Source organism: Chrysemys picta, chromosome 13 (assembly GCF_011386835.1).
Source record: "Chrysemys picta bellii isolate R12L10 chromosome 13, ASM1138683v2, whole genome shotgun sequence".
Classification (NCBI taxonomy): domain Eukaryota; kingdom Metazoa; phylum Chordata; order Testudines; family Emydidae; genus Chrysemys; species Chrysemys picta.
In genome coordinates, this window is record NC_088803.1 from 42,961,394 (window position 1) to 43,105,572 (window position 144,179).

At 43.3% G+C, this 144,179-nt stretch overlaps 1 protein-coding gene and 1 long non-coding RNA gene across 4 annotated transcripts; both read left to right on the top strand.

Moving 5' to 3' along the window:
* The first annotated feature begins 29,773 nt into the window (after window positions 1-29,773).
* On the top strand, window positions 29,774-45,544 carry TFAP2C (transcription factor AP-2 gamma). Of its 3 annotated transcripts, none has more exons than XM_024109187.3 (7): window positions 29,774-30,222; window positions 37,182-37,658; window positions 38,119-38,170; window positions 39,942-40,164; window positions 40,851-40,969; window positions 42,562-42,703; window positions 43,876-45,544. In XM_024109187.3, the coding sequence occupies exons 1-7, from the start codon at window positions 30,193-30,195 to the stop codon at window positions 44,159-44,161; spliced, it is 1,329 nt and encodes a 442-aa protein (XP_023964955.1). In that variant the 5' UTR covers window positions 29,774-30,192; the 3' UTR covers window positions 44,162-45,544. The 3 variants fall into 3 exon arrangements, with proteins under 3 accessions (XP_023964955.1, XP_005284268.1, XP_065422102.1); XM_005284211.4 differs by lacking the exon at window positions 29,774-30,222 and adding an exon at window positions 34,353-34,602; XM_065566030.1 differs by lacking the exon at window positions 29,774-30,222 and adding an exon at window positions 35,903-35,970.
* Window positions 45,545-51,670: 6,126 nt separating this feature from the next.
* Window positions 51,671-86,192, top strand: LOC135975271 (uncharacterized). The gene is made up of 3 exons (XR_010592198.1): window positions 51,671-51,766; window positions 84,023-84,117; window positions 86,038-86,192. It is a non-coding gene; the product is annotated as an uncharacterized LOC135975271 (long non-coding RNA).
* The last annotated feature ends 57,987 nt before the right edge of the window (window positions 86,193-144,179 follow it).

Genomic DNA, 144,179 nt, shown 5'->3' on the forward strand with positions numbered 1-144,179 from the left:
CTAATAAATTTGTTAGTCTCTAAGGTGCCACAAGTCCTCCTGTTCTTCTTTTTGCTCATACTCTTCTACGTCAGCATCAATTCTTGCAGATGGCTTCTCTGAAAATTTAGGCTTTCCAGGTGAATAAAGCTTTCCCCTCCACTTACTACATTTTGTTTTTCCTCCAAGACAAGTGGATCAGTCAGAATCCACCAGGTACATCCAGTATCAGCCACTTTCTCCATGGTCCACTGCTCATTTTTTCTCCCTAGTGCTGCTTTTCCACAGAGATCCTCAGCTGGCTCCCCACTCAGGGGAGGCTGGCTCGGCCCACAGAATGGGATATGCTGGTTTTAGACTCAAGCTTGGTCTGCGCTGTTGCCAAACCAATCTGCATTTGTTGGACTAGCTGGGGAGTCTGTCTCATCTGACCTAACTTTCTCTTCACCCTCCAGCCCAGGTCCTGGACCTGGCATGGGTTGGGAAAGGAGCGGGAGTCCTGGATGGATTGGGAGCCTGGCTCATCAGGTTGTGATTCTCAGTTTGTTGCTCCTGAGTGGTTCACCAAAGAGAGAAGCTGCTTCTTTAAGTGGAGTTTGTCAGGGAATTTGCTTGTAAGTCTCCTCCTCTCCCCATTGCTGATAGGGACAGGTTTCTGACTCCCTGTATGACCTTGGCCAAATCACTTAACCCGTCTGTACCTAGTTTCCACATTTGGAAAATGTACATAAAGTTTACCTACCTTGCAAGGATGCTGTAAAACATCATTGTAATCTTTGAAAGAGCAATATATTTATGCAAAGTGTAGTCATATTATTGCATTGAAAAAGGCAGTTGTAATAAATTACATCCACTACAGACAGCACAAGGATTGCTTTTCCATAAATTAAACATTAAAGACTGGCCTAATTGGGTATGGGAACAAGCACCTGCTTTAGATTAAGCTTAAAGTAGAATGGCTGCTAGTTTAGCATCTTAAACTTCCCTAATGACTGTCAAGAATGGCAGGAATCCCCACAGAGCTAGTTTTAATTAAAAAAAAAAAAATCACAACCAATTAGATATCCTTTAATAGCCATTTTGCACTTTATATCTAGTGATAAATTCTTTGCACCATGTGAGCTTCCAAAATGCTGGATCGAATAGGATGGGGGTAGCCTTCTTCCAACTCTCCTACCAAGCTAAAGAAATGCACAACAGCTTCTTGCTCAAGTATTCAGACTAAGCAAACTGGTCAAACAGATTTAAAAAAAAATAATCTTCAATATCTGGTCTCAACCTGGACATATTCATGTGTTATATAAAGCATGCTGAACTCTACAGTCTAAATGGTTCTCCCTCCTAGTGTGGTGTCAAGTTAACAACCTGAGAGTTTTTTTAAAGTGTGTTTCATTGTTTAAACGTATTTCACTCATGTTAAGGTTAACGTGCATTATTCAGACTGACAAAAGTGCTGAAATTACACGAAAGTGTTTGTAATAATTAGATCACGTTTTTGATTGGCAAAGGGGGATGGGAATGTTGGGAGTTTCAGTGCTTCTGAATGGGGCTGATTAATAGCACTGACAAGCCAGGCACAATGCATGCTTGTGTGGTTCGAGCAAACCCCATACAGCTCTGCCAGGGCTTGAGTCCTAGTTTCCATCTTGCCTGCTCTTCAGCTGTGCAACCTCTCATGAGCAGAAACCGCCAGTCATGGTCTGTGTAATGTGGCATTTATGTGGACAAATTATTTTTATTACATTCATTTCTAATATGTCCATCACTGTAGGATGACGGTAATCCCCGCAAGGGGACTTAATTGAAGCAAATAACTTCTGAAACTTTCCAGAGATGAAAACCTGAGCCAGCAACATACTGCATTGCCTAGTCCAGCTTTTATACCTAGAATAGTCTCTATTTTTTCATGGTTTTCATTGAGTATATAAGATGTAGCCTTAAATGTTAGTTCCCCTTATTAGCAAATCTGTAACTATTAGAACTGAGGATGAAATCTAATGGGGGTGGAGGAGGAAAATAGGTTGTCCCATGTCTGTCTGAGACATTTTTATACCTTCCTCTGAATCATCTGGTGCTGGCTGTTGCCAGAGCCATGATACTGGATTAGATGGACCTTGGGTCTGATCCAATGTGGTATTTCCTATGTTCCTACAAGATAACACCATCTTTCTCCCCTTTCTTAATATTTGAACTAGTTCTCCTGTTTAATGGCGTGAAACACAGTTCTGCTTGCCTTTAAATTAGGACCAGCAGTCTGCACTGCTGGGCTAGATAGACCTGTTAAACCATTTACTTCCCCTCTCCTTTGGGCATAACCCTACTTATGCCCCATCAGGTCTGTACAGGCGGCCGCTGCTCCACAGGAAGAAGAATTCCTTACCTGTTAATTGCTTTCTGTGACCCAGTTCCACCAGTGCTGTTTGTCAAATGGCTAGCTTCCTTAGGTTCTCTTGTTACTGGCTTGTTCAAACTTTAAAGTTCATGCATGACATACATTTGTTTCATTGGAAGCACTGATTGGACAAAAAATGTATGGAGTGGGGTGATGGGACTGAGCATAGGAAGGTGTTCTTGATCTGATTGTTGATCTACCTGATTTGCATATGGGAATGGAAAGAACTGAACCCATCTAATATTCAGAGGAAATTTAGCAGGTAGGATATTCTCATCTCAGGCAAATCCATTCCTGGTTTAGATCTACTGACATCAGTGGAGTTACACCAAGGATGAATTTGACCTGTTACCTCTATGTGAAACAAATGTCTAGTGGAGAGACTATTTAAAAGGCAGCTCGGTGAGATGAGAGACTGTTAAGCTGAAATAGGAGTAAAGGGTTGAAACTGAGCCAAGGAAAAACTCCTAACACTGAAATGCTGTAAAATAATTCCCTGGGGGAAGTGATGGAAGCCCTAATAATTTGAATCATTTATAACTCAAATGGCCAAAGCAGCAGAAGACAAACTGAAGGGAATAACATTGCAGAGACAAATTAGGGGGGAGGATTTTCTCTCTAGTTACAATGAGATGATCTAAGATCAGCCAGTTTTAGCCTTCCACCTGTTTTGGGGAAAGGTTAGGGGAAATAGTTTCAGTATGAAGCACTTACTATTCATGTACGTACCTGAGAGCTTAGCGAACACCTGCCTCTCGCTTCTGCAGTGTTACAGAAATCCACCAAAAGGCAAGTGAGACATCCAGACATGCCTTACTATTATATTTGGGCTTAATGATCCCCAAAGTGAGCTGTGCTTTGACCCAAAGGGGGAGGATTTAAGCTTACACACAGTTTACTTGTGAACTATCCTCTGAAGTGTGTGAAGCTGTATTCTTGGGTCCTGTCAGGAATATGGACTTGCAGCTGTGCCTGTTCAGTCTTCAGGCAGCCTATGCGCACAGCAGGGCCACCTGTTTCACTGATGAAGTCAGCAAGCCTGCTTTTAACCCCAACAGCAACAACTGATCTCTGGCTACTCAATGTACATGCCCACAGCTGTGATCTTTTCTCTGCCTCCCTCGCTCCTGCCTTGTTCCCAGCCTTGCTCCTGTTCTGCCCACTCCAGCCCCGCTTGTTTCCTTATTCCGGCTCTGACTCCTGGTCCCTGGCTCCAAGCTCTGACCTTCGGCTTGTTCCCTGAGCGCCATCTCCAGCTTCGACCACTAGGCCTAACCACCTCTGTTCCAACCACCCCTCACATCTTGGTTCATGACAAGTGCAACCTGTTCTTAGTTTGCAAGCTCTTTGGGGCAAGGACCGTATCTGTGTTTGTAACACCTGCTACCACAATAGGGCTGGTTAGGAGTTCTGGGTGCTATAATATTAATGTATTTCAAACTCTTGCTGAAATTAAATAATGTGTCTCAGCCTCTCTTGGGTGTAGATATTCAGTAGGTCACATGATTTTTACACAGCTTTCAGCAAAAATATTGCGGAGAACATGAGCTGCAGTTGATAACCTTATCCATTTGGTGGCACCAAAAGTACAGCCCAGAGAAGCACAGTTCTGGTGCAGTTTTGTAGACGAAAGCCTGTAATTATTAACATGCGGTGAAAAAAGAAAGCATATGACAACTGAGGAAACCCTCCATAATGCTGGAACAGAGCATTGCATTGCATTGCATTAAGGTATATATTTATGAATGAATATAAATGTGCACAACAGAATGAATTCTGCGTACTCTCAAGGCTCTGACAGCAGATTAATACGCATTTACTGCATTATCTCCCTGTCTCTTTTCATGTCCCACCACATCTTGGCATAGCTCAAGCTACTCGCTCAGCTGTTCCTCTTACTGTTCTCCCTCCTGTGTCCACTTCAGAGATGACCCCCTAGCCCTGGTACTCCCTTCCTGACAATGTCCATAATGCCTCTTGCTTGTCATGTAAGTTCTCTCACATTCACCTCTTCAGGCTTGCCTAAGTATAGACTACAGCTAAAAATATTATCAGGAAAGCTTTTGCTTTGTGTCACCACCAAGAAGAATGCACTCGCCTCCCGTGTGATGGTGTAATTAATATTTATGTATTATGGTATTGCCTAGAAGTCCTGAAATACCAGCAGAACTCTGTTGTGCTAGCTAGGCCCTGTACAAACACAGAGGAAGATACAGTCCCTGCATTGTAGAGTTTACAGTTTAATTTTACTGACTCAACTTCTCTCTACTATCCCTTCTCCTCTCTGTTACCTTTTTGTGTTGTCTTGCCCTTACCTATATTGTAAACTCTTATAGGCAGGGACTCAATATTAATTGTTCTTTGAAGCAGTATAAAAATGATCGGCAATTAACTTCCACATTTTAAAAATATATGTGCAGGTTAAGATACTCTAACTCATCTATACACCCCCTGCCCTCCGAATCTTGGCTCCATAGGAAATCTGTACAATGAAAATCCCCCACTAAAAATTTGATTCGGGATTATTAAATCATTTTGAACTGTGTATTATATTTTTAAAACATTAAATATGTGATAACATTTTATAAAAGTCTAAGCAAGATGAATCAAAATGATAAAGTTAAACAAAAGGTTTAGACTTTTCCCCGTTGAAAATGTTGTTGTGAATTGAAACAAAGTCCCATAAAACATTTAGATTTTGACAAAATTGCATTTTCTGTTGGAAAACTGTACTGTTGAAAATGTTTCAACCAGCTCGACTTTCAATTTTTACTACTTTAGGTTTGGTTTAAGGTCATGTCAAGTAGTTTTGATCCAAAATCTAGATGTGGGATTTTAAAAAACCTCTTAGAAATCTTTCATAAAATTAATATTTGCAAATTGAAAAACACGCTGAAAATGTTTTTCTATTTTAAATATAAGTGTTTTGCAGCATTGGCAGCCCAAACATTGGAGAGTATTTAGCTGTTACATGAGCACCCAAAGGTAAAATTGAAAAGAAAAATTATGCAGCAGTGAAACTGACAAGTCTAATTGCATTGTTAAAACAGAGCAAAATGTAGAAAAATGAATAGTGAAAAACAAATTAGATTTATAAAATTATTTCAGTTTTAATAATGAGATTGAAACACACATGAGGGTTGGGGTTTTAAATTTTAACATGTCAATGTACCATTAAGTGTGGACCAGGATGGAAGGTACTCTAATGAATTTATTTTCATTATACAGCATTAGTGTATCACAAACATAAAACAATTTTTGATAAGATGGCACAATGATTTGACTTGCTTGGAAGCTCAAACCGTGCAAAAGCTGTTAGGATGAGGTGTGTGATTTCATACAATTGCAGGGAGGAAGAGATTAGTAAGTATCGGTCTTTCCTTTCTTCCTCTTATGCCTTTTCCCCATGACAAAATACAATATAACCAATAGTAGTACTATGAGGTAGACTTTGCTTAAGTGTTCTTATTGAGGGTGTCATGGAGCAGGTCAGAGCCCTTGACAGTCAGGCTTCTGGTATAAAGCAGCATGGGAGGACCCTTGAAAGTCAGTGTATTACAACAGTGTATTATCCCAAAGGAGCCATGTTGTCATTGACAGCATTGTTGTAGTTTTGTCAGAACTATAAAGAAAAAGACCAAAATTGTGACACATGCCACCCTGGTGCTACAATCCTCCTGGAAATCAGAGCTTCCTGGGTAAATTATTCTGTGGCAGTAACTTAAACAGCATCAGCAGGGGAAGAGACTCTGGCTGGGTAATGTAGTAACAAGCCTTTTACATCTAGAACAATGGTTCAAATCCAGTCCACGTCCAAAGTGGCTGAGTCACTAGCATCTGTTGGCTGGCTGATACCATTAGTCCTATTCCAATTGCTACCCCTGTTGGCAATCACAGCAGAGGCTGAAGATTGACTGTGCAGTGGTCTGTCATCTTGCCCTTAGAGGACAAGGGTGGGGGGGAGGAACTGGTAATCTGGCACTGCCCCTGCCTTTGATGTAACTGCTCTGTGGATGAACATGCTTTCATTCTCCAGTGCTCTACTCAAGCTGTCCCTTTTATACTCTTGCTGATTTTTTTTTAACCTATAAGAATAGTTCTTTGGTCACTCGAGAACCCCCCAACCATCTGGCTTATCCCTCCAAATGGAGCCTAGGGTTTCACTAGCTGTAGTCCTAAGGCCTATGGGACTTCTCCACAGGCAGTCATGTTAACAGCAAAAGCGTTGACATTTAGCTTGCATTGCAAGACTGCCAAGAAACAAACCATAAGAGCCATCTTGTTTCCTCTGCACTATGTCATTCTCTGATTCAAATGTTACCTTGAAAATCACCGCATCCTTATATGCTGTTCTTGTTCTCTTTCCTCCAGAACATGCTGAAACAGTTTTAACGTACACATTTAGGTTCCAGGAAGCCATCTAGTTAAATACTGCAGTCCACCTTTCAATGGTGGTAGATGGTTTCAGGCTCCATCGCTCCTTTAGGTAAATCTATGATACTAACATTTTTAGCTATTGACTGTTGATTTTATCTGGTTCTGATCTAAAATTATGCCATGTTAACTTTAATGGGGTGCTGTAGGTGGTTTTATTCTGAGATGAAGATTCAGTGTTTGCCTGTAAAATGGACTTGCTCTGCTCAACCAGCTCTGGATTCAAGATTTGAGAGTATTAGTTTGTCGAGTTCAGTTTGTATCATTTCTATGGTTATTTATATTTTATATTTTGGGAGCTGGCATCTATTTACTTCAGTAGCCACTGTGCTGTAATCTACAGTGGCTTTGTGCTCATGGCCAGACATTCCCAGCTGAATTTGTATCATGTTCACATTCTTAATATAGATTTTGTGCTGTAAACATTTGTACTGATTGCTGTGCTCCGGTTTGGAATCAGAGGTGAAAGGAACTCTCTAGGTGAGCTAGTAGAACTCCCTATATCAAGCATCTATACCAGGGTGGGCTAACTGTTTGGCCTGAGGGCCACATTGGGTTTCGGAAATTGTATGTAGGGCCGGTTAGGGGAGGGGGTTGTGGCCCAGCCCCCACCTTCTATCTGCCCCCCCCCGGACTCCTGACCCATCCAACCCCCCCCCATTCCCTGACAGCCCCCCTGGGACCTCTGCCCCATTCACACCCCCCCGCTCCCTGTCCCCTGACCGCCACCAGACCCCCGCCACCCCATCCAACCTCTCCTCTCATTCCTGACGGCCCGCGTGGAACCCCTGCCCCATCCAACCACCCCTTCTCCCTGTCCCCTGACAGCCCCCGGAACCCCTGCCCCTGACTGCCCTCCCATCCAACCCCCACTCCTTCCTGACCACCCCATTCTCACCCCAACCCCTATCCACACCCCCGCCCCCAACCACCACCCCGAACTCCCCTGCCCTCTATCCAACCCCCTCTGCTCCCTGTCCCCTTACCGCGCTGCCTGGAGCACTGGTGGCTGGCGTCCACGCCGCCACCATGTAGCACAGAGACTGGATCAGGCCAGACTCTGCAGCTACACTGCCCCAGGATCTCACAGCCCCACCGCTCAGAACATTGCGCCGGCAGCGGAGTGAGTGAGCTGAGGCTGCAGGGGAGGAGGGACAGCAGGGGAGGGGCCGGGGGCGAGCATCCGGGGCCAGGAGCTCAGGGGCCAGGTAGGACGGTCCCATGGGCCATAGTTTGCCCACCCCGATCTATACTATACACTATACTACAAAATATTTTCAACCTGTCTTTCAGGTGAAATCCTGGCCCCGCATTTTGCCATCAATGAGTTAGGATTTCATCCATTGTCTTTAAAGGATGTTCTGTAACTTCCTCACTAAGCAATCTGCTCCACTGTTACCAAATTCCGCTCAATAACTGCATTAAACTCATCCCTTTTCAACCTTTCCCAAGACGAGTTTATTTAAAAAGAGACACAAATTAAAAGGATTAACAAACACAGCTCTACTGAAACACCCATGATCAGTTAAGAAGTCACTCTACCCCTGTTATCTCCTTCACATGGGAATATCACAGACAATTTAAATGGGCTGTGTTCATGAAACATTCATTAAAGGCACCACTAAACGATGTAAGAATTTCTTGTATATATGTAGAGCTTTACAGGCATAGATCCTAAATGCTTTCCATTACTATCCTCATTTTAAAGATGAGAAAACTGAGGCAAAAAGGGGAGGAAAAGATTTGCCCAAAGTCACATGGTTGGGAATTAGGTCCCAGGTATCCAGACTGATAGGCCTTTGCTTGTCCATAGCGACCCCTCTTCCTGAATTGTTTATTTCACAAATATTTCACATCTTCCCATCGCAATAGTTATCATTATCTGTCTGTATCACGCTCATTTTCATGCAAGCAATCCCAACCTGAGCAAATGTGAAACCATAGTCCCTTCCATCTGAAAGAACTTCTAGTTCTCCCAATATGACTAAAGAGTTGTGACTGTGAGATGAGACTGGATGGACTGCGTTACATCGTATAAATGGAAGCTCTGTTTCCCTTTCGAAAATGCAAAAAAAGTATCAAGCAATCTTTTCTTTTCATACACCAGAAGTCAGTTGGTATCTTTTAATAAGTAACTAAACGAGCACTCAAAGACACATAATCACACAATAACATGTGTGATCACAGTTCTGCATTGTAAGGGATTAGAAGGGATTAGATAAATTTCCCCTCTTCTTTTTGTACAGACAGGATAGAATTTTTTTTAAAGAATTTGATTGCAGAACTGTCTGGTAAGAGCCTTTATTCCTAACTGATTTATGTTGTGTGTGTCTCTTATTTGAGCACATTTTTTAAAAACTGGTATTGCAGGGATCTAAATCTCACTATGTATGAAGCACATCTCAAGGTGCTCTACACTTCTCAAAGGGTGACTGGGGGGAGGCATGGTGTAAAAATGGTGTTATTTGCCTGAATTGCTCAATCTTGCAGTATTCTCACCACCTACAAATTAATGACAAACATTTTCTAAGGAGAAGTCTCTGCTGCCCTACACCACTGTTCAAGGACCTGGCTGCAACATGTTTATCTTGTAGTGTAGATGGAACTTTGCTGTCTTTAACTCATATTTTGTCCAAGATGTTAGCCTAGTTTGGGAGCATGGTTAAAACTTGAGTAGGTCCTATCTAATACTACATCGCCCTGTTTTAACCATGGTGGAGAGTCCAAGTGAGTCCCCTGACATGGCATCCCCCATCTGTCTGAGTTTTAGTCTACCAGTCTGTAAAATAGATGCAATAATACTTACCTACTTGCAGGTGTATTGAACTTTGGTGAAATAAACATTTGTAGATCTTTGGACAAAGGACTTATTTAAAAAAACATGTTTAAGGGTGAGATTTTCAAAAGTGCCTAAGTGGCTTTGGAGCACAAATCCCATTGAAAGTTCTGAACCTGACACTTCTCTTTCACTCTGTGGTGCCTTCCTCCATGTTGGCACCTTCCCACACTCTTCCTATAACCAAAACAGCAGCAGTATCCACAATGACTCCATATACACAGGTATGCATATTCCAGTATGCTGCTTTCCACACCCCATCCCGACCCCCCTCCATCAAACCTGCAGCTGGAAGAAGACATGCTATAGCAGCATTAAAAGTTCAGACGAAATACATATGGAATTTGTAGGGGAGGGGCAAGTGCCTAACATACTAGTCATCAGTTCAGATCTCTGATCTCACAAATCTGACAAGATATTTGCTGTGGTAATACTCAGTAACTCATGAATCGGGGGGGTGGATGGGCCAACACCCTGCCTGACAGTCAACAACAGGCAATATCCAGCAGTGAAAAGAGGGAGGGGGTGGGCTTCCAATCTTCAATGAAACCTGCTCACGTGTTTCGTTATGGCTCTCTCATGGAGGCTGGTTCCATTGCCTAATTAGGCCTTGGCTACACTTGCAGATGTACAGCGCTGTGAGTTAAACCTGACTTCGTGCATCTGAGTAGGGAAAGTGCTGCAGTCTGTCCACACTGACAGCTGCCCAGCGCACTGTCGTGGCCACATTTGCGGCAATTGCAGCACTATTGGAAGCGGTGCATTATGGGCAGCTATCCCACAGAGCACCTTTTCCCATTCTGGCGCCATGGGTTGTGGGAAGGGGGCGTGGGTGCGGGGGATTCTGGCTCCTGTCCCAATGCCCCGTGATGCATCGCTTCGCATCCCAGAAATCCCTTTGTTTCCATCCACCTTTGGTGCCATCTTTCAACGGTTTCTGTGCAGCGTGATCTATCTGCGGGAAATGGAGTCCGAACTGCTGAGGGGTATGCTGACGAGTCTCGCCAGCACGTCACGTTTGGCTGTCGAACTATTCCTTAAGATCCAAAGTGACAGTGAGAGTGAGGATTCCGATGATGCTATCGAGACGCATAACGCGTACGACACGAAATTGCTTGTGGCATTCACGGACATGCTCAGCACCGTGGAACGCCGCTTTTGGGCTCAGGAAACAAGCACCGAGTGGTGGGATCACATTGTCATGGAAGTCTGGGATGACGAGCAGTGGCTGCAGAATTTTCGGATGAGAAAAACCACTTTCATGGGACTGTGTGAGGAGCTTGCCCCCACCCTGCGGCGCAAGGACACGAGATTGAGAGCTGCCCTGCCAGTGGAGAAGCAGGTGGCTATTGCAATCTGGAAGCTGGCAACTCCAGACAGCTACCGGTCGGTCGCAAACCAGTTTGGAGTGGGAAAGTTGACCGTTGGAATCGTGTTGATGCAAGTTTGCAAGGCCATTAATCGCATCCTACTCAGAAGAACTGTGACTCTGGGTAACGTACAGGAAATAGTGGATGGCTTTGCACAAATGGGGTTCCCTAACTGTGGAGGGGCGATAGATGGGACGCACATTCCTATTCTGGCACCACCCCACCTAGGATCCGAGTACGTTAATCGGAAGGGGTATTTCTCTATGGTTCTCCAGGCGCTTGTGGATCATCGTGGGCATTTCATTGACATTAACACAGGCTGGCCTGGAAAGGTGCATGACGCACGCATCTTTCGGAACACTTGGCTGTTCAGGAAGATGCAGGCCGGGATTTTTTTCCCAGAGCGGAAGATCACGGTAGGGGAAGTTGAAATGCCCATTGTGATCGTTGGAGATCCCGCTTACCCGTTAATGCCGTGGCTCATGAAACCCTACACAGGGAGCCTTGACAGCAACAAGGAATGGTTCAACTACAGGCTGAGCCGGTGCCGAATGACTGTGGAGTGTGCCTTTGGCCGTTTAAAGGGCCGCTGGCGATCTCTGTATGGGAAGCTGGACTTGGCCGAAAACAGCATCCCCGCGGTTATATCCGCATGCTGTGCCCTCCATAATATTTGTGCAGGGAAGAGTGAAAGCTTCACTCAGGCATGGACCTCCGAGGTTCAACACCTGGAGGCTGAATTTGCACAGCCAGAGAGCAGGGCTATTACAGGGGCCCAGCGCGGGGCTGCAAGGATTAGGGATGCCTTGAGGGAGCAATCTGAGGCTGAAAACCAGCAGTGATATCTGGTGCCCTGCACGGGAGTGAAGTGCAGTAGTTCCAATCTTTAGGAATCAGTGTCTGCTTAGTAGACAAGCAGACTTGCAGTGCCTGTTTATTTCCTGGGCTAAGGAGTCTTTTACTTTATGCAATAATAAAGAATGTTTTCAAAGCCAAAGAATCCATTTATTGAAAAGAAAAAAAAATTATTTATTGAAAAGAAACCAGGGGGTGGAGTGGGGAACTGTACAATCATAGATTCGCGTATGTCCTGTCTGGTGTGCTGTGCAGTGAGTGCTGTACTTCAGGACAACCATACTGCATGGTGATGGGGGTTGAGTGCAGAGGGTAAGGGTTGTGGTTTTCAGGGTTGGGTGGTGAAGATACTGGTGTTGGAGGCAGCGGGTGGCGTGAAGAACACGGAAGTTGGGGAAAGTGGGTTGGAGGTGACGGGCACAACGGAAAGAGTTTTGGGACAAGGGCTGGGGGGGGGTTGCGTTTGCGGTACTGCTCCTCTTTCTGCATGGCTACCATGGATAGCATCTGCTTGGTGCTCCAGGATGCTTATGAGCCTATCAGTGCTTTGCTGCCGGTGCGCTGTGTTTTCCTGGCGGATCCTGCTTTCTCTCTCCCTCCAGTCCTGTGCTTTCTCATTCTCTTTAATAGATTGCCGCATCACTTCTTGCAGCATGCCTTCTTTGCTTTTTCGCGGTCTCTTCCTGAGTCTTTGCAGTCTCTGAGCAGGCGATAAGAGGGACGGCTGAGGTCTCAAGGTTGATGCAGCTGTATAGGCAAAATGCAACATTTAACAGAGGCAGCATTGTTTATACCAGACAGAGTAATGATTCCCCCCGCACTTAAGGAGTAGAAAACACACAGGGTCTACACAATAGCATAATTTTCCCATCTGAAACAGAGCACTCAAAATGGTGAGTAAGGGGGACTGATTGTTTCAGGGCTGCACTGTCCTCTGGGTTTCTGTGCCTTGGGGAGAGCCAACAGCTTCAGGGCGCACCTACACTGAACACTGTCCCAACATTTTCCACAGGAGTTTGTGCTGGACGATATCTCGCTGCTGAGGGTGACTTGGGAAGCAAGGGAGGGTCTTCTACTGCAATGCGGCTTCCGCCCTGGCCCATATGCAGCTTGCCTGTGTGCAGCAATGGTCCCCCCGCCCCTCGTGGCACAGTGGCGCGGACACGTTAGCCTGGCTGGGACAAGGACCACGGTGGCTCTCCCAATAAACCTGCGCAAGTGCATTGCACACGTTCTGGATGAGACATTCGAGGAGATTACCAAGGCCGATTACTGCGATGTGATAAACCACATCAATGCACTATTCCGCATCTAGGCATGCATGCCTAACCCTCCTCTCCCAAAGAGCCCACAGTGAAAAAATTCCTTCCCGAAAAAAAATCCCGCTTACCGGGAACCTGCTCTTCTGTTTGTCCTCCACCAAGTACCGGCCGCTGCGACTGGCTACCTTCCTCCTGGCTCGAGAAGAGCTCCTGGCTGCATGGCTCCAGGGATTCCGGGGTGTCTCCATCCGGCCCACCACCATCACTCCCATTTTCCTCCTCCTCCTCCTCCTCCCCCCCCCCCACCAGCTCTGAAGTGTCCATGGTGGTGCTCGGAGTGGGGTGGGGTTAACCCCAAGTATCGCATCCAGCTCTTTGTAGACTTGGCAGGTCACAGGGGGAGCACCTGAACGGCCGTTTGCGTCGCGGGCTTTGCGGTAGGCACTCCGCAGCTCCTTCACTTTAATTCTGCACTGCAGGGCGTCCCGGTCATGGCCCCTTTCCATCATGTCCTTTGATACCTTCCCGAAGGTATCGTCATTCCTACGGCTGGAGCACAGCTGGGACTGTACAGCTTCCTCCCCGCAAACACCGATGAGGTCCAGCAACTCGCCAATGCTCCATGCTGGGGCTCGCTTGGGGCGTGGAGGCATGGTCACCTGGAAAGATTCGCTGATAGCACTCCACTCCACGCCGGGCTGAGCAAACAGGAAGGGGATTTTTAAAATTCCCGGGGAATGTAAAGGGTCGGTCACATGGTTGGTTACCTGAGACTAGGGCAGTAGAGTTTGAACTGATGACCAGAGTGGCTAGAACAGGCATTGTGGGATAGTGCCGAATAATTCTGGAGGCCATTCACAGCGCATTGGGTGGCCACACTGGCGCCGCAGCACTGCAGCGGCAGCGCAATACTCGCTATTCCTCTCGGAGAGGTGGAGTACATGCAGCGCTGCAACCACGGAGATACAGCGCTGCAAATGCCTTGCCAGTGTGGACGGGGAGTGAGTTACAGTGCTGGGGGAGCCTTTACAGCGCTGTAACTCGCAACTGTAGCCAAGGCCTTATATACCTTGGAGAGTTGCTTGTTTGCCAAATTCAGTGGTGGTAACCTAAATAGGCTACATGGGGCAAAGGGCAGGATATTTTTACTACTTCGGCTTAAGTCAGATGGGATCCAGCAGTTTTAGTTTTGGCCTAAGGCCGTACTGAAAAAGTTAATGTATCACAAGCAATATTCTAACTCTGGATAGTTTGCACCTTGATGCCTCTCTATCTAGGGACACACAACATAGTACAGGGCATATTTACCCCTTAGGAATAACAGTCATTTGCATTCAAATAGTCTTGTTAAACCTGAAGAGGTCTGATGTGCTTCAAAGCACAGAAATGCAGCCACCTCTGGGGTGGGGGGACGCACCCACCAGCATTATACAGCAGGAAGAGGAGAAAGCCAAATATAGTGAGGTGCTAATGCCTACCCTTTGAAAAAGTCCCAAGGGATCCTTAGTGTCCATGTAGAACAAAAAGGACATTGTTTTTTAATCAGTAAGTTAAAATTTGAACAGAGATAGCACTTAAAAATGTTGATGTCACAATTCTGCATGTTTGCAATGACTCATTATTAAATGGATAGCAATGCTACCAGAAAGGTAGAGGTGTTCATTGTTTCATAGAATATAAATTTGATGGAATGGGAAGCATAAAGTCCAACTTTCTTAGCAGTTACTCTCTTGAGCCTGTTGTGCCCAGAGAAGTGTGAGGCAATTCCCATTGGACACAAGCTGTGGTCTTTACCTGCTGAGAAGAGACTGACTGGTTACACAACAAAGCACCTTGCCTTGAGCAACACCTAAAAAGGTAATGACTTTACTCTGGTTTTCCCCCCTCTTTGTTTTTAGAGTTTTGCACTGACCAATATTGACCTTGGGGTCAGGAGGTTTCAGTTAAACAGCCAGGAAATGCCCTCCCTATTGTTCATTATTACCCATTTAACAACTTTAAATATTTCACAATACATTTCAATGACACAAAATGGCTGTTTTGAGGGTGGTTTTTTTTGCGAAGTACTCAGTGTTTGCATTTAAAAGACCCCCAAAGAGATGGAGAGGGATAGTTGACACTTCTGTTGGAGCCAAGACAGAATGAGACATTAGTACCAGACTGAGCAAGGTGGCACCTCTAGTTTTGCTTACACTGGGAAGGAAATTTTCACAACCTCAGAGGCTAGAAACTTTTTTTTTTTTTTAATTAATGCATATTCTACTCACTGTGACAGTATCAAAGTGAGGTTACAAAATTCTGCAAACAATGAAATATGTGTAAACTAGACCATTCCCCTTCTTTACTACCTATCACATACAAACAATTAAAAACCCAAAACCCAGATCCTCACCTGACTATTGACCCTAATCAACATGAAGCCAGGTAAAACAAAAGTGGTTGCATTTCTTCCCATAGGCTGTCAGATCAAGACTCTGGTAATATCAAGTGGAAGGAAATTGGGCATGCTCCAGTATTCCAGCCATTGCAATAGATAGCACTGACTATTTCACCCAATTGGTACTGCAGAGAAGGGGTGCTGAGAGCTAGGGCCCCAGACTCAGGCTATTTTACAGAGGTGTTGGTGAACTGGTTAAAAAGCTGCTACTGGGTGTGTCTTCATTGGAGTTAAAGGTGTGTTCGTACCTCATGTTAACTAACATTTGGTAATGAACCGGAGGTAAAATCCTAGTGAACACAAGGCAGTTTTAGCTGTCGCACATGGGTAGCACAACAAGGTAAATATTATTGAGGAGTTTCAGAGTAGCAGCCGTGTTAGTCTGTATCCGCAAAAAGAACAGGAGTACTTGTGGCACCTTAGAGACTAACACATTTATTAGAGCATAAGCTTTCTTGGACTACAGCCCACTTCTTCAGATGCATATATGGAGAAGGTGAAGAAGAAGAAGTGGGCTGTAGTCCACGCAAGCTTATGCTCTAATAAATGTGTTAGTCTCTAAGGTGCCACAAGTACTCCTGTTCTTATTATTGAGGAGCTTAGGGTTTATCTCAACCTGAGAAGTTGAAGCTGAAGGGCTTTTTATGATTTAACATCTCCTTTGTAAGAGGTTGTTTAAATGGGGAAGTTACTGCAGAATAAGGCAGGGTGTGAATTTAAAGCACGATAGCAAGTCTGGAATGGTTATAGTTTGTTCTGCAATAGCTGTTCTGGTCAAGTTCCCTGTGTAGACAAGCCCATAGTCAGAGCCTCCTTCCTGTTCCCTGTTTGGTAAATACTGAAAGCCCACCTCATGCTTTTGGACTCAAAATGAAGGTGAAACCTACCACAAGTGTACACTGACAGGCTCATAGGCTTTGAAAGGATATTTGCCTAGAAGAGCTGGAGACAGTTCGCTGCACCTTTTGATTTTATCTGTCCAGCTTTGACGTGTTTCATCTTATGGAATCAAAACTTTCAGGAGACTAAAACAGCTATCTAGCTGCTATCTTGTATTTTCTTACTAAGAAGTTCCAGGGAATAAGAGCTTGTCTACAAGGAGAAATATACCAGCATTACTATACCGGTACCCAGTATAACCTCCTGTGTGGGCATTGATTCCAGAACAAGAATGACTTTTTCTGGTTTACTTTATATCACTTCCAAAGTTTTAAATAACTTCTGAACTGCTGATATTCCACTATGCAGTTTGGAGTCCATATTATATATATACTGCTACAAGATTTTATATCAGATATATATATGTATATAATCCCACCCCATGTTATATCAGATATATATATGTATATAATGGGGTGGGATAACATTTTGGAGCAGCTTTCGTTTGGGATGTTATTCTTGAGTGGTGAAGCCAGGAGTAAGTTATGCAGGTCAGCCAAATGAGAATGCTACACAACACCTATAAAGCCAGGTGCCTTCATTAACATGTGACCTACTGTAGAGGGCTCAGAGGAAAGCATAAAACCTCTAAAAATGTCTGAAAATAGCTTTTCTATAAATAAAAATATCACAACTTTAAATAATTTTATTTTGGTACCGTGCAGGACTAGAAGAAAGTGCCGTGTCCCATTAGGAAGCTGGAATCTCCTCTTCCCTGTAGTATAAAGCTCCAATTTCTAGCTCTGCCATGATGTGAGATTCAAGGTGGGTGTTAAAGTCCTGACAGTTGTAGGTATAGGAAAGCTGTCACTTGTACAGGAGTAAATGTTACTTGTCCTGGGCCTCTGGCTGGAGTAATTTTGAGGGTAAAATTCCATGCATGAGAGGTGGATAGAGAGTTTGGAAGGAGGAAACATTTCTCCAGCCGGTTCATTAAAAAAAAGGCAGCTGTTTGAAGCTGTTCTGAATTTTGGAATGTTAGAATAAGCCCCCAGCAAGATGGGTTAATAGGGGAAGACACGTGAGGTGTTCAAAAGTAGATGATAAATTGCAGAGCCTTGTCATAAATGAATTTAACACCTGGCTAGCATGTCCATAACTGTGTATACCACATATATCTTCAGATAGAACATTAGGTGTATGTAATATAATTGATTCCTATTGCTATAACTTTATGCTATCTAGCGCCTTTCACTAAAAGATCACAAAGCACTAGGAGGCATTTCACACATGGATTAATTGGGGCACAAAGTTGAAAGGACATTGGTCAACTTAACAATCACACTTATGCCTGAAAATTTTTTTATCAACACTGGTACAAGTAACACCCAATAGGACCATAAGGGAAACATAAAACAGATTATTTTTGCTAATATTTTTTCAGATTAATTTGTGCATTTGATGCACTTTGTGGGTAGTCAATTGACTGTGTTATTTGGTTGGTCTTTCATATTGCAACACAGGATAATTTTTTTAAGTGATGGTAAAACCACAAAAATTAGCAAAGGGACTCGGGCAGGTGTAGTTCCTGAAACTATTTTAACTCATTTTTTAAACTGACTAATTTTAAATTGATTGTGTCCCTTTAAATGATTTGTCCAAGGTCACAGATAGAATCGGTAGCAGAGCCAGGCACAGACTCAGGTGTTCTGACTCCTAGTCCCCTGCTCTAGCTATTAGGCCATGTTTCTTTTGACATATAATGATCCCTCAATAAATATCTGGCTACTCCTGAGAACATTTTCTCTTATTCATACCAGTCATTTCCCAGCTATTACTTAAGAAAGTAGATATGAAATGTAGCTCTCAATATATCTCAAGTTCCTATAGCAATGTGAACTTGTGGAACTCACTGATATATTCAAAAGAATTCGTAAAAAGTTCAAAAGATAATTTGTACTTAGATGAATAAGAACAGCATTTGCAATGGCATGAGGTGGTAGTCTAAGGCTTTGGCTACACTCGCGGATTCACAGCGCTGCCGCGGCAGCACTGTGAAGCGCGAGTGTAGTCGCGCCGCCAGCGCTGTGAGAGCTCTCTCGCAGTGCTGCAAGTACTCCACCTCTCCGAGGGAATAGCTTGCAGCGCTGCGAGCGAGCGTGCAGCGCTGCAGGTGCTGATTACACTGGCGCTTTACAGCGCTGCACTCGCTGCGCTCGGGGGGGGGTGTGTTTTTTCACACCCCTGAACGCAGCAAGTGCAGCGCTGTGAATTGCCAGTGTAGCCAAAGCCTTACAATTACAAGGAGCACCGGTCTTCACACTTAACTGATCACCACCTCGAGACAGGAAGAAATGTCCTTGTATGGTATCAAGTATCCGAGGGTTAGCCGTGTTAGTCTGGATCTGTAAAAAGCAACAGAGAGTCCTGTGGCACCTTTAAGACTAACAGATGTATTGGAGCATAAGCTTTGTGGGCATTCACCCATGAAAGCTTATGCTCCAATACATCTGTTAGTCTTAAAGGTGCCACAGGACTCTCTGTTGCTTGTATGGTATAATACTGCAGAATTTTCCTGGTACATGTGGGGGACAGGGTCTCCTTCCCCTGAAATACCTCATAATCCACTGTCAGAGGCTCAGCAGAGCATCGATCCTTTGCTCTCCAGCATTGCCTGTGTCCCTAAACACCTTATCTATATTTTGAATTACTGCAATTGAGATTGACAAGGTGGGTGAGGTAATACAGTATCTTTTATTGGACCAACTTCTGTTGGTGAGAGAGACAAGCTTTCATGCTTACACACAATCACCTGGAGACCTATTACCTCACCCACCTTGTCTCTCTAATATCTGGGACCCACACGGCTACAACAACACTGCATGCAATTCAGATTCTGAGCCTCCCCTTTTCCTTTAGTTTTGTCCTGCCCAATAGTGGCTATTTATTTGATATCAGAGGAGCCCCTCTATAGTTCACTCTTCCTCTTAATCCAGTGCTAACTTTCAAGCATGGCCTTTTCAAATGCCAACCACATTAACCCTTTCACGGCTGTACAGCATGGTGGAAGCAGGTAGGTTACTGATCTCCTACATTGCAGCTGGATATACACCTCTACCCCGATATAACGTGACCCGATATAACACAAATTCAGATATAACGTGGTAAAGCAGTGCTCCGGGGTGGCAGGGCTGTGTGCTTCAGCGGATCAAAGCAAATTCGATACAGCGCGGTTTCACCTATAACGCGGTAAGATTTTTTGGCTCCCGAGGACAGCGTTATATCGGGGTAGAGGTGTACAAGAGAAGAGGTGGCCAAGAGGAGAATGTTGCCCTGAGTCTCCAACAGAGGCCAAGACATTGTTCTGTCTCGCATCCCTGTCTAAATGCTTTGGCAGAATGCTCCGGAATGTGCCTGCCTGGTAGGGGAGGGTGTGATAATAGCAGCCAGCCACCTATGTCTGTGTCAGTTTGTCACTGTGCCCCTCCCGCACCTACTGCATAAGCCACTTGTATCGGAGGTACAACCCCACCACTCCCGGACAGCAGCTGGGTTGGGAAGAGAAGAGCAGAGCAGAAGAGAGATTTGCCCCTGAGGTCTGCTCCCAGCAACTAGCTCCCCCATGTGCTCTTGGAGGAAGAGAGAATACCCCAGGAGTGCAGAACATTTTTGCACACAGAAAGCCCAGGATGCCCTCTTTGCATCTCACCTGGGATTGAATCAGGGACGTCGAGAGCTAAAAGCACTGAGGCTGGGGGTTGTGACAACTCATATCCCCTGTGCATTGGCACACAGCAGGTCCTGGAACATACGCTCACAGAGCCATGCAGCGATCTCTGCATATGCAGTTTTGGGTAAATCCACTAGAACCCTTAGCTAGGCACAAGATCTCATTCTCTGTACTTCTGCTGACAGACTGGAGTTTGACAGAACCCCGGCCAACTTGAAGAGTGAATGCAGGAAGGGTGTGATGCCGATGTTTTCCACGGACTTGACCACCACAGTTAAATATTCCAAGAACTCTGTATCTCTGAAGACTTTTTTCAGACATGCCACTGATGTAGAGGGAGGAGTGATTGTCCAGTGGGGAGGGCCTGGGACTTAGGAGATGCGGGTTCTATTCTATGCTCTATCACAGACTTCCTGTGTGGCCTTGGGCAAGACACTTAGTCTTTGTATACTTTGAAAGGTTTGCTGATATAGATATATTGGTAGAGCTATACTGACAAACTCCTCCAGTGGAGATGCAGCTTATTCTGGCAAAAGACTTCATTTGTCAGTTTAGTTTAAACCAGTTTCCTTAATGGACTAAGCTATACTGGTAAAAGTAATTTTTTTTTAACTAGTATATTTGCATGTATACTAGAGCTTCTGCCATCCTACCTATGTTGGTTACGGGTGTGATTTTTTTTCCACACTCGGAACCAACAAAGCTATGCTGCTAAAACTTTGTAGTGCAGACTAGGCCTAAGTGTCTGATAACAGCACTTCCCTACATCACAGGAATGTTGCGTGAGGATAAATGCATGATTGTGAGATGCTTAGATGCAATGGTAATGGGAGCCAGATAAGTACCATAGATAGAGCCAGTTTCCCTCACATCAGATTCCAATTTAGCTCATACAATAGTCAAATGTCATCTTTAATTTGTAAGGGTGCTGCTACCACACCCATTGGCAGGGATATCAGCAATTGTGTGTGTGGTTTTAAAAGAGAAGAAGAAGAATCCAAGATTTTTCCCTGCAGAATCCAAGCTGAAATGTCAAGTGCCAATTTTTCAGCCACTCCCCAAACAGGCCTCCTTGTTTGCAAAGTACTGATTGTGTCTGTGAAATGAGGCACCCTTCTGTTTTGTTCATACAGGATCTGCATTTGCAGGTGCAAGTAACTGTGGGTGCACAATGTGTGTGTGACCAATTTTACAGGCACAACCAACTTTGTGCACAGATTTGGGTGTGGAACTTTGGAGGCCAGGGCCAGAAATTTGGCCTTAAAAATGAAATCCCTAGCCCTCTCCTTTGTGCAGATAGTGTTATCTAGACAAGTCAATAGACTGTTACCCTGTTAGCCCAGCCTTGCAGAAAGCTGTCTCCAGACAAACAATAGTGGTAGCAATGCAAGTGTGAACTCATCCCTCCCCTCCATTCACTTCAAAGTTTCACAGTGGCTATTTAAATGCTACCATTATTAAGCAGGGCAAGGCCCGTCTCTGGCCAGGGCTACATTACAAACTTTTGCTTGCACAGTTAGGTCAGTCAGGGTCATGACTTGTGACCAACATAGCTGTGCTGGAAAAGCCCCTGGTGTAGACAATTATATTACCAAATTGTGCTTTTGTTAGCATAGCTTAATTTGCTGTAGGGGGCTAAAATAAGCAATGCTATCAAAAGCACAGTTTTGCCGGTATTAGTTGTATCCACAGTAGGATTGCTTCTGCTGGTGTAGGATACTTGGTATAGCTATACGAGCAAAGCCCTCCGAATGTAGGCCTGGCCTAAATCACATCAGGGTTTAGCTACAGTCCTGTAGCTGCACCAGTGCATGCCCTTAATGTAGGTCTGGTTCATTGGTGTAAACCATAACTTGCATTGGTGCAACTTGACCTGGTGTGAAACCATGTCTACCTCAGGGGTTTGCACCTCTGCAGCTGCATTATTGTAGCTATGTTGATGTCTAAAGGCAGTGTAGGTAAGCCCACAGGAATAAAACTCAGTGGACTCAAGGGCCTCTCTTCTAAACATCTGCCCTGATTTTTCACTGCAGTGCCTCAGTTTTACAGTGGCGTGACTCACCGGGGTAATGAAGTGAAAAATCAGGTTCACTGCCTTCATGTGTTCTTCAGCTCCTTCTCGCTCCAAGGTGGGTACTTGAGCCGCAGTTCTCTGACAAAGGACTTTCTTGCCACATTGAATAGGAAGAAGTGCCCCTTCATCCTACATATATTTCTTAATTCTTTCCTATGTTCTCTCTCTCTGTTGCAATCATAGCACGGCTCCGGACTTCCATCACAGAACAGCAACATCTTGCTCTTTCCTGTAATTAATGCTATGAGCAGCTTCTCATAGGGTTACCATACGTCCGGATTTTCCTGGACATGTCCGGCTTTTTGGTCCTCAAATCCCCATCCGGGAGGAATTTCCAAAAAGCTGAACATGTCCGGGAAAATAGCGAGGCATGGTAAGGGGACCCCGAGTGCGAGTGGCTGCAGCAAAACTAACAACTCCCCCGATCTGCGGGGGCACAGAGGCAGCAGGCGGCATCCGAGTGCACAGCCGCCTCCTTCCCAGGCTCCAACTTTCCCAGCTCCCGCCGCTCTCCACCGCGGCAGGGGCCGAAGCAACTTCCCCAGCGCAGCAGCAGCCGGAGCCCGGGGGGCGGGAGGGAGGAGGGGGAATACGGGGTGCTCAGGGGAGGGGGCGGAGTTGGGGTGGGGACTTTGGGGAAGGGGTTGGAATGGGGGTGGGGAAGGGGCAGAGTTGGGGCGGGGCCGGGGGCAGGGAAGGGGGGGCTGGGGCGGGGCAGGGAAGGGGCGGAGTTGGGGCGGGGCCAGGGCCCCGTGGAGTATCCTTTTTTCAGTGTTGAAATATGGTAACCCGAGCTTCTCACGTTGTTTGGCATAGGATACTCTGGGCAGGGCTGGCTCTAGGTTTTTGGCCGCCCCAAGCAAAAAAAATTTTGGCTGCCCCCCACCCCAGCCATGGGTTCTCTCTTCCCCCCCGCCACCCGCACCCCCTGCTGCCCCAGCCCTGGGCTCCCCCCCACCAATGATGACTCTGCCCGCTCCCCCCTCACCTCCAGCCGGTCCGGCGCTGGCAGGGTCGGGGTAAGCAGCGGGGCTCCCGGGCTACGCCTCAGCCCAGGGTCCCTCCATCCAGGGCTCCCGCCTCCAGGACCTGCCGAGACCTGGGAGGGCAGAGCCGGGGGACCGCCCGGCAGAGGGCTGAGGAGCCAGGGCAGGGTAGCCCCAGAGGCAGCGGAGCCCCGGAGAGCGGGACGCGGGCCCCGCACGACAGCGCCCCACCCTCTATGGCCCCGCTGCAGCTGCTGCTTCTGGCCGCCCTGCCACAGTCCCTGGGCGGCTTGGGCCGCTTCGCCCAGCCCCGGCTGCAGCGCTGGGGGCAACCGCCCTGCAGCACCTGCAGGCGGCTCCGTGTGCCCCGTGGAGTGTCCCCCAGCCTGAGTGTCCCCCGCTCTAAGCCTGCCCGGCCCAGCCACAAGGTGTGGGCGCTGCTCCCCAGCGGCACGAACCGCAGCGGCTACAGGGCGCCCCTCGCACACGATGCACTGCTGCTGCCAGGGCCGGCTCTAGGCTTTTGCCACCGGAAGCACAAAAAAGAAATGGCCAGAATGCTGCCCTTGAAAATGTGCTGCCCCAAGCACGTGCTTGGTTTGCTGGTGCCTAGAGCCAGCCCTGACTCTGGGGCAACAAGGTCTACAGACACAGCAGATACCTTTTGTGGCAGTACTGGGCTTCTTAAGCCTTGTAAACTTGAGACATTTTCCTCTATCTCAATGGTAGGAAATGTAGCATAGACGAGGGTTACCATACGTCCTCTTTTTCCCGGACATGTCCGGCTTTTCGGCACTCAAACCCCCGTCCGGGGGAATTGCCAAAAAGCCGAACATGTCCGGGAAAATGGCGGCTCTGCTCCTCCCCTGACTCTTCAGCTCTGTTTAAGAGCCGAGCTGCCCGAGCGCTACCGGCTTCGGGCAGCCCCCATGCCTCCGGACCCCAGCCACCAGCCGGGCACTTCCCCTCCCGGGCTCCGGCGGCGCAGGGTCCGGAGGCACGGGGGCTGCCCGAAGCCGGTAGCGCTGGGGCAGCTCGGCTCTTAAACAGAGCCGAAGAGTCAGGGGAGGAGCAGAGCCTCCGGGCTCTGTTTAAGAGCCGAGCGCTACAGGCTTTGGGCAGCCCCCATACCTCCAGACCCTGCGCCGCCAGAGCCCGGGAGGGGAAGTGCCCGGCCGGGGGCGCAGGGTCCGGAGGCAAGGGGGCTGCCCGAAGCCCAAGCTCTACCGGCTTCACGGTTTGCCGGGCAGCCTCCAGACCCTGCGCCCCCGGCTGGGCGCTTCCCCTCCCGGGCTCCAGCTGTGCTGGGGAAGCGCCGGCCGGGGGCGCAGGGTCTGGGGGCTGCCCGGCAAACCGTGAAGCCGGTAGCGCTCGGGCAGCCCTTTCGGCATGGCTGGGATTGGGGGGGAGGAGAGGGCGGGGAAGGGGCGGAGTTGGGGTGGGGCTGGGGGTGGGGAAATGGGCGGTGCCAGGGCCCGTGGAGGGTCCTCTTTTTTTATTTGCTAGATATGGTAACCCTAGCATAGACAAGATGCCCAGTCTGAAGCAGGGTTAGAGAACACTTCTGGTTAAAACGGCAACTGCCCATCTTTAGCAGTGCTCCTACAGTTGCTGCCACAAGTGCATAGCTGCACTGATAGGAGCAATATTGGGAAATCTTAAGGAGGGGAAATACTAGGGTAGACACAAATATACAGACCTGCAGAATGTATGCCTGAATCAAGGTTTGAATTTGAGCTTGCTGCATGATGTTGCATCAGTTTAATTACTGAATAAATATATGGGATAATTTTTCAAAACAAGGAAACTCATTTATACATCCAAAGTTACATGGAGACTTATGCACCTACATTAGAATGCACAAATAGTCTGATTTTTTATGCAATTAGGATAGCAGCATAATTATTTGGAAACCTAAATTAACATGTGTATTCGAGTGCCTTATTTGTGCATCCAGTCACAGTAGGTCAGCATGCAATTGTGCACACAATTTTGCAGGGAAAAGTGAGCCACTTAAAACTACCCTATATATTTAATATATTTGCCCTGGAATGACAGTGTGATATGATTGATTGAATTCCTGGCTCTATTTTCAAATACACCTGCAGTATCAACTGTTTAGAAAATGCAGTGAGAAGCATGTTTGGAGGAGTTGGAAGACTTTCTGCTGGGACCTGATATTGTATGATGCTTGATGCTGACAGCACTTCTTCACTGGTGCCTGATTAGTGTGATTATAAATGACAGAGTACATTAGGTGAAGAGTTTTGATTGATGTAATTTTTGCCAGCAGTGCAAATTTTTTCACATCGCTCCGATTCTTCCTGCCAGTGTTACAGCTCACCAGTGGATCGATAATGGAGCAACATGCCACAAAGGAGGCTGTATGGGGCCACTGAGAACTATGCATTTTTCCAGAGGATCACAATTAAACAAACACCTGTGCTAATCCATTAAAGATGATACACAAAGGAAAACAATGTGATTGTGCTCTTCTTTTCTGCTTTGTGATGCATAAAAAGCCTCAGATGTCTTTGTTTTCTGTGTACATATTTAAAGACATTATCATTCCTGCTTTTTTTTTTAAGTGATACATTTCAGGTTTTGTCTTATTCGCTGGAGGACTCCATGGGTGACTGGCAATCTAGTGGATTATGAGATCACAAGAAGTTTGAAGCAGTACAGTTGAGAGAGGATGGGATTTTTAGTCCAACAGTCTAGAGGAGAAATAATCAACTCAAAAAATTACATGTAACCCAGTTGCTTGCTACTGAGGATAGCCTTTGTACCTCATAATCTTTATAAAACCCCCAAAATGAAGAGCAAAGGATGATTTTTAAATGATTATATCCAATTTTTGACCTATCCATCTTTTAATGGCAGTGTGTAAGCTGATGTATCTACTCTTACTTTAATATTCTTAAACAAAATATGTGTGCATGGCAGGATCTTTTTAAAAATGTAACCTTGAAAAATCCCCTGAAGGTGTATTGAGTCAGAGGTTGGAGGAGGAAAAGTCCCTTAGCTCTTGTAGTCCATCTCCATGCTTATGCAGGACTTTCCCCTAAACAATCCAGTCAATAAAAACAACAAGGAGTCCGGTGGCACCTTAAAGACTAACAGACTCTTTGTTGTTTTTGTGGATACAGACTAACCCGGCTACCCCATGATACTTGAATCCAATCAATGTTCACCAAAGTCACTGGGTGCTGGATCAGACCTCTAGTGCATCATTTAATGGCTGCTTTTTATGCATTGGCAAGATAAGCCTTGAAGGCCATGGAATTAAAAAGGGGAAGTTTAATGAGAAATGTTGTTATAGGAATGAGTATAGTTTAATCTGGGGACCATGTAGGTTCCTGTTGTTATAAAAGTAAGTTATCTGGGGGAATGGGAGTATGTAAGTGGAGCAGTTATGTTAGCAAAGGCCTGAACTGGGGATGATAGTGATTTTTATGCTCACTTCTGGTCTGATATCTGAATTAGGAAATACTGTTGATTTAGCATATGGAATTCTTTCTTTGTACTGATGTCTCTAGTTAGGACTTTCATCCTGATTGTAACATAAACAAATTAACTGTAGGAATGTATGATCCATCCCGGGTTGATTTTTTTAAAATTGCAAATGAGGCTGTATCTCATGCCCATTAGGCTCTTTGCTGATAGCAAGAAGAAAAACTCCCTGCCCCAAAGGATTTATAATCTAAATATTGGAAGTTCATATTTGTTGCTGTAGTACTTTCCCAGCGGAATGTGGTTTTTAATGTGGAGCCTGCCTGCTGAGGTAAGGCGCTGAGCTGGGTTATATTCAGTCACCACACTCCTCAGAGCAACATTCTGGCAAACAAGGGCAGAGGGAATCAGTGCAACTCCATGTTCGGAAGCTGAACCTGTGCTAGCTAGATTTAGTGTGTTCATGCCTGTGCTTTTACTACACTGAATGAAATGGTCTAAAACAGGGGGTCTCAACCTTTTTCTTTCTGAGCCCCCCCCCCAACATGCTAGAAAAACTCCATGGCCCGCCTGTGCCACAACAACTAGTTTTCTGCATATAAAAGCCAGGCCTGGCCTTAGGGGGTAGCAAGCAGGACAGTTATCTGGGGCCCCACAAAGCTAAGTTGCTCAGTCCTGGGCGGTGGGGCTTCAGCTTTCTGCCCTGGGCCCCAGCGAGTCTCATGCTGGCGCTGCTTGGCGGACCCCCAGAAACCTGTTCATGGCCCCCCAGGGGGCCCTGAATCCTTGGTTAAGATCCACTGGTCTAAACGAATAGACAGTCTCATAATATTTAGCACTGAATGTTCAAAGCACTGGAGATACTTCACACTTCCTGTGAGGTATCACTGGATTATTATCCCAGTTTTACAGACGGGGAAACTGAGGTTCAGACAGGTGAAATGACTTGCTCAAAACCATCTAATGCACCATTAATTTTTTTTTTATCTAATGCACCAGTGGCAGAGGCTGGGTGAGAATCCAGGTCTTTCTGACTCCAAGTCTATGCTCTGGCCTCTAGACCACAATTACCTCCCTGAGAGAAGAAATTCTGCAATAAATACCTCCTTACACAGTACTTTTCTTGGTCACCTCTCTCACGGGACATTTGCCATGGCACTGTGGGGAGGAAAGCCGAAAAGGGACTCCTCACAGATCTTTCAAGCAGCTTGGCATTCCCTTGTCTCCAAGACATGCCTCAAGCCATTTTACGCTGTCATGTCATATTATATAGCTAACCTGGAGAGGAAGATCCTGGTGTTAGAGTCTGTGGCTTTATTCTCTCTATAAAGTCTTGTGCGCACATATGGTGCTATATATGCCCAGCAAATTATGACCAATACCTAAAGTAGAATGTGTGCTTTAATGTTGACATAGATACAAAGGCAGCTGGGAAGCATTGCTAAATAGTACTTCTTAGGAAAGATTAGCTACTAAGTGTATAAACTGTTAGTCTCTAAGGTGCCACAAGTACTCCTGTTCTTTTTGTGTGTGTGTGTGTGTGTGGGGGGGTTGTTATTCCTTCATTATAACTTTTGTGTCCCTGGTTTATATTTTGGTAGTTTTGAGCTTGAAGGAGCGCAAGAACTAACTTCACATGACATGGAAAATAGAAAGGATTCTTGTAGTTTCAGGCAAATAAACTGCTATTATTTTAACCCTTCCCTCTACCCCAAATCAAACGGCTCCAAGTCTGTTACTCGTTGGCTTTTTCTCTTTTGCGCAGAAATGCAAACGGCTGATGTAGCCAAATAACTGTGATCAAAACGAAGAGATGTTTACAGTCTCCGAATATACAGTGGGCCACTCTGATCTATGTCAAATATTTGTGCAAATAACTAGCGATTGTTGTCTTCCAGCTTTTGGCAAACCTGGAGGACCTGGGATGGTTGTTGCTGTTTGAATTTAGCGAACGCTTTGAGCAGCAAGATAAAAGTGAAACTACTTCATAGGGAAGATTTGGGGGAAACATTTTGAAAGGGGGGCGGAGTGCGGAGTGCGGAGAATACGCTACTTGCTCAAGGTAAGACAGACACAAGTGTGAGGACTGGAGGATGTGATTCTAAGGGGATCCTCTGGTTTTCTGAAGATCGTAATGAAATTAACGATCTTTAAAACAACAGCCACTTACACTCGAAAAGATCCGATCTCAGGTAAATTGGTACCAGTGCATCTAATTCTAACGCACATGTACAAGGCAGGGTGTGCACTTTAGTGGGGTTCGCTGGAAAAGCTTTGAAATAAGAAAAGAAGGACGTAGATTAATGCGGAGATTATTGTAATAAAAACGGCGTTAAAATCCCTTTAAAAATTGCACCAAGCAACCTACTTTGAGATATTTGCCTTCCCTCATTCGCTAAGGAAAGGGAAATCCCCCCTCCCCCCCAACAGGAGATGCTCTCCATTCGCATCGGAACAAATAATTTCCCTCGTGGCTTCCTTTTGTAAACGGGGGTGGGTGGGGAGCTCGAAGTTTATCCCACCGGTCTCGCGTTTGTAATGGTTGAAGGGCGAGGGGAGGTAGGAGGTAACTCTCGGATTGTTGGTAAAACTTCGTGAAAATTTCCTTGCTAAATTGCAGCTAGGGAGCGTCTCCAATCGCTGTAGTTAATCCGGCGTGGAAAAGATGCTTCACATTTGTGAAGAACATAAAACGCGTCTTCATTTCTGACCAGTGTACTCCGCTGGAGAACTCGACCCACCACATCTGAAGAAGTGGGGGGTTGTGTACCCACAAAGCTTATGCCCAAATAAATCGGTTAGTCTTTAAGGTGCCACTGGACTCCACCTTGTTTTTGTGGATACAGACTAACAAGGTACCCCTCTGATACTCTACCCAAAACAGAGCTGCACACCCCCCCCCCCCAGCTTTATGCCCCTAATAACTGGACTATCGGAAATCTGAGGGGAGAGATCATCTGCCTGGCTAAAGACAGTTTGTTGGTCTGGAAAGAAAACCAAAGCCAAAGCACGTTCCCTGCCCTGTGCCTGGTTCCTGCTGTTTCCCTGGGCATGTGTCTGACTGTGGGCAGAGACCCAGGCGAGCCGGATAAGCGAAGGCAGCCGCGCGAGGGTGGCGGTGTTTTCCAGGTGCGCCTCGCACCAGCTCCGCAGGGGGTTATACAAGCCCATCCGCCGGGTGCCGGGAAGCTGGCCCCTCCCGGGAAGACACCTGCACTAGCTCAGGTCCCGGCCCTCCTGGAAGGAAGGGCGAGGAGGTGTCAGGCGCGCAGTGCGGCCCCTGGAATGAGCTCCGACTGGCTGGGGGAGCGAGGCAGGGACCCGGCATAAAAGGGCTGGAATGCGTTTCCTTAGGTGAATCGCTGGGGCTGGGTGCGCACGCGCAGTGCTCCGCCGCCGGGAGGCCAGCCCAGCCCAGCCAGGTGTATCGCTGTGGCCCGGGCTTCACTTAACGAGGCAGCCGCTGGGGTCCCGCGCCCCCTTCGCAGCCCCCGCCGGGTGGCTAATGGCTCTGCTGGGGAGGCTCGACTGGCAAGTAGGTACCGTCCCGTTTGTCCCCGCGCCAGGCCCTGGGGGCCGATGGACCTTTCCCCACCCGGAGAGATGGGAGCGCAGCTGGCACGGGGCAAGCCCCCCCGGCCGGGGTCCGCCTGCCATGCTGCACCGCCGGGCTGCCTCGGGCAGGGCTTCCCCCTCTCCTCCAAGTCGCAGGGATGCGCCCTTTCCCGGCGAGCAGATGGGACACGGGTCCCGAGCCTGCCTGGGTGGAAGTGGGAGGCTGTGAAAAGCCAGGGGACGCCAGAAGCAACTACTCCCCTCCTCCCCCCCCTGCAGCGCCACGGAGACCGGCTCATCTGGGGGCGTGGGGAGGGATGAGCGGCACCGCACGGATTTGATCCACTTTTGTGTTTCAAAGTGACACTAAAAGTCTCCAGTGGCCCGATCCTGAGCGGGCGCTCTAGAGAGACCTGCTGCGGAGCCACTTCCCAAGCGAAAACTCCAGCCCTGTCGGGGTGATCTTTATTTATTGCCAATACCGGGTTTGGTTGTTCGGGGGAGAGGTTAATTACAATCCCCGCTCTAAGTTATAGAGGGGGATGAAGGCGCTAAATAGAAAAGCCGAAGGCATTAAATATTAGTATAAACAGGGCTTTGTCTCTCACCCCGGCTTCAGACCTGGGTGAACATTACAATCGCTCCTTGGAAACTGCATCCACGTTTAAAAAAAAATAGGAAAAGCTACTGTGTGCGCATTAGATGTCCCCGAAAACCTGCACCGCGCAGCCCTCACTGCACTGGCATCAGCGTGTCTATCCTATGTAAAAACAAGGGAATAAACGAGCCTAGCAGCTGGGAGCCATGAGCGCACCTTTGGCGTCTACTGTTTGTTGGCCTTTCTCTTCTTCGGCCCCTTGTTCCTTCGTGGAACTGTTCGCTCCACTAGCTAGAGCTAGATTGCTCTTGACATGATGAATGGAACTTTTTGTAAGTTACCAGCGAAATGTTTGAAATTGTCCAGTAACAGCTCCCTCCAGGCCAGCGGTGACTGGGTGTCATCTTCTACCTGTATGTTTTCAACTAGACGAGTGGAGAATGGATCCTATCTTTTGGTTATAAAATAGTCGTCTTGTGTAGGAGGGGTACAATATTTTTTTAGATAGATCGACACCCAAATCAGTTGCAGTTCAACAGAAATATGATCATGCTATTTGTGTTTAAAATGTGACGCTCCTTTATCAAGTTCGCAGGCTGTCATATTTCTAGGTGCCACATCTGAATTTAAAAAAATGTATTTTCCCCCTCCTGAATTGAACCGAAAAAGATCAGAATATTCTACGTGGTTTTTTTTTTTTTTTTTTTTTTTTTACTTATTTAAAGCATCCAATGATCCCTTTACAAGTAGCCTCGTATTAATAATAATTCAGGCTTCCGATTTTTATTCAGAAGAACGGGGGATGTTGTCGTGGTGTAACGAAAGGCCATTTAAAGAAAAGTAACAGCAAACCAAGCCCTGGTCTCATTTAAACCCCCGTGAAATTGTGTCGAGAAAAACGCAAAGGCTACAAAGAAGCAGGTGACACAAAAGAAGTCCGTCGCATGGACTGTTTTAAAACCAAAAAAGTTGGTAGAGTGCGTGTCTGCTGTTTTTTCAAGCGAGGTTTGTTTTCGGGGGAGAATTCCAAATTCAAAGAGCCTGGCATAAGATCCGGTCTCCTAAAATGTTGGTTCTGGCTGTAGATATCGAGGCAGTTTTGGGGGCATTTGCAAGGTTGCGTTAAAGCCTTCCCTCCTGGGATGTCACTCTCTGATTAGATTTACTTATTACTTTTTGAAAGACACTTTTTTTTCTTGTTCAGTTGAGTAACCGATATTTTCTTCTAATCCCCTTTTTAAAAAGACTCTGAAACGTGATTTTTTTTTTTTTTTGCGTCTTGGCTGTTAAGATAAAATTAAACTGTCTGGCCAGGACCTCCCGTGGACTTCAGGAAATCCCAAAGAGCGAGGACAGCCCACCTTCCCATTCAGAGCTGCGCCCAGTGAGCAGATATTTAATTTTTTTAGCGTAAAGGAATCATTTACCATCAAAATTACCAGCCCCCCTCCCGTCCCCAACTATAAGACTATTGGATCGCCCTGGAGGGATCAGATGAATTGACTCCAAACCTAAATGCTTTGAATTTTTTTCTCTTTTTAGGATCCATCTTGTCCCTATAATACAAATGAGCTTTAAGCTCCCCCTGGCTTTTATTATTTAGATGCCTAGTCTTAATGACGCCAAGTGCCGCGCAAGCACACTCGTTATAATCGTCGCAAGCTGCATTTCAAAAGAAACAACCCTGGAAAAAAACAGCGTCGTTTAAAATAAATAAATAAAGGGCCCCACCAAAAATGGTAATGCAGGTTCCCTGCTGCTGATGTGAATCAGCACCTGCGTGCCAGATAGACAGACGGATAACGCCTTCAACAGTTAGCTCGAGCATAATCGGCCTCTTCATCTTTATCTTCGGATTCTTCACTGGGTCAGTTAAAAAAATAAATAAAGCTATTAACGCACCTACATCTTAAAGCTGAGTTCCTATTCCAGGCCCTTAACGACACCTACCAAACGTATCGTTCTCCTGCGCCAGAGGTAGCACGTAGGTCGTACCGAGCATTGTTCGATGGGATTGTCTGGCTCTGCCACGAGAAACAAAAACATTTGCTTCTCTCATGCAAATGAGCAGCGATCCAGATGCACCTTAAGCACCCGCAGAAAGAGTTGCTTTAAAACAAATGTTCAGTTTGCCAGGCAAACATAACTGCATAGATCAGATCGGGTTGCAGATAGTTAGCAAGGCTATGTTTTAAACTTTTAGATTAAAGCTGGGATTGTTGTCTAAAAATCAACGAAGTGTGTCCCCTTTGTCACCTGGTCCCAAACCAGATCTTACATAATTCAAAAGGACAGGACAGATTGGATTTTCATGGGGGAAAAGTCATTAACATTTCGAACTAGGGGCATAATTCACGCCAGTTAGATTTGAAACGCTGAATGTGTCCTGCTTTACCTAAAAGTTATTTAGCCAACTGCAATAATAGTGTAGGGTAATTAACTAAATTATACCCTAAACATTGGCAAGTTGTAATCAGTAATTCAAACTCTTGACAATTATGCAAATTGACTTAATACTGGAGTTACTACTCTTGCTTTTGCAATAAAGCTTTTTGTTTGCTTTGCAAAATGATTCATCTAAAATTAGGACTTTTTGGTAAATGTTTGGGCTTGAAATCAAGGCACCGCAAGATCTGGCTTGTCAAAATGTTTTTGTTTTTTACACCAAACCTTTGTTGCCTTGACGGACACTTATACAACATCCAGCTCTGTTCTATTCGGGGTGCCAGTCCATCCTTTGCCCTTACGCAGAAGATAGTGCCTAGCAGATGGGTATATTCTGGGGTGTGGGAGAATGAGGAGTTCGTATTGAGCATGGCAAAGGGGGTGTTTTTAATAATGTATTATTCTCAATCAATTTTACCTCTACTGCAGCCCGGGCCCACGCGAGCTTTGCATGGCCGGCGGGAGAGAATCCCTGTATGGGGCAAGAAAACAGTTTTAATAGGGAAGATACGTCTGGGAAGAGGGAACTGGAATGTTTAGAGCCATTTCTCCTCTTTTTATTATGGTGCTCATCATTCTAGGCTTTTAAAACCCCTCCCCACCACTCCTGCTCCAGCTCAGGTGCCCTCTGCCAGACCCTTTACAACAGGCAGGTTGGTCGGCGCTGCTATCTAGACGCTCGACCCGGGGTTTCCCAGTTCCAGTGAGCGCATCTTATGGCTTTGGGGCTGCGTACAGGACTTCTCCAGAGACATCCCGCCGTGTTCCTACCCAAGGGAAGAGGGGAGGCTCATGGATAAAAGCAGCGTTACATCCGCGCCTGCAATCTAGCTACAACGCGCCCTGGGCAGCTTCCCCAGCCATGCGCGCGTGTGTGCGCCCTGGGCAGCCTAGAGCTTCCCCCAGCCATTCGTGTGCGCCCTGGAGAAGATCCAATCCAGCCCAGAGCGCAGAGAAGGAGTGGCTCTGAGCTGCGGGCTGCCTCCTGAGTGGCTGGCTCTGAGCCGCCCATAATGAAAGCCCAGTCTCCCAATCCATCCCTGGGGAGGAGTTATGATAATACTATTGCCATTAAGGGCGTCTGGGCAGGGAAAAAACCTCAGTGACCATTAGAGGGAAGATTAGTCCTGCACCAATCTTCATGCCTGGCAACTAACAAAATCCACCCGGGGGAGCTGCTCTTCCCCAGCACCGACTTGGATATTTACTGCTTTTGGGGCTAGGGATCTTTTCTGATCTACTATATATATATTTTGGACACTGGACGCCATGTTGTGGAAACTAGCAGATAATGTCAAATATGAAGAGGACTGTGAGGTGAGAGCTAATAGCACTAGGGGAGCGAGGAGGGAGAAGGGGCTTTGTGTGGGTGTCAGCACCTGGATATAACTAGGGGTCAATCCAGCAGTCTTGGCTTGGGCAAGAGATTCCCCTGGCTTCCAACGGGCATCAGGACTGCAGGATTGGGCTCTTAGGGGATCTTGTAACAGAAGCGGACTATCAGATCGGGGGATGTTCAGATTTTTTGCTTGCTATTAGATGATGCGCCGCAGATTATATAATCTCACTAAACGCCGATTCTCCTGCTGGGAGTTGCCCAGATGAATAGGGAGTGAGGTTAATGGGAATGATGTTCACCTTTAGGTTTTAAATCTGGTCTCTTACCTTGTTTTTCCCCCTGCCCCGCGTTTCTTTCCTCGCAGCATTGTAGCCCCGTCTAGCTGACCGCCAAACTTGTTAGGCCTCCTCATTGGGGTGTCTCTGGCTCTGAGATATTGCCAACCAAAAACAATTTCTCCCCCCACCCCATCCCCGAGAGAAACTCCTTTAGATCCTGCCAGTCCGGAGCGCCGTTTGGGAGCAGAGCAAATAACCAAGGGGGGGGGGGGGAAGAGATCTGAGTTTTCTTCTTCCCACAACCAAACGGATGTGTTTAATCCGCTCCAGATTGTGCCTGCTCCCCAGATAAATCAGTGCACTAGTCCCACGGTAAGCGAAGTTCGGCCATGTTTGTGTGTGTGTGGGTCTGAGCGGCACTGCGCCCCCAGACGGGGGAGGTTTGGTGTAAAAGCAGAGCGCACACAGGAGCAGGGGGCGGCGGGTGCCCCAGCCTGTTGGACTGGTTCAGAGGGACCCGGGGTAGGACTGAACTGCGCTGGGGAGCCAGGTGGGAGCTGCCGCCAGGGAGGGATCTAAGGAGGAGAGGTCCGGACTGCGTGGCAGCCAGTGGGCGCCCTTGGCACGGAAACTATTTAGCTGCCAGCCTCAGCCGGGAGCGCCAGGGAGCCAGCGCCTGTCGCTGGCCCTTTACCCAGCGGTACAAACGACTCCCACTCGCCTGGGTAGGGGGGGAGATGGGTTTTTTTTCTCCTCTTCCCTCGGGCTCATCCCAGATCGGGGGCGGCGAGCAGCTCACCGGGCTGGGGGAAGGGGTGCATTGGGGGTGGGGAAGTGTTTCCTTTTCAATCTTGATTCGAGACCTGCACGTTTCTCTCACGGGAGCCGAGCAGCTTGGAGAGGGATCCGCGGTAATTAGCAGATCAGAGCTCAGGTGCCTGCCCGCGCTGGCTTATTCCCACGTTTCCCTCCCCAGCCCTCTTTCCTTGTGAAACTTCCCCCACCCACCTCCTGCTTTTTGATCTCTTTGAAAGCGGCAGCGTCTCCTCCTTTGCTCCATTGGTCATGGTCTGTATGTTTGGCTCCTGCAGATTAGCTGCAGTCCCCACTTCACGCTCCATTGGGACCCCATTGAGACACCCATTCTCCTCTTATTAACCAGCCCTGTTAGTTTAATGACCATGAAGCCAGAAGCTGCTAAATCCCGGGATCAATTCAATTGAGACATTTTAAGCTTTGATTGCTGAGCTTTTAAATCGGAGAATTTCAGCGGAGGCGGCTGGAGTAGTAGGATAGTCCTCTCAATGGCCAGGCAGCTATTGGGACTCCGAACTGAACCCCCTTTCCCTCCCCCACCACTGTGCTCGGTGCGCCTCAAAAGCAGAGCAGACATGGGCCGCGAGGTCTTTGGAGAGAAGGGAAATCAGCGAAGAGAGAGGCTTGAACTGGGTTCGCATTCGGTTTAGCCGCTGATTGCTGACGGGGTTCTTCAGCGCAGCCCCGGGGGTTTGCAGCTTGCCAGCGCGACTGTTTTAAACGAATGCCCAAGGTTTTGTGTTTACACTCGCCCACAACTGACCACTTACAGGGTATCTGAAACCCTCCCCCCCTAACTTCGAAGCCAGGGACCTGAAGCCAGGCTGGACAGGAGGCTAGGAAGGGCGCTTCGCCCCTCACCTCACCTTTCTCAACTTTAATTAAAAAAAACCTCTCTGCTACAGCAGCCACAATTCCTCACTTTATAACAGTCACTTTTTTTTTTACAGGAACCCCTTCCTCCCCCCCCCCCCCCCGCCGCGACGTGAGTCACTTTCTCTTAGGAAGCGAAGTTTATTTCTAATTCCCGGCTCTTCCTACTATTCCCACCTAGGCTGTGGGATGAGTTAATTGGGTTCCTAGACTAACTGCTGAACAAGGCTATTCCTAAACTAAACGTTGAGCTGCTTCGCTTTCTTTGCTCCCGCAAGAGGGTGACTCTAGCTCTGAGATTCCCCCTACAAAGGCGTGCAGGGTGCGTGACCTGGCCGTGCGGAGCGGGGCAGGCAGCTGTGTATGGGGGGGGGGGGAAATCCTGGCCTCATTCCAGTCGCGGGGAGTTCCGCCGTTGACTGCCCCCTGGGGCCAGAATTTCCTGCATGTTCCCAAGTCAGGCGCGCCCCACGCGCTGCACCCAGAGCCGAGCGACGGGGAGCGGAGACCCCCTCCGGCTGTCAATGGACGGGCGCTGAGACTAATCTCCCCGCACTAACGGGCTTCTGTTCTGTTCCTTTGCTCTCCAGGACCGGCACGACGGGAGCAGCAATGGGAACCCCAGGCTCCCCCACCTCTCCGCCGTCAGCCAGCACTTGTACAGCCCGGCTCCCCAGCTCTCCCATTCCGGGACGTCCGACTTCCAGCCCCCCTACTTCCCGCCCCCCTACCAGCCTCTGCCTTACTCCCAGTCCAGCGATCCCTACTCCCACCTCGGGGACCCCTTCTCCATTAACCCGCTCCACCAACCTCCTCCCCCGCCGCCCAGCCAGCAGCAGGCCGCCTGGCCCAGCCGGCAAAGCCAGGATCCCTCCGGCCTGGTCCATCATGCCAGGCCTGGCCTGGTCCCTCATCTCTCGGCGCTGGAGAGCGGCTCGGCTGGGGGCAGGAGGGAAACCTACAGGCGCTCGGAGCTCCTCCTGCCCCACGGACACGGGCTGGACGCTTCCACGCTCGCCGAGAACCTGGGGCTGCACGAGATGGCTCATCAGATGGACGAGGTGCCGGTAAGTCCCCTGGCAGGGCCTGCTCTGTCTGGGGTACTGGCTACACGCATCCCGATCCTAGTCAGAGCAGTGAGCTTGGAGCCAGCAGGGCTTGAGAGAGATCAATTTGTCAGCTGCATTAGAGACCCTGGTTCATTCCAGAGTGGGTGTGAAGGACACGGGGGATTTTAGCCCAATTTGGGGGTGGAGTGGGATGGATGCGAGTAGAGAGGCCAGAAAGCATCATCCCTAGAGTCCAGGTGCCCTGCATGGTGGGGGCTTTGTAGCTGCTGCTAAGGGGAATGATCCCACTTTGCGGTTTAGCTTCGATGTTTTTCTTCCTGCAGGAAGAACTGACACCCCCTTCTCCCCCCATCAGTCAAAAGCTGGAATCAGTGGGTGCAGGGGGTGGGGGATCCATAAAGAATCCAGGGTCACTTTCTCTAAAGGAACTGTACTTTCCCCCCCCTTCTCTCTCCAGAATGTGGAAGATCAACACTTATTAATGCATGACCAGACAGTCATTAGAAAAGGTCAGTAGATGACATTCCTATTTACCTTTCCTTGTCCATAGCTGAAGTTTAATTTGTAGATGATACATTGGCAAGTTGATACATTATTTTGTTCCATTGCTTTAAGAGGATCTGTCTAAAGGCAAGAAGCCTGAACTTTATTGCACGATCGCTTTAACTATAGGGGAGCCTTGGTTTTTATATAGTGAACACGATCTTAGGTGATATTTAATGGTGGGGGTAGTTTGGAAACTGCGTTGCTTCCTTTGGTATGTTGAGTACAAAACAGCCTCGATTTGCAAACCTCCCATTTCGATGGGAAGCGAATTACCCTAAGTATCGGTGGCACCAGCAGACTGTCGCTGGCAACTGAATCTCTTTATTCTGGACTTTTGTGATACTAATAGCCGTAATAGCAAAACGATGCTGTTGTTTGCATTGCTTTCCGTCTTAACCAAAGAACAAATGCACTTATCCAGGACGGAATTTAAATGCAGATCTGGCATTTAATTTTATACCGACCCAAATTCCCCGTGTATACAATGACGCGGGGGCTGGTTTTGCTAGGAACGTGAGGCAGAGGTAAATTTGCTCTTTCGGTAATAGTACAATCTCTAAAGGAAGGGGCTTGGTTTAAAATCTAATGAGGAATTAGTTAAACTAGCAGAGAGCCATTTGTAATCAATGGTCCTATAAAGCGGTTAGACTTTATCTGGACTGAAATGGTTTTTAGCTGTTTAAACAAGCGTAAAACGCCTATCGACTCTCAGCTTCGTTTCCAATCTTGTTTTCCTGCTTGCAAACAAACTTGCGCTTTGTAAATCGGGCAAGTTTCTCCTAGAAACTGAAGTGGGACTTCAAATACGTATTTATTTGAGGAAAAGCAGAAGTGTTTGTCAGAAACTCTGCTGATTGCCGAATTAGCTCATGGGAGAACTATTCTGCTGTCAGATACACCACCCCAGAATCGTGCTTTCTAGTGAATAAGACCAGCCCTTGCTGTTTAACCCTTTCTTGCATTAGTTGCCAATAGCAATGATTCAGTCTGGCACCATTTCGTTGGTAGATTAATATGATAGGTTTACAAATGTGCTCGCACTGAGGTTTAATGTCCCTTTGGAAAGTATGTTGTCCCTACTCACGGTAACGATAACCGAAAGCAAGACTAATGGCGTTAACTGTTTTCAGCTGTAGATATTGGAATATGGGGCAGGAATATACTGGGATTAAATTCAAGGGAGAAAGGTAACTTCTCTGAACAGAAACTCTATATCTGGAGGCGGAAGATGAAATTCAATACTGCTTGGCACCCCCTAGCCCCCAACATATTTAATTGTTCCTGTTCTAAGGAGGACGGGAGACCTCTCCGTGCCTTTAGTTTGAACGAGTTTTTTTTATCAATAGCCGAAGGATACTAGTTTCTGCTCTGCCACTGCATAGGCTTTACAGCCCTGATGTTCATTTTTATAAGCCTGAATTTTCCAACTTCCAGGATATGATGTCACCGGTGCATGCTGAGTTTTGACTGAACGTTCAAAGGAAAATAAGTTATATTCTTAATTGAATGCAGCAACTTTTGAAATTTACTGTGACAACAAAACCAGCCCCAGTCCATTACTAGTCGTACTGCGGCTAACTGTGGCATTGTTAGACAAGTTACTCAGGACAAGATCCAGTGGTGGATGTTTAACACAAAACTATTTACTGTTTAGCTCCATTTAGACGTGTAATTTCCTCTTTTATGTATTTTTTTTTTAAATCAAATACCTGCTTTTCCACCTGGCTCCCACAGGTCCCATTTCATTAACAAAAAACAGCTCGCTGAGTCTCCCCTGCCAGAAGGATGGATTAATTGGAGTGGTGATAAACCCCAATGAAGTGTTTTGCTCTGTTCCGGGGAGACTTTCTCTGCTGAGTTCCACATCTAAATATAAAGTGACAGTAGCAGAGGTTCAGAGAAGGCTCTCGCCTCCAGAATGTCTAAATGCCTCCTTGCTAGGAGGAGTTCTCCGAAGGTAGGTAGGCTGCTCTCCTCCCTCCTACCCCCATGACTTTGGTAATCCAGTCTTTTGTTGTTGTTCCTTTTTGCAAGCGTTGTACAAAACTGAACCGAATAACTGGTGTCTAAAGCATTTTATGAGACTTAAAAAAATAACACTGAATTCTAATGGGCTTTGGAAATAAAACTCCTTTGCACCTCTGGCACTTCCCAAAGTGAAGTGCTATAACAGTTCTCACAACAAATTCTCATTCCCTGTTAAAATCTGATTCCATCGCTGGAACAGCACAAGGTGAATTTTCTTATTTCAGTGACAAATCATCTCCCTGTGGAAGTGTCTTGGTTACTATCTTGTGGTCTTGGTATTACTTATAAGACATTTTCCATCTTCTTATTTTTGCAAACCATTTAATTCATATTGTGTCCCATTATTATAGCTGCTATATTTTTATTATGGTATAAACTTAAAGGCAAAACCCATATTTGATTTGGTTTTGGTTTCTGACACGTGTTTTACACTGAGGGGTTTGTGGCAGAGCCTTAAAAAAGTAGGTCATTGAAAAACCGAGAACCTGCTTTTTATTCCCCTCCCTCCAACAGAACCTCATTAAATGTCAGTAACTCGATTTCCCATCTTTTAAAATAAGTATGTCCCCTTTAAACTAAATAAGGTCACATCTCTCTCCCTCTGTCTACTTACAGAGCCAAATCTAAAAATGGTGGCAGATCATTAAGGGAAAAACTGGATAAAATTGGCTTGAATCTTCCAGCTGGTAGAAGGAAAGCTGCAAATGTGACATTATTGACATCTTTGGTGGAAGGTCAGTCCTGTGTGTGTGTGTGTGTGTGGAAGGGGTGTTTTTGATGTGGGTGTTTTTTTTTTTTTTTTTTTAAATTGATAAAATGACTTTTTCTGTATAAGGCTTATAAACTGTAATTCAAACACTGACAGAATGCTGATCCAGCCTAGAAAAACCGATAGACAGAACAGAGCTGTTTTAAAAACAAGTTACAGACTGTGCTGCCTATTAGCCCTCCCAACGCTACTATAAATGTGATTATTTTTTGGTTTATCCCCTCCTCAACTCTAGTTGTTCATGCCATCCTTCAGATCAAATAGGGATCTCTGACTATTCTATTATGTTATGTTATTTTTCAACTTGATCATATCTGAACTGTAACTAGTGAGCTCAACTATTGCATTAACTTCAGTTGTCATTCACGGAAGCCATTCTGTGTAAACTAAGGAATTTTACATAGTTATTTCCATACTGTAGTGAAATTGACAGGTGTGAGAGTGACTCCTTTTATACCCAACAGTTCCAAAGTCCCCAGTGGGACCTAGCTTGTTTAGTCACTGACGTATTAGAGAAGGGATAGTTGGGGGGGGGGGGAGCTTTTCCAATTTTGAGGTCTTGTATATTAGTGAGTTTGACTTCCTATGGGGAGGCTTAAAAGCAGTGGAGCAGCAGACTCCAATGAGTGGCCCTACCTCAATCGCATCCTCAGAAGCTTTCCTAATAAACATGCATATAAAGTGAGATTTACAGCTTTTGACTTCCTGATAGGAAACTGGAGCTCATTTAATTTGCAGCATGTTATGTGGTCCCTGTGTGAATTTAGCTGGGCCTTTTCTAAAAAAAAAAAAAAAAAAAAAAAAAGGCAGCTTCTTGTTATTGCTATAGTTAATGGAAATGGAAACCGCAATTTAAGTGTGAACAATACTTTGAAAATATCACTCCGTTTTTTAAATCTACATGATCTCAAAATACTGTATTAACTTCTAGAAAGGTAGAATTGGAAGACCAACAAGAGAGAGAAATCTTGTCTAATATATTAGTGTGTCTGTATATTCCACACATGCTACAGCTAACCTATAGTTCACAATAACATTCAGGATGTTTGTTTGAATAGATAGTTTTAATACAATAATAGAGACAAGCTACTGTTTAGTTAATTAAAGCTATCATCTGATAAGTTACACAAGTGTGCAAAGTCTATTTAACTTCAAAATTTTACTGACATAAATTGAGATCAATTGCCAGCTGTGTGATCATCATAAGAATATATGCCTTATAATCATTTTCAGGTGAAATTCTATCTGTACCTATGAAACATAGCTAGATACAGAGACCCATATATTGTCCTCTGATACTAAGGGAACCAGAACAATTATTTTTTTGTAGCACCGGTTATGCAGGTTTTTCTCAGCGTCTCTTCCTCAAATTTGGTTTATCTATTACTTAGGAAATAACAAACAGTATGGGGAAGATCATACTAGCAATGGCTCTTTCTAAAGTGGGGGGTATATTTTGAGAATTAAAGTTTTTGCCCATATTTCTCTTATCTTCTAACAGTGAAGGTCTAATTATTGGATCTAAAACATTCACCTTATCACGTGTCCCCACCCCAGGTGAAGCTGTACATCTTGCTCGTGACTTTGGCTATGTATGTGAGACAGAGTTTCCTTCCAAAGCAGTGGCTGAATATTTAACCAGACCGCACTTGGGCCGTAATGAGATGGCTAACAGGAAAAATATGCTTCTTGCTGCAAAGTAAGTATGGAGGGCTAAAGGGGGGAAAAATGCTTTTTGGGTTACTGGAAGAATGTGAGATTCTGTAACATACTATTTGTTTTTTGCTTTTAATAAAAAACAAACACCCCTCCCCCCCCCACCAAAGTCTGTGAATCTGTAATACCAGAGTCAACATAAACCCTTATGGCATAGTCCTTTAGAATTTATTGGACTTGAAACCTATGTGGTCTATAGAAATGACACTAAAGCTCTACAGAATAAAACAGACTGAGATCTTTTTCTAAAGAATTTTTACATCTGGCTAATTTTAATGTTGTATAGCAGGGATCTAGGATTTAATGAAAACCCACTGGTGTCAAGAGAGAGAACCACATTGACTTCAGTGGGCTTTGGATCAGTCCCATAATACCTCTTAAATACAGCACTCCATAGCCGATAATGTAAGCACTACTCTTTTTGCACTCTACAATAAGAGAGTGTTTAAAAAAAAAAAAAAGTGCATCACATTGTGTATCATGCTGATTCAGGGAAGTTCACTCAGTGTACGTGAAATGAACAAAGCAACTTCAAAATACATCTGAAACTTAGCCCCCAGATCCTGCAGCATTTATGCATGTGAGTAACTTCATGTGGTTGAGTAGGCCCATTGAACATTCATGTGTATTGTTAAATTGTATTGTTACGTGCATAAGTGTTTGCAGGATTGGGGGGCCTACGTTTCTGATGAAGAGGGTAAATTTAAATGCCCAGTTCAGCTGCTTTATCCATTGTAAATCACTTAAGTGCATCTGTGGAAGTTCTCACAGACACTATCCCTAAATTGATTAAAAAAAAAAAAAAAAATAGAGCAAATGAAGCAGAACCAGCTAGACACCAAAGCAGGAAAGATTATCCTGTGGAAAGTGTGTGTACACGTGTATGTATATGTGTATATAAAGCTTGTCTGAAACTGACACTAAAAAACAGGCTTTATTCTATAATTAGACTGAAGAATATCCTTGTAGTGATGTAGTTGTAATAGAGTGTAATTGAGTTCTGAAAACCCTCTGTGGTTGCTACGCAGTCTGAATTGCTGGTTATTTCAATTTAAAGGATTCTGTATCTTGCTCCTTCTTTTCTTAGTGCTAAATCCTCTTACAGAGTGCCTTGCACTTTCCAGCATAAAGTATGAACCCTTTTGTGTCTTACAGGCAGATATGTAAGGAATTCACAGACCTCCTCACTCAGGATAGAACTCCTCTTGGAAACACTAGACCTAGTCCAATCTTGGACCCTGGCATCCAGGGCTGTTTGACTCATTTTAGCCTGATCACGCATGGCTTTGGGAGTGCTGCCATCTGTGCTGCCATGACATCCGTCCAGAACTACCTAAATGAAGCATTAAAAATAGCAGACAAAACATATATGAACACTGGCGACCAAAGTCCTGCAGAAACCAACAAAAACATTGATAAAATGGATAAGCACAGGAAGTAAAATGAGGGAAACCAGACTTTCAAACTGTTCCTCCAAAACACAGACTGGGATCTTCTTGCCAATGGGGCATGTAGAAATTTGGTTACTTTCCCTCCCCCCTCTCTTTTTAAAACAACAAAACATCTTATTCAGGATCTTCAATCCCTCTGGATCTGTATGACAAGTCTTTCTAAAGCTGCAGTACCTCCCTTAACTGTGGAATCCGTTACCAGAAGATAAGTACTGGTGCAAGTGTATTAAAATCCTTTGCTGTTAAAGTGGTGCTATAAAGTCTTTGGTGGAAATATACTAAGATATGTAGAGTTTTCAAACATCTAAATATCTAGTGGTGACAAGCTACCGTGTATATTTTTTTGAGATATGGATTTTGGATGGGATACTCTTCATTATCTGGAAAAACTTCAGGTTTTTAGTCTTTAAAGCCAACAATAACTATAATGCAGTATTAAACAAGGTATTTAGATTTATGTACATGGTGTATTTTATAAACACATGACAAACTCCAAGATCATTCTGTTTTTGCTTTATTTTCAGCTGACCGTAAGAAAAAACTGATATCAGCATAGATGAAAGAGCTATTTGATGCATTTGACGTGCTTATTTTAATTCTTATTTTTTATGGAAATATTCAGGCTTTTAAAAATTGCAGTTGCCCACAGTGGAAATTCTTTTTTTAAAAACAAAAACCCAAAAAGAATTGCTAGTGCAAACTGAAAAAAAATGCTTTTAGAAAATCTTTTTCTTTGTCTAAGGATATTGCAGCTTTATTCACATATTTATATCAGGTCTTGGTTTTTAAATTGAAAAAAAAAACTTGAAAAAATAGGCATATACTGTAACTTTTTTTTTTTTTTTAAGAAAACATTGTTTGCCTATTTAGGGGGAAAAATATATATAAATATATTTCCAGGGAGACTTTATGTGTATTAAGGGAAACAGTGTGTTGAATGTACATATTTATTTATGTGTAATTTAATGGGATTTGTAAATAATGGTGAACTTTTTTTAATACTACTTTTTTTTTTTTATAAATGGGTTTCAAATTTTAATTTTGGTAAGTATTTCAAAGGTAATGGGGTAAGCTAAATACATCTTTAGGTTTATGCACAGGTATGTTATACAGGGTATTTAAGATTTTATTTTTTAATTTTATTTTAAATTCTCAATTCTTGCCACTGAAGATTAAATCTAATCTAAGGGGTATGTTCACAAAGCAATAATTTTTGTGTACCATTCACCTAAGAACGGAGTAGAATGAGTGCATGAGGTACGGTGCGTATGCGACTAATGGCGGTTCTGAACTACTCTTTGCATATTTGTATATGTTCCCAATATAATTCTGATGTATATGATAACCATATAATAAAAGTATTCTGGATAGAAGCACTGAATGTCTTGTTACCCGGAAAGTGTTTTCTTTCCATATTTTGTCAATATGAGACACTAGAGGACGTTGTGTATTGTTGTAATTACAGCACTTTGTTCAGATTAACAGAACAGAAATATCTAGTTGTTTGCCAGCAAAACTAATGGTTTCAATTAAATGAGTCATGTATCTCCAAGAAGTTTTTAAGCCCTCCGTATCATGCCATCTGCCTATTTAAACTAGAGCCACATTTTAAGGCTTCCTTCTCATAAAAATCTGACCCAAGAAGCTTTACATTTAAATTTGATTAATCAGATGATTATACTCTATATGTTTAATGATAAATGCTTGCAAATACCTTGAATGTGAAACTGGATATCTGACTTCCGATATTAGCCCCATTTTATAGATTGGGAGGGGGGGGGAACTGAGGCCTGGAGAAGCTTGGCTAGAGTGCCTAAGTCACAAGAGAAGTCTGTGTCAGGAATGGGAGCAGAACCCTCTATGTCTAGAGTCTGTGTGGTGGTACCTTAACCATGAAGCTGTCCTGCAGAAACTGGAATAAGTTTCTTTAAAAAAAAAAAAAAATCTTGGAAGCAAATATTCACACGTTCCCGTAGGCCCTCAGCACCTAGTTAGGATGACTGGATATTGCAAGATTTGGTATAGAACTGAGAGTGAAGAATGATGACACCAGAGTGAGATGACTGCATGCTAACAGCTCAAAAAAACAGACGGCAAATAAGAACCCAAAATGCATCTTTTTTAAAAACAACAAAAAGTCCTCAGGGTGGGTGGGTGGTTTTGTGTGTTGCCGGGGGGGCGGGCAGAGGCTGATTCATGAAGTTTTGAATACTTGGGATGGGCAATCTTGGAAAATATGCTTAACAGCTGCTTAATATAAAAATATGCTTAAACTTATTTGTAAAGTAGTGCCCTGAGGCCCCAATGTAGATGTGGGGAGGACGACCCATTTTGCTAGGCACGAATCTGGAGTAAAGATGTTTGCCCTAAAGACCTTGCACTCTAGGTAGATGTGGCAGACAGGTGGAGAGTTGAGCTGCTTGTAAGGTCTCCAAATTTTTTTTCGGGGGACAGAAGGAGGAGGTTGGTATTTTGATTTTTTTTTTTTTTTAATTGCTACAAAGAAGACCTTTCAATTAAACGGATTTTTTTTAAATGAGATTTTCCATTTCTGTGAGAACTTATTTTGAAAACTTTGAAACAATTTGAAAACAACTTCTTCCCCCTTGTTCTCGTGTGTGTGTGTGTGTGTGGGGAAACAATCCTACTTTCTCTCACTATTTCACTATATCCACACACACACAGAAGGGGGAAAGTGTGTGTGTATGTGTATGTGTGTGCTGGCTTCCCCTGCTTTCCAATGAGAAACGGGAGAGGAGAGTGGGAAAGAAGGAAGCAGTCCCCTCCCAATTATTTATTTTTTTCTTTAATAAAATATAGTAACCTTACCCCCCCCCCCCCCCCCGGCGCTTGATCGGCTGTAGGGGGAGGGGAAACAAACAACTGCCCCTTCAGCGTACTACAGCAGGATGCTTTAGATTAGCTCCCAGACAATGGAATCTTGCTTTTTATTAATGCACAAAATCAAGCTCTGAAATAATTGCCCCCTGGGATAGGAAATAAGGATGTTTTCTATTTATTCCTATGTGCATTCGAGCAAAACCAGCCAATTGTGTAGCGGACTGACTAGTTGTTCTATTTATATGTCAGAACATTAGGAAAGTTGAGTTTCCATTAACTTAATGCCTTTGTTGTACTGTATATTTCAGATATTACATTATTTGAGGCTCGATTACCAAATCAGCAGTCCCAATGATATAATAGAAGAGAACATTGTTCTTGTACGACATTCACTCAACAGAATGGCTAAATTGTGTGACCTGAAGTCATCTGTCATCCAAAATTATTAGTCTACTAAACTACTGTAAAGTTTTCCCTAACTTTTATAAGACGCTTGACTGCTAAACAATACCGTCAGAGCAGCTAACAAAATACCCTACAGAACAGCTGACATTCAGACTTCCTCTGTTCTGAGTGCCTCAGAATTTCTACTTTTGGGTTGTAAATTTCTGGTCTTGGCTCCATATAATATGTATATTTCAGAGCTGTTTGAAAAATAGGATTTCTTCTTCCATGGGAAATCCTGAGATTATGAAACTTTCTTTCATGCCATATAAGGATGAAAATTAGAAATCTCTGAATTTTTCACAAGGAAATACTCGAGAAAATTATTTTGACATGTTTTGATAAGGGCAAAACATTTAATTTAAAAATGAATGACACCAAAATGAAATATTTTTGACCTTGTTGAAATGAAATGGTTGGATCATTTCCCTACCTTTAAGCTGTTTAAGCCAGTCTCACACTCTGAAACTCGGAATCTGCCTCTTTCCCCTTCATTGGCTATATGGCCACTTGTGGCTGGTCCCTCTTCACTCCGTTCTCTTTCCACTGCATCTCTGAGGTGGCCCAACCTCACACACGCTTGCTCACTGTCTTGCCATCTCCTTCACTTTCCTTTTCCCAACTCCTCTGTTACCCAAGCAAGCTCTCCAGCTGCCTAATACAAAGATTTTTGTAGCAAAAGTAAAACAAATATATATAATTTTTTTTAAGTAGGCCTGACTTTCCCTCTGTTGCAACTCTTTCCTTCTGAGTGGTATGTTTTGAGGTCGTAAATTATTCTGGGTACGGTTGTCTCCTTATGTGTCTGTTCATAGCCTAGCGCATTGGGGCCCTGATCCTGAGTCAGGCCTTTGGGTGCCACTACAATAATAGTACAAAATGTTACCTCACAGGAGTGACTGGGGCACATGTTGCAAAGTGCTTCCTCATTGATTGTTTTTAATAAGGGATAGGTAATGTCAGAATTTGTTGCAGAACTTCTGTCTGTTCTTTAAAGAACAGCAGGAGAGAGGAGGCATTAATAATTTCAGCTCACAAAAATACAAGCTCCTTAAGGCATGTTTGCTTGTCAAAGTCACCATACGGGGCAAAACCTGGACACAACTTTGGTGAGTGGTTTGTGGACCCTTTGGAAATCTGTCCCTAAGCATGATGGCAGCTGTGTAAAATGCTTGTGCACCTGTTGTGTCTGCAAACTCGCATTTGTTCGTGCAAATAGGACTTTGCTCATAAACAATGGGTATAATAGGTGCAATGGGTCTGGATGTAATTTGCATGGGTTCTGCAGTTGTGTAGTTTTTCTGTAAAATTTGACCCTCCAGGCCTTAATCAAAGTGCAGCACACTGGATCTCAACCAGAACTACAGCTCTAAACATCTGTACTGCTGCATGAGTCCTAGAGAAGCATTGTTCATGGTGACTACTGTTGTTGCTGCCCCCATTACTTTAATGATGTATTATTACATCTACAAGTGCAAATAACCTTGGCCCTGTGCTGGAGCAGTATTACTAAATGGATACTTGCAGTGGGGTGTATCCTGCATCATCCACTTTCTTTGGTTCCCTCCCTCTTTCATTTTCACTTTCATGGCATTAGATAAGTAAACTTTGTTCAAGGTTTAGATGTCATGGTGAATTCATTGGATGTACTTACATTTCTTCCAAGGATTGTACAGTTAGTTCCTATGTGCTTTTTATTGTGTAAGTGTAACCCACACACCTTCTGGGTGTGGTGTTCTGTGCCATTGAGTGGCACTGAACCCACTTAGAGAGAGTTGGCTTTTGGCTCATGTGCTGAGCTCCAGAGGTCCCAGGTTCAATCCTGACAACTGGCGTCTGGCAGTGTTATATAAGTTCTTAGCCACAAAAATTCCATTTGTCCTTACCATTGGCAAACAGCCCTCCTAGCTGAGATCCAGGGGAGGTTCTGTTTGTAGGCTATGCCATGTCACATTTTCTGAATAGCTCATTTGATCAGCAACACCTTTCCCTGTAACCTTAAATCTAAACCACATAGCCATATGCATGCTGTACCAATCTACTGTGCAACATGTTTGTTTACCAACACAGTGGAATGTTCTGAGTTGCATGAAAAATAAAACCCCAGAAAGAACGTGACTGTTTCTGGTAAGTTTTAGAGCCCATATTTTCACAATATTTAAATATTGTGGCAGGCAGCATAGGCGCAAGGGAATAATTACAGTACATCTTTTGGTGCAGAGGTGTAATAAAAAGAGCACTTCTAGACCGTCCTTGCCAATGAGGGAAAAGTTGAAGGGCAGTGTTTATGAATTTCAACACCACACTCCACTTAGAAAAATGCCTAGCTCTTATATATAGCGTTTTCGTCAGTAGAGTTCATAGATTCTAGGACTGGAAGGGACCTCGAGAGGTCATCGAGTCCAGTCCCCTGCCCGCATGGCAGGACCAAATACCATCTAAACCATCTAGTTCAAAGTGGTTTAGAAAGGAAGTCAGTATCATTATCTTCTTTTACAGATGGGGAAACTGAGGCATAAGAGGGGACGGGGACTTGATAAAGCTCACCAAACAGGCCAGTGGCAGATCCAGGGAAAAGTACTCAGGATTCCTGTGTCCCAGTCTAGTGCTTTATCCACACTGTTCTGACGATAAACTGGTGCATGCAATGCAAAATTGCTTTATTAAGCACCTCATTGCTAGCTGTGCAATGCTATTATTTCCAAAGGTTGCCCTTGTCAGTGCTTTGATTTATTCAGAGGTGATACCATGATTTCTCATAACAATACGTTGCAGCATGAGGATTTGAGAAAATAGATCTACCCCTAACTCCAATAACAATGTTCAAACAGAATGCAAGCAATAGGAACAATGAAGCTATTATGCAACGTCTTCAGTCTCTCTCATGTTTGACCTGCCCTTTGCTCCGGTAGACAAGACATGCAAAGCCCAGGAGAGGAAACAAAGGCACAGAGAAGTGAAGTAACTTGACTAAGGCCCCCTGCAGACCAGTAGCAAAGCCGGCAATAGAGGCCAGGTCTCCCAACTCCCTGTCTAGTGCCCTATCTTCTAGCCAATGGCACCCCAGAAAGTAAACCTATGAGAAATGTAGACTTCAAGACAGAATTTGGTGTAACTTTTTGTTGTGGACTTTTTAAAAGGATGGTAAGCCCTTAAAAGGGAAAGTGCACTTTTCACTGTGGCCACCTATCCATATATTTAGCTGCTTTGTTTGTGCATATAATGCACAAGAGGGATTTGAAATGTTTTGCTGGGTGAAAATGCATTAGAATGAAAAGCATGTCCGTGAGGCACTAAAATACAGAGCTAAATGAAATCATTACACGTCTGAATTAATTAAAATCTGTATTGCCCCTACATTTCTACAACAATGTTGCTCCATATTTAATGGAAAGTTGTTGAACTAAGGAAAGTAGATGGGTAAAAGAAGGCCATTTATGCCTAAAATGTCAGGAAAGCATGTTTTTATAGGTAATTAATTACATGTTCCAAGAAGCAGTTTAGTGGTTCGAGCAGAAGGCTAGGTCCTATGCTTTCAAGAGTGAAGAGTGATTTTTGGGTGTCTGAAATTTTGGGCACTCAACGTGAGATAACTCAAAAGGGCACAATTTCCAGAAAGTGCTGAGCATTTATCCTCTGAAGTTAGTGCCCCTTTAAGATATCTGAAGTTTGACACCCAATTAAAATTCAAACACCCTACAGGACTTAAGCACATGCTTAAGTGGTTTCCTGAATCAGGGACATAATGGGAAAAGTTCCCAAGGCTCATTTTTTTAAAACTACAACTCCCAAGTCAGAGGCCCCAGTTACAGCACTGTTGAGAGTTGTAGCATAGATGGGACCAGGACATGTCCTGATAACAGGTGTAAATCCTTGGCCTGGTCAGGATTTTAACCTGGTTAAGGAGACACAGATAAGTCCTATCTATGTTACACCTTTTAAGGATGTTGTAACTGGGCACATTGCCTTAGCTAGACATGTAACAGGGCTAGGGCATTAATTATAGGTACCTTCTCTCTACACAGCAGAATTTACTGTTTCTCTAACAGTTACATCACATATGCCATTCTCAGATGTCCATACTAAACCTGAGGTTAGGAATTAGCCTTTGATACCTTCTTAGCAGCAGTGGGTGTGGTCAGATGTGATCTGGGTGGTGCAGTGACTTTAGTTCTGCCTCAGACACTCCCCCATATAAATGAGCAGTCAAGCAACAGCTGTTCTTAAGGGTAGTTTCCTTCTCTCCTACAATCATAAGCTCAGCTTCCCTCAGGCCTTGCTGTACCACCAGTATTAGCCACTTGGCTGAGGTAAGGAAGGGGCCTGTATATTCTAGTTTGTCATTGTCAGGATGTAGACACCCAATAACATATGTTACACTTTTGGTGGGGAGGGATAGCTCACTGGTTTGAGCATTGGCCTGCTAAACCCAGGGTTATGAGTTCAATCCTTGAAGGGGCCATTTAGGGGTCAAGGGCAAAAAACTGTCTGGGGATTGGTCCTGCTTTGAGCAGGAGGTTGGACCAGTGGCAGATTAATGATTTTGCCGCCCCTAGGCCCTGAAATAATTGCCGCCCTGCCCCTGGCCTCGCTCCGACTCCACCCTTTCCCCGCCCCCATTCCAACCCCTTCCCCAAAGTCCCTGCCCCAACTCTGCCACCTCCCTGCCCCTATTGGATCCCTTCCCTAAATCCCTGCCCTGGCCCCGCCTCTTCCCCCAGTGCGCTGTGGTCCCCCTCCTCCCTTCCTGCCCCGCGAAACAGCTGTTTCTGGGCGCCAAACACTGGGAGGGAGGGGAGAGAAACAGGATGTGGCAGCGCGCTCCCGGAGGAGGTGGAGGCAAGCTGGAGTTGGGGGCGGGGCGCTTCTCCGTGGGTGCTCAAATTTGCTGCCCTAGGCCTAGACCTTGTTGGCCTAGGTGATTATATGTAGCTGGGTTGGACTAGATGACCTCCTGAGGTCCCTTCCACCCCTGATATTCTATGATTGATTCTACATCTTGTATATATGTATAGCTATTGTTCTGAAGGCTTTGGGAAACGCTGCTGTGGAAAAAAATCATATGCTCCCATGTAAAACCTAGTGTCAGATAATTAGGGCCTGAATTACTGCTTGCTATCTTTAATAAAACACAGCTAATGGGTGCAGTCCTCCTACCCTCCTGGTATACAAACCACTGCACACAACGTTTGTTGTCTTATCTCCCCCTGCTTATCTGGAGTAGGATGCAAAGGGTGACAAGTTTGCACAGCTCCTACTGGCTCTATCAGAGAGAGGTTTAGATAGAGAAGTTCCTTAAAGACCAGGAGGGCTTCCATTTGAACTCTGACTGTGGTAACATTTGAGATCCAAACTGGAAAAAAGTGGCTTTTTCTTAGATGATGTGGAGAAGTTATAGTGGCTCATGCTAATATGTTTGAAACAAGAATGGTCTCAGACTGATATTTCTGAAGAATGGGGAAGATCAATACAAATGTTAAAGTCATAGGATAAATATAATATAAACGTAATGCTAAGAAGTTAAGTCCTCCATTCTGCTTTGAGATCTGTTTTGAGAGTGAGGGATATAAACTGATATACCCTATCACAGCTTTTCCTCTCCTTTTGAAACTGACTGACAAGTCACTAGGTATAAAGCTTTGTCTGAGGCTTAGAAGTCTGTGGATCTGAGCTAAGCTTCTGTCTCACATGAGTGTTTCTGATGTATCTCAAAATGTGAGCAATAAAGGTGAGTGGAAAATTTGGATCTGGGCTCAAACTGCCCAAATTTTAGGATGCTGTGAGCCGAAGATTTGCTTCAGTTCTGCATCCCAATTCAAAATCTTATCCCTCATATCCCCGTCAATATGCAAGAGCCCAGTGTATTTGTTTGGCCATGCTCAGGCACTGCCTCATTGCTGACTCAGATGGACAAGGGCCACCTACTGAATCACCCACATCATTTCCTGCAGCACCTGGGTTCTCGTTGGAGGTCTCCTATCCATGTACCAAGCAGGCCTGAGCTTGCAAGATCTGACAAGATCACAGCTAGGGGCAATATGGCTGCAGGCCATAATTTTACATAACTTCTAAACTTTGCATAATTATTTTAGAAGAGGAAAAAAAACTGATGTCTCACTTTTGTACGTGAGGATGAAGATAGGAGGTGAAAGAGCCTTTCATACTGGTGTATTGAAACCTCAGCTCTTCCAAAGAGGATCTCTCTCAATAATTGACCTTGATGCTCTTTCAAAGGGGATTTTGCTGCATCTGGGCGGTGCTGGAAGGCACTAAGTTAAATTTGTGAATCTGATGTGGCATGTATGGATTAAAAAGCACCCAGCAACAGCAGCAAAAAAGCATGAGAATAATAAGGGAAAACATCCCTCTTGAAAGACTGTACATTTCCATACTCTAAATGTGTTCTAGCTCCATGAAGGGAACCCCCCTCATTGCAGTTAGGGTCATGACATGGGATCCTCTCCCTGAACTGCAAACCAGACCTCAGGACTAATAGTAGCAAATCCAAAAAAATAAAGCTTTTGTATTTTTCCTTCATCACAAAGAATGAAACTACGCTAATGCAGATGCCAGTACACAGCTTCTGTGCCCCTTAAATCCCACATACATCCTACTTAGACTGTAAACTCTTTGGAGCAGGGACCACATTTTTGTTTTGGGCTTATACAGTGGCTAGGTGCTACTACAATACAAATAATATTTTGAGGTCTTAACTGGTGCATAGGTATATGACTTGGTCCATGTCTTGGACTCCTAGGTGCTATTACAATACAAATGATAAATAATATTTTGAGGGCTTAACTGGTGCATAGGTCTTGTGCTGGCAAGGAGGGGAAATATTGCCCAAAGGCGATTTGAGAGTCTTTTATTAGCTCTGTGGATATAGCACTCTGCTGCATGCTCTAATGTGGAAATACATTTAACAAATATGTGGATCTGAGCAAAATGTTCACAAAAAACCACAAAGCCAACGTGGAACTGAGCCTGGGCTCTGATGTGTAGGTGAAACGTCCACCTGTGCTCATGAAAGTTTGGTGGGTATGGCCTACTATAGCCCTTATGTCCATGGAGCCAGTGAACCTTGTTCCCTGTAGCTGCTCCACCCAGAAACAAATCCAAGAAACCCTCCTTATTCTAGAGATGGTCCAATAACAAAACTTTGAATCTAAATACTCTCAGACTTTGATTGTGTTCAGATACAAATCTGGCCTTCCTGGCTCATGCTTGCTTCTCCCAGAGGATTGTAGTGGATGGTGGATGAACGTAGGGATGGGACTTGTAGGGAAGAGGTTGGGAGGAAGGGAAAGAGGGAGGTCTTCTGGGAGGTTTCATTTTGGCTAACCCTGCAAACCAAATGGTAGGATTTGGTTCACTAATCCCTTTGTGAACCACTCCATAAAGAGCTCCTACAGATATGGTCTGCTGCTTAACTTTGGGCTTGATACTGGTGGCCACGTTATCTTGCTGTGTGGTGTAGTACATGCTCTGAGAGCCAAGAGACAATTGTGTCTGGGAAGATTGTAGTTGAGAGAGAGAGAGAGAGAGAAGTTCACGTGTGTGTTGAAGCACCTATCTGCTTTAGGAGCTTGGGGAACTTTGGTTCCTAAGTGCCTAAATCCCTTTAAAATATTTAGGATCCTAAACCAATTAGGCATTGCAATGCTGAGCATAACAACACCAGCTACCTTTAAAAAAGTGGGCCATAGCCTCTCTTTGACTGAGTTCCCCATCTGTACAATGGAGATGATAATTCTGCCCTATCTCATGGGGTGTTGAGTATAAATACACTGAATATTGTGATGTAGTCAGGTATTACAGTGATATGGGGGGTGTGTGTGCATATAAGCACCATAGATGGGGGGGAAAGCTACATGGGCAAGATACCTTCCCTCTGCAACGTGACTTTACTGGTTAGGCAGGCTTTCATTTGGCGCTTCCACAATATGGTTGAAAATCTTTTATAAACATGTGCAAAAGCAGCCTGGCAAAATTGTCATGAACTCTTACTAGCCCAGGGACAAAATCTACTTGCCTTTCCGATGCTGATCAAAAACAAACAAAAATAAAGCCAACCAAACAACACCTTCCCCCCTCCTAGAAAACTCACTTGTTGAAAGAAATACTTGCCTGGAAGCAGTGGATGACATGAACTCTGAGCCTGCAGTAATGTGGCTTATTTTAATTTGCAGACATTTTTTTTAATCTTAATTTTTGCAGTATCTAAATCTTCATCTTTTGAAAGGTCTCTCCTTGTGGATCAACAGGGCAGATTGCATGGTTGTTGGCATGAGGATACAAGAAAAGCAGGCTCTTTCCTAGATGCTTCTTTTGTGGTTTCTGTATGCAGCTCCCTGAAACCTGAGACTGGCTTGGATTGGTGAGCATTTAGGGCTCTCGGGGTGTCACCAAACCTTTCCAGTCAGAAATGTGGAGCATGCTTATTATATAACACATCAAAGTCTGGATGCTGTGAAGTATCTTTTCCCAGGAATGTAATAAACTGTAGCACAATAATAGGTCAAGCAAGCCAGGCTGGTTTATTCTTGCTGGGTGTGAGCACGGAGCCTGGATCTGGTGTCACTCTGCTGAAAATCTCCTAGCTGAACAAAATCTTGTGTTCTATTCAGATTTCCAGGATATAAGCTAAACACATACAATGCTAGCAAAGCCAGTTGTGGTAGTGGAGCCTAGCTATCCTCTAAACGTGGCGAGTTGTGACTCCTATTTCAGCCTATAGCTCAGTGATGGAAAAATCATTGTCAGGGTCTTTGGGATAGGAATGTGAAAACTCAAAATCAGGAACTAGGCAAAGAATGAAGAGCAACTGGTCCTCTTTCCCCATCCGCTTATTCATTGCCAGAGTATATTTACTGAAATCTTTCTTGCTGGGGCCAGGGTGGCTGCCTCCTCACAATGTCAGAAGTGAGGAAACGGTGTCTAAGAATCTATTTAGTTTTTCCTTTTATGGCTTGAATTGGTTTCCACCATATACAGGGCTCACATTTTTGTCCAATAGCTTTCAGCACCCACACTATACAAACTGTTCCAACGCCGCTGACTTCTACATTAAGCCTGGGGCCTGGACTCTAGCTGTGATAATAGACATTTGGTGGTGTTTCTGCCATCAGGGTAGCTGGGGAACTGTCCCGCTTAGAATGATGTGACAATAAACTCAGAGTAAAATACATTGCGGGTTGGTGCACTATTGCCACGAGATTTGTTCTTCCAGATGAAGGATTGATATTAGATATTATATCAGCTGCTCCTTTGCACCACACTGCATTGGGTATCGGGCTCCAAAGCAGCAGTAGCAGGACCTCGAGTCAGCGGCAGCTAAAACTTTGTCTAGAACTGCTACTGGGCTGAACCAGTTTGGATTCCTCTGTTTACAGAGGCTATTCCTATTACTGCCAGCACCAATTTGGGGTACCATGACATTGTTGGCTGCCTCTATCTGCCCTCCTTGAGGAGAGGGATTTCCCAGAGTGAGGTAAAAATCATGCTGTACCTAGGATTAGGGGCTTATGTGGGCAGTAAGCCATTCTGTCATACTGGATTCATTTGGGTGTGGGAGAAGAGGCTTCCTGTCTCCTGAACTAACTCTTAAACCACGCTCCCATTCTTTACCAAAGGATAGCTTCTTTTAGCACTTGCTCTTACGATTGCACTAAAAATAACATGCATTTTGCAACTTAACCTTTTCTGCATCACAAATTCAGCGTCTATCTTACCTTGGGCATCTACATGGATTGATTGAAGCACAACTATGTGTCCAACTTAACTTCCTCTATTTCTCAGATCTTTGTACTTAGTAAAATGATGGGCTAGTTGGCAAAAACTGAGTAGAATGGAAGGAACAAGTCAGAATCTGATGCTTTAATCTTTCTTACTCTTCTGGTGCTCATGAAATTGAGGGAATTGTAATCTTAAAGCCACAATGCTCCAACATTGTTTCTATCCTCATCTGATTTTTATTTAGTGTCTTTGTTGGGAGTCCCCACCATATATCCACAAGGCAGGTGTTCTGCTGACAGCCAGACTACTTTCCTTGAAGCACCAGTGGAGTTTCTCATGTGTAATGACTAGGAGCTCATTAACGAAGGCCATGAACAAAATCAGCGGAGACCGAGTGCCTTGCACAGATTGGTCTGTGCGTGATTATTGTTTCTCCCTTCCCATCAAAATAGGCTCTCATTTCTGCATGATCTCCCTCTCCAGCTTTATCCCCAAGGGGAGTCTGAATGGACACAGGGCAGGGAAAGCACAGAGGTTAGCACAAGGGGACTCTCCTTGCAAACTGTCCTTCGCATGTAGTGGTGATGGCAAATGAAAAGAATTCTTCAGTTTGGAGAAAACTAACCTAAGAAAAGCTGAAATCTGCTATGTTCTCCATTCCACTGTAAGAGAGATTCATTGATTCCAAGGGCTTGATCTTATAGTAACGTTTTCTCAACGTCACCAAGTCAGCCCTTCATTTACGCTATGGGTTTGCTTACGCTGCAAGTACGGGTGTGACTGTAGTCTAGGCAGGCATATTCTAGCTTTAATCTAGCTAGCATGGATAATGGAGATGCAGGCAAATGGGCTTCAGCATAGACTAGCCACCTGACTGTATACCCACACTTCCTGACTGGCTTGTAGTTGAGTGAACAGCTCAGGCTGATGCTTGTGCCACCATGCCCACACTCCTGGTTCACTGGTGATGCCCATGCTACCTTTAATCTAGCTATGCCTACTAGTGCTACAATCGCACCTTGTGGTGTAGATATGCCCTGTCTCACCTTGTCCCAGAGCCCTTTCCTTACAAATGTTTCCAGTGTTTGCATCGCATACCAATGTGCGGAGCTGCACCAAGATAGCTTATTCAGCAGGAAATTAGACCTTAGACATTCCTCAATCAATAGACGGGGAATATGGCAGTTGAAGTGTTCTGGATTTTGGGTTCTGGGTTGCATGGGTGGTGAGGGAGATGGTTGAAAAATGCCCAGTTTGTATGTTGACATAATTCTTATACAAGAGAATTATTAATGGCAACAAGAGGAAGCCAAAGGCTTTGGTCAGCCCAGACTGCAGAGTGGACTTCTGTGCCTAGAGATGAATAAATAATCCACCCCGAATAACTGATGTGAGGAGTTCATGCTTTTTCTGCTCAAGGAATAGGTGAGTAGATTGAATACATTTAAGAAAATTGCCATGTTGTCTTTTTGGAACTATTTATTCTATGGCTCGATCACAAATATTCAAAACTCCTGATGCGATTCTTGGCTTGATAAGCTGCATGGTGCTGTTTCTGTTACCTGATGGGATAAATGTATGGTCATTTCAGACACGTGTATTAGCTTAAAATTCATTGTCTGCTAATACACTTACCGCTTTGAAAATGATGCTGTGCCCATTTGTTTGCCTGCTTGGTCACAAACAGTGATATGAGCATTGCAAAAGTGAATTCATTTCCAAACTTGAACCAATATTTATATGCAATCTTTTACAGTATTTGCCCAGCTCTAGTTGTGAAGGTCTCTGGAAGCACATGCAGGTGATTAGTAGTCTGACCAGGTATGTATCATCCCCATTTTACAGATGGGGAAAACTAAGGCAGAGAGGTAATATCGCTTGCCCAAGGCCATAGAGGGAAATCAGTTTGGAAATGAGGCTAGGATTTGAGAGCACCTGGTTCTCAGTCCTGTGCTAAGGCCACTGGTGGTTTGCAACACATTGTTTTTTGTTCATCTGTTGGATTCTTTCAGCAATGATTGCAGTAGACCTGCATTGTTAAAATACTGACATAGCACTGGTTATGGTCTCAAGCCAACAAGATTTCTTAATCCTTATGTCAAGTATCAGAGGGGTAGCCGTGTTAGTCTGAATCTGTAAAAAGCAACAGAGGGTCCTGTGGCACCTTTAAGACTAACAGAAGTATTGGGAGCATAAGCTTTCGTGGGTGAGGTTCTTAAAGGTGCCACAGGACCCTCTGTTGCTTAATCCTTATGGGATACCTTATTGAGTCTCAGTTCCAGTGTATCTCAACAGCCGCTTGTGACCTCTCAATAATGAGTCACTTTTGCAACAATAAGATAGTTACAAGTTTGATGTTTGCTGTAAAATACTTTGTATGAGCTAGGATGTGGCTAGCTCTTGTAATAAAGTATATGACAAACCTTTCCCACAAGCCTTTGCAATCACCACACCCGAACTAAGCGCTTCCTCAAATATCTATGACTAACAACTCCAGAAATGTGTTCAATTACCATGACTTGTGGTTCAAGCCCCCCCCCCCCCCCCCGCCAAAACCACCACAGTAAATGCGAATGGCCAGTTAAACACGTGATTGGTTATTTGTGCATACACTTACTATGGCTCCACACGAAATCGTGATAATTGTGTGTGCAAATGATGTACATGCATCTCTCAAATTTGCACACCCAGTTCAGAACATTTGGGCTCATTCTTGAGATGGTCATAAGATTCCTTCTCCTAATTTGGTTTTGCTATAGCTGACAAAGCTGCCTGACTCGAGCAGTTCTGAGAAGCATTGCTGAAATCTGATGCTTAACATTTCACTGTGGATTTTTGGCTTCAAAGTGATTTTGTTATGTCCCCAGAGCCTGGTTAAATCCTTAGTTATAATGATTGCACACTGAAGGGTGCTGTTACATAGAAATGCTGTCCCATAATGGCTTTGTTGCTGTGGAAAATCCGATGTTGTTTGGTCATTCGCTACGAGTTCCCTAAGCCATCAAGACATTTGCCTCAAGGCTACAAACACAAAGCTACAGGCAAAACCCTCTGGACATAATGAGTGGGCATTTATGCAGAACTAAAAACTGGAACAGCTGAGCAGTAGATCTATGAATAGCAAGCATGCCTCTAAGCACAAAAGACATCATTCTGGAATAAAAGGTTTTATAATGGTTCTGACATCTTGAATGTCAAGATCATGCTACGTTGTTGTAACTTTTTTATGTTTGTTTGTTTGAACCATATTCCTTAAGTAAGATTTAAGCAATTAAAGGGTATGAAGGAAACCCTATGGCAGTGTTAGGAACAAAAATTTGTCAATTGACACCTCTGGCAAGATCCATCGTTTTGATCATAATTGCTCTGGAACAAACCTATGGCTTTGTGCTGTATGAGGATTTTTTTCCAGGGTTTTTTACACCACTAGCCCTAAAAGGATTGATTCTAATGTTAACTGAGAAGTGCCCTCTGATGGAAGGGAGAGGGTCGGATTAACCATAACCTATAGGGTCAGGAAGTCAAGCAATACAAAGGAGGGTAATCAAACTCCGAGTGACTTGGATCAACAGGGAGCTGGAGGAATTCAATGTTGAGAAATGTAAGGCAATGGGAACTAGGACAAAAATCATCCAAGAGGTCTAGGAGTGGGAGGTGTATCCAGCTCTTAAGCCTTTAGCATAATGAAAAATGCAGCAGAGAGGGGCAGAGTGAAATAGAGTCTGGGGTGTGTGAGTGTGTACGGAGCGGGGAGGGTGAGGGCACGGCGAGAGAGAATCTGGAGGGGGAAAGGAGACACATATGCACCCTTTACTGTGTCCAGCAGATACTCTTGCTAGCCTTGCTTTTGACAGCGTTTGGCTATCTTGAATACATAGGCTTTAGCTTTAAAAACCTTGACTTGACTTGGCCGAGGGGAGGGACAATCCTTGATGTGACTGCAAAACAGTTCTTTTTTTTGAGTTTGGATATTTGTTCCAATCCTTTCAACCTAGACCTGGTGTTTACAAAACCTCCAGACACTGCGATTTGCTCATCCCTACCACAATGAGCCTATGAACTATGACGATGAGAGGAAGGATGGCCTTTTAGAGGGTAGAGGGCTACCCTAGGACAAAGAAGACCCTGGGTTCAATTTCATTGTCCACCACAGACTTCATATGTGACCTTGGGCAAGTCAGTGAGATCAGTGGGACTCTAAATACCTTTCAGGAGCTGGGCTTTAGATTTCTCTCTCTCTCTGTTCTCTGTCAAATGGGAACAACAGCACTGCTCTACCTCACGGGGGTGTTGTGAGGGGAAATATATTAAAGATTGTGAGGTATTCCCATAGGGCAGGGATGAGGGGCCGTATAAGTACCTAAAGTACATAGACACAGGGACTCAAGAACTTCTTCTATTTAAAAAGACAGATCCAATTTCACTATTCAGCCTTTGTTTCCCCCGTGGCCCCAGGGCGATCAGGGTGGCAAAACAACTAGGGCTGGCCCTGCCTAGAACCCAGTGCACACACCAGGTAACAGTTTGTCTGTCCCAGGTTGTGCAGTGGCTGTGGAGCCACCTTAAGGAGATTAATTACTGGAACTGGTCGGAAAAACTTTGATGGAACCATTTTCTGTTGGAGAAATGCAGGTTCAGTCAAACTCGAAACTCCTGGTGAAATTATGTTAATTTTGGCAACATTTCATTTTGGAGGAAAAATGGAAAACAAAGTTTCAATACTTTTGTTTTGCAATTGCTTTTCATTTCAAAACCTCTTCATTTGGTGTTATATTTATATTATGGAAGAAAGCTGGAATCTGAAACATTCAGTTTAACCTGAAAAGAACTATTTTTTGAATTTTGCTTTGGAGAATTTAGGAATTTTTGAGTTTCATTCTGATTTGGAATTAAGCCAAATTTCAAAATCCTTCATGAAACAGAATATTCACCCCCTGCATAGCTCTACTGATTACACTAAGTGGTTGAAGAAACATCCTCCGTGGGAGGCAGGAAAAGAAAATCCATGCAGCTTTAGAGTCTCTGGTCCCACTCTCCCCTGCTCCCAGTCAAGTGGGGCTCCAAACTAGGGGTGAGTGCGAGTGCTCAAAGATCTCTGTTTTTTACCCCCCCCCCCACACACACACATGTGGTCCTGCTACACTGGTTCTGCTTCATGGCTGTCTAGAGATGGAGCCAGAATTTGCTCTGTTGTATACAGTGACTTTTCACTGGGAAAGATTCTGCTTTTCTTTTATGTGGCATTGTGGGATGTTCTTGTTTCTTTCCCAGGGCTGAGCTCCTGGTGGAGGGGCAGCTTCAATGGAAGGCCCTCGGCTTTGGTGTTCACTCTCCAACAGAGTCAGAGTCCTGCAACATTCAGGATGAGGTGCAAGTGGTATCCACTTAATCTGGTATTCAAGCTAGCAGGGGATTTGTTATTGGTTGGTTGGGAAGAGGAGGGTTACTGGTTAGGGTACCTACTGACCAAGAGAAGGAGCAAAGGAGGACAGTGTGATTTAGCTGTTTGGCCAGAGAGATTTCTTTTTCATTTTTGTATTGGCACCCAGGCACTATGTGTAAATGGGGCACATAATAAACTACTCAAACATGTCAATAGCGGCTTTTGTCTTTGTAAGTCACAAGCTGAGCAGAAACAGAAGACTGGAAATTCCAAGGGTCACAAGTAGTGGGTCATTCCTCCTCACCCTATCAGAGCAGAAAACTGATCACATCTATATCCACCTGATCCGAATGGAAGATTCCAACTCATGTGCGGAGAGAAAACCTCAAGGCCTTTGCAAATACAGCAGGAGGGACATTCCTTTGCCAAACACATACGTGGTATCAATTCAGTCCTGTGAACATGAGTAAGAGTCACTGTGGTTCAGTTTCTAATCTCACTTATGCCCTAAAATAGGTATTCAAATAGCAGACTCCCTTTTTTTGTCCATTAATGTGGATTCTGAGTGTAGTTGTCTCTAACCTAGAACTTGATACTGGGCAGGGCAGTGGATTTAGAGCTTTCCCTTGCAATAGAACTTTAGCAAATTATCAAATTTCCTTTCTGAAAAACACTTATCAAATATATAGTCCACAAACACGGTAATAACAATGTAGCTTGAAATACAATTGTAGACTTATTTTCTTTGTGATTATGGTTGGATGCTGCAGTTTAGTGTTTACCAATGTAAGGAAATTACTAAAGAGATGCTGGTGTTTACATTATTTGTGGCTTTTAGAATATAGTCAAAAGAAAATGTATAGTAAAGGCCGGTATTATGTATCTCCCTAGCAATTAGAATGAAACCCAAAGTTTATAGAACAAAAGTTGAGCAGATTTCCTCCGCTCCTTGGCTTTTTCCCTTTTATATGGTTAAAAAAATGACTTTTTCCATTCAGCTTTTCAATGTGTATAAATGTGTAATTGTACTGGCAGAATGTGTGCAATTGTGTATCTAAGAGTCAGATCCTCACTCATGTTGATTAAAACCTAAATCTGCAAGAATCTGCATGACTTCTTGAGGACTAAGGACCTATTTGTCATGAGTGAGGTTGCCTGGATTTAGCCCACAATTACCATATTTGCCCATGTAAATCGCAGGTTCATGAGCTGTTAATCAGTTTGGGTCATCTGTGCATACAAATCCTTTTTTCCCACGCACTTGTGGTTACTGTGCATGCAGATTGGGGGCCTGATCCAAGTCTAATAGAATAAGGCTTTGAACCAGGTTCTTGGTGCACAAATTCCATGCTCATTTTGCATACATGCACTGTACATCTAAATAGAGCTGGGCAAAATGCGTCAATTTTGCAACAGGGAAGAATTTAATATATTTGTGTTACTTTGGCCAAATTGTTTCAGTGAAAAAAAATTCAATGTTTTGTTATGATTTGTTTTTGTTTGGTTGAAACTACTTTGTCTCAAAATTTCCTTTGTTTTTCCAAAAAATTAAACATCCTTAAGTGGTTAAAATTGAAACAAAATGTTTTGATTTGTGTCAGAACAATTTCAATGGACCCAAAATATAAAAAATTCAATTTGTCAAAAATGTTGAAATATTTCATGTTTGATTTGACCCAATTTTTTTTTTTTGAATTTTTCATAATTGCCAGCAAACCAAAAAAAATCCATTGTTTTCACAGGTCTACATCTACACTCTGAAAATCTGCCTGACATTCTCTAATTCTAGTTCCCATGGCATGAAATATGTTAAAAGAAGTTATATGATCTTTCAATGTATTTTAAAAGCCATTGTCTTTCACAATACAATTCTCAAAATAGTTTTCTCAGTTGGCAAACAGCTGTCACAAATCAACATTTATTTGTTAACTTAAGCTGAGCCTTGCCCACCTTGATGCATTCAACTGTGATTTGATGACACTACATATATATGAAATTCCAAGAAGCTTGGACACTGCGTGCGCCCTTATGTAAGTGCTAAGTCCTAGCACAAGCCATTCTTCCACTTTGGTTTGACCTGTTTCCGGACACTAGTGGTGTGTTTTTACAATGTTTGATGTATGATGAAAAGTAATTTAAGGTTTGTGGGGATGACTCACTTGCTAGAGTAGTGGATCCAAGAAACAAATACAGATGTGACTTCTAAACTCTTCTTTGGCATGAAACAATACCAGGACTTTTCATGCTATAAGCCACAAACTATGTCCAGCAAAGACTAATCAACACTTTTTGTGGTTCAAATGGTCGGAGATCTTCTGACTTCATAGGAGAGCAGGTAATAACTGTGTAAACATCTTTTGGTCTTCTACTAAATCTTAGCATTATTTATCATCTCTAGATTCTTCTTTAAATTTGGAGGTAAATTTTGGCAGGCTTTGGGGCTTGCCAAAATAAGGGTGGATTCACACGTTGCCAAGTCTCTGTTCAGACTGGCCTCAGCACCACACAGAATGGGCACCTCTAGAGGCCCTCAGCAGGTCCTTTTGCATATTGAGCAATGGGGAAGTATTCTGGGATATGGTCCATGTGTTTTATGGTTCTCTCTCCCTGTGGCTGATTGGTTATTTCCCTCTTTATCCTGTTGACAGCATTGCTGCTGGAGCCTAAAGCTGGCCTGGACAAGGGTGCAAAATACACTGCAGAGTCTGTGTTAATTCATGCTTGTCCTGTCATAAAACCTGAATAGAGACAGAAATTAGCTCTTCATATTTATAGCATTAATTGTTTCTCTAAAATATTTATTTTTTTATTTTAAACTTTGCAGTATAAGAAACAGGCCTGAACCTGTGGACTGAGTTATAGAAACTGTTTGAGAAGATTAAGGTCTCTTAATTGATTACACGCAAATGGGTGTAACTTAATCCTAACCTTTCTGGGAAGAATTTAATAGGTCCTGTTAGTTATGCAAAAGTTGCCACAGTGTGTGCTCAGTTGAGCAACCAACTTCACTTGCAATCAGATCATCCCTTAAACCGACCTCATTGACACTTCCAAAGTGAATGCACAAATTTAGAGTCTTACCTTTCCGAAGTGTCCTTTGCTAGCACATTAATTGACTCCAGGAGTTTTGGCAACAGGGCATGGGTATGTTCATCAGTCATGTCATGACATGAGATGAGAGAGTGGGATGAGATGTGTCAGAACAGAGCTGCATCCGCTCATGATTTTCATAAAAGCATCTTTCTGAATTTTCCATTGTAAAGAATGAGGGATTTACTCTAGCTGAAACACCTCCTGCTTGCTTCTACTCAAAGGAGAAAGGAAGGCCCGGGTAGATGATCTTTTATAACTTATTGCTGCCTCATCAGTTTTTCTTGCGAAACTTCACTTGAAGCTCTAGAGCTGCAGGTGGTTCTTGAAGGGGACAACACTGCAACCATGGAGTCTGTCTCAGGTGTCGATATCAGAAGAGACAGAGTGAGTTGAGCCCAGTTGCCTCCATTCATCTGAAGAAGTCACCAAATAAGTAAACAATACAGATCAAAAAGACCAGAGATACCAAAATTCCTATCTGCCCTTCCAAGCATCCAGGAGTTTGGGATTCTAGAGGAAAGCTCTCAGGAGGGTGAGAAGGAAGTGATGTTGTATTGAGTAGAATCGTAGAGAGTCATGATGTTTTGACATTGCAATATCCATGCTGAAGACCTTGTATATGTGATGGTGTGTTGAATGATAAGATGCAAATATAGCAATGCAGTGCAATGAAATCAGCTCGCCATTATTCCTTGGCTCTCCTAGGGATTGTTTGCTGATGAAGTTGTTCTTTCAGTCTGCAAGTTGAAGGATGCCTGGGTTAAGGTGTGTGTTTACTTGCAAAATTTGCAAGATAATGGTGATCTAAAATTAATTTAATTGCTTAAGGCCCTATATTTTGTAAGAAGAAGGACTCAGTTTGTAATGTCAATTAGCTTAGAGCATTGTATTTCATTTTATATTTACCTGTTTTAAAGCCTATGGACAGTCTTGGATTAAATGGCTGTGACTCCACTGACTTCAGTTGCATTGAAATGGTTATATTTGCTCCGTGTGAGCAAATTATCAACCATCATGTACTTCTTGGGGGGAAATGCTACAAGGTTTGTAGTGTAAAAAGAACACACAATCCCACTCTCTAAGAACACTGAGACGCTTCCCTTTAAATGCAGATGCAAAAGATACTTTACTAAAAAGACATTTCTCCATCACCATTCACGCTTCCTCCTTAACCACTGGTTGGCCCCTCTAAATCTCAAAGTATAAATCGTATTCTCAATGGAGCTGACTATAAAGAGATCCATTCAGAAATTTCATAAGCAGCTACAAATTCAGTCACATCATGAGACTGTAACCACAACCCATATAAAAGGACTGATTCTGTTGATTACAAAAAATGTCTGCTTCCTCCATTTTTTAAGATTCTATGCCCCCTTGCTTACGCAAGGAACAGTTTCTCCTGAAGTGTCATCTTCCTTCAAGCATCTCCTTACAGTCCACTCCTTTTGCAAAGCTTTCAGTTTTTGCTATGCACACTCTTGATTTCTCCACCTTCTCATATTGCATCTGAACTACAATTCCATGCATCATGTTTCTAAACTACGTTGTAAACTCCTCAGGGCTCATTTTCAGCCGAAGTTTTCCATGGAGCCTAAGGGAGCGAGGCATTCAACATCCATTGGTGTTTGCGTTTGTATTTCCCCCCCCAGAAGTGTGTGAGTGCCTTAATCCCTTGGGCTTCTTTGGAAACCCTAGATTTAGGCTGAGTCTACACTAAGAAGTTAAGTTTAGCCAGCTGCATTGCTCAAGGGTGTGAAAAATTCACACCCCCAAAGGAATGTAGTCAAGCTGACATAACCCCTGGTGTAGACAGTACTAGGTCAATGTAAGAATTCTTCTGTAGATCTAGTTAATACCTCTTGGGAAGTGGATTACCTATGCCGATGGGAGAAAATATTCCCATTTTAAGTCCCGTTGAATGGGATTTTAAGCACATGTTTAAAGATAAGTGCATTTCTGAATTGGGGCCTTTAATGTTTGCACATTACCATACATTTCCCATGCATATGAGAAATCATGCTTCTAGCAGGAGTTGGACTCATTGGTCCATGAAATTTGATGTTTGGTTTGCTTAAAGAAAAATATATACTTTAGGCCAAATATTCAACCTCGCCTTCCCTGCTCTTGTGTACACAATTAACTGCAGCACACATTAGTTTTATGCAGGCAAACAGCCATTTGCAGATACAGATTGGAGAAGTGGACACCCTTCTACTTGTGTACGCTACTATGGGGTTTGCACATGCAAAATGGATCCATGTCCACTTCTTTGAATGCAAACCAGTTGTAGGCAAAAGCTGTGCAGGGCCTGGCTAATAAGAGGGGGAACAATTTGCTGAAATGGGTTTCAAACTATTTATTTAATCCTAAGGGTCAGAAGTCATTTTCCACATCCTCTTCAATTGAAAAAACAACACAATACACTGAAACAATTCTGCACTTCAAGGTATGCAGGAATTACTGGCACTTCTCTGGGCCTCATCATGTCTCACAAGACAGTCCAGGCTGGTACAGGCGGTTTTACAAACATGTAATTTTCCTTTACTTTTTTTTTAAGGATCAGGAAATTGATACTTTTAAAAGGATCTCAACAGTGCAATTACGTATGTTTGGATTTGATGGAAAGTTTTCTTTTATGGGTTTCATCCTTGTAATAGACTCCAGTGTATTTGCAAGTAAAAGTGTTACATATCTTCTGTAGGCTGCCTAGCTTTCTGAATCAAATCCAAATAGAAATGGGCCTGGACCAAAATCCCATATGCAAAATTCCCCCAATTTTGGGGGGAAGCTTGGGCTTGGATCCAAACTCTACTCTTCAGGCTAATTTATAATTTTAATTATAAATACAATGAAATGTTTCTCAGTATTTTAAAAAATTGAATATGGAAAACTCCTGAATTCCTAGATTGTGCCTATCCCACTTCTTTTTACCATGCAGACAGAGAAATGGTGTATTGTTGCATTCTAAGTAGGTTGGGACATTGGAAGCAATAGGTTGACTAGTGTTTACTTTTGAGGTTGTAGGAACATGTTGTTACAGATTCTGCTTTTGTATAGAGCATTTACAAAGAATGAGTGGTGGAAATTAGTGAGTTAATAGTGGAGGATGGAAAGTAGCAGGATCCCAGAGATGGGGCTGCATGTGGGAATGTCACTGTCTGTCTCTGCAAATGTGTCCCTGGGATTACAGACTGAGATCTGTCTGTGTAAACGAAACATCAGGTATTCCTTTCCCATGTAACAGATTCAGTAATTACTGCACTTGCACAGTAGATGACAGATGTTGTTGTTCTGATGTAAACTGCCCTAAATTAAAACCCTGTTCCATTGCATAGATCAGTGTCAGAAACAAATGTTGATTTTTCTAGTCAGCCTCAGTTGGGTCAGTCTCAATACTTGGCCCCTCTAATAGGGGCGAATGCGGTAAATTCTTCATCTCCGTTCACTGGGATTTATCTGTGCAATTCTCAGTGTTAATGAATATTGGATGGCAGGGTTTGTGAATATACCTGCTATTCAAAGCTCCAGCTATAACGATGCATCCTATCACATTGCTTGTGAGTGCGTGTGGGTGTTACTGAAAGCTAAGAGCAGTCTATATTTATTTTGAATTTTTGGTTTGTGTTTAGGAAATTGAACTGCATAGCTCATAAAAAGCCTAGCCTAAGCGAGCAGGCTACTGTTCTGGCACAGATGTCTGCTCCTCAATCAGACCTCGCTCTGTCAATCTGCCCAAGCAGCTCTGCCCTGCTTTTTTGACTGGAGAGCAGAGTTGCTTGGATGGATTAACTGGGTGACATCTGTTTGGGTAACAGACATTCATGCTGAGAAGGTGCTATTTGTACACCTCTGTTCTTTCTGGAAATAATTTCCAATTACAGGAGATTAAAACCTTCATGCATCATTATTTCACTTGTGATGTCCACTCCAAACACCATGGCATTCTGGGGAATAAACCAGCCCAAGAATGTTTGTTGAAAGGACACATTTTCTATGCATAGCAGTTGTTATACATAAGATCTTTTTCCATGATGGCTTAAGAGATGTGGAAATCCAAAATACGGTTTCTATTATAAAGAAGTAGGAAGGGGATCAAATTAAGAATAAAAAAAAAACTGCTGAAAAATTCACTTTTGATCTAAATATGTAAATTGTAGCAATGAATTTTTATCTGTAGTAAATACTGTTATACTGTCCAGGACGGTGCACATGTGGCTGTATTTCTTCTAATATGGTTCCAGGAAACTGCTTGTATAATAAAGTAATCTATAACTAAGGTACGTTCTTTATAAAACATGGTCAGAGTACTCTATGAAGGTGGGTAAGTATTATTCCCGTTTCCCAGCTATTTAAACTGGGACATAAAGAGGTGATGTGACATATCCAAGGTCACACAGTGAGGGAGTAGCAGAGCCAGGAATAAACCCCAGGTCTTCTGTCTTCCAGTCTAAACATATTGCAGAGTTGCTTGAGTCGTGCCGGCCATACGCTTTCCTGGGTGCCAGGAAATCTGCATACTGTGTTCCTGCTATAATGCTGATGGATTTTAATGATTGTATTATATAATAGTCACTCTTAAGAATTCTGTTGAAGTAGAGAACTCCTTGTTACCTCTTCTGGTACCGGAAGAGAAGCTATTCTCCTATAGTCTCAATCAGAATGACCTTTTTTATATTAAAAGAACAACAAAAGAAGAAAACAAAAGTTGGATCTCTGAGATCACTTTGTATCACCAACAATCTGCAGCTGCCTCCAACTTGTCTCAATCTAAAGATGCAGTATGTAGAAAATTCATAAGACAAAATACAGGACAAAATCCGAACTCCACTGACTTCCTTAGTGGCAGGATTTCACCCAGAACCCAGTACACCACGCTAGGGCTATGAAGATCCTTAACCTACACCAAATTAGAGATGGACACTAGCAACAAAACCTGAAACCAGATTTCTAATACCCCAAAGCTTGGGGGTGTTGACACCTGAGGTTCCGGATCAGTCCACTAAGGAGATAGGTAATCATTTTGCAAAACTTGGACTCAAGTTTAGATTCTCAATCTCCTTCACAATGGTAGGGCCCATCCATGTTCCAGACCAAATAAACCAGTTAATTATCCACCAACACCAAAGAGGCTAAAGTCAATTTAAAAACAACAATAATATGACTCTCTTTATTTTGACTTACTTTTTGGATACTGTGGGAAATAACCCATTAAAGGAATAAAGTGCGTGTGTGCGCCAAAGAAAATCATCCAGAAAAGCAACAATAAAACTCTCCTGGGCAAATACTGCAAAAGAAACCCTAAAGGTAGCCAAGCCAAGGTTTCTGTTTGCTCAAATTGGTACACAATGAAGCGTAACTGTTGTGCAGTCCTATGGCGCAGTCATGAATGAACCAGACTGTAAGCCTTCCCTTGCAAAAATTTGTCCTTATTTTGTGTCTTTTACAATTAGAGGAGCGTTCCTGGTGCTTAACTAATAATGATGCCCCGCTCTTTAACTGAAATTGCAAGGATAGAGTGCACTTTGCTAGGTCAGTGGAAATTCCCCATAGGCAGGGAAATGGCTTCTACAATGTTTCTGAAGTCTCAGGTTCATAAGGATAGTTTCTGAAAACCACATGGCTGACTGGCTGAGACAGGAACCATGAGATTTTAATATGTCTTTGTCAGTAAACGTCATGGTGGGTGGGGTTTTCTACTTCAGAAAAGTCTCTCTACTCACTACAGGCTAAAGGGAGACTCTGAAATGAGGGCCCATGGTTTATGGGGGTCTTCAACCTATCTTTTGTGGGGGAGACTGTGACGGGTTGGATCACAGAAACCCCCTTGGGAGCTGCCACCCGATGTGCAAAGACTACCCCTGCTTCTGTTTTCCCTGCCAGCTCAGGACTCCAGCACCCTGTCTTGCTGAGCCAGACACTCCCGTCTGGCTCCAGACACAGACCCAGGGTCTGAATCACTTGTCCCAAAGCTGCAAGTTTACCTGAAAACAGCTCGCAGTAGCGTGCTTGTCTTTAGCACTCAGATGCCCAACTCCCAATGGGGTCTAAACCCAGATAAATCCGTTTTACCCTGCATAAAGCTTATGCAGGGCAAACTCAGAAATTGTTCGCCCTCTATAACACTGATAGAGAGATATGCACAGCTGTTTGCTCCCCCAGGTATTAATACATACTCTGAGTAAATTACTAAATAAAAAGTGATTTTATTAAATACAGACAGTAGGATTTAAGTGGTTCAAAGTAGTAACAGACAGAACAAAGTAAGTCACCAAGCAAAATAAAATAAAATGCGCAAATCTATGCCTAATCAAACTAAATACAGATAATCTCACCCTCAGAGATGCTTCAGTAAGTTTTTCTCAGACTGGATATCTTCCAGGCCTGGGCACAATCCTTTTCCCTGGTACAGCTCTTGTTGCAGCTCAGGTGGTAGCTAGGGGATTCTTCATGATGGCTCCTCTCCCTCTCTCTTCTCTTCCCCCCTTTATATATCTTTTGCATAAGGCGGGAACTCTTTGTCTCTCTGGGTTTCCACCCCCCCTCACTGGAAAAGCACCAGGTTAAAGATGGATTCCAGTTCAGGTGACATGATCACATGTCACTGCAAGACTTCATTACTCACTTGCCAGCACACACATATACAGGAAGACTCACAGGTAAATACAGCCATCTGCAGACAATGGGAGTCATCAAGATTCCAAACCATCATTAATGGTCCACACTTTACACAATTACAATAGGCCCTCAGAGTTACATTTTATATTTCTAGTTTTAGATACAAGAGTGGTACATTTATACAAATCAGATGATCATACTCAGTAGATTATAAGCTTTGTAATGATACCTTACAAGAGACCTTTTGCATGAAGCATATCCCAGTTACGTTACATTCACTTATTACCGTATTTTCTCTAAAACCAGCTCAGTTACATTATATTGATTATCAAGTTTTTATAAAACCATATAGACTGCACAACGTCACAGAGACTCTCTGGCACAGGTGATATACCGCCTTTTAATTTAAGGATGCTGGCTTGAATCTGACCTGGACTGCTAATGACTGAAAGTTGTTGCCGTGAGCCTTTTTGTTTTGTTTTTTGTTCTTTGTCTGCTTGAAATGAGTTAGTGGTATCTGTTCCAAATGGGCAGATGCCCAAATGACAAAAGAACTATCTTAATTGGTTAGCAGCTGACAATTTTATTTTTCAACTTTATTTTTTGCTGAATAAGTTCTGGAAAACTTTTTTGGCCTGTTAGTTATTTGATATTTGAAATTCTAGCTGCACTGGTTAGTTTTAATTCCGTAGTTGGGTGGGCATAACCCTGGTTCAAAATTTGCTGTCTGAATATTCTGTAGGATTTGAAAAAAAAAATAATTTCCATTACTGACAGTAAATTCATTCACTAAAATATTAATAGAAAGTGCACAGACAAGGCCCAGAATTGAAGCCTTTTTTTATTTGAGCAACTATTTGCATAATTTTTCTGAGGTATTTGCCCAGCTCCAATGATCAAACATGTCTCTTACTAATTAAACTTCCTTAATTACAAAGTCACTGCCAACTTAAGTCACATGTTGTCCCCCAAAAGAGAACTTAAATGAAAGAATTATAGAAAATCCAATTTCCTTGTCAGTATCTGTATTCTGTTTACTCTTTACACTATTTTAAGCTTGGATGATAAAAATCAGTTAAGTCAGTTTCATATTTGTATGTAGTCAGTTTCACTTCCAGTTCTTAATGCTGCAGGATTAGGGTTTCAAAAGCAATAGCTCATATTTCTTTGTTTGAACTGGAATATGTTTTTAAAAATAATAGTTTCATAAAACTTAAGACTAATAGAATTGTGGAAAGATTTTTATTTTTTAAATCAAATTTAAAAACTAGGCCAAATTTAATTTGACAGCATCTCTTTAAAATGATGGTCTTGTTTATGACAGTATAGAGCAGAGGCACAAAAAGTCAGAGGTCATTTTTTTTTGTATGAAGTATTTCTTATGTATGCAAGACTGTCTGGATGTGTAAAATGTCTGTACAGGACTGAGTCATCTTTTCTCTCATGGGATTTCTGGGGGCTACTGCTATCAAAGCTGACTGTGACAAACACATCTTAGATGGTAAAATGCCTCACATCATTGGCACATTTTATCTGAATCATCCATTAAAGCAGTATATCCCATTCAAAGGGTGTCTACTCATGGCAGAGAACAGAATCCCTTAAATTAATACTATATTCGGTCAGATCGATGGTTGGTCTAGCTCAGTGTCCTGTCTTCTGACAGTGGCCAATGCCAGATACTTCAGAGGGAATGAACAGAACAGGCAATCATTGAGTGATCCAACCCCCGTCATCCACTCCCGTAGCCTTAATGTGTGGCTCATGTTACCTACCATTGAAATGCAACCACTCTTGGTGTGAAAGATTGCAACTGTTTAGTGAACAGCAATATTGGAGAGAGTCCAGCGGAGGGCAATGAAAATGATTAAGGGGCTGGGGCACATGACTTATGAGGAGAGACTGAGGGAACTGGGCTTATTTAGTCTGCAGAAGAGAAGAGTGAGGGGGGATTTGAACCTGAAGGGGGGTTCCAAAGAGGATGGAGCTCAGCTGTTCTCAGTGGTGGTAGATGACAGAACAAGGAGCAATGATCTCAAGTTGCAGTGGAGGTGGTCTAGGTTGGATATTAGGAAAAACTATTTCACTAGGAGGGTGGTGAAACACTGGAATGGGTTGCCTAGGGCGGTGGTGAAATCTCCATCCTTAGAGATTTTTAAGGCCTGTCTTGACAAAGCCCCGGCTGGGATGATTTAGTTGGGGATTGGTCCTGCTTTGAGCCAGGGGTTGGACTAGATGACCTCCTGAGGTCTCTTCCAACTCTAATCTTCTATGATTCTATGAATAGCATTCAAGAACTGCAGACAGGAAATGAAGGAAATCGAAAATAGATGGGAGGAGAGACGGAGTTTAAATTTCTGAATCTGAAATAGTTCCACTCCTACAAAAACAAAGGGTTGAGATAGGCTGCTGGAGTTTCTGAAAATCTGATGATGGTGAATGGCTTTTAAGAGAATACAAATTACCTGACTCTTTCTAGACAGTTCAAATTACCAAGGGAGGGTGCGAAATCCCTGTCACTGGATCATTTTAAGGACAGGTTAGACAGGCACCTGTCAGGGATGGTCTAGGTATGCTTCATCCTGCCTCAGCGCTGCCTCAGACTCTCAAGGTCCCTCCCAGCCCTACTTTTCTAGGATTTCTATGAAATTGAACATTAAAGAATAATGTGCTTAAACCAGGTGAACCAAGCAGCTGTGCATTATTCTAAATAGTATGGAGTGAACATTTTGCTTGGGGGAGACTGTCCATTTTTTAATTTCTGACAACAGAAAGGGGTAAACAAAAGTCATACAACAAACCAGGAGAGGATGGAAGGGAAGAGAGAAGATGCTTTTTCAGAAATGAGTTGAACAAAACCCATAACAAAGAGAATATTCCACTGTCTATGCTAATATATTAGGTGGTGATGTGGACAGGCCATTAACTTTAAATACTGTCTTGATATGGGCCTTTGTAGGCGCCAATACGGAGTTTCTTTAGGAAGACTGACTTTTCATGCTGTTGTCTCAGTTAGTGGTGACTTCTCTTCCCTCACAAAAGATCTTGGATTGAAGGATTATTCTGATCTGTTCAGTGTTCCAAAGGGGTTGATTAATCTGAAAAACCTAACAAGACAGCTGAAACTGCTGCCAAAAACTGTCATCCAGTCAGCATTGTCAACTGCCATCTCTCTGTGCCTCTGCTACACAGACAGGGTTGCCTTTAAAAATATAGATTGACATTGCCTAATTCGGTAGCAACAGGGTAACTCGCTGGGAATGATTTAGTGGAATCTGAATTTTTCTTCTACCTTGTCACTTCCTAACAATTGACTTCTTCTGATAGCAAAAATTAAACACTATCAGCAAATCATGTCACAGGATATAATGCAGTGAGTTCAGTGGGAATGGGGATGGATCTGGGAATCTGCCTGAGGAGAAGGTGGCCTCAGGGGAGTGGCCCCCAGGACAGCAAGGGTGGACTTTGTGAGCCTGATTTGCCACTACTAGGCTTGTCCCCTGCAGCATCATTTAGAGCCTGTGCAAAGTGAATGTAAAACGCTACCCAATTGGATTCTTCACTCTCTCACATATGCCGGTGGTAGCATTTTAGACCCACAGGTGTGAATGATGACACAAGGTGCAAGCTGGAGGAGAATCGGGCCCTGGGAGTTTCAAGGGCGGGAGAGTTGAGAGCTTCAACCTGAGGAAATCACCAGTGGAAGGAGCAGAAGCTAGGGACATAAACCGACTCATGTCTAACCTGCATGCTCTGCTAATGTAGCTGAGAGTGGGTCTCAGTCCCTCTCTTGTGGCTAGCCTATGTGTAGACTTTGAGTTGATCACTGCCTTCAAAGCAGTGGAGCTGACCCTTAACTCGAGTGGCAGAGGATGCTTTCAGGTCTAGAGGATCTGGAAGGATAAGCTGAAGAAAAGAACAAGTTTAAAAGAAAACGATATTGTAACTACAGCCAAGTACTCCAGGAAGTGTTTAATGGGGCCACCTAATTAATGTCTCAGGCAGCCCATGGGACTCAGCCTTTGGTCTCCTGCTTCACAACACACCAGAGGTGCATTGTAAAGAACCCATAAAACATGCCCCATCGGGTCTTAATATTTAAATACAAAACACTCCTGGATTAACATAGGGTGGATGATAAAAGTGGTGCATCTAGCATCAAACCTGGGACAGGCTGTGTTGTGTGGTATGGTTTATTAAAGATCTCTCTTTATGGGGGAAAACCTGAACTATTTTTAGAATTTTAGATAAGATCAAAGCCCTCCAATTAAATGAGAGGAATAACTCCCTTAACTTTGTAGAACACCTGCATACCAGCTTGCTTCTCCTACCTCCCATATGCAAAACCCTGGAAAGGTATAAACGCCTCCAAGTGCATCTTGCTGTCTTAGCTATATATGGAACCAAAATGTATTGCTAAGAAAAAATAATACATTGTAATAGCAATCACTTCTGTTCTAGTTCTTAGATAGCATAGTGTAGGGTGCTATATAAATCCGTAGAGTAGACTTAGATTAAATACACACCCAGCAAACTGGCTTCCCTCTGCCAATTAACTTGGAAATGCAGCAGTGCTTTATTGCTTTAGGAGCCAATGGCACTTATTGGTTTCTTATATAACAATGTGACATCCTTATCCCATCAAAAAATCGAGCATCTGTCTATCAACCCATAAACGTCTTCATTAGATCTGATAAACTGACCCTGGCAAGCCAGCCTGGGGGCTGGACTGGCTCCACAAATTGAACAATTTGGAGCTAACTATGTAAAGGAAGAAATGTACTCTCTAAAGAGACATGAGAGAGCACTGCAGGATGCCAAGATGTGGTGCTGGAATGGTCTTATGGCTGGTCATAAAGGACTCTTCTTTGTCCATGGCAAGGACCAGATAGCATGACAAGGTCCAGGCACAGGTAAATGTCTCCAGAGTTACTGGGAGTAAGCTTAAATATAGTGTTATATTAGGCCCTGATCCTGGGAAGAGCTGAGCAGTTTTGAGCTACCAGTGAAGTCAATGGGAGTTGAAGGAGCCCTGTAATTTATAGGACTGTGACTGCGACTTAGTTGATGTTTATTCCTAAGCCAACTCCCAGTCACTTGTGGTTTATTTGCAACACTGACATACTGTCTCCTCCTCATCAGCTGACTGCCACCATCAGAGCCTTGTCCACAGACAGCAATAACCTTGGAGCTGTGGTTTCTGTTCTCGCCCCAATAGTCCTCATGCTATTAGAGTTTGCTCTCTGTCCGCCATAGTGTTCTCTGATTCTGGTCTACCCTCCCCGCTGCATAGGATAAAATGGACAGATGTGCGAGCTCAGCCAGTGGTATCAGGTCAGGACCTGGGTTCATGCTCCTGGGTTCATGTTTGAGGCTACAACAGCGAAAGGCTTTTCACAGTCCTGAGCAATGTAGTTAAGCCAACCTAACTTTGTAGTGTAGATTAGCCCTAACTCTTGCAGTTTTCTTATGAAAGTCGTGATATTTGCTGTATGTGTTTTGTTTTTTAAAGCCCCAGCTCCTGGAGGCATGTGATTAGGGGAGAAAGTGAACTTACTTTTTTACTTTTCCTTTTTTAAGTTTTTAGATGTTGTGGCTGCAGAGGAAAAACTTCAGAACATAAACTAAGTGCATTTTAAAGGCTCAAACCCCAGAAGGTAAATAGAGAAGCCCATAAAAAAAGAGTTTGTTGTTTTTATATAGAGAGAGAAGCCATATATATATGGGCTTCTCTCTATATATAAAAACAACAAACTCTTTTTTAAGCCAATCTCATGCTATATATTTTTTGGGGTGTGAATCATGATCTTTGAATGCTTGGGCTTGGCAGTGCTGGATTGTGCATCCAGCCCTTTGTACCAGTTTAACCCAAATCGGTTTAAAAATTTCACCTTTACTTAAATCAGTTCAATTTTCTGTGGGAGGCAAGGCCTAAGTGACCAGGGCTGAGAGTCTCAAACCTGCTCTACAACCATCATTGTTCTTCATGCAACTGATCAGTTCGTCTGGAAATCTAGCTCTAAAGCTTTACATTTCCAGAGTCTTTCTCTGAGTGGGCGCTGTTACAGAACGCTAATGGTTTACGTATCTTGCTCGCTCTGAAGTTGATGGAAGTTAGATTCCTGACTTCAGGATCGGGTGCTTAGTGGAGTGACACAGCCATGGGATAGCAGTCTATTTTTATACCAGAAGTGAGATTAAAACCCAAAGCCAGACTGGCAGCAGCAACCCTGCAGCACCGCCCACCCCCCACTTCTGATTTATCTCTGTCCAAGCCTGTTAGAGCAAGGGGCGGTTCTCGCCTACATAACAGCCCATTGTAGCTATAACTTCGAAAGAGGAAAGAATTTGTGATGAACATAAGTGTGCTCAGTTTAAGAAAACAAAAGACTAGGTGAAAGCTGTAACTGGGGTAACTATGCCAGCTTCTCCTAGTCCACTTTTGCTGAATTCTTGTTATACAATAGTAAGAGCTCTAGCAGCTAGCACTGTTGAAAGATGGAGGATTTAAAAGAGAGCTGTGATGGTTGGATTGGATTTCTGCCTATATTTGGACTGTATTTATTATTCCACTTCTATTAAGGTTCTTAAGTTATTCATAGTTGGGTTTAGACAAGAAATAAATAGCTAGGCAGCTGTGAGTACATGTCTGTTTGTGATTAGTCATTGCTACAACTGTTGTAAAATGTTTGGATTCACCAGCAAACTGTGAAAATTACCACAAATGGAACATAATATAATGACCAATTTGTGGGGTTTATTTAAAGTGAAAAGTTGAATTTTGTGATATTGGACTTGATCTAAATATATGACGGGAAATACAACCTAAAGAGTATAAAGGAGAGACCTGTGTTGCTTGAAAGCTTGGCTCTTTTCCTAACAGAATATGGTCTAATAGCGCACCTTGTCTATGTAAAGGAGAGAGACAGTGAGATCACAAGCCTGAGACTGAGCTATTTAAGATTTTGCTCTGTAGCATTTATTATTTCATGTAACTCACCTTCTCTGGTTCCTATGACAAATTTAAAATGGTATGAAAAGGGGTTTAATTACACCACATGCAATAGATAGACGATCATAGTCACTATAACCTTGGTAACGAAGGGACTGATGCAAAGCTTGCTGAGGTCAATGGGCTCAGGCCCGAACAGATTAGAAAAGAAATGATTTGAATGGAGCAGGTCAGGAAAGCAGGAACCAGGAGTCAGGTGAGAAGGCAGGGTCTGATATGGCCAGGGCCGGCTCCAGCTTTTTTGCCACCCCAAGCGGCGAAGCGGCACTTTGGTGGCAGCTCTAATGCGCCACTTAATTCTTCTGTGGCAATTTGACGGCAGGTCCTTCGCTCCCAGGGACTGAGGGACCCGCTGCCAAAGACCCGGACGTGCTGCCCCTTTCCATTGGCTGCCCCAAGCACCTGCTTCCTTCGCTGGTGCCTGGAGCCGGCCCTGGATATGGCAGCCAGGCAGGCATCCACTCAGTGTGAGGATAACTTCTTGTGCCTCTCTTTGGATTTAAATAGGAAGCCCTGACCGATCAAAGTAGTTTCAGGTTTCATGGTCTCTACATTCAGTTGGTTGTCGGCTGGGTGAGAGCAGGGATGTGTTGGTTGGAATCTCCTGAGGCCCAAGGTATCATGACACTTGGGAGATCAGGGTTCATCTCCCTTCTCTGCTGCAGACTTTGTGTGTGACCATGACAAGTCATTCGTCTTTCTGTGCCTTGGATTCCCGTCTGTAAACAGGGATAATGGTATTTCCCTGCTTCACAGGGCTGTTGTGAGGGTAAATACATTGCATCTACTACAAAAATGGGGACCATGTAAATTCTTAACGTAGATATACATATTATTTGTAGTGGGTTTTTTTGTAACTGAGGTAAATGTAGCTTATGCATTTATCTCCCACTTACAAGAACAGCTACTGGAGAGAATTCTATTATTAAGCTGCAAGAACCCTGTCAGCCTTGACGATTCAAAATTAGGGTTGCAGATATAGCCATAGAGATAGAGTTTAAGGCCAGAAGGGAGACTCTGATTCACAAAACATACTGAATGCTCACAGCTGCTAATGATGTCAATAGGAGCTAGGCATTGAACATAAAAAGTGCTATTAAAAATGCTAAGAACTCTGAAAAAAATCAGGTTTTAGGGGTGTCAATCTGGGCATCCAAAACTAATAGACACTTGACAACTTTGGCCTTAATCTATTTTTGCCTCAGTTTCCCATCTGTAAAATACCACCTCATCTCCTGGGGTATTGTGGAGATAAAACTCATTAATGTCTTTGAAGCACTCTGATATTACAGTGCTATGAGTACCGTTCAAAGCCAATGAGGACATTAACAATTTGTATTCAGTGCAGGCTTTTGATGGTGTACGGCAAATAATGTGTGGGACCATACACTGAATGATGAGGATACCTATTCAATGAGCACTGTCCATTTTGTAAGAGAATGAGGCAGGGCTCCTGTGGGGAAAAGAAATATGTGAGCTTATAATTAAAGATTGTATCACTATGATATGTAGGCACAAGAAGATTAAATTAAAGTTGCTTAGGAAATGCTAGAATTAAAGGTTGCCCAATTTGGCGCGCTTGACTTTGCAACCTTAACAGTCTTTTAACATAGTGTTCTTTCATTTTGATATGTAATTAAATATTTGCACCATGATAGCACTCAATGTGAAAAATGTTTTCTAAACTCAAAGGAAGGTAAGGCAGGGTCCCTGCCGGGATTAGCAAAAGGTTTCATCAGGCTTCTGCAAATGGTGGTAAGACTTTTGCATGTGCTCAATTATTCTTTTTCTTCTGACCCCTCTCAATGTAAATTATTTTATTAATAAAAGCATGCATGGACATTAGCATCTGTATGTTTTTATGTCCCTCTAGTTGGGAAATGGAAACAATACCATGCGACTTATCTTCCTAAATACAAGCAACATCGCTCAAATGTTGAATACTAAGTGTCAGATACTCAGTGTCAGATCTGATCATCAATCTACAGAGTGTATTTGAAAATAAAGTTAATGTGTAGAATGAATTCAAACAGGACAAGTACCTGAGTAGGGGGTAGAAGATGATCCTTTATGCCCCTGCTTGGGATATTTGTTCTGCAGGTCATGACATCAGGGGAATGGCAGAAAGTAGCCTTAGTAGGGCTGCTATTTTCCCTTCTGGGAAAATGGGCAGGAAATGGGCAGAGCTTTGACTCTTCCCTCTTCACCCCTCTCAAACACACTAGCAAGCACAGCGAAGCTGGCACTGGTCAAAGGCGGGACCTGGTCCCTTGAGCAAGAATGGAACCAGGGACTAAGTCAGAGTTCGTTCCCGGGGCAGCAGAACTATGTGTTGTCACTTATTCATCATAAATATGAGGGAAATTGCCATCCACTCATGCAACATCCATGAGCAGGAAGAAGTTAGATTATTTTCTCTGAATTATTCTATCAGCAGTAGCTGAGATGTGTTCTTCCACTTTTTTTGAAGTGAAGTGTCTGGAGTTCTGCATTTAGTCATTTTTTTTGTTTTTGTTACCAGACTTGAAAGTAGATGGATGCTGAAGTTCTGAATTGGATGGGGAATACAGTTTTATGTATTTATAACAAACTGGACATCAGGAATTGTGGAATATACTAAAAATCTGCATGTGACATAGCTACAGGCTCAGGAACTGTTGCAGTTCATTCCAAGCCTGGTGAGCTCTGTTCAAATAAGAAGTGCAGTACCTTGACATTTTTGAAAACCCCATTCCAATCCTCTGTGCACGAAGACACTGTGAATGTTTACATGTACTGTTTGGCATAGAGTATGCATGGTTCAGTTTGTGCTGTCACAAAGAGAAGTCATCTTTGAATGACAATCTTGCTAGATGTGCATTTTGATTCCAGCTGAAAAAACTCAATATAGTAGATTTCCCTTGTCAATTTCATTTTAAAGAAGGCTTTGTTTTCTCATGCTCTCACTTCTCAAAATGAGCTCCCTGGGAACCTCTCCAAGTACAAAGAGCAGCATTCTAGAATACCTTGCAAGGAAGAGGTCTGTTTCCTTCTGTTGGGCCTATGGATTTATCTAATAAGATATTTCATATATTCCCTATTGAGGTTAAAGCCAGAAGGGACCACCGTGTCATCTTCCTGTATACCACAGGCCACTACATTTTACCCAACTACCACAATACTGAGTCGAATAAGTTAGGCTAATCTCCTGAGGACTGACATGTTGTGTGCCACAGGCAGTGAACAGGAGAAAAACCCACCAAAAACATCTTGGGGCAAGTCCTCAGCTGGTGTAGTGCAGTATAGCTCCATTATCTTCAGTGGACTTGAGCCAGTTTACCCCAGTTAAGGATCTGTCCCCTCTTGCTTAAAACAACTTGAAAGAACTTGCATCGTAGTGCAAAATAGACCTGGTGGAAAAATGTTCTTGTTAACGAGTTGTTTGTTTTTAAAAACTGGTATTTATTCAATCTTTCCATAGAAAATGTGAGCAGATGTGTTACTGGACTGTGTGCAAGCATTAGTTACTATGGGCTTGATCCTACAAATACTTATTACTGGGCATAATGCTCACTACTGTGGGTGGCTCTATTGAGTTCCCAGTAGTAAACACTTCAGCAGTAGTGTTGGCAGGATCTGACCCTGCTGAATACATGGACAATAAACCTTTGCAGATCACCAAAGAAAACATTTACTTGTTGGGGCTGCACAAATTAGTGAGGGATACATTGTGTTTGGCCCTTATCTCTATAATGATCCCTATGGACTACGAGTGTTTAGATTTGTTATAATAGGAAGTTAAAGGGTATAAATCCTTCATCTTCAGAGCCTAAGTCAATCTCTTACTACAGAGGTTTAAGAAGAAATGTTCCTTGTGGGTAGGTTTTTCCATAATTGCCTAAGACAGGGTTTCTGTCTCTGCAGCAGCTAGGGTTGACCACTGTGGGAAATGGAAAACTGAACTAGATGGACCACCTGTCTGATCCGGTAGAGCAATTCCTACGTTGGCTAAAACCCTGCATTTGAACCCACATAAACTTTGTGAAAGTTAGAATCGAGGTCTTAAATTTACAGCTCTTGTTCATGCCTAGCACAAATGTACAACTTGGCATCAAAAGGACTTTTTATCCTAAGCCTAATTAAAACAGGTTTAAAAATAACCAAGAAAATTGGATTTAGGAGACCTTCTTCTTTTATAACTCTAACAAATGAAAATAATTCTGATGTATCCTCTGTATAGCAAATGAACTCTTCAAGAGACTGCCTGACTTTAGGCTATGCATAAGGTATATGTACAATTCAGAGAACGGAATTCATGAACAGTCATCCTCAAGAACAGATGAAAAGCCCGATAGACATTGGGCATCAAGTAGGATTGTGGCAAAGCAATGGCAGTGTGGTTGGGTCTGACAACCAACAACATTGTGATGCTTTGACAGAATAAGAACTTACATGTGGTGTCAATCATCCCTTGGGTGTCACTTCAAATTCATCTCTTCTCAGGAGGACATCCATCCCCATTGGCATCCAAAATACAGCTATCAATGTCACAAAGCCAAGGACAGAAAACATTGGAAGTAGCAGAGTGTAGGATGTGTTGCCCGAGTGTAACACGGGAGAAATATGGCTCTGAGACAGCGTGTTATCTCTACCCCAGAGGAAATAATTCATAAATGTGGACTAACAAGAGAGCAGTGAATGGTACTGAGAGGGTCACTGGAGCCCTGACTTTGGTTATCTTTCTTTCAGAGATTGGAGAGACAGATTAAAAAGAGTGCCTGAATTGCTGCATTATGAACTGATCTTCCACCGCTGGCCTCACGGGACCTTTGCCGTTAACTTCAGTGAGTACAGAATCAAGCCCCAAATGATCCTTGTCCTGGTGTGCCATTTTCCATAAATGTCTTTGGGATCCTCACATGAAAGTACTTCTTAAAAGTGGGTAATTTTCATAGTCCCCTTTTATAGATTAAGTGAGGCACAGAGATATGTGTTGCACAAAGGCACGCAGGAAGTCAGTATCAGAGACAGATCTAGTGCCTAGAACTTCAGAAGCTCTGTCTTCTCTTAAAAAGGGTTTGCTAATATAGGTATAGCAAAACCTTCTAGCAGAGATGCAGCTTATTCTGGCAAAAGAGATCTCTTGCTGATCTAGCTTAAACCAGTTCCCCAAATGGAATAAGCTATACTACAAAAGGATTTTTGTGTGTGTGGCCATTATAACTGCATCTACACTAGGGATTTTGTTCACACTCCTGACATAGCAATATCTGTAACACTCTCTAGTGTAGACCAGGTCTAACTTTCAGTCCTGTGCTTTCTGCTACACACTGCCGTGGGATTATCTTGTCCTTTTTCTCCTTGTGTTCAGAACCCAATTTATATTACCTGTCCCCACTCCCCCCAAAAAAGGTGCCGTCAGAGGGTTCAGTGTAGCTGGTAGAATTTTTTTCATCTGCCTTGTTGGTTGGAAAAATGAAGTTTCACAGAGAATAAAATTTTTGCCAAAAAATTTCACTTTTGAGATTTACTTTGGTTTTAGAAAAAATTAAAAATGAGAAATGTTTGGGGAAAGACGTGTGAACTTTCCTTGGAAATTGTGGGAAAATGCTCACTTACTATTTTTTTTAAACCTCTCCCCTACCCCCCCCCCCTTTTTTTCCCTCCAAAGGAGCTTTTTTTTTTAAAAAAAAAAGAAAGGTCACCCCCAAACCATTTTTTCCCCTCATTTTCTTACTACTTCTCCCCCTACTCCCACTTTTCCCCCAATGGGGAGGAGGAAGTGAGAAGGATATAAAAAGTAAGAATGGGATTTTTCCCTTGAAAACAAACCAAAATTTCACAATAGAAAATTTTCAAAAAAACGGTATTTCAAAATGTTAGTCGAGAAATGAACATTTTCACAAAAGGTTTTGAACAAAAATAAAATCTTTATTCTGAACATTTTGCAATGGTGGTGGGCGGGAAGAAAATGGCCAGTTTTGACCAGCTCTAGTATATCATGCTTTATATCAGAGGTTCTCAAACTGGGGGTCGGGACCGCTCAGGGGGTCGCAAGGTCATTACATGGGGGGTCGCGAGCTGTCAGCCTCCACCTCAAACCCCGCTTTGCATCCAGTATTTATAATGGTGTTAAATATATAAAACCGTGTTTTTAATTTATAAGGGGGGTTGCGCTCACAGGCTTGCTATATGAAAGGGGTCACCAATAAAAAAGTTTGAGAACCACTGCTTTATATAACAGAGTGGTCCCTGATCTAAGAAGCTTACTCTCTGTTAGGTTGTTAGGTAAGGTGGTAGCAATTCAAAAGCAAGAAAGTGTTGGTGTTTCTCCTTTTAGGAATGTGTATTATTTAAGAAAAAATACTTTCAACAACTTACAAGATCTTGTAAGCACTACTGAGCAAGTAGGCTGTACAGTGTTTCTCACTCATTTAGGGCTCTATACTACCCTAGACTACCAACAATTAACATCAGGAATTATTCTGTGCATAACTCTAAAGGAGGATATGAATCTTGGATGGGCAGATATTAGAAGTTAAACCCACTGGAGAACAAGCCCTGTGCTAGCCTTTCTACACTGTTCATTTGGAGGCAGTACTACACTTATCATACGTTCTTTTCACTTACATCTTGAATGACCACCCCGCCCTTGACACTGGAAATTAACAAATTTTACAGATAAAGAAACACTAACTAGTTAGAGAGTTGACCTAGACATTTTTTACTTTAGTGCCTAAAGGCACAAGTGTGTGCTCTTTCAGATCTGGGACCAGTTCTTTTACACCAGTTGTTGTACCACAGCACAGTGTGCTACCGTTGGAGTTCCCTCCACAGGAGAAAAAATCTTGGATACTTTGGGATTGCTCCCTCACGTACTCTAGACTCGCTCAGACCTCAGTAGGAGATTGCATGTGTAACTGGGGTAAGTACACACAAGCATGTCTAAACAGTTGCACATGTGAGCAGTGCATTTGCTCATGTAGTTGCAGTAACTGCGTTTGTAAACTGGGCGTGCATTTTTGTACCTTTTGCCCGTGTATGTGCAAGTCTGAACAGTTGGTAAACATTATTTGGGGGATGGAGGAAGACAAAAGAGAAAATGGATCCTGTCCATTCTACAGCCCCACTTCACCTCGGTTTTAATTTTTCTAGACAGCACAGATTCTTGGGCCTGGTCTACACTGGGGAAGGGGGGTGGGAATCGATCTAAGTTACACAACTTCAGCTCTGTGAATAACGTAGCTGAAGTCGACGTACTTAGATCGACTTACCGTGGTGTCTTCACTGCGGTGAGTCGACTGCTGCCGCTCCCCCGTCGACTCTGCCTGCGCCTCTCGCTGAGCTGGAGTACAGGAGTCGACGGGAGCGCTCGGGGGTCAATTTATCGTGTCTAGATTAGACCCGATAAATCAACCTCCGCTGGATCAATCACTGCCTGCTGATCCAGCGGGTAGCGTAGACATACCCTTGTACTCACATTCCAGTGTGCTCCAAACTAATTTTCTGTCTCTTCCCCATCTTACCCCACATTTGCTTAGTGTAACTAAGGTTTGTTGCATTCATACCGCATGGTGCACATATTGTTCTGTGTCTGCTCTGGATGTGTTTGTGTCTGGATAGAGGTAAGATATACCACAGCCGTAGGCAATGTGTGAAGCGTGCATGGTAGTGACAGCTCTGAGTGGAAAGAATGACATTATGTGTGTACATGTCAAAGTGCAGAAGGCAATGCTTACAGTGTGTTCTCTTGCCAATGCATAAAGCTGACTGGAGAAACGAGGAGAGAGAAATTACAAATCAGAGTTTGTAAATGATTTGACTGTTGTTTTGGATCATTGCTGAAGAGAGGGGTCCTTTTGAAGGCCTCAAAATCCACATATATCCCTGCCACCCATCTTAGACTTTATATTGTAGACTTAATTTTGCATGAAATAAATGGATACAATTGGAAAGGTCTGGGCATAACTTGTACATGCCACTGCCTCAATTTGTGCTTCCAAAACTCCAATTGGATGACTGACTGCCATCTGCATCTGCAGTTGCCATAATTGTGCATGCAGTCGGGGTAATGGTTTATGTAAATTAGGTTGCACACACTCAATTCTCAAAATCAGATCTTCTGAGACCACAAAACTGATCGCCCGTGTGTTTTTAATACTCTGTGGTGCAACCAGAACATTGCTGTGATCCAGCAACAGCACCCAAGAATTATCCAGTTCTTTATTTGGAATTTTACAAACAATAATAAAAGAGCACCGCTCTGTTCATTTCCATCGAAAATGGGCCCAAAGAGTCAAAGGTGTTAACATGACCCAATCACTGCAAAATTAATGGTTCTGGGTTTCTCGTATAGAAATGCTCTGGGCACTTGTGACGATCGTGTTTTAAATAACACACTAATAAACAAGATCCATCAATTACCCCAATCATATCAAATAACACTTATTTATGATGATGCTGTGTTGAGAGCCATCAGCTGCTATTAATTATTTACTTACACACACACACACACACACACTTATAAAGTACTGGAACAACAAAAACTAATCAACCTCCACACTAGTTTCTCACACCTTCGCTGCACAGCCCTTCCCAACACCCATCTCCTCATGGGGAAGGGTGAATAAATAAGCATTGCAGAACTCCTTGAAGGCTAATAAATTTGGACTGTTATGGACTTGGGATGGAAGCAGGTTTCCAAAGTCTATGATCCTAATGGAGTTTTTATTATGAAAGTGTGGTTAGAAGAGACCAAGTCAGGTGGTGTGCTGGGAGCTGCATTTCTTTGCCATGTACTGTCTGTATTAAATCTCTGAAGTCAACAAATTTTGTTTAAAGAACTGAGTGAAATAGGCATATAGATTTAGTAAGAACATGGGATAAGAGCTATGTTTGATTTATTTAAGAATGCTTAAGAAAACCAAGTCTGCCTGAAGAACAGCATCACTCCTGAATGTTTACACTGATCACCCAATATCATGTAAAAGCACAACTGGCAGGGAACATTTGTGAATGCTGATTCTTTCTTGCATAGCGTACTGTTGATGGATATGTTGTGCTGTGTATGTGCCTTCAATGCAGTGACTTTGTAAGCAAACTTCAAAGCTCTTGTTACAGAAAACACTAGAGCAGTATTTCTCAAACTGGGGCCGCTGCTTGTGCAGGGAAAGCCCCTGCCGGGCCGGGCTGGTTTGTTTACCTGCCCTGTCCGCAGGTCCGGCCGATTGCGGCTCCCACTGGCCGCGGTTCGCCGCTGCAGGCCAGTGGGAGCTGCTAGAAGTGGCAGCCAGTATGTCCCTCGGCCCGCGCCGCTTCCAGCAGCTCCCATTGGCCCGGAGCAGCGAACCGCGGCCAGTGGGAGCCGTGATCGGCCGGACCTACGGACGGGGCAGGTAAACAAACCAGCCCGGCCCGCCAGGGGCTTTCCCTACACAAGTGGCGGCCCCAGTTTGAGAAACACTGTTCAATAGTATTCTGGAGACAGGTGCAAAGGCTTCTTATAGGCTTCAGTGGAAAAACACTGATGTGCCCCTCCTGTGTGACTCGCATCTTATTCTTGCTGTTACTGACTTTCACTTTGGAATGTTTGCTTCTATGATACATTAGGACTGAGGTTACAAGAGAGATGGCTTCGGAAAGAGAGGTTTTCTTTTAAATTAGCCTTGTAGGGATCAGCTCTTGCCTTCCCCCAACACTCCTGGTAAAATTGGAGGTAGATCACTTTTCTTCTCTGGGATTGCAGTTTTTGGAGATGGGAACTTTGGGGAAAATGGCTCCAACTAGGTTTTCTCTCCTCCTTGGTTGCTTCCCAGAATGCAGTCATAAGCCGTGGGCTGGCGCGACTGTGCTCTTCCCATTTGGCCACTAGATGATGGGTTGTTCTTCTGATGTTAATGTCTGGGGAGCTATCATCTCTCTTGGACAGAGACTAGGCTGCGTTTGTTTGTACAGAGCCTAGCGCATTACGGTTGCTATGGAAATACAAATACTCATTCCCTTTATGGTGGGGTAAATATGGATGTACAATAGAGCCTCAGAGTTATGAACACCAGGGAATGGAGGTTGTTTGTAACTCTGAACAAAACGTTATGGTTCTTTCAAAAGTTTACAACTGAACATTGACTTAATACAGCTTTGAAACTTTACTATGCAGAAGAAAAATGCTGCTTTTAATCATCTTAATTTAAATGAAAGAAGCAAAGAAACAGTTTCCTTACCTTGTCAAATCTTTTTTTGAAACTTTCCCTTTATTTTTAGTAGTTTATATTTAACACAGTACTGTGCTGTGCTGTATTTGCTTTTTTTGTCTCTGCTGCTTGATTTTGTACTTCTGGTTCCAAATGAGGCATGTGGTCGACTGGTCAGTTCATAACTCTGGTGTTCGTAACTCTGAGATAACTGTAACTGAAAAGAGCTGGTGCTAGGGTCAGGAGTAAGGCTAAGGTTTACTTTTCTGAGTAAACTTTTCTCACTCATTAAATATACAGGAGTCTGACTACCTGCTTCAAGGAAGCTGCCATTTTGTTTCAGTTCATAAAATGCAGAATGTCAGTGAGTCATGCTGTCTTCCTTTTATGGAAATAGTATTCTGTGTTGGTGCCCCACTGTGTCAGGTGCTGTATAAACCATAGAAAGACGCTATTCCTGCCCCAAAGAGCTTACAATTGAACTAATATAAGGCAAGACATAAGTGAGGCAAACAATAGGGTGAGGGGAGAATTGTGCTAACGATAATGTCACCTAGCTATGTAGTCTTGCTTCAGGATGTGCACATCACGATGGTTCTGAATTATAAACAAATGCATTTTCTTGCATTTTTTTCCTTTGGTGGTGCTGTGGCAGACGAGGGTCTTGGAGGGATTTGAAGGGGGAAAGAAGTAGGTGAAGCAGGATGTTGTGTGTAAAAGGCCAGTATGGACACAATCAAGAAGATGGTTATGAGAAAAGCAAACTGACAGGTGACTGGAGCCAGCATCGCTGGCAGAGTAGTGAGAGCAAGGGTGATGTGATCAAAGACAAGAGCAGATAAGCAGTGAGGGGCAGAACTGTGAAGGGCTTTTTAAGTGAGGCTAGGAAACTTGAAGTTGATGCGGTGGCAAATAGGGAGCCAATGCTGGGATTCAAAGGTGAGGGTGGGGAAATATGGCCAGAATGAAAAGTAAGGGAGGTGATCTTAGTAGCTGGGGTTTCTACTGACTACATGTGGCTGTTGGGAAGGCACACACATTTTACTCCTTCATTGATTTACTTCAGAAAACATACAATCTAGCCAGAAAAACATACTATTTGCTTACTGTGGATAGGCAATCGTAATATCCTGTTGTCATCGATGATCACTAGTTTGGGCAGAGGGCTTCCACTTGCCAGAGGACTGGTATGCGCGCACACGCACACGCACACGCACACGCACACACACCCTTTCACCAAAACAACAAAAATTGTGAATGAGACCTGATGTAGTTATTTTGGTGCAAGTTGGTGTGGGGAGACTCTTATTTCAGACTAAAAATGGCTGAAGTTAATGTTTAGCTGAAGTCAGTAACCAGTTTTAGGAAACCAGTTCAATTAAATCTTTATAAGACTCCAGGCCACAGAGAAGGGGAACACCTCATGAGCTGTTTTATGGTTGGTAGAGGAAGGGATACATCACACCATAAATAGAAGCAATTTCAATGTCTACATATGCCAGCAGTGCCAGCAGGCCCCTGCTGGCTTCTGTGGGTGAGGAACTTCTTTTGCCTTCCAGGGCCATGAGGGTTTTTATAGATGCTAAAAATCTTTTTTTTTTTTTTAAACTTGTTTGCAAAATGTAGAAAAATGCAACAGGTCCAGAAAAACTGGAACAGTTCGGTGCAATTATTCAAAGTGACTGCTTAGCACAAATAAACCTCCTGTATTAAATCACGGCTTGGAAAAAGCTATGGACACAGTTATTGTGTAATATGAAAAATGAAGCTGTTGTCAACCCCTTTCATGAGAAATCATGTCTCAGAAGGAAGCCTGCACCCTAATTTTATAGCTAACATGATGCACTGTTTATTTTTAATTACTGTAGTGACTTGTATAAAACACCCTTCCAGTGACTGTAGGAGGAATAGAGGTGGAGAGCTAGGCAAGGTGCTTCCCCAGATTACACAACGTATCTAATTCCCTCTGGGAAAATGACAATCGTGGCAAGTGCAGCAAAACCACAATAACTTACTTATTCCCTTGTGTCCTTAGAGTGGATCATCATCATCAAAACCATGGAACCGCATCCCATGCCATCCTGAAGCTTCCTGAAAATCTCAAGTAAAATGGAACCGGGCTTTTCAATTAATAAACTATTTGGCTCTCCCACATCTCCCTCCCCAACAAAAAAATGATAGCACTTAGACCAGGGTCTTTAAAAAGTTAGTTGTGCAACTACAAATACATCCACAATTGTGTCTCATGATTTGTTGGGCTACATGCGCTAATCTGGTATGTGCATGTGCAGATGGCCGTCTGCATGTGCAGATATGAATTTGCATATGCAATTGCATTAATACTGTCTGACTCTTTGAAAATCAGGTTCTTTCTCTACTATTAACTGGAGAAAGCATTCTACCATGGAGAAGTTCCGGAAATTGCTTGCTCTCTCTTTCATGCATGTGAATTTCATATTTCAATGGCTCCTTTTTATATCAGTAGCGTCCATGCAAAACTAACTTAGTTATTAACTACCAGCTTATGGTAGAAAACCGCACACGCATGTGCGTGAACTATTCATAATCATCGTAACTTCTTTCAATGTTCTTCTTAGCAAGGTCAAATGCCTCTGGCTTTGGCTCTCCTTCAAACCAGTCTTGTCAGCAGGAAAAACCATGTCAACCTGAAGACTGGAATCAATTGCCTGAGGGATACCAGGTCCAGTTTCACTTTAATAATAAGCTAGAATCTGATGCTTTTTTACCAGACAGGTAGTTATCACCTCAATGAAGGAAGTGTCATTATGGTAGATCCCAAGTGGTATTCAGATGAGACACAGGCTGACTCATATACTGTGTCTCGCCTGCTATACTGACCTGCTCCTGTCACATGCAGTGAACAGACCAACTGAGGGAAAAGTCAAATGTTGGCCTGTATTTGAGCACGATCCTGCCCTCCCCAATCATGGCTGTGAAGTAGCATCCCTGGATTCTAACTAGAGAGGCCAGTTTTCCTGAGCGGTTTACTTTAATCTACAGTGGCTATTTTATGTGTGGCTGATGCTGCTTTTTCTTCCAACAGTGAAGACTTTTGGACTAAACAAATATTTGAAACTTCAAAGGAAATCCCCTTCACTCCTCTGCAGAGTATCTTCCTGCTGTTAAGTATCAGGGGGTAGCCGTGTTAGTCTGTATCTACAAAAACAAGGTGCCACCAGACTCCTTGTTGTTCCTGCTGTTGTTACCTAGATTCAATTGAGTACTATTGGCCTGGTGTCTTTTAGTCAAGGGTCACTGTTTTAGCTTTCACTTACCTACCATCCAATGAGATGAGTATATGTATGAGTATTAATGTATATCTTCTCCTTTTTTGCACAGTACCTTTTGTGTGATGATCTTGACAAATTTGAGAAATGATCTGAAATAAGTAGGTTGAAATTTAATAAGGACAAATGCAAAGTGCTACACTTAAGAAGGAATAATCAACTGCACAAATGGGAAATGACTACCTAGGAAAGAGGATGGTCAGATAATACTTAGTCCTGCCTCAGTGCAGGGGACGGGTGTAGCTGACCTATCGAGGTCCCTTCTCATCCTACATTTCTATGATTTTAAGTGCATGTTGGGGGTGGAGGGAGAGATGCTAGCTATGTCATTTCTGTCAGACTCATAAATGAATCATTAGCTAGCTAGTGTCTGAACACCCCAACATAATGTAGCCAGGGTGCAGCACGTTGAGAGGCAACCCCCGAGTTTTATCTCAGTAATTCCATAATGCTACCCTCATCATGGGTAAATATTTGCAAACTACCATGGTGGAACAATAAAATGAAGATTGTATCTCCATACTTCAGGAGATCCTCAGTGATTTCTTGCTAAGTACACTATCACTTTTGCCTGCCGTAGCTTGTTTTTACAATCACAAAGACAAATCCAGACTGTCTCTTTCTGAATGTTGCTGTAGTTTATGACATTCTGGAAATGAGCTCTCGGTGGCTTGTTAATTGCAATGTGGGACACATGTTTCAGTGCCACAGTAGGATGGAGATTTGTCAATGGTGCTGGAGCAGCTGTTGGCTATAGTTTTAATTGCCGGCCTACCCTCTTGACTAGAATGGGAAGGGGAAAAAACCCTGCTGGGCTGAAACTTAACAGCTCCCCATATAATAATGATTCTCTAGGTGCCACTCATTCTTGGTTGAGGGAGCTATAGTACTGCACTCATTATTAACCCAGCTTCACGAGTGCAAGGCACACATGGTATATGGTTGCTACAGAGTTCTTTCTTTGAAAACCATTCCTCAGGGTTCGCTGGCCAACAAGAACAAACAGCTAGACCTGTTGGATGGTGAACTAGAGACATCCTTGGGTGCTGACAATCCCCAGAATCCAATTGCCTGATACAAGTGGAATTCCCCATCTCTATCCTTTCGCACCCACCAACAAGAGAGAGATTTTCTAGTTACCAGACTAGTTTTCAAACAAGTTGTGTAGAACAAAAAAGAATGTTCAAATTTCACGCCCCACGTGCACACTTAGTGACTGTGATTGTGCATATGCAGTTGCACATCTAGTGTATTGGAAATCCTTGCTCCTTAATAACTTGATTCCTCAAGGCAAAAAAAAAAAAAAAAATGATACTGCAACAGCATTGCACTCCCTTTGCACAAGAGGTAAAATATCAGTAGTTCTGCCTCCCAGTGATGCCTGTTCATTTCTTATCCATGGAGGCTGATCTTTCCTGATGAAGCCGCTTTGTCTCTTCTTGTATTTTCATATTGGTAGCAAATTAATCTTTGACTCACCTGTCTCTCTTTGAATGATGCTTCATTTGTCTGTCATAGAAAATGTTGCTCAACAGGATGTCAGCTCCTTTCACCTCCTACTCAGGCTATATGGGTCTCCCACACTGCAATATCACACATGCCTTGAAGTTGGAGTTTGTGATCTCATCTATTGAGCAATGTGGGTCCCAGGTAGGATATTCTGCTGCTTTCATCTTTGTACAGCTTCAAGCAATTTGGAGGCCTCACTATTTCAACATTGGATTCCATGAGTTTGCTCAGCCATGGTCAACAAGGTCTATTCTAGGGCCGGTGGGAAAAATGGTAAATATTTTCTGTGGGGGAAAAAGGAAAAAAAAGTTCCCAGAATTTTTTTTTTAAAAGAGAAAACTTCACTGAAATGAAAAATAAACGTGTTCTCTCCCATTACTCTCCCCCTACACTGAAAAAAGGGGCTAAAAGGGCGTGTGTGGAGGAGGAGACCCTTCTTTATTAAAAAAATGTGAACTTTCATGTAGCCAGACAAGCAATTTCTTGTCAAACTTCTTGATGAATTTTTATCTTGACCATCACTAATTGATTCTTTTTACATTGATTCCAAAGGCAAGGGAAAAATAACAGCTATGTACAGTAAAATCAAGTAGCTGAGCTGACAATTGTGCTCTTGTTTTATAGGCACATGGAAGCTTTTCCCAGTAGTGTTGATGAACCTTGAAAATGACCAGCCATTGTAGGTTTGCTGAAAGAAATCAAACTTCTTGCCTTCCTGCTACTTTTCTGAGATCCATGGCATGAAACAGAGTTCCGAAGCCAATAGGCGATACCAGTGCCTCTTGTCCATTCTCCAGGAATTTCATTTGATCAGACTGTTTTCCATTCCTACCACAACAGAGCATTTAGTAAGTTCCTAAAAGCCATCAATGACAATAATATTTTTAAAGATCCCTCCACTTCTTTCCCTGCTTTCTGTGTGAAACTCTTCCTTTACAAGTGATTTTAAATCTTTGACAAGTATGGCCCTCATCTGTGACCAAACTGTCCATTGAGGACTTGATCCAAAATTCACTGGAGTCAATGGGAGTCATTGGCTTCAAAGGGCTCTGGATCAGGACTTTAATTTGTGCCATCTCAGACCTGTTTTGTTAGGTTGAAGGAAGTGATATCACATAGGATGGATGTAAGTACACTGCCACTAAGCTGTGGATACAAGTTAACCCGCTCTGCGATGTTTTACTCACTCACTTTTCAAAGTAAAAGCTAAAGCAGACAGGGATGCAGCCTGTACAGTTGTTGAATACTTTCTGTGAGACTAACCACATGTTTAGCCTGAGGACAAAAGAGTAGTTGATTATAATTTTTTTTCTCATCCAAAGCAACAGGAGCCTCCTTTTTCCTAAAGGCAATTTCAAGCTGTTATACAAGAATGAAAATTGATATTAGTTATAGCTGCATGCTGTTGATCTTAATTTTAGTGAAGCTCCAGGCTAACAAATATGAAAAGATCACTTTCCTGGCTGATAAACAGGTTAAATGCAACAGTTCGGGATTCCGATGGAGTAGCACTTGCCATCCTTTGTTGGTACTTAGCAAAGAGCAATGACAAGGGCAGTGTGTTAAAAAGCTGGCTTTGGAACTAAACCAGATTTGTGTGGGAAAACAAGACATGCAGCAGTATATATAATATTTATTATAGTGTATTGTATATTTATACACAAACGCTGCTATGTAATGAAATAGAATTGCATTGTAGCAAACTGTTTTGTCCTTTATGCTACAGTACTAAGAAAAATAAGTTCCACTGCCCAGGCATTTTGTTGCATTTTCACACCTGCTCCCCACAAAATTAAAGATCCAGTATTAGACTGAGTACGCAGATGTTTTTTCTAACAGTGCTGTTTCAGTGTATTGCGTAAAGCATTCTGCATTATCAATTGATATTTAACTTTATATCTCATGTCCCAACAAGAAAATCTGTCTCATCAAATAATACTGATGGGAAGACATCTGGTGTTTGACACAAGACTGGAGGTCAGGAGATCTGGGGTCTATTTCTAGCCCTTGTAAAGATTTCCCATGTTAGCTTGGGCAAGTCACATGCTAAACTTTCCCCACCTGTAAAATGGGAGTAATGATACTTGCCTGTTATGCCAAGGGTTTTGAGAGTCTTTAGCCACAAATGTTTGTAAAGGATGTTCAGTTCTTCCAATGGAAGGTGCTTTAGAAGTTCAGATTGCTATTGTTAAACCAATTTACACAAATTTAACTCCCCTCTGCCCACGGATTCCCCTTGCTCATTATGAAAACTGAACTTGAACCAAACCTTTAATTTCTCAAATTTTCATAAGGGTTTCAGCTCCACTCCTGTTTTCTGGCTGGGACTGGAACTGTAAGTGCCCAGGATACCCCAGGAAATGGCTGTTCTGCGAAGACTTCCAGTCTAGTTTTGCAGCTCCCTGAGATTTTAGGTAATTTGGAGGAGGTTTTGAGGAGTACCTGAGCCTTTGGATGTCATTTCAAACCAAAACAGTACTCTGATTATTTTTCAGGTCATGCTTGTTGCTAATTGCCATTTTGGGGACTGATTCCCATTCTCACTTCTACTCTCTAGAGTAGCAGGAGTAGGCTGAAGATATAATGTTAATGCTGCTCCATAGACCTGGACTTAAAGACTGGCACAGAGAACTTCATACCGATGGAGAGATACAAGTCCCATTATATCTGCATGTGTTTAAGAGAATCACTTGGCTTGGGCCTTGTCCATCTCCCTACCTACATTGTTGCAGGACTAATTGCTCTGCATAAAAGTGATTCCACCTCCGTAGAGGCTGAGTAATTGGTGATCTCACAATACCCATCTCCAGCCAGTGTGTAAGGCCAGTACACTAGCCTCTTACCTGGAAGAGAGGCTGGAGCTCAGTGCCAGGTGCAATGATGTAACTGAGTAGCTGTCAATGAAAAAATCTGATGAAGGAACCCAATCAGACTACCCCTTGCTTAGCTGTGCCGGCTCTGCTGTAAAATCCCATTTTTGTCACTAAAATCAGCATATCTAACATCGAATATGCTTTTAAGAGCTGTTACCAGAAGGTGCCACTTCTACATAATCCCTTTTCAGAGTAGAATTGCACTTCACCCATACAGTGTAGATATTTGCAACATAGTTTAATCACCGGAATAGGAGCACAGGTCAAATGAACATTGAGAAATTGGAGTACTACCTCATGCAATTCTGTCTCATACAGTATTGGATATTTTCCAGGTGTGTTTATCCTTAAGGGTTAATTTCTCTTCAAACTCTGTTCTGGAGGCATGGGAACTTTCCAGCTGCAGAGAATAATTCTTACAGATAGCTTCTCTCATTTATTGTTGGGATTTTGAGATCATCTGATAGTTTTGAAATAGAGAGCCTGTCTGAAATTTGTACATCCCTCAATTATCCCATAGAAAGATGTTTTCATATACTATCCCAGCACTAACCTTACCTATATATGGGAGAAGAAAATGAGAGAGAAGGTTGTGTGTTGTTAGCATCTTCAGCATTTGCTATGGGTTAAGGGACCAGATATGATGGATTTGGTCTGAAGTATAACAACATTTATAAAATGCTTTCCTCTTAAAGAACTATGATAAGACCCAGAAGTAGTTTAAATATTTGTTGCACATCTTAAGACAGTTACAGGCATATGTTTTATTTGCATATATGTAAACAAAAATAAGCATGGAAATCGTTACTGATCAAAGGTTGTAATCAATTTTTAAGAGCGACACCAAAAATGTTTATGTAACGTCCAAGCAATATGCAGATAGTAAAAGGAAGAACTTGCATTTAACACAAACATACAACACGAAGATCTGACTGCCTTGGGGGAAGTAGAGAGGAAAATAAGGGAGGCACTTAAATGCTATGGTGATGAATGGATTAAAAATGGATCCCAGTCCTACAAAGACTTGCACATACTCACTCACTTTACAGGATCAGGGCTGTTGTGGAACTGCAGGCAAGAAAGCAAAAAAAAGGGCCCCTGTATGTAAAACACTATAAGCCCTTTTGCTGATGAATTTGTGGTACAGAAGCAAGATTAGATATTAAGGAAGGAGATTCTAGAACCTACTCCTTTAGTGGCCATTCATCCCAACCTCCTTACTCTTAAAATGCTGAACTCTCCTTCCAGAAGGAGTTTTTCCTATGGCCCGTGCTGTGCCCTCTTTATATTTGTTAGTCCTACGGAGCTGCTCATTGTAGTGTCTCTGAACACTTCACAAACACTAACGAAGTAAGTCTTTCAGCCCCTCTCCCCCTTTCTGACTGTTGGGGAACTGAAGCACCGAAAGGGTAAGTGACTTGCTGAAGGCCACATGGGAAGCCTGTACCTTAGCCACATGACTAGTCTTCCTCTCTTCTTCCCATCCCCCACTTCTATTTTTATTTTGAGGGTGGCTTTATTATATTGAATTTTATAAGCATATCAAACCTGCTCTAGGACTTAAGCCACAAGTATTTTGTTCTGAGGTGGGGAAGTTTTTGTTATGAAATATCTGGAAGATTAATGAGTTCCAGCCTATAGTCCCTATTTTTCAAACAAGGGAATACATGACACTGCAAATGGTATGAACCGTGCTGCTGAAGCCTGATTGTATGTGTCTCTAAGCATACAAGAATTATCCTGTTTTAAAGGCCTAAAATGGGGACTTTCTCTGCTTCACTACAGTTTACCTAAAAGCAGGCTGCCTTGTCTTGGTATTATCTGCTATACAAATATTGGCCTACTCCTTAAAGCTACTTTCATAGAAAGTTCAGTGTAGTCTAATGGGGAGAACATATCCTTTTATATAAATTGGATAAGGGTAAATGATACCAAATAAAATGCAGGATTAAGACATGCTTGAGCTTGAGGTAATATATATATGTAAAAGGACAGGATTTATTGTTGACTTACATTTTTCAATTGGGTGTGTACAATCAGTTTGCTAAGGATTAATGGATCACATCAATAGTTTGCATCCTGTGCCAACTCCCATAGCATGATTACATACCAGAAACCTCCATCATTAACTAGCTAACATATCAGAGGGGGATGGGCGGGGATGCATGTGTGAGAGAGAGAAAGCTTCCACTTTGCCTATGTCTTCGCTGCAGAGTTAGCCTGGCCTCTTATCTGTAGGTTGCCCCTAACTCCCCTCCTGTTCACACACACAACCCTCTTATCCAAGTTAAGTGGTACTTTCAACCTGGGCTGGCCAGTAGTAAGTGTTAGATCCCAGTTCATTGTTCATTCAGGCTGGTTGATCTTCCTATTGCATTACCTTAAGTATAAATACTTTTCTCTTAACTGTTGTTGTATGAAATACTCACAATCAAGTATCAGAAAACTGTCTCTACAGCAGGAACAGTGAAAATGATTATACTCAAGGTATTGTAAAAAGCACAACACAAATTGGAAAAAAAGGGAAAATTTCCTCTAAACTTTCAGTTGTAGGTTTGAGGAGCTGGTAAACTTTCAGAAGGAAGCAGACTTATATTGATATTTCTTTAATCTAACAGGAACTACTATTCTAACACTCATCATGATTTTTTTTTTTTTTTGAACCACAGCCGTAGCTATTTCAGAGACAGTGGTATTTAGGTTGCTCAAAATTCTGGGGGTGCTGATCGGCTCAATTACTGGTAGGATGGATGCCCTGGGAAGGAATGTAGTAAGTTGTTCCAGCTGTGCTCAGTCTTTGAGAGCTTTGAGTGTTGCCTATATCCTGTGGCCCAACTCCACTCATGTAAAGCTGTATAGTATTCTGTGGCAAAAAAGTGTCTAGACTGGGTTCCATCAAGGAACAATAATAGAATGAATGGGGGAAAGACAACGAGACTGATTCGTCTTACTCACTGAAGCCAAGTTCTATAATATTGAAACTCCATTGACTTTGTTGAAGTTACTCCTGACTTATGCTAGTGTGACTGGAGAATCCGGTCCAGTCTTAGTTCTGGCTTCATATGGAAAAAATAATGTTTTTTCATGAAGATCCTCCCAAATATGTCTCATTGTTTTTCATACCCAGAGATGGTGCAAGCCTATGTTCCTGCACTTAGATATTGCAGTGATAGGTTTGTCAGAAATACTTGAGATAGAGGTTTCCAGATTCCTCTTCAAACTGAGCCCTAGCACTGCAACTGTCTCTGAGGTGACAAAAAAAAAGGGGGCGGGGAGGTGATGTTCAGAAGAAAGACACATCCTGAATGCTCCTTCGCTGACACTTGCACCCACCATTCCCCTTCATAATCAGATCACATTTTAACAAGCTTTTTGTAAAATAGTTCGTATACAGCAAAATTATTTCAGAATGGAAAATGCTGGCTGGAAAAGGGGTAACCTAGCAACTCGTGTATACTTTGGGGGGGAAATGTAAGATATTGACTGTCTTTGTCTCTTGTAGTGATTCAGGGTGTGGCAGGTGGTGAAATTTGATCCACTGACTATTTACATAAACTGAGAAGTGTTTGCCTAAGCATCATGAGGCCAGGACAGAGGCGAATAAAGGGTTGTAAAGAATTCACTAGTAGAATTATCCCCTTGTGCTATGCAAAGAAGCAGACAGATGCTTATACAACAGATTTTTTTGATTTTTTTTTTGTAAGACTAGTTAAAATCACTTTCCTAGCTTACAGCCAACCCTTCTGTTCTCATTTTCTTCCTGGGAGAGGAAGAGGGAGAAGATGTCGATGTTCTCTCCCACGGTTAGTAGATAACTTTTTAAGGGCTATAATATTATTATCATTTAGGTCCACATTTCTGAACAGACTTGTACCCGGGGGTACCCAACACTGAAGGTTTGAAGGCACAGTGTTGCTTGTCCACAGGCTGATTTTTGTGCCCATATTTCTGTTGGGCCAATCCTGCTGCTATTAATGCCAATGCCATGACTGCCTGCCTTGACCGGTTCATGCAAATGCAGGGCAAAGCCCCTCAGTTTTTGCATGTACAAACAAATTGTTTGTGAAAAGTACTTCAGTTTTGTGGCTGTCAAGTTTACAAATTCAACCACTGAAACTGTAGGTGCCAACTTTTTTTTATAACTAACTAAACAGTTACTGGATTTGCAGCTTGAGCTCAATTCTACTAACACTAGCCAAATGCACCCCTGATCACTAACTTATCCTGATGGAATGAGTTCAGAATCAGGCACTAGGTGCTGGTTTCACTACTGACATTGATCAGTCGCTTTGATCCACTGACTTTGTAATCACTCCAAATCGTTGTGTCAAATCAACAATAGCATATTGATCAGCACTGGAAAATGTGGGTCAGTTTGCACGATCTATGATACATATATGGCCCCCGCCACTGTGGTATTTGAGCACCACACAATCTTCAATGTAGTTATCCTCACACCACCCTGTGAGGTAGGGAAGTGTGGCTGTTACTCTCAATTTACAGAGGGGGAACTAACTTTCCCAAAGTTACCCACAGAAGTCTGTGGTGAAGCAGGGAACTGATCCCAGATATTCTGGGTCCTAGGCTTCTGGCCTATCCACTGGATCATCCTTTCTCTTTCTGATGGAGTTGGGGGTTCAAATTAGCATCCATGTCTCTAAATGTAGGAGTCACTTCCAAAGGTCCTAATGTCAAAATCTGAGACTGAAATCCATATGTTATATGATCTGACACTTCCCTCAGTCTTAAGCATGACTGTTATGCTATGCCTCAGCATTTCTGCAGTCATTAGTGGAGCCAGAGCTCTGAGAGTGAGTGGAAATCTTAACAGCCAAGTGCTATGCAAAAATCAGTTGTGTGCTTCCCTTCAGCATTAGCCTGATCTGCTGTCTTTTGACTTGGCTACACAGCTTTCCTGGATGAATGTGAGCAAGGATAAAGTTAATCATGTAAGCAGCAGAGGAAGTGCTATTTTTATGAGGGGAGGATCCACTTCTGCAAGATACGATATGTGCATATCAAGATTTTAGCTTTGACTGTTATGGCACATCCGATGCTGCATCAGCCCATAGTACAGTGCACATTTTGGAATAAAAGGTGTCAGCTCATCAAGGTGACACTAACCCTTCATCCAAATGCCCTCCAGAATGGAAAAGTGCCAACAATTAATTAAACAGTTCAGTGCACAGAGGTTTAGGTTAGATATTCGGGAAAAACTTCCAACTATCAGGATAGTTAAGAACTGGAAGAGGCTTCCAAGGGAGGTGGTGGAATCCCTGTCTTTTGGGGATTTTAAGAGCAGGCTAGACAAACACCTGTCAGGCATGGCCTAAGTATACTAGAACCTCTGAAGGGCCCTTCCAGCTCTAAATTTTTATGCTTCTATGAAAGCTTCTGCTAATATTAATGGCTATTTTTTTCAAGCAATTGCTTTTAATAAAGGCACAGACACTTTCAGCTGACAGAACAGGGTGAACCTGGCTATGCACTCAGCCTGAAAGGCCGTCCATGAAATACACTTACAGCTTCCCAAAGGCTGAGCTTGGAAAAGGCTAGCACATATTTCCCCCCTCCATGAGAGTTCCTGGCACTTCTATTCCTGAAGCAGATCTCTTCATTGGGTAAGTGCTGTTTAGTCAAGCTGCAGGGAAAGGGTGTGTGTTGTCCTCAGAAGTACAAAGAAATTTCATTCAAAGACCATACCGGTTTTAAAAGGCTGGTGTTTAAATTAGACCTGCCCAGACAGGTCTAGCATGTTTGGTGTGACCCCCTTTAGGGTGGATCTTGCAGTTATAATTTACTTGCTGCTTCCATTTAAAATAAATCAAAGAACAATTTCCACAGCAAAGGTTGATTCATAAAACGGAAACAGTCTGGGTCAATTCAACCAGCTTCCAGCGCTGGTTCGGAACCAAATTGCATGATATGGTGCTAAAAGCCAGTGCAGCTGCACTGTTGCTGGAAAATAGGCACACAAGTCTATTGTAGAGAAGCTTAGGCAACGTGATCATTGCAATGGGGCAGCAAAGGAGAACTGATGGGTGTCTGTCTAATTTCCCCTGTTTGGGTTTGGTTTGGTTTGAAATTATTTGGACTTGGGTGTATGAGGATTTGCAAATATGTCGGCCGTGAACATGGGCAAGAAAAGGGAGCTCACCTTTACCCACATACAAATGGTACACACGGCCATGTACTTGGGAGTATAGTAATATTGTCTGGGTCTCTGAGGTATTTCCTTGAGGCACAAAACTCTTCCGACCTGTATCACGAAAAGAATAAGCTTGGGTGTATAGACAGCAGCAACCTTGGTTTCTCATACTTTTTTCTCTTCCTCTTGTTTCCTCATCCTTCCTCTGCCCTACTGCACTCTTTCAATAGTAAACATTATAAAGGTGCTTAGAGGTCACCAAAGACTATTTTGGCTTTGTCTATAAAGAAATACTGTAGCCTTCAGGACATAAGGGGTTGGCCACAGGGTGCAGAGTAGTTCATATTTGGTTTGAATGCAGGCCAGGTGGGTAGGTATTTAAAGTTATCATGTAATAGCAGTTCAGTGTCTGAAAGAGATTTTAGTTGGTCACAGTCCACTCCTAGTTGCTAAGTGTCCACATCAGAAAAGCCATCATCAAGTGGCACCCTTCTGAGCAGTGGACATGCACTTCAGTCTTCTGTCTGTCACTTCATAGTTCTATTTCCACAGGGAAAGCAGCTGCCTCTTCAATCCCTGCATGCATCTGGGCTGATAGTGGGTGCGCTGGAGCAGAGATTGCTGGATCAGTACTTAGATCTAATGGCCCAAACCCCCACACAACGGTGCAGAGCCTGCATTAGCCAAGCAGGCCAGGGGACTGTGTAAGACCCCCTCCTCTTGGCTGTCTTCATTGGTTGGGAAAGGGCATGGAGTCTATTTCCTAACCAAAGCCTGCTCATGACGTATGTGTATGGGGTGGTAGAGTGGGAGGCAGGGAAGAGGAAAGTGAATTTAATTTTGGGAGGGAAAAACAGAGGTCTAACTTCCCTAGGTATGTAACACTTGCTGAATCTGAAACTTTGCCTTCGGCAGTGATGAACCCGGATTCCCTTCCTGAGTTAGTTTTCTGACTCAAAAATTACTTTTTTCCTTGGTGGGCTCCAGCTGAATCCATTACAAATAATTCTGGATCCAAAATCAGAAGGCTAATGGTGATATCAGAGAAATCTGAAACTGCCCCCAAATTGGAATGCCTTGTGGGTAGTGAGGAGCAAACACCGATTCATTGATCAAGGAAGCAGCGAGCATATGGTTGATTCATGAATGGAGTTAATGCTGGGGAGATAAATGGGGCCTGGCTGATAGGGAACCAGTCTCCAAATTCTTTTGATATACGAGAAACCCACACAGCAGTGAATAAGGTAGAAATGTGCCAGAGGTTTTTAGAGCGCAAAGACAGTTGCCCACGTAATAAAAGATTCTGTGGCTACGCATGCTAGGGATTCGCCTATTCACACACTGCCGATCTGTGGCTGAGGAGCAGGAAAAAGTGTTCCTCACTTATATGATCTTGCTATTGAAATGTGCAGTTGCCTAGGGGAGCCTCTGCTACTCTGATAGGACTCTCCAAAATAGCAGCCAAGCCAAGGGTGTCCATGTGAGCCCTGATTCTGTGCTCTCCTGTGGCATCTGTACTCAGGCTCTGTGGCTGCAATTCTGGCAGACCTTTCCTCTGGGAATATCTCTGGCATAAATTGTCCTCTTGCTGATGTAGTGGCCCTTTGCTGTCTTCTTGCAGCCCCCGTAGGAGGGAGGGGAGAGCCAGGAGGTAAGCATGGCTGGAGTTCTTTGTGCTCCAGGTATTCTGGGCTGGTGGAGAAGCCTGTAGCAGGGTGGTTACCCTGCTCCTGCCCTGAACGGCTGAAAATAGCCCTGGGAGAGGGCTGAGGGAAAAGCTGGGCTGATTGGGAAAGCAGCCACAGCTGCAGCCAGTGCAATCAAGGCCCAGGTGGCCCTTATAAGAGGGCGGTGGGCCAGAAGGAAGAAGAGACACTCTCTCTAGCTTCAGAGAGAGAAGGACCTGGCTGCCTGGGAGCTGAGAAGGGTACCTAAGGTGGAGCAGTGCTGGGGAAGGGCAGAGGGAGCTGGGGAGCTCCAGCCTAGTAAAACTGCAGGCTGCAGGCCTTGTTAAAGACCTACAAAAGGTACTGGGGTTGCAGAGAGGCAGCTGGTCCAACCCCCCTCGCCGATGATGAGTGGTTTATACACTGCAGTCTGCCCCAGTGAGCGGGGGCTAGATGGTGACTGGCAGTAGCCACTGAGGCAAGGTGGGGATAGAGGGTTGGGGGTTCCCTGAGTGGAGAGACCCAGATTGTGGGTTACTGCTGGGGCAGAACCCTGACATAGAGGGGGCACTGGGGTCCGGGAGGGACGTGGGGGCCAGCGGCAGGTGAGACACTGGCCTGCAGAGGGTGCTCTGGGCTGGAAGAGCTAATTCCCGAGACGGCCAGCAGGAGGCGCCAGCACTGGTGAGGCTTCACCCTGCCACAGAGCCCAAAGGGAGCCGTTGCAGAAAACATACTCCAACTTATCTGCTGGTAGAATTACAGCTACACTAGGGCTATTACCGGTATATTAAAAAATGCATACCTAACTGACTACTATACCAGCAACATTTTTAAGTGTGGATCTGACCTTGCCCTGGGAACTGCTCTGATCTCCAGCTGCCTTCAGGATCCAGGAGGCACAGAGGTGGTGCACAGTCACATTTGCCTCCCTCCGGATGCACCTCCTGAGCTGTGGGTCAGAACTGGGGCCATTGGGATTGATTCTGGTCTCATTCAGAAGCCAATTCACTGAGGTCAGTGGAGCTGCACTGGTGTGAGATCAGGATCGGGCTCACATGCGAAGTTTGGCCTTGATACAATCCCCCTTATTACTGCTGTGTCTCTGCTGTTTTTATTTTCTTGTTTTTGCAAGCAGTGGAGTGTCCCCTCACCACAGATGGGGGAATGTTTGGCAACTGTAAGTCCCAGATGCCAAGTGCTGGAATATCTCTTTCCTGTAGCGGCATCTGAGTCTCTTTCTAGTTCGTCCTTAGCTGCTATGGTGTTTCTGCTGGCAGCTGTGGGGCTTCCAGGGACAAGCTGTTAACAGAATGGGGAGAGGGCTGATTTTAACTCAGTAGAACTCCAGCAAATCGCTTCAATGCCTCTGAATGTTTCATTGGGTTGGGAAGCTTTGGAAATCTAGAGTCACTTTCTAAATGAAATAAGAGGGCTTGTTTTACAGTGCCCCAAAGTGCGCTAGGAATATTTCCAGTGCTGAGACTTAGTCATTTCTTAGCTGTAAATGTCTGTCCTATTGCTCCCTATGAGTAATAGAAAATTATTGCTTTACTTTTATTTTACCTTATTCAAAGCTAGATCAATTTATAGGCATGAGGCTTTGGTCATGCAAAACTATGTTCCCCAGAAAACAGACGTTTGTATTTGTCTGAGCAATTAAACTATAAAAACTTTGGCTAAGCTCTGTGAGTATCGAGCCAAAGTAATAGAAAGTTGAGGATAATAATTCACACTCGATTCTAATGGGCCAAAATACAAAGCCTTCTGAAGTTATTGTGGTATAATGATTATCCCTTATTTGATCCAGAAGGATCCAAAATTGCATTATATATTGTATAGTGGAGAGATCCATGTGCTATACATCAAACCATCTGAAAACTGGTAGAAATGAATGTCATCCAAAAATGTGCTAAGAGCGGAGCTAACTTGCAGTGAGTGAAGTCCTTTGTAGTACATGAGTCAAAACGTATCATTGTATCACACATGGATTTTAAGTCTAGGAGGGACCGTTATGAATCTCAAATCTGACCTCCTGCATAACACAGGCCAGAAAATTTCACCCAATGAATGCTGTACTTAGCCCAATGACTTGTGACTGATCTAGAGCATTTCTTCCAGAAAACCATCCAGTCTTGATTTAAAAATGCCACGGCAGTTGTTTGGCTTGTAGTAGAAAAGGTGCCTTTAGACAAGAATCTTGAGGAAAATTTACTCAGGATTTTAACATATATTTCTTTAAATTATCTCGGATCCTTTTTCTCATTCTGAAATGTTAGTGAACGAGTCTGGGTTTGAGCATGAGGGCCAAAGTCCCTTCAAATGTGGATCTCTGTTTTCAGAAAATTGCAGGAGTATTTGTGCAGGCAAAAGCAGGCATGTAATTTGGGGGCATCAAATGGGCCATTTGTGAACACAACTTAGGTGTATACACTAGCGCACACACTTTTCTGAAAAACGTGTGCATTCATAGCAATGAATCTTTGGCTTCATCTGCAACAAGCTCTCTGTTCCAATGCCATGTAGATTTGAGTGAAAAATACATCTTTGCTAATCTGTGATGCCCAGACACATGTTTGCTAAGTAATAGGGTTAGTCAAGTTGTACATGAATCAGGAGGCAAGTCCAGGCTGTCTCATTACAAAGTTTTCATACCCCAAATCTCATCCTTGAGAATGAAAGTGTTAATCAAGATAGGGGATTTTCAACAAGCTTGTCAACAGAGACAGGCTGACCCACCAGGTCCACAGGCAGCTCAACAAAGCACTAGCTAGAACTGAAGTAAGGAAAAATACTTGAACGAATGCCAACTAGGAAGCCAGCCATATCCCCAGATGCCACTACTGGCAACAATGACAGGAGTCCAGACTGTTGGCACTTAGGTTGTGCATCTGCCAAGCTTTTACCCTGTGAGTGACCACAAGTACTGTCTAAAATAATAGAGCACATTAAGGTGAAGGGTTAAAGTGGAGCATGCAGCATGCTGCCAGGAAGAGGAGACCATGCCCAATTTGCTTGCAATGGCACATGTCTTGCTTTCTGACCCCGCTATAGCTTAGGAATTTCTAGTTTTACTGTGGGCGGGAGGAGTGCAGGGAGAGAATATTTTAATGACGCCTTTTTCACAACTTGTGGGGATTTAATGCATCTGAGCCCTCGCTTAAACAGGGGTTCAGGTGGGCTCAGGCTTTAGTCCTCCCTCTGGGGTCATGTAGTAATTTTTGTTGTCAGAAGGAGGTCATGGTGCAATGAAGTTTGAGAACCACAGTGGTAGCGCTTAGGAGCCCTAGTTGTGAGCCAGGACTTGATTATGCTAGGTGCTGTACAAATGCAGGACAAAAAGATAGTCCCTGCCTCAAAGTGTTTACAATCTAGGCAGGCCTTTATGTCTTATTCCAAAGTGTTATGCCTCTATAATTTTCCTACTTACGAGTCATGCTGTTTTGTTTTTTCATTTTCAGATGAAAGTTACATCTCCTGCTCTTAGTGAAAACATGCTCAAATATCCATACAGCATAACTAAACAACAAAAGAGTACTGTTGACATCTGACAGGTCTGACAGGTGCATTTTTAAACTGGATTCAGCTTTGTCATCATGCATATAAAGGAGCATTGAAGGTGGAAAAATAAGTAGATTTTTCTTATGTGCAATTTTGTAACTTTGCCAAACGCTGCTTCATTAAGAGCTCCAAACATTCAAGCAGAGTGATTCAAATGCAGACACGTGTTTATTTTGTGTGAGCGCTTAAATATCTAATTCTTTAGCAGAGTTTACACAGAATCTGATTTTGCTCGTAGGGAAGGAATTTGCCTTTTATGATTTAAATAGAACAGTATGACTCCAAAGTTCTCTGGTCCCTTTGAGCATGCTTCTGTTCTGTCCCTGTGATTTTTCACCACAAATTGGCTTGACTGGTTCAATGATTTTTGTCATTGAACAGGTCACTAGTGTTCAATCATAATCTGAAGCAGAATATACATTTACAGACTATAAAGGATCATGTTCATATTTTAGAAATGAAACAAAAAGAAACAGTTTGTCTTTGCTTTTAACTCTATTTTATTACTCTGTCCCCTAAACATACCCCTTTGAACAAATATTTTTAGGGTATCACAGGTTATCACTTAAGAGATTAGAGAATGTAGGGACTTGTTTGTCCAGAATCTGTTTTCTACAATCAAGGGTCTGGAAAGATTGACTTATGAAGAAATATTACAAGAGCTAAATATGCATAACTTGTTATGGGCTGGCCATGTATAAATATGTATAGGTGCAAATGCCAGAGTTGAGCAGGAATTACTTAGGGTGTTACACCTGTTTGTAACTAGGCATAATGGGATAAACTTGAGAGGAAAAATTTGGGGCAAATATTGAACAAAAAAAAATCTTGACAGTATTTGGCTGTAGAACAGTGGAAGTTGTGGAAACCCCAACACTTGAGATAGTGCTGGAGAACCACTAAAAATGTCTAATGGGGAGAACCTTGCATTAGTAGGGAAATGGCCTGATGGCTTAATATAGGTATCCTCCATTTGTAGACCCTGATCCTCTAAATTAAGAGAGAAAATTAACAATAATGGCAACCCTTATAGCTATGGGGGAATTGATATCATTTAGGGCCAAATTTTCAAAGGACTTTCAGTAGGCTTCTAAAGTGACAGAGCTATCCGTTTCTGCGCACGCAACACTGAATTTTAAGTGCGGATAATATTTGTGTGCCAATAGGGTTGTTTAGTGCCTAATAATGTAACAGTCTGAGCTGGAAAATTACATCTACAGTTTTAAAGGCAATCTTTTTAAATGTGGCCATATAGATTAGAAAAATGTCCATTTAACAAAAAAGTATTTAATACAACCATGAAGGCATACTTAAGACTTGTTTGTAGTTTGCTTTCCTCTTTTTAAAAACCTGTGCTCTGAAATACGTTATTTCTCACGATCCCTTGAACTACTGATAGTGCATGACAGAACGCCATGCAGCCTTAGCATTGAAATGATGTGACAATCAGAGAGACTACAGAATAGATAACTTCTTGGTGGTGGCCCTAAATAGATTTCATATGCAATGCTTCTGCCTCCTTTGCCAGCCTCTGAGGCTAAAAGTCTGCCTCTCTTCCTGTATCTCATCTGCTTTCTGACTTGGACACAGAGAAAAGGGGTCAAGCTTTTAGCTTCACAGGTCAGTGCAATGAGTGGCTGTAAACTAAAGACTTGTGGGTTGAATGTTGAGAGAGAAGAAAGCATCTGAATCTGGGTTCTCCAGTCCAAAGCCAGATGGAAGGCATTTCTAGGTTCCCTTTGTTCATGCTATCACGACTGGATTCAGCAACCCCTCCATGGGCTCAATCCTGTCAAGTGCTGAGCAACTTCAACTCCCACTGACTTCAGTGGGCATTGAGGGTGCTCAGCATTTTGCAACATCCAGCCCCATGTGAGGAACTCTTACTGACTTCAACTGGTATTCTGCATAGGATGGGGATGTGGAATAAGATCCTAGGAAAGGAAAGGGAAAAGATCTTTCTTAAGGAACAAAAGTGTAATCTACATATAATATTTTGCATTTATTTATTTCTATTTGTTTAAAATGCCCCCACTCAAAGTTCAGGGTGCAGGGATACACTGTTCTTTAAAAAACAAAAAACAAATCTACATACATTGGACCAACATACAAAAAATTAAAGATCTTCCAAATTCTCCTACTTAAACCTCTCCCCATACAGTCTCCTAAAATTGGACCACAACCAAAATACACATTCCATCTAAGGATATTGAAGCATCTTTATACACAGTGATTAAACCTCACGACTTTTCCATAATTGTTCTAGAGGATGAATGAAACGAAGCACAGTGAGGTTAAGCTACCTGCCAAAGGTCCCAGATCAAATCTGTCAGTGCTGAAAATCCAAGCCAGGAGTTCTGATTCTCAGTACTCTGACTTGATGACCTGATGTTCGATACTGAATATACATGAGCAATGCTTTAAATTAGGGTAAAAAAATTAATGCTGTACTCTACTTAATGTGCATTTTAGAAAGTGATAGCAGGTGAAATTAAATTTCTGAAAAGGGACATGGAGGTTCTGACACTAGTCTTTCACTGGTGTAAATCAGGAGTAATATCATTGACATCCATGGATTTATATTGGTGTACAACTAATGCAAGCGGGGAAAAAATCAGGCTCACGGAGTGCAAGGAATTAAATCTGCATTAAGAAAATCTTTATTAACTCTCACTTCATGCCTGTCCTAGGGATGGGTGAACATCGGATGGCTTGGAAGTTCAGACTTGGCTATGTACTCAAAAGTTTGCAAGACTATGTGAAATATTCTTGAGTTTGATAGTCTCTCTCATGAGATCCTTGATACTTTTCTTCAGTGTTTCTATGACACTTTCAAAAAATGTACTGTAAGTAAATTATATAAATGAGTTAAAAGACACGTAAATATCAATGGAAAGGAAGAAAAAAGGTGCCCTGAAGTCACTCAATATATGGTCATAAGGGTAGAGTACAGTCCTAGTCTTCCAGCTTGATAATATATTCCTGACATAAGGAAAGGCAGAGAAAAACAGATCTATAGAATTATTCAGTGCTAAGTGTCCCATGCTGCCAAACAACTATTAGCAAATATGATTAACTGTTCACTGTTACACAACTTTGGCTTGTGGAATGAGCATGTCTATTACTTAATGTAAACAGGAAAGAACTGGCTTACCTACTCTCATAAAAGTAAATATTATAATTGCGGAAGCAGATCAAATGTATTTTCTTTTTTCTCTTAAAAAACAAAACAAAAAACCCACCCTATGGCAAAAGCTCAGATATTATTCCAATTTTTTGCTGACTGTTCCCGGCAGTAGGAATGGGAAATCAGCAGTTGTGGGTATAGATTAATAAATACAAAGTTAGAGGCAGAGTTGGCATTAAAATGAAGAATGGATCTACTTTGGTCATGCACCAAAAGATTTCACTTTGGAGCATTTGTCCCAAAAAGGGTTCTGCAGGAGCTTACCCAGCCATGTCAATCCATGATTAAACTAGTAAGACGAGTCAGTGCATTACTACATGGACCTGCTACCAACATGTGGCCATTAAGCAACAGAGAACATCAGGAGTTACGTTAAAGATGCTTTCACAATAAAGGCAAATTTGAATTTGCTGCCTCGTTGGTAGTGATTAATCTCTTGCTAGGTTTTAAGTTCAATAGGAAAGGTAGGTTGAATTGTATCTCATTTCCTGGTGTGGTCTTAGGATATTTAGATGGAAATAAGCAAGGAACAGAGAAATTTCTTCATAAGTTAATATTATCAAATAATTATTCAACAACAACAACAACAAAAATCTGATCGAAAGTCTTATCCAAGAGAGCAAGGTGTGTTTAGAGTGTAGTGGAAACATGGATTCACCAGGGATGAATTTTATCCACTGTAGACAAAGAGTTTTAAGAGGGGAGGGGAACAAGAGAAATTCACTTTGAGGTTGTTGGCTGAGTGGGAGTTGGTTGGGGAACAGGGTTAGGAGAAGAACATAGAATTAACACTTGTTGTTTGTTGAGGGTAATTCCATTCACATAATAACATCTATCTCCAATATAGCCCTTTTCATAAGTAGATCTCACAGGGTTTTACAAAGGCCAATGTCATTATCCCCATTTTACAGATGGGGAAACTGAGGCACGGGGCGCTGAAGTGACTTTTGCAAGGTCACCCACCAGGCCAGGAATAGAACCCAGATCTCCTGAATCCCCAACCAGTTATTTGTCCACTAAGCAATATTGCCTCCCCCCCAAATGATAAATAACATTTCCTTCTTAACTTCACAGTTCACTTGTTCAATGGAGTTCTGTGGAGGAATCACATGATCAGTAAAATGGCTACTGATTAAGCATCTGAAAGCTGAGACTAGAAATGTACCGTGAGACCAACAATTCAGACCTGAATCCCAATTTCAACCCCCCGTCCGTCTGTTTGTACTAGGTTTCAGTGCACACACTCAAAGAGGAAGCAGGCGGCTGGGACTCACTAGTCTGCCTAGCACTGGGGAAGGTTGCTCAAATTATTATTTATGTACAGGCGGGGAAGGTTGTTGGCTCTAGAGGAGCGAGAAGGTTGTTGGTTGGTTCAGCAGAAGTTCATCATCTGCAATGAGACCGTTGCTGAAAAAGTTTGGGAACTAGATGAAATGGGCTACACTCTTCCTTTGATTAATGAGTTAAAGCATAAAGTGCTTTAAAGAAGAAATAATATTTCAATATTTGATATGTTTATTCTTGCTGTGTTGAATCTGGTTCGCAGGTGGTGACAAGGAAGTAACTTTCTCAGAAAGCAGAAGCTGATTAGGAGGAAATAATGTGGATTTTTTTCCCCGTCAATGAAGTGTCCCATTGCAGGAAGACATCCTGCGAGGCACAGGTTTTTCTTCTCAGTTAGATTTTATGTGAGCTCATGCTGTCCTAAGCTTGCATAATTGAATACAAAAGGGTGATTATATATATATGTGTGTGTGTGTATTGCTGCACTGATCAATATGGGCTCCAAATGCAGTATTGTCATGAGTAATATCTTATACTATCCATCTGTACTGTTTAGATGCCCTGTTAAGTACACATAGCTTTTCCTTTTTAAAACTAGACATGACAAACCACTAGAAAACACCTGAGTCTTCCCTGTCTCTAACATCTAAGATTCTAAAGGCAACAGCTTGTTAGTATAGAAATGCATTGTATTCGCCACACCTTGTGAGAACAGGCAGGGCCGGCTCTAACTTTTTTGCCGCCCCAGACCCCCCCCCCCCAAAAAAGCGCCACTCCACCGTGACACCCCCCCCAGCTTTGCGCCGTCAAAACCTCTGCCCCCCCAGCGCCGGGCCGGGCCGCCCAAACCCCTGCCCTGAGTGCCGGGCTGTCCAAACCCCCCGAGCACCGCGCTGCCCAACCCCCCGCCCCTCCCAAACCCTCCGAGCGCCGCGCCAACCCCCGCCCCCCCAGGCGCCGCGCCGCTGAAACAAAAACAAACAAACAAAAAACCCTGAGTGCCCTTCGCCACCCCAAGATTGGCCGCCCCTTCCAAGGTGCCGCCCCAAGCATGTGTTTGGTCGGCTGGTGCCTGGAGCTGGCCCTGAGAATAGGCACCAGAGCTCATGCTCTGGGATCACGATCAAACTGGGTCAGAAACTGTTTAAAAACATGAATTTAGGAACCACGAACTCACAGAAAAAAGGTTCAGCGTGGCTTTAGGAAAGCTTATCAAAGCAATTTAGTGGCATGCTAGCACTACTGGGTGCTTTTGCAGGACAGGTCCAGCATAGGAAATGACTCCTGCTGCCTAAATCTGTGGAGGTCAGGTGATCACCAGAGTAATGACTGATTTCGTGGACGGGAAGGGGCTTTCCTATTTTCCTTTTAAAAATGTATATTTATCTTAACACATTGTGCGTAAAAAAAAAAAAAAAAAAAATCTTCCCTCTCAATTCCTACTTGTTCAATCCTCACCTAAATTCAGATGTCTTGGTTTAAAGCAAAATAGTCTCTAAACACAACAGAGATCGTATAGAAATGACGCTTTGGCTGTTCAGTTAATGTATAGTGTCATGTACAATATGGCATATTCACAGGAAGCCTGACCCAAATGTTCAAAATGGCATGGATGCAAACAAGCATTCAAATATTTGCATTAAATTTGCAAGTGCCCAAATTGCCTGGGCACTCTGATTACCCATTTGTGCAATTAACTAATTTGTACACTCTATTGTCATAACTATGCATAAATCAGGCACACAAATATATGGATATTCCAGCGGGTACACTTCTGTAAATGTGTGCCACAACCTCTGATATAAAGGTAAATCCCAGTCATCTCGTTCCAAGCAATGGGAGAATAAGCCCTAAATAACACATCTCAAAGTCCTAAATTCAATTAGGAGCATGTAAAATGATCTACCAATGGAGGTATTATATGCAGTTCCATCATAATATCATATCCTTTTTAGCTTGTGACAAACAGCTGAACAAAAACACTTGGGAATCAGAAGCATTAGTTAAATAAATCCTGTTTCAGTGTAATGAGATTTGCTTTAAAAGACCCCCCAACAGCTATTCCAAAATAATAGAATATTTAGCATAGTGCCAAATGTTTTCTTCCCCATTCAAAGATTAGATGAAAAACAGACAGTCTTCACATTCAAGAGGTGAGCAACAGCCTATGCTTGAATACCCAGCTCCAGACTGGTTTATTCATGTAAGTGTACAGGCACTGAAATATGTCATTTGCTGTATGTTTAGCACAATAGCTTATCTAAACCCTCTCTCCCCACTCGCCTCAGGAACTGAAGTATGTCACTGCATTTCTTACAGCTCTGCAGGCTTCTGAAATACCTTATCTTCGTTTGGCCTGGTCCTACCTGATGCCGAGGATGCTTAGCTCCCATTGGCTTCAACAGAAGTTGTGGGTGCTTGTCATCTCTCAGGATTAATCCCTCTCTTCTTGCTAGGTTAAAAACTACAAGGCTATCCCAGAATGCAGAGATGATGTCAGTATGTGGGGATTATGCACATCTGATTTAGTCTAGATTGTTTATCTTTTAAACACCATTAACCACAAATTAGCTGGCTCTTCTGTGGCCATAAATTAATAGATTCCATTAGTGAACAGTCAATTAAAGGATGATTATTTTTTCTCTACCTCATGTTTTCAGTGATTTGTGTTCATGGTGGATTTCTTTTGTCCATAACGCTGACAAGAATGAAGAGCATCGAGAGCTGAACAACTGATGGCTGTTCAAACGCTGGTGATGAATCCAAATAAACACGTCGACTTTGAAAGGGCTCCTTTACAATACCTGGTATATAGGACCAGATCCTTGCTAATTTACACAAACTGAGGATCTGGCTTCCGTACATAGCAGAAGAGTCATACTAGCATAAAGCTGGGGTAACAAAGTGGTGCACCAGGCCCAGTGAAGACTTCAATTTCGCAATCCTATATAAAAGCAAGTTGTTAATAATCTACTTGACTCATTCAGTCCCTAAACAGGCACATTCTTCAGTGGTAGTTCTGCCTGCAAACATTACAGGATTAGTCAATACAGGCCAGATCCTCAAATACATGGATATTTGTCATTTAGGTATTTAGGGCCCTAATTCCCATTGATTTCAAGGGGAGTTAGATGCCTAAATACCTCTGAGGACTAGAGCCTAGGTTACTAAACATATGTATCCCACAACCAAAGTGTGGCTTGTCCCTGTCTAATGGCTGGGCCACACAGAATTTTTTGAGTCTGCAACAGCTTTTGAGTTAGTCGCCCTAGTTCAGGCTTTTTAGTAATGTCTCTTTAGTTCAGTCTTTTTAGTTCAGGCAATAGAGGTTTACTCAAATCCCAGGTTCAATCCCTGATCCTGATGACTCACCCAGGTATATTTGGTTACATGTACTAGGGCTGGGAGTGAACTATAGGTTTGGGATCTGGATTTCAAACAAACCCCCAAAAGTTTGAGGCTGCTTGGATGCAGGGATGTGACTTAAGCTCATCTCTAGTTAGTATCGTTACTGACTTCATTCTGGAAAGGAATGAGATTTAATCAGTGTCCTAAATCTAACTTTTTTTGGTTGCTATCTATACCACCCCTATTCTCTTATGTACAAATTGTCTTCTACTCGGCACATCAGATACAGCAGATGAAGTCAGCAACTAGGGGGCAGCTCATGGATGTTCTCAAAACTTCACTCACAAAAAAAGAAAAAGGTAAACAGAAAATAGCCTGGTTCTCCATTGATTAACACCTGTTCAAAGCAAATCTAAACCGCAACCGCTCTGCTAGGATTGCATTTTATACCGCTTTGCATATGTCTAAACAAAGATGTGACCGGTGGTGAAAATAAAGAACAATAACGTGTGCTAGAGCAAGAAAAATCATTGAGTTTGACTTTGAGAAATGTAGTTTAAAATTGAATAGCCTCAGGGCTATTGGCATAAGTTGTTCACCAGTTAGAATTTGGAAGCAACTCTGCCCCACCTCACTAAAAGCTATGATAATGCACAGCTGATTACATTGGTTTTCTTATTTCCTCTTTCCTCTGAAGCAACTAGTATAGGTCATCATAATGGAAGGATATCTAATAAATGGCTATTTGTTTGGTTCAGGTATATTAAGCTCCAGGGCTTGGAGTGTTGCATTTCATGCCTGTTTTAATAGCCAGATATTACTAAATGGCTAAATCATGCTGTTTCAGCACAGCTCCATATTGCAGGCAGAAAGGAGCCGCACCAGGGATTGCAACCAAAGGGCTCCAGTATTTGGCTGTTGTGCAAGGTCTAAGGGGGTGAAGGGGCTCCCTTATGGGCTCTCTATCCCATGCAGAGCAGTCAGGCACAAACTGGTCCAAGATGAGAAAAGAAGTGAATGCTTGTAAAGCAAACCCCACTCCCTAGTACTGAAGTAACTAGTCCTGTAAATACCTGCATGTCACAGCCTCCCTGGAGCACATTGTATTTTCAGCCTCCTTGAATATAATCCTATTCTTGCTCACAATGTAATCGGCTGTTCGATTACTGTTTTTAAAGACATGATCCATAAACACAAACGGTAACTCAACGTTTTGAAGGAAATTGGCTCTCCAGGTGTCTAAAGCATGTTTAGAACCACTGTGGGGGAGAACATGCATAAAGCTTCTTTTAATTCTCTGCTTTTCAAGCAGTTAATAGCTTGACAGCAACATTTTAATAACAGCTGACTAGGCCCAGTTTTGGCATGCAATGTACACGGAAACAGTTTCCTGGAATCCGTCCATGCAACAGTAAATTCCATTTCTGCAGGCTAAAGGCTAAACAAAAACCTCAAAGCTCATGTGGAGATAGAGTTCCGAGATAGACTACTTCGAAATCAGAGCATTTTTTTTATAGCCTAATGCTAAGAAAAGTTGCAAGTTCTAAATAACCTGTGGCTTATTACTCACCACTCTCCAGCAAAGGTCTGTGCTACAGCTGCACACATGTCTTTATTGACTTTTGCCTTTGCTGGCATTTCCACCGCCATTTCCCCCTGTCTCCTCCAGGACATTTTAACTGCCTGAAGTGAAAAGATAGGTGTGTTAGTTGGGGAGGGAGGGTTGTCTTTTTTCTTTCTTCATTTTGCTGAGTCAGATCTTCTGGAGTTAGCATTTCCTTTCTTGACTGTGCAGACTGGCAGCTGCTGCTTTGGCCGGGGTTAGTCTGGATTTTAGATGCAGGGCCCCGAACACCTATTGGTTACAGGCTGTGTAGGGTGCCATGTTGTGAAGAATTTGTCCGTATAAGCCTTGAATGCTAGAGCAGCCGTTGCACCACTTGAGCTGAAGAAGAATCTCAATGAGCTGTTCCTTGTAATTCCGTCTAGAGGCATGTGAGCAAAGATTGGAACCTTTTGGACATTAGCTACTTCTCTGAAAGGGCAAAGGCTTAAAAAAAGGACAATGCTCAACAGAGTTTAAAGGGACATAGCTGGAATAAAAATCATAACTACTGATATCAGCCTGGGTCTGAGTCTCTCCTGCCTGGCACCTAGTGTAATCATTTACACCTGCAAAACGGAGAGTAAAAATGTCGATATGTGTGCAAAGTGAATGTAAAAATGCTGCTAAATCAGTGCAGTAACAACTTCACAAGGTTCAAGGCAGTGGAGAATTAGGGCCCTTTAGAGTCTTAAAACTGATATTTATAGGCTTGTGCACACTGGGGTTGTAGTCTCTGATGCAGATGCCCCAGTGCAACCACCTCATGTTGTGGAAGTCTACATCAGTGTCGATTACCCTGACTTAATTCACTTTTTGCCATTGGGCGGGGTTTTTTGTTTTGATTTGTTTTTGGTTTTTTTGCATTTCACTCTCCTGGGATCTGGCTGTCATGCACTAACCCAATGGTGCACCGTGACTTTTTCTTTTAAAATATTTTTCTATTGGAATGTTTTAAAAAGGAACACTTCTATCGATCTTCGCTTTCAGAAACTCAAGGTCTGGGCCAAAGTTGATCATGTCCCTTTAATAGAAAAAATACCCCCTGATATTTATTAATTAAAAACAAAAACGGATACTTAACAGGCATTGACGACACTTGGCATCTCAGAGAATCAGGCCTTTGTAACTTTAAGGTTTGAAAGAAATAGTCTTTGGCTTTCTTCAAATCAAATTATTTAGTTTCTTGATGTGGCATAATTTACTAAATTAATAAATCGTATACATGGTGATGGGGTTTCCACATCACATAGGACTAGAAAGGATAAGGTGGCCAGGTAGGTCAATTAACTCCACAGGCTTCACCTGGAGGAAGAGCCAGGGAGCAGGGAGTTGATTGCAAGCAGATTCAGCTATGCAGGAACAGGCGGGGCCTAATAAACCAGGAAGCTGGCAACAGACAGGGGCTGCTGCTGGGAAAGGGCAGTCATTCCCAGGGAAGAGGGATGAGTGTGTGGAGGTTGCAGAGGTGTGTAGGCTGTAGTCACTCCCTGGGAAGAGGGAGGAAGGTTCGAGCTGGTACTTCCAGGGAAAGGGGCAACCAGGAGTGGCAGGAAGAATCCAGGGAAGTAGCAGTGAGGGCTGGAAGAATAAAGCCCAGAACTACTAGGTTGAGGGTCCCTGAACTGGAACTCAGAGTAGAGGGTGGGCCTGGGTTCCCCTACCAGCTACTGAAGGACTGGCACCCAAGGCAGTGAATGGGAAGACTGCCTAGGGCTGCTGAAGGAAAGACTTTGATATACTCTGGAAGCAGGGGAATGCCACGTGACCTGGCTGGAGGGCTGAGTCATGAAGAGGACACTGCAGTTCCTGGAGTGAGAGAGATGGAGTGACGGCATGCAACTGTGGGAAGAGGGGTTGACCCGATGAGTTAATCCCTAGAGCGGCCAGGACGAGACGCCAGACTAGTGGTGAGTGGTGCACTCTGTCACAGACACTCATGCACTAAACAATCCATAGTTAACCACTGACTTTAAACCATGTATATGAGCCCTCATGGACTAATGTCCTAAATGTATGAGCAAATTGCAAATGTTATCTAAATAGACCTATATTGGCTGGGGAAATTCTGTATTTGTGGCCATATTGCCTGCACATCAAATGCTGGAAAGCTAATTTACTCTCCAGTAGTCCCAGTATATCCAGTTCTAACCACGCACCGATACTTATAGGCAGAGAGACACAAAAGATACATTCATTAAAACAATTGGGTTTTGGTTCATTCTGTACCACTACAGCAGTTCTGTGCCTTTATTTTTGGTTTTGTTCACTATAGATTTTCTCTTCCAACCCCTCATTTCATTCCCTTCCGGAGCCCTCGTATATCATCTGTATCCCAGGAAAGCTGTTCTGGCTCCAAGAGCAGGCGAGCAGCTGCCACTGGCAGTGCTGCGCCCTACACAGCCAGCAGGGGCTGCCAGGGCTAACCTCCTAGGGACTTTGCATGGCATTTCCTCAACAAGTTCAGCACCAGGTTAGGCATTTTTAAATCAGAAAATTATGCAAAACTAGAACCAAACAACTGGACCGTCTTGTGACCTGATGTTGCCTCTAAAAATAAAACCAGCTAAAATGAATGGCTTTCATGAAACTTGAAAGATGATGGAACTGGCTAATGACTATCTTATAAACTTGGATTCTTTCCTCTGGAGTACTTATCTCTTCCATTTGCATATGTTGACATATAATTCATGAGGGAATTTCTCCCTTGCTCTTTGTAGTGAGGCGGTGCTGCCTCCCTTCGACCCAGAGGGGGAGGAACCACCCTTTGTGCCCAAGTGGGTGGACCCAGGAGTGCCTCGCCCCTCCCACCAGAGGTGGGTAACAGGGACAGGAAGTGTAAAGGGCAGGGCCTCAAGCTCAGTTGGAGCTGACACGCCGAGGGAGGCAGATGGATCCCGCTCGCTCCCGGCCACTGACTCTGCTGCTGAACCCAGTGGCACCATGCCCGCCGGGGAACTTGCACCTGCCAGGACCTCCACTGACCTCCTACTAGGGTGACCAGATAGCAAGTGTGAAAAATCGGGTGGGGGGTAATAGGAGCCTATATAAGAAAAAGACCCAAAAATCAGGACTGTCCCTATAAAATCGGGACATCTGGTCACCCTACCTCCAACCCAGAAGAGACGGAGGATGCCCCACTGATCCAGGGTGAGGGGAGGGGAGGAAGAGGCCCAGAGACAGCTGACCTCAGTCTGGCTGTATCTCTGCCTGAGGCATAGTCGGCATGTTGCAGCTGGAATCCCTGCTGGCCCAGTGGCGGACCACTCTGCCTGCCACTGTTACCATTGTGGGTCGGGGTCCGGTGGAGTTGGGTGGGTCCGGGCACCACCTCCCACCCTACCCCTGAGGTGGGGCCTGGTCTCCCCAGGCCAGGTCCAGAGGCCTGCGTTCATCGGTAGTGTGCCAGAGCTAGGATGCCTGACCCCTGAGACTTTTGCTCTGGTTCTGCATCATGAGCCCAGAGCTAATTGCCTACTGGGGGTTTGCTCTGTCCCTGCACCAAGGGCCCAGAGCTTCATTGACTACTGGGTGGGAACTCTTCAGGACTATTCTATTCTCTGTATGAAAGGCAACACTTAATGAAAGAGGAACACAATGGGCACAGTGCTGACAGGTACTGAGCACCCTTCACTCCTAGTGATGTCAATAGAGTTGCAGCCACTTGCACCAGGTCTGAATTTGGCCCATTTGCTCTAACTGTGAGTGTTGTCAGTTACATGATAGTGCTGACTGTTTCATCGGGTTTGAAGTGCATGAAAATATTCAGCTTTGCCATCCACCTTTACAAATTAGAGTTGGTAACACTGATTTGATTTTAACAGAGCTAGGAATGTTGAGATTAATTCAAGCAATCAGTTACACAGGATATTGACCAGACCTTTTAAAATCATACTTTCCCAAGATTTTTAATACATATCTATCAATAAGGATGTATTCTGGACATACATACACCAAGATACTACAATGAAGTGTGCAATAGATTAGACAGCTAGATAGGTCACCCTTCTAGATAGCATGGTGGTGGTTTCTGAGACAGAAAAATGCAGGAAGGTCATCTTTTTCTATTTTAATGCATCTTTCACTGGTAAAAGTAATGAAAACACATATTGCAATGTAGTGATGTTTTTTCTGGTCCTGTTTTTTTTTGGTAGTAAACTGACATGATCTGAATAAAATGGATCATTCAGCAGTTTGTATATGAACCACACACTTTAATCCCTATTACTAGCAAATTGATTTTTTTTTTTAGTTCCATGGTACTTGTTTTATTTGTTTTACTTTCCTAAAAAATGCACATGATAGGCAGAGGTATGTTGATAATAATGCATGGTGAATAGCATGAAGGCATTCTCTGAACAGCGTATCATATCATCCATCATAAAGGTTTTCCCCCTCCCCTTTTGCTAATGGCAGTGAATCAAATATTTAAATGTGATTGTTAGACTTATGTGCAGCTATAAGGGTATGTCTGTCAGGAAAGCTTGTGTGATACAAAATTAGCTTATAAAGTGGGCCTTAAACTGGACCATTGATGATAGATGTGGATCAAATCAAACTTACAAAATTAACAATTGAATCTGCACTTAAAATGGTTGCTAATTGGCACCTATTGAGATAAGTTTTGAGCTCACCCAACATGATTTTTTCTTTTTACTGAAAACAGTCCGTTTGGGCTGACAGTACCTGGGTCATAGTGAACTAGAGATGATGATGTATTTGGCAGCTTTTCTAGTTGAGCACTGACAAGTCTTGTTCTCTACAGAAAAAAAATCAAAACATATCAATTCACATGCTCACTGTACTGAGGAACTTCGTTGTCAGAGCTTTCAAATTGTTTTAATGTTTCAGCACTGCAGCAGTGAATGCATAACAGAAGGAGACAACTATATGCAGTTTCATTTTGTTGAAAACAACTACATAAGGGAAGCAGAACATAACTAGCAGAGTCCTGATAAGGTCATGTCAAACAAATTAATGGAAGACTGAAAAGAACAGCTTAAAAATCATTTTTTAAAAAAGGATTGTCCTTCTGGATGGAAAACTAGTTGGGCCAGTCAATCCAGTCCTCTTAACTTACTGCCTCTTATGTCCCTGGGATCCTAGTCTGTCTAGAACTTCCTATGTTATTTACTAATCCTTTTCTACTGTGGTTTTGTGTATGTGCTGTATGTACGGTATATTGACCCTACCTGCTATCAAGACCTCAGAAGATCAGTGCCTGTTGAGTCTGAGCCAACAAGCCACCTCCATCCCCCTTTGCTAGCTGGGAAAGAGACAGGATCAGAATGATAAATTGTGTCAATTTAAAATTACTTTTGGATTTTAAATGCCTGTGTTTTTGAATGTGAGCTCTCAGTATGTATCACTTATAACGGCACTGCATGGGCTTTAACAGCTAAAGACCCGCAGCAGCCTCAAATGGATTTGCAGAGACTCCCAACGATCTCCTGCTGATGCTGCATGTAATCTTTATATCACCATGCTGTATCAATAGGTGCATCATTGCAGCCCATCAGATTGACACAACACCATTCCTCTGTTACTGGGTCTATTCTTGCCCTCCTGGCTGCGGGTGAGGGTGAAGGGAAAGGATTGTCTCCACTGCTGTTTGGTGGGAAGGGACGGCTCGGGTTCCATTCTTGATTTGGGCAGGCAGAGGCAATGCCCACAGATTCTTCCCCATTCTTTGAAGGGAAGGGGAATTTCAGTAGTGCTCTTACTTTAGTCCATTTGCACTAGACCTAACAGTGACTGGCATGTCAGTTAGACGTTTACATTGACAGCTGATTCTACAGCCTTGAAGAACTCCCTGCTGCTCTGGAGGTACACTGGAGCATTGCTAGCTTATAACATCCTCTTTAAAGTAATCCTGTCTAGTGAGACACACTGCAATCAATAACTCCAGGTGCTTCTAGATAGCTGGGAAAAGGTCAACAATATTGTTCCTCTAGTGGAGCATATGACTCTCTTTTCTCTTATTCTCTCAGACACTAGTATTAAAAATGTTCATATTTAAATGTAAATATGTATCCTGGACATTATTGCCTCAGTAAAGATGAGGGGCTAAATTCCCCACTGGCCTAAGTGGAGTTTGCAATGAACACTCCAGACGGCGTATTGACTTAATAAAATATGCAGGATTGGGCCCTATGAAGATGATGGTCACCTGGCTCTCGGTAATTGATATTCCATCATAACATTCTTCCACCTTTTAGAATTGGCTTAGATCCTGTTGCTGCAGGGTACCCATGACACCAATATTAACATTCTATAAGATGCTCATATCTTTTGCATTCTCCATTCATCAATTTAGAGCCAAAGTTGATACATTACCGGGTTCCCCTCCTTTCACAGAAACAACAAAAAACCACCCACTGCTCAACTAAAAAACCCACAACAAAACCATGCTTCCGATTTTGTGCTACCCTCCATCACTCTAGTACCCGTGAACTATGTGTGAAATGTTGAGTCTAAATGTTTTTTATACCTTGGTAGTGGCAGGAGCTTACACACTGACTACTCCGAAGTTCTGATCTGTAGCCTAAAGATAGGGATTCAGCTGAAAGTGCTATTATCACGTAGGAGATAGTGATTTTGGGGAAACCCTGGATTCCAGCCCCTTACACTCACAATAAATGAATGTATTGTGGAAAAAAAATTCTTCATAGTGAAAAGATCAGCAAGGAGGGGGTAAGACAACAACCAAACAAGTGATGTGCAATGCTACAGCTTTCTTGGAGGACTTCTATAATCTGAGAGCTGAATAAAGATACTTAGCACCTTGTGCCCAAAGCGGGGTGAATGAAACCCTCTGTCCATCTTAAAAGGTCCAATAAATCCTTAATGCTTGTAGCTGCGAAGAAGTCAAAAAGGAAAAAGAGGGTTGCTTTACTTGCAGGAGGATGTTTTTTCTGTCCTCTCTTGAGGACTTGTATAAATGAGAAGCTACCCTCTCTAAGTACTCTCTTGCTGAGTGTCTGTTACCTTGAAACTTTTCCTTCTGCCTCATTCTGGTACACTGTGCAAAAATTGCACAGAAGTTGTGTGAATAATTTGTTGAGAATCAAACATTTCATTGGCTACATGACTCTTGTGCCTTCCATAGGTACATGTTAAATTTAGCCTTGTTTGTGTCTCTGTAACATGTCCTTTAGTTCCAATGACTAAATGTCTTGAGGCAGTCTTCTCAACCTTTTGTAAATGATGTCTACTTTATTATTCACTTTTAGAGTATAGAAGATGTTACAATTACAGCCTTTCCTTTGTGTAAGTAACCAGATTTCTCTTTGACTGCTACACGGTTTGAGAATTAAAATATCCAGGGATAAATCTGTTTCCTTTACTTATCTGAATCCATGAGGTTCCATTGTTTAGGGAGAGGCTGTTGTTATATTTATCTGAAAACTGTAATCTGCTAGACTGTACAGGATGAATCTAAAATTCCTACAAAAGTGGGGGGAAATTTCTAAACTGAAGGTTATTTTGAGGTTGAACCAAAATCAGTTTAAATCAGTGGGGGACTTTCTAATGATTCCTATAGGCTTTGAATCAGGCCCTTTATGCACATTTCGTTCACAATAGTTTATAATCCTTGTTGCACTGTCCTCCAGAGAAGTACATGTAAACAACTGCCACTAACAGTAAATAAAAAGTACAAGAGGTGGCATGTTCTTTTTAATGACGTTTTGTCTTTGCATTCTAGGGGCCTGATTCTGAAAGGTGCCTAGAGCATCCTGTAAGGTTTTGAGCCTTATCTGTTCTCTCTGACTTCAGTGAGGATGAAGGTGCTGAGCACCTTTCAGAATTGGTCTCTCTAATTGCCACCAAATGCTGGTTATTTAAGGTGATGTACTCCTGCTTTTTAGAGTGAGCTGTTGCAGATATCCTGGCTGCACAGCATGAGTGGCAGCAACCTAGTAAAACTTTCTGTGGCTGTATGAATGACCCTGATCAATGAAATCAGCATTTTACATCAACCCCCTATGTGTTTCTGCCAGTTTCCACCATCTGTTAATGGTGGTTTTCACTGCATGAGTACATGGAAGCAAAGCGTGGAACCTGTTCTATACAAGATACAAAGGTATAATATGGATTCTATGAATTTAACTCAGAAATTCTAAACAAATGTTTATTTGAACAGTCTAGAGTTTCCATATATTATTAGTGGTTTAAATCAGGACAACTGGAAATCCAGTGATTTCTAACCAAATGTGGAGCCTGATCCTATAGAAAATGAGTGCTCAGAACCTTGCAGGATTGGGCCCTAATATGGCAGTGCTAGCTTTATTGAAATCACTGTCTGTGCTTATTACATCATGCCATGCTTTTGAATCTCAAGGTTGTTTTTTGTATGTAGTATAAAGGTCATGTTAGGATTAAAAACAATGAGCAGCACACAGCATGTGTAGTAACCCCTTAAGAGAATGTTAGTGCACTTCACAGTGGAATATAAATGTATTGAGCATAATGCTCTGTCCAGGAAGTGGAATTTTCTAATTATGGAGTTATTTTGAGACAGAATGCGCTTGTTATCAGCAGGCCAGGTGTGCAGTTGTGATGAGAGTTTAAAACTCAGTGTAATTATACACCTTGCATCATATAAAGTTTATAGCAGCCATACCATTGATGCAGCAAGATGTAAATACAACAAATTGGAGTGTCTGAAAGCACACCTGTAATCTAAACTACAGCTATTATAATTATGTAGGAAAGCCTATCTTATGTTAAGATTTATGGAAGTGTTGAAGTGGTCACTGCTCTGAAAGAGAAACGTGTATGAGAAATACTTTGGGGAATCATTTAAACAAAAGGTTTAAAGTGACAAGTATAAGTTATTCGAGGCATCTCCCTGAGGGGGAGAGTCAGAATAAAATAACATTCATTTCAAATGATGGTCAAGTTAGTAATTACATACAGTTGTTTCCAGTAGATTATTTTATACTGTTGCATCTGTAAGGACTTAAATAGTGAGCATGTAACTAAAATACCTCCAAAACCTTTAACATTACAACCATCAGAACCAGGACAGCAGGTAAAAAATAAGTCAGCAAAACTATTTATATATTCCCCATAATCTAAAACCTTACAAACGGAATATAACTCATTTAGGCATGACCCTAGGGAATCTGTCTATTGACCTGAAAGGGTTTTGGGTCAGGCCCCTGTGGTTCATTTGCTATGGAGAGAGATTTCCACAATCTTGGTTTAAGTGCTCCTTATGAATTTATTGCCCTCCAATGGGAAAATAAGCCCTCCTGTATGGCTCTTTAACAAGTGTTTATTAAAGGATCTTTAACCAGTCTTTTATTTTCTTTGCAGCTTGTTGGATAGATGTGTTGGATGCAGGTTAATCTCACATACTAATAATCTAATAGTCTTGCAGCAGTAAAATAAATAAGTAAAAGGCAGTTGACTTTCTGCAATTGTTCCTGTTACAAGCAGTTTGTTTAGCTCTTAAATGTCATGGTTACTGTACAATGTCTGCTTTGTCTATGCATATGCAGTGTTGCTGTAGCTCTGTTGGTCCCAGGATATTAGATAGACAAGGTGGGTGAGGTAATATCTTTTATTGGGCCAGCTTCTGTTTGTGAGAGAGACAAGGTTTCCAGCTTACACAGAGCTCTTCTTCAAGTTGGTCCAATAAAAAATTATCTCACTGACTTGTCTGTGCATAGAGCATCAACTCTCTGGTTCTTACATATGCACATGCAGTTTCTCAGCTCGGCGGCTTAAGACGCTCCCCCTATTGCTAACCCCCAGCATTCAAAAATCAAGAGATTGCAACGAACGATATGTGTGTATGGACAGCGTTGCACCGGCACAGCTGTACTGATACAACTGTGCCACTGCAGTGCTCGTGGTGAAAATGCTCTGTTCTGACAGGCGAGAGCTCTCCCCTTGGCATACAAAAACCACCTCCGTGAGCACCATTAGCTGGCAGCGGGAAACTCTCCTGCCGACCTAGTGCTGTGCATACAGATGCTTTTGTCAGTTAACTATGTCGCTTAGGTGGGGTGGAATATTCCACCTCTGAGCGACATCAATTTTGCGGATATTGGCTGTAGTAGACAGCCTGAGATTTGTTTTTAAATTGTGTGTGGGGGGGGATTTCCCCCCCCCCCCTGTTTTTGAGCCTTTGGGATTCATATTTTTAAGCTTTTCTCTGCATCCTGGACAGCTCTTCTTTTTAAATGAAAGCTAAGATGCTCTCCTGTGCCCTTTAAAGCTGGGGCTTTAAGATAAATACCAAATGTCATGAGACTCTCAATAAAACTGAGCGAGATGGTGACACCGAATTGTATGTGTTGTACTCAGCAACCAGCATCACTAGTTTAGTGCCTTCCTGCATGGTTCTGAGTGTCTCCTGACTGCTGTCAAAGTCCCACTTCTAATTCCAGATTGAAAGGGGCTGAGCACCGCCCGGGGTCAGGAAGGTAAGGTGGAGGGATGAGATGCAGATGTATTCACAACGAACATTTCATGGACTACAGCACCACTCTGCTCTTTCTAGGCTGATCTGCCTAATGCAGGCCGAAGAGCCTCACCCAAAATATCTGCAGCAAGCACCTAACTTCTGTAGCAGTGGGCTTGAGCCATGAAGTTTGATCTGGATCTAAACTTCCACTGTTCACTAGTGTCTGAGGGTGGTTGTGGAACTTTGAGGGGCAGAGCTTTCCTCTGTGTGGCGGTTCAACCAGGGTATTAATTAGGTGTCTGTAGCCCGCTCCCCTCAGCAGAACCCCCTGGCCTTAAGGAGAGGAGAGAGCTTAAGGGTTAGGCAAGGACAAATGCAATGACTCAGCCCCAGATGTCCATTCAGGCAATGCCCTAGAGATGTGCTGGGAACTTCAGCCTGTGAGGCTCTGGGCATCTTCCAATTCCTGCCTTGTATAACTGTATCCCAGGGGGTGTCAAACAGCGCTCGCCCTCCCACTCCACTAGCACAGCAGTGAGCTGAGAACCAGGGGCTGGGGCTAGGTGGGGAGATAGCTCTGTGGAGAGGAGAGGAATCCCACCCAAGGAGGGGAGGAGCGAGAGCCAATGTGATATTCCTGGCCATGGGCAGTGGGGCAAGCTGAGCACCGATGCTCTGTAGCTGCTAAGGGCTGGGCACTGATCTATGCATGGCTCGCTGCAGCTCTGGGAGGCCGCCCACCCAGGACTGTTGTGGTGAGAAGGGCACAGCCTGGCCCCTGGCTGCTTGCATTGGCAACAGCAGAGAACTGGGTGGGGAGCTCTGGATCCAACCCAGTCTCTTCACCTCTCTGTCTACTCTCCTCCTTTCCTTCTCCTCCATACCCCCTGGGCTCAGCGGGGCTGCAGTAATGTCCACACGGTCATTTTTAGCTTGCTACCCTTAGCCTGTCTCGCCAGCCTGGGAGGCTTGCTCCCAGCTACAGTGTGAACATACCCATCTGAGAGCAACCTGCTGGGTGGGTATAGCAGCCTCCCTTCTCTGTGGTACAAGCATGCAATAGTCCAATATGCACTCAATGGCTTGGCTCGCCATGGAGTTTTGTGTCCTGGGCCAGTCCCCTTCCTGGGCTGCATTACCAGGTACAAGATCAGGGGGCGTGCAGGCTGCATGGTGGAATTATGGGCCCCGTTTTTTCCTGAGGTTATGATTTAGCCACCTGTATAAAAGTACAAGGAGATGTGGTTGCTTCACGTCAGAGGAGGACTTAATCTGAGGGCCAGATTTGCAAATAAAGTTTGATTCACATATGTACCATGACTGATGTGGAGAGGTAGTCAAGTGGGTAGGGCGCTAGCCTAGGATTTGGGAGTCCCTGTTCTGTCACAGACTGTCTATGTGACCTTAGCCTCTCTGTGCCTCAGTGCCCCATCTGTAAAATGGGGATACTAGCGCTGCCCTATTGCACAAGGGTGTTGAGGATCAAAACATTAAAGATTATGAGGCACTCAGATGCTGCTGTGATGGGGGCCATATATCAGAGCTAGAAAGGACGTGCAAATTGGGTAACTATGTATGTTCAAATGTAACTGTATGTGTGTGCAAATTATGCAATTAGCATGCCAAGTACAGGTAGTTGCATTTTGCATTTGCACAGTGAACTCTTTTGAAAATCATCTAGAAACGTCCCATTCCTTTATCTCTGGTTATTCCTCAGATGGGGTGTTAGTGCTGCACAAGTAAACTCAACTAAACAGGTTCTTTGCCAAAAATTTATAGTCTAAAGGGGGGAGCACATAGATTGCAGAGGAAAAAAATGGTGTGAAATCTTCAGCTAACTGCTGCATGGAATTCCTGGGTCAACATAATGAGGAGCAATTAACTCAGGGGATTCGGCATTAAAACTGCCTTACTTTCCTGCCTCTCTCTCTCCCCGCCCCCCCCAATCACCCTGGTCTCACTCCTGACCTCTGAGACACCAGTAGGCCATCTGTATTTATTATAGTAGGTCAGCACAACAAGCACGTGCTTAATTTCATCTCTGTTCAGAACAACACTTAAGCACAGGCTTAAAGTAAGGGGCTTAAGTGCTGTGTGGAGAAGAGTCTTTACTGAATGCCCGTGGCAGGGTCCCCATAACACTGAGCAATGGGACAGTGTTTTACAAATATGAGGTAATGAGAATGACGCATAGAAATATTGATAAACTGTAGCTGAGGGCATGGCTACACTTGCAGATGTAGAGCGCTGTGAGTTAAACCCGCCTTCGGAGAGTGCAGTAGGGAAAGCACTGCAGTCTGTCCACACTGACAGCTTCTTGTGCACTGGCATGGCTATATTTGCAGCACTTGCAACAGCATTGGGAGCAGTGCATTATGGGCAACTATCCCAGCATGCAAGTGACTGCAACGTGCTTTTCAAATGGGGAGGTGGGGTGGAGTGTGACAGGGAGTATGTTGTGTGTATGTGGAGGGAGAGAGAGTGGGTTTTTGGGGGGCTGAGAGCATGTCAGCATGCTGTCTTGTAAGTTCAGACAGCAGCAGACTCCCCCTCTCCCCCCACCTCTCTCTTTCACTCACAGCATTCCACACTAATGGTTGCTTTGTCTCAGGGCAGATAAGCAGCCAGCTGTCAGAAACAGAGCTTTCAAAGGGCATATCCACATTCCTGCTGCCATTCAAAACAAAGACTAGAGTGGCCACTTGACTTAAGGGGATTACGGGACGTTTCTGGAGGCCGATCAGAGCGCAGTAATGCAACACCCCGTTCACACTGGCACCGCGGCGCTCCAGTGGGGGCACAGCAAATGTTATTCCACTCGCCGAGGTGGAGTACCAGCAGCGCTGTAGCCGCGGAGTCAGAGTGCTCTACGTGCCTTGCCAGTGTGGACGGGGAGTGAGCTAGTGCTCCCGGGGCTCCTTTATTGCGCTGTAACTCGCAAGTCTAGCCAAGCCCAAAGAATCATATGATTTAGGCAAACTGACTTATGTAGTGGTTTCCCACCAACTTGTCCTTTCACAGAGCGCATGCTCAAGTGGCAGAGGGGAAGGTAGAGTGGGAAAGAGAATAAGGAAAGGGAGAGGAGGGGTTAGAGGACCTGGTGGAGACCGTGGAACATTTCCAAATGTTCCATAATGTGTTTATCCAAAATGCCCTGTACTGAGTTTGTATTGAGCACTGCCTGCTGCCCTCCTTTAAGAGATCATCTGCCTCCTATTGGTAAAGCTAGTATTAAAAACACAAAGCCAACAAATAGCAAAGGCAAAGTGGCGTCCTATCAAGAATAAAACACATGAGTTAGAGTAGCAGATACCAATGCAGCATATGACTCTGTAAGTAGCCCTAGTAACTAGGTGATTTAGCATCAAAAGCATTTTATATTTTCCAACACAGCCCACCTGTATAATGGTGGATACTTTTTCACTTGATCTTCTTTGTTGTGTGGGAGCTGTCCCAACACCACCACAATGTGGAGACTTTCAGACCCGAAGTAATGCACCTGTTAAGCAAAAGAGAAGATGGACTAGATTATCTCCTGCAGCAAGATCTGCTCAGCACTGCAGGTGGGGACAGTGGGACATCAGGCCATCTCTAAGTCTCCAGTTGCCCTGGTGCCAGTATCAGATATAGCATCCCTAGACCGCTGACAGTTGTACCTTAGGAACCATTCACTGGGGTGAATTGGCACAGTGGATCTATTTCCCACACTCCTCTCATCTCCTTTCTTGGCCAACTTATCTCCTTTGCAAAGGTGTGGGGCAGAGGTCGGCAACCTGCAGCACGCGTGCCAAAGGCGGCACATGGGCTGATTTTTAGTGGCACGCTGCTGCCAGCCGGGGTCCTGGCCGCCGGCCCCGCTCAGCCCACTGTCGGCCTCGATGGACGGACTCTGGGCCAGCAGCGGGCCGAGTGGGGCCGGCAGCCGGGACCTTGGCTGGCAGGGGCTGGCAGACAGAATCCCAGCCCGGCTCATCCCACTTCCAGTCTGGGGTTCCGTCTGCCGTCTGCGCTGCCAGTCTGGCATGCGAAACCTTTTACTGGCACGCGAAACCTTAAATGAATGAAGACTTGGCACACCACTTCCCAAAGGTTGCCGACCCCTAGTGTGGGGTATAGTTAACATAAAAGTTGTCTTTTTGACTTTACTGCAGTTGAAAATACCCCTCACCTGAGGGAATTCTAAACTTCACTGTTGTGGCCAGATACCAGCCTTTGCATTGTATAAGCAAAAAATTTGGTCCATTATTTTCTTTTCTTTAAGTTTCATCTGTACTTTCTCTTTGAAGCGTCCCGTTACTAGAACGGGAAGGACAATTTCACCCTCCCTCAGTCCTGAAGTGTGACCTTTGTTGGTATTAGAATTCACTGGGACTCATATAATTTAGGCCTCTCAGGATGACTGCCTTCACAAAGTTGTGATTTTACTGTGAGCTTTACAACTGGAAACAGTTTTTACAACAGTTGCCTGTGTGCAGTTTGTTGTAAGGATACCTAGGAATGGTCCCTCTACTTTTCTTTTCTCAAGTGTTTTCTTTGTCACACTAAGTCAAATAAACATAATAGATTCTGCAGGTCCATTTCTTCAGTGGATAGATTCAGCGCGTGCATTTGTGTGTTTGCCACTGCTTCTTTACTGCACCTGCAAACAGGTATTTAGTGTCTAAATATTCTGTGTGTGTGTACAGGTATGGCTGTTGCATACATAAAGCTATTCAGCTGCCACATTTTTGTGCTGCATGAGCATGCAAATGTAGATGCATGTGCAGGCCATTTCCCAATGCAAATTTGGCCCTAAGATATTGGGGTTTAGATGTTGGGATACCTTTTTACATTAGGGAAACATTCTAAATATAACACTAGCACCGTTGGGAGCACTAGGGCAGATGCTTTGCTGTCGGCTGCAGGTGTTAATGCTGTGTTGATTAGGCATGCTCTGAGCAGGGTTATGTGAGACAGTGTTAAAAACAGGGCTACAGTCCCAACATTGCTAACACTGGTGGAGTGCAACATTTAAGCCTTTTTTTAAGTGTTTGGTTTTTGTACATTAGAAATTCAGGTCCGTCTTGCTCAGGCTTGAAGAGTCTGTAGTGTCAAAGGAATTTGTGAAAAGATGACACCAGAAGAGTCAAGAGACTTTGAGGAATTAAGAAGGCTCTTTAGGTTTTAATTTGTGGCTTACACCCATTTAACACCAACCGCTAGTTAACATTTTTGAGGAAGACAGCTGTGTCAAAGACTCATCCCAGCCAATGCACATTTCTGAGAGACCCCTCGAAAGCAGGGAAGATCAGAATTGACATTACTGATATCTCAGAGAAAATACAAGCAGGGAAAAAACCCACCCTTTTGGGGTGTGCATATGTGGGGTAACACTTTATAAGGCCTTCTCCTATTTTAAAATATCATCTTTTACAGGTCACCCACCCTTAAATAAAGCATTCTGAATGGCAACATGCCTTCTTCATTTGTTCAGTGAGAAAATATACTTAGTGCAAATTAGTGCCTATTTGCCATGGACACCTGCAAATCAAGACTGGGGTTTAACAAACCACAGCAGAGTATGTGTGACCTTCTATCTCTGAGTCACTGGCATGAGCAGACTTATGCCATTCATGTACTCTGCATTTATTTGGTACTCATGCGTTTATTCGGTTTCTTCTGTTCTAAACATAAACAGAACAGAAATAAAAATGCAACCTTAAAAATAATGGGGTTAAGAACAAGCAAGAAGTGTGGAGGTATACATGCCTAGCAGGCTCAAGAGTTAAACCTTCTCCCTTCAGTTTTTATGGTAGACATTAAACACCCAGTATGAACAAACAGAAAATTACTCCTTATGTTCTATCTACTCCTTCCTTGCAAGGCATTTGAAAGAATTTTGGCCACTGGGAAAGTGCCACGAAAAGGGTTGGAAGTCCTAACCACCAGGAATGAAAGCTTACAAAACCATGGAGTGTCAAGGGATGTATAGTTGTGAGTAGTGAATGTGATAGAAGGAACAGCTAACATTTTAGTGCCACATGTTCCTTCTGAGGGCCAGAGAGGGTAGATGGGCCAATGTGCGTGCTTCCCCCTCTGGAGCAAAACTCAGAATGGTGCCCTCTACTTAGGTCTGAAAGTAAAATTTCAATCTAGCCCATTGATAGTAGTCAACTGCACTTTGGTCATATTTTAGGCCAGATTTTGCCCACAATGAGTAGTACCTTACTCCCCAAGTGAGCAATAGGACTATGCTGGTGTGAGATATTATGTAGAGTTAATATGAATAAGGGTGTCCGAATCTGGCTCATAATCTGCTAAATTGTAATCAGTCAAAACTATTTTAGTTTAGCGTAGGAACTCAATTTGTGTCAAAATGGCTGCAGTTTGACCATAGTAGCTGGATTTAAATGCATGCAATGGAAGCTTTGGCTATGCATTTTTAAGTTCAGATTTATATTATTTTTTTGAAAAGACAACAACCAATTAAGGATGCTCATCTAAATGAATAACCTTGGCAACAGGTTGGACCCCGTCCTTCAAAGCAAGTGAAACATGTCAAATGTACTCCAACACCTAAAGACAATGGGAAGCTCTCTTAACTATTTACTGTATCTTTGCTTCTACTTATTTTTCAAGTTGATGTCATCCTGGAAGTTGAGATGCTGCTGTTATCTGTATCACTGGTCAGACAGAACATAGTAAGCCTCATGGCAAGTCACAAAATAGTTCTTGGTGGGCCTCATGCAACCCTTGGGCTGTCCTTTGTGCATTCATGCTTTAACGGGAAGCTTTCCTTGCTCTAAAATTTCCATTTTGTTTTCTACATCAGACTTTATTTCTGCCTGAAGGATTCTTCTTCTCCATGGTTAGAAAGTCGCTTGCTGCTGGCTGTGAGTGCCCAGCGAATCAGTTCTGATAACTTCTATTGGGATTAATTAACTAATTACTAATGTCTTGGGGCTCAATTGTATGTTTGCATGTCAGGATGCTGTACATAATCAACAAAATCACTCTGTTAGGGGCTTGACATTATGAAAGTGGGTTGTGAGAAGAGTATGCTCCCCTCTACATTTGTCAAAAATTTGTTCAAATTATTCATAGATCAGTTATTCCCCCTTTCCTGAGCCTCTTAAAGTTTGCCTACGTGCAAAGCGGAAAGTCAGGATGGGAACAGAAATGGAAATGTTTAGGAAGAAAATTCTATTAGGAAAGCCCACTTGTGGAAACTGCAGAGTTTCTTAAGGGGAGGTTTCCCTAAATTTAAGATATGGGGAAAAATTCCATTATTTGCATTTAGGGTTACTTTACTTTAGTCATAGTAAGTGCTCATTCACATAATATGGGGATATACCTATCTCATAGAACTGGAAGGGACCTTGAAAGGTCATTGAATCTAGTCCCCTGCCTTCACAGCAGGACCAAGTACCATCCCTTCCCCCTGATCCCTAAATGGCCCCCTCAAGGATTGAGCTCACAACCCTGGGTTTAGCAGGCCAATGCTCAAACCACTGAGCTATCCCTCCCCCCATAAGAAAGTAGCCTTATCAGCATCAAAGGACTACTCCTCTGACTGAGTGAGTTAAGGACTGCAGGATCTGTCCCATAAGGTACCACAAATGGATTTTTAGTTGTGAAAATGTGGTCTTCTCCTTGCTCACAAGAATAATCCAGTTGTTCGATGCTATGATGGGGTGTTCATCCCACATCAGACTTGAAGGGATTCAGAAGGCCCAGAAAAGGCCAATTAATCTTCACAGTTGCACCTGAAGCGAGGCCCAGGAATTTATAAATTACTAAATACGGGTGAAGCCCGGCTGGGGAGAAGCTGGGTAAAGAATAGAGAGGAAGTTTGTAGTAGCCGGGGGCTGGAAGGAGAGAGAGTCAGTCTGCAGTCACTGTATGGGAGCAGAGAGGTGGGGAGGAGAAAATCCACAGAGGAAAACATGCCCTGAGGTCCTAGCTGTGGAAAAGGGTAAATCCCAGAGGAGTTGTGGGGAAAGAAATCCTAAAATGGTAGGCTAGGAAGAAGCCCAGGGAAACAGCAGCAGGGAGGGGGACTCTGTAGACCTTGGCTACTCATTGTAGGGTCCTGGACTGGAACCCAGTGTAGAGAGAGGGCCTGGGTTCCCCTACCAGCCACTGGGAAAGCAGCACTGGACCAAGACTTGGAATGGTAGACAGTCTGAGACAGCATCCAGACAGCTTGTCTGGTGGGACTTTGTTACCCCAGAAGTGGGGGGACTAAATAGTGACCTAGATGGAGGGTCGAGTCATGAAGAGGGAGCGTCCTGAGTATTTGGGGTGCGACTCAGCACCAGCAATTGTCAGAAGGGGGCATCAGTCAGGGCAAGAGCCAACTTCCACACCTAGACACAAGGAACGCACCTGCAGTGAGTGGAGCCCTTCACAGATGCTGAGCAGGGAAGTTAGTTTCGTAAATGAAAAAATAAATACATTTGCCAATCAACTGAGTAACAGCAGCTGGAGACAAACATTCTGGCCTACCGTGACTAAACAAAAAGAAAGAGGAATCAGACTTTCTAACTAATTTCTACAGGGCTTGCCTCTGATCATGTTGATGTCAATGGCCTAAATCCCTTTGACTTTAGTGTGTGTGGAATTGGTTCTGTCATTTAGTTCTAATATACCCAGTACACGACTCTCAATGACTTGTTGCATCATGGACTGGCATTTGTGATGGTAACCTATATTTTCCTGTACCAATCAGCTGTGCATCTCATTAGGTGTGCTGGGTTTGGGTTGTCTTGTGGTAGCTATAACAGCAATGGATGCCTATACAGGATGTTAGTCTTCACTTGTCATCAAATAAGGGTAGGGGAAGAAATACCCAGTTGGCTGTACCAAGATGAGAGGTATATTTGTCTTAGGAAGATTAATGGGTACCTGTGAGGGGTCTCCACCCCACCCAAGACCTGAAGGGGTTCAGGTGGCTAGGTGGGCCAATTAACTGCATAGACTGTACCTAGAAGAGGATCCAGGGAGCAAGGATTAATTAGAGATGAGGCTCAACTAGACAGGAACAGGAGGGGCCTGCATAAAGCCCAGTAGCTGGGAGCAGAAGGGGGCTGCAGAGAGAGAGAGAGGCTGCAGTCACTCTCAGGGTGAGAGAAGGTAAGGTAGGAGTAGCCCAGGGATACAACACTAAGGTTCAGGGTTGTGTAGACCTTGACTGCTTGTTGTAGGGTCCCTGGGCTGGAACCCAGTATAGAGGGTGGGCCTGGGTTCCCTTATTAGCCACTGGGTTGTGGTACTTTTAAAAGGCAATGAGAGGAAGGACTGCCTAGGACAGTGGGTCCTGAAAAACTTTTATACCCTGGAAGGTGGGGACTACAGTGACTTGGCCAGAGGCCCAAGCCACAAAACAGAAGCACTCGAGTCCCATGTGAGCGGAACAGGGAGAGTGACGGAGTGAGCAATCACAGGAGGACATCTGACTGGTAGAGCTAATCCCCAGATGCAGCCAGAAGAAGGTGCTCCCGTGCTGAGTGGAGCACCCCCTGACAGTACCCATTCTGCTTCCTCTTGATGTTGTGACAAGTATCAGAGGGGTAGCCGTGTTAGTCTGGATGTGTAAAAAGCAACAGCGAGTCCTGTGGCACCTTTAAGACTAACAGATGTATTGGAGCATAAGCTTTCGTGGGTGAATATCCACTTCGTCAGACACATGAAAGCTTATGCTCCAATACATCTGTTAGTCTTAAAGGTGCCACAGGACTCTCTGTTGCTTGATATTGTGAGAAGAAGCAATACAGTGCTTACAATGCTCAGTTCAGGAGCAAAGAACCTAAAAGGAAGCCAAAACCCCAAATCCACAAGAAGAATGCCTCCGACTTTGCTCTCTGCTGCTTCATTTGTTACTAGTATGTGGCAGTCACAGCACATGTACTATGACGACTGTAGGGGGAGGGCTGAAAAGCACCACTTGTCTGTACAACTGCCCCAACACCTGTGTCATTGGGCCCAGACCTCCACAGGGATCCTCATATATGTAAAAGTTATAGGTGACCATTTCTCAAGCATGCCAATATGCCTTTTAGAGATGAACACAAATACTACGAAACTTTAGGAAAACTTGGAACTGGATCTGAGGTTTTGTGACTTAGAATCTAGTGTTAGAAGGGACTGCAAGGATCATTTAGTCTAACCCCCTGCCAAGATGCAGGCCTTGTTGTGTCTAAACCATCCTGGGAGACTCTCTTAACCTCCTATATCACTTTATTGTCTGTGAGCACAAAATTACAAAAGCAAGTTCTTATTTGAGCATTCCCATTCTCCCCACAGCCCTTTTCCTCCGCCAGTGGTCACAAGAATTGTCTTCAGTGCCCAAGACATTATTTATATAAGTATTCAGCAAAACAGATTCAGCAACATATAAGTATTCATGTTCAACAATATGCTTTAAATGAGGTTGAATCAAAATTGGAGCTGTTTACATTTCTGGCTGAATATTGTAGTCATCTAACCAGGTACATGTGGAAGTTTGGCATCAATCAAAAGTTCTAAGTTTTCATGAAAATGCAACATATGGTGGTTGAGGTTGGACAGTATTGAAGGGGTATGTTAATCATCAGTGTTAATTGTTTTTTTTTTTTTTGGTGATGTAGTTGCAATAGTAGAGAAAACAAACCCCAAAATCATTGTCTTGAAAACTGTAGAATCTAATGTTGCTTTAACTTTTCTTAACCCTATATAAAAATGAAAAGGATGAAGAGTAGTAGTCCAGATCTTTTTTCTTCAGTTTGGAGAGAGTCCTTCCTTTTTCATGTATTGAGGGACAGACTTTAATGAATGTTGTTATATGAACAACTGGATGAGCAAAATATATATGCAATTGCCGTGTTATATGCATAAATCCACATGCAGTTGACTAGCGTTGCCCATTTGTGCATGCAGTCACCTGATTTTCATGCACATTTGTAGTAAATACATGTGCAAATTAGGCACATGTTTTCCTCATGGAATTCTGCATGTAATTTATTTTTTAAATCAGGATTCCCTTTGTGTCAGTGCATCAATTTTATTGAACCAAAGTTCTGTATGTAAATAGAAACCTTAGCAGAATGTACTGTTAAAATTTAGAGTGAAGCTCTGCTCTTAGATATGCTGTGAACCCATTGAGAACTCTGGAATGCAAAACTGAGGACAGAGTTTACAGGTTTCTTCATAATTTTTCATTTTTGAAATAGTGGGGTTTTCCCTACTTTCCAGCAATTTGCAACTGTTTTTTAACTAGCAAAAGTTGAAAAACAGAAAGTTGGGGAAAGACTTATTTTTTTTCATACCTTTTTCACTGTTTTAATTAAGTTTAATTAAGTTTAATTAAGAAATGTGACAATTAGGATTTCTCCTGCCCCCAGTTTATCATACTTTTTACCTTTCTCACCTTTTTTTCCAGTGGGTGGAAAAAGTCGGGGGGGGGGGGAGAATGTGTGGGGAATCCCACAATTTAAAAAAAAAAAGAAATATTTCAGGGTTGTTTTTTTTTTAAATTAAAAATAACACAACATTTGGAATAAAAAAGAACCTAAATGAAAATTTTTGTTTCCAAAATTTCCTGGAGGAAATTGACAGATTTTTTTTCCCTTATGAAATATTTCACCAGAGAATAACTCATTTTTTTGACCAGCTCTATGAACTATACAATGGATCTTGTAATATTTTAGGTTCCACTTTTGAGGTACTGTGTGGACTCAACTCTCACTGTAGTTAGTGGGTGGTGAGAGTAGTACTCAACAGGAGGAGTGTAGGAGTTATCAGAGGGGATCAGAGCAGTGGTCTATCGAGTTCAGTGTCATCTCGCTCTCAGGACCCAGTTCTAGGTGCTTATTGGAACCTTCTTCGGAAGCAAGTGCTAGCACCTTGGAGGATCACTCCCATAGGCTCAAACAATGACTTATTTAACTGCTCTTGAGTTTGGTAAATTTAACTGCTCTTGAGGAATGCCACTGAGCCTTTGAGTGAGACCCTCACCCCTGTGCCAGCTCCAATATGGTGTGTCAAAGGGCCAGAGTGGCATATAAAGGCTGTCAAATCTGGTTGGGGGAGGATTCCTCCAACACAGGCAATGCAAAAGACAGTCATAAATCTACCTCCAGCGGATCCCATCACAAGCCCTGGCTAAGGCCATATTGGGAGGGAGGGCGGGCGGGCGGGCCTGAGAGCAGGAGGGATTTGTTGGGGATGGGACCATGGCATACAGTCCTAGGGAGATTTTGGGTAGGGTTATGGCCAGGAGGTTGCCATAGCATATGCAGGTCCCCAAGCCTATGTCAATTATACTGGGGGCCCTGATCAGCTAATAATCAGGAGGCCACAAAGGTGGCTACCTTAGACAACCCTCCCTCCCTGTGGCCTGCAAGTTCTGTGGACTGTGCTTTTTAGAGGTGCAGCACAAAAACTCCTGCTTTGATTTGAGGGCTGGAATCTTCAAAGGGGGCTCAGTCAGTGGGATTTGGGCACCTATCTCCCTTAGGCCTCTTTGACCATCTCTATTGTCCTTTTAATGAGTTTGACCTGTTTTTACCACTATTCCTATTGAGATGGCTGCTTAGCTGTATGGTGTGTTGTTTTGTGAGGGAATTTTGCTCTTACTCCACCCTTAACATTTTTGTTCTTCTATGTTAGTGTCACGTGCTCTGTACCAGGGAACTGAAAAGTGATCTCTCTCTCGGTCGGAATCTGGATCACATTCAGGGTTAGGCCTCAGTCCTTTAATCAGACCTCATCTCACCAAGCCAGTCTTGAACAGTATTTCACAGGGCATTTTTTTTTAATTGTTGGACTTCATCTGGTACAAAGGTTTAAACTACAGAAGTAATTTAAAATATTGTGGCATTTCCTTTCTTAATTAATCCCAACTGTTTTTCTTGGTAGTACAGAAAGCATTAGTATTTGATGAGGACATTATGGCTTCATCGCTGGGGCAGTGGATTCTTCCTGCCGAGTCTGTAAACAGCAGTCAAGCCACAGAGTTCATTCTTCATGTTCTGGTTTTCATTAGAGTCCAGACTTGAGAAGCACCCAGCTGTGTCTTCTTGTAAGGTCTGTCAGTCTCACAAAGCTTGTTAACATGTTAATATAAAAGGAAATAGGACTGACTTCAAGGAATTTACAACTAGTCTTAAACTTCAAAGACTAAAGCTACATCTATTCAATACAACAACAACAACAACAGAAATCCCCTCACAAAAGTTCTGTTAGCATACCAAGGACAGATCTGAATGCATTGAACATTACAGCCATAACCCATGATGCCCCATTCTTCGCTGCAAGTTGCAACACAAATCCCTTTGTATATTGTGAAACTTTGTTCATAGCTAGTAGATTTGATCAGAGAGCAGACAAATATATTTGTCCCACCCACAAATACTTGATGTCAGGAATAATGCTGGTGGTCGTTCTTTACCCTAAACATGGCTTCCATTCAAATAGCTGCAGTTGGTAGGTAAGTTGGGTTTGAATACTGGGCAAGATTCTCAGCTGGTGTAAAGTTGACTTCCAGGGAGTTACTCCAGCATCTACCAGATGAGGATCTGGCCTACTCTGCACAAACATCTTTAGCATCTGTAGCATGCTGAGCTCACATTCTTAATGGCTCCCACAGACAGATGTTCAGACAAGGTGGAACACATCCTATTGATTCTGCTGAAAAGAGATCTTCACAATGCACAAGGAGGACGCGTCATCTGAGCGGAATGAAGACTCGCACTATAAGCATTCTACTAATAACAATAAAATGAATCCATTCCTCTGAAACACTAATGGGGAGTAATAATAGCAAAACTGCCATCACCACAAATGGTACTAATTGGGACCCTTGTTGGCAGGCTGTCTCAGCAAAAGGCAAAGAACTGTATGAATATGGAAAGCGAGATAGCCCTTGAATGCTGGGAGTGGTGCCACTAGGCCAAGCTTAACACATATCCATGAGTGGGGCCTGTGTGCTTGACGCTGACTGAGTATCCATGCCGTACCTTTTCTTTGGGTAAGCAGAGGATTTTAGAGACTAATCCTTCTAAGTGCAGATTGCCCCTTGAAAGTCCTCTCAACTCCTAGTGAAGTTCCAGTATCTTGCAGGAGGTGTTTAGGACATGGGAGGATCAGGCCATAAATCTCTTGAGTTCTCAATCTGGTACTGTTCATAAGCAATAAAGCATAGAAAACGCTGTTTATTAACCGTGGATTATAACTGTATATAAAAACTCAATTATCCAATAACGTTCCATTATTATTGTTGTCATGTAAAAGGTTCCTATTAAAATTCTCCAGTAGGAATCTGAGGAATTTAAACACACAGAAATGAGTCATGTTGCACAGCTGAGATAATTATATACTGAATGGCTATGGCTTGTACCCGTGGCAATAAAAGTGTCAGATGACACACCACTGGGACATTTGAGTCAGTTTCCAAAGTGACCCCTAGCTAGTGAGCCTGAACTTTTGAGAACGCTCAAGAACTATGAGAACTTTCCATCTGTGAAGACTTCATTAGCTGGTTTGTAATTCAGTTGTTTTGGTCATTTACAAAAATAAATAAATTTAAAAAGCAACTCCACTCAACTTTAAAAAAAGATGAAGTCGCGTATAAATGTGGCTGTTATTCACACTGTTCTTTCTCTGACAGCTTGTTAAAAATCTTGGTAGAATAGGTGCTACTGTTATACTTTTGTTATTCGGTGCTAATTAGAACAAAGTTAAGCAGAATCAAAAATGTTTCCAAAGGGGACTGATTGTTTTAATTGGAATTAAAAGAAAACCCAGTTTAATGTGTGGTGGGGAAAGCCAGAGAGACCCATTTCATATGTCAGGTTTGCTTATGAATTTGTCAGAGTTTTACTATCAGAAGCAGTAGTTTGAACACTTTAGTAAAAGTGTATCAAACAAAGAAATACGTGGGATGTGTCTATTAGAGATTGTTAGGAAATAAAGTATTTCAGGGGGAAGAATTGGGTAATTAATAAATATTTCACTATTGCATTGTGATGCTTTAAGACTTTATTTCGATCTCAGATGAGAGGGTGCAGTAAGGGGAAATCTTGCCCCTCCTTCTCTGTCCACAGATGTTCCACCTGGCAGCAAAATTCATCTATCATTATCATCAAACACACACAATCTGAGAACTGTTGTGCCAAACAGTGCCCATGGTTGATGGAGTTGCACCAGACATTGTGTAGTGAAATTCCCATATCTGGGTCAATCTTATGAATCCATGAATCTCGGGTGGCCCCATGGGGTGTGCGTGTGTGTGCGTGTGAGGGCCTATACCCCTTCATGTGTTGATAGAGAGTTTGAGAGCATGGTGTGCTGGGGTGTTTTTGTCCTTCCTGGCAATGTGACTGAAGAGCATGCAACACCGCATTTGCATATAATGAGCAATTTCCAACTCCTCCTCCTCCCTCACCCCCCGTATAAGGAATATGTTGGAGTCAGAGGGACTAGTGTGGTCTCAGGGCTGCTATAGTTGCTAGGGTGCAGCTTTTCAGCCACTCTGGGTATGTCCATACTGTGTGTGCGTCCGTACACCAAACAAGGCAGAGAGTCTCAGATCTTGTGGACTTGTGCTCTGGCTCTAGAAATAACAATGTAGACTTTCCAGCTCTGGCTCTGAAGCTCGGGGAAGGAGGTGGTTTTCAGAAGCCAAGCGCCAGCCCTAGCCGGAATGTCCACGCTGCCATTTTTAGACACAGGCTCTGAGGCTCACTGCCGTGGGTGTTTTTTTGCAGTGTAGTTACACCCTTCGTGACCTTCAGCTAAGGTTTTTCTTTCTTCCAGTCTCCATGCATCTGCCCAGTGACCAGCTTAGCTACTC

Coding starts and splice junctions, on each gene's coding strand:
- TFAP2C (XM_005284211.4), top strand. CDS start 34,555: ATGTTGTGGAAACTAGCAGATAATGTCAAATATGAAGAGGACTGTGAG. Junction 40,970..42,561: donor ATTGACATCTTTGGTGGAAG/GTCAGTCCTGTG, acceptor TCCCCACCCCAG/GTGAAGCTGTACATCTTGCT. Junction 42,704..43,875: donor AATATGCTTCTTGCTGCAAA/GTAAGTATGGAG, acceptor TGTGTCTTACAG/GCAGATATGTAAGGAATTCA.